Here is a 144,179-nt window from a genome sequence, read left to right as displayed (position 1 = left end):
CTTGTGATAGTGTTGAAAAACCACTTTTCGCACTTGTGTTAATGTTGAAAAACCACTTTCCGCACTTGTGTTAGTGTTGAAAAACCACTTTTCGCACTTGTGTTGGTGCAGGAAACCACTTTTGCACTTATATTAGTGTGGAAAAAACACTTTTTGGACTTGCGATAGTGTTGAAAAACCACTTTTCGCTCTTGTGTTATTGTTTAAAAACCACTTTTCGCACTTGTGTTGGTGCAGGAAACCACTTTTGCACTTGTATTCGTGTGGAAAAAACACTTTTTGCACATGTGATAGTGTTGAAAAACCACTTTTCGCACTTGTGTTAGTGTTGAAAAACCACTTTTCGCACTTGTGTTGGTGCAGGAAACCACTTTTGCACTTGTATTAGTGTGGAAAAACCACTTTTCGCACTTGTGTTAGTGTTGAAAAACCACTTTTCGCACTTGTGTTAGTGTTGAAAAACCACTTTTCGCACTTGTGTTAGTGTTGAAAAACCACTTTTCGCACTTGTGTTAGTGTTGAAAAACCACTTTTCGCACTTCTGTTAGTGTTGAAAAACCACTTTTTGCACTTGTGTTGGTGCAGGAAACCACTTTTGCACTTGTATTAGTGTGGAAAAAACACTTTTTGCACTTGTGATAGTGTTGAAAAACCACTTTTCGCACTTGTGTTATTGTTTAAAAACCACTTTTCTCACTTGTGTTGGTGCAGGAAACCACTTTTGCACTTGTATTCGTGTGGAAAAAACACTTTTTGCACTTGTGATAGTGTTGAAAAACCACTTTTCGCACTTGTGTTAGTGTTGAAAAACCACTTTTCGCACTTGTGTTGGTGCAGGAAACCACTTTTGCACTTGTATTAGTGTGGAAAAACCACTTTTCGCACTTGTGTTAGTGTTGAAAAACCACTTTTCGCACTTGTGTTAGTGTTGAAAAACCACTTTTCGCACTTGTGTTGGTGCAGGAAACCACTTTTGCACTTGTATTATTGTGGAAAAAACACTTTTTGCACTTGTGATAGTGTTGAAAAACAACTTTTCGCACTTGTGTTAGTGTTGAAAACCCACTTTTCGCACTTGTGTTGGTGCAGGAAACCACTTTTGCACTTGTATTAGTGTGGAAAAACCACTTTTTGCACTGTTAGTGTTGAAAAACCACTTTTCACACTTGTGTTAGTGTTGAAAAACCACTTTTCGCACTTGTGTTAGTGTAGAAAAACCACTTTTCGCACTTGTGTTCGTGTTGAAAAACCACTTTTCGCACTTGTGTTGGTGCAGGAAACCACTTTTGCACATGTATTAGTGTGGAAAAAACACTTTTTGCACTTGTGATACTGTTGAAAAACCACTTTTCGCACTTGTGTTAGTGTTGAAAAACCACTTTTCGCACTTGTGTTGGTGCAGGAAACCACTTTTGCACTTGTATTAGTGTGGAAAAAACACTTTTTGCACTTGTGATAGTGTTGAAAAACCACTTTTCGCACTTGTGTTAGTGTTGAAAAACCACTTTTCGCACTTGTGTTAGTGTGGAGAAAACACTTTTTGCACTTGTGATATAGACGGGTCAATATACAACCAGAACAGCCGTACCCCAAAAAAATTGCAAATTTTAGTTTTATTGCATTTCCTTATATTTTAAGACTTACTTAGGAACATATCAAAAGTTGGACATAAATGGACCATGGGAAAGTAAAAATTTTTGACATGATAAAAATGTCACAAAACCATGCACGATTCACTACGTCGAAAACGTCTTTGGTTTTTTATTTTTGTTTCTTTTTGTTTATATAAATTAATTTGTTCCACTGAGACCAGCTGCAAAGGCAACATTTTATAACACTTGTTTCGTGTCTTTAACAATGTTTACATCTGCTACCTGACACATGTCTTTAACAATATGACCTCCCAGCATGTAGGCTAATGACCTAATTCCTCACTGGTAGTTGTGCAGCTTGACTGAGTAACAACTCCACATGAATGAGTTAATTACACCTAATTAGGACTCAATTGGACAACGTTGTATGGTAAACATTGGAGATACAATACAATACAACCAAGGAGATACAGTACAATACAACCAAGGCCAAGGCAGTAGCAAAAAGACAGGAAGGCCTATGCATACAATTGCCCCATATATTCTACATGTATTTTGTACTCCTACAACTGTAGTGTATGATGGTATTTATTTTCCAGGTTCTAGAGTTGTGGGGATGCATATTTATTTAATAGGAATGGGACCAGTTGATTGGGGGAAGGGGGGGGGGTTCTATCAGTATGTTTTTCTTCTGGACTATACATATCTTTTCCTGGTGCACCTTGTGACTAAGCAACAGAGCCCTTGTATATAATTCATTTCAGATGCAGAAAGCAATGGGATGACCACTATGCAGATTATTCCATAGTATGTTTCCTCCTAATATATATCTTACATAAATATCTCAGTTTCAGGGGCGGAGAATGCTCTGATGGCATTCAATGTATATGGCCAATGTAAATTGACTGCATGCTTCTAAAAGATCTCATTTTTGTATTTTCAGAGATAGAAAATGAACTCTTTATATGGTAAAGAGACCTGCCCTTTATGTGACCAGTACTGGGCTGGCCGAGGCTCTGATCTTGTGATAGAACAGACATTAATGCGCTCACTGAAAAGCCAAGGGGGGCTGACTCGAGGAAGTGGGATGTCAGAGCACCAGAGAGCAGTTTGGACTCTGTCTTCAACCATATCGTCCTCCTACAACCTTGCTATGCAAGAACTGACCTCGAGTAGCTACTCAACAAGTGAACAACATAAGGAGTTGACAACATCCAGGGTGAGTCGAGATGAAGCTGATCGTGGCAAAGTTGCCGAAAAACTGGACAGCTTCACACCATTTTCTGATGACAAGTCATTGCGCAATATCATCACAGGGGTTACTGCAAATGAGGATGTCAATGTTCATGACCTATTCAAAGTAGGTAGTGACATTGTCAAGAAGATGGATGATCACCCAGCTTACTCCTATTCACACAAAAGGAGTTCTAAAGCCAAGACACTTGCATTCAGCAGGGCAGTCAAAGTTGCTGAGGACCGCACAATAGATCCAGCGTTACTATTCCAGAGGTTCTTAGTGGTGTCACAGACGGGAGATCTCCAGATAGGTGAAGTGATGAAATATGAACTCTGCCCATACCCAATGTCTCTTTTTGAGGCAAAAAACATCCTGCGCCAGCCAGATAAACCACAGTTGGCGGAGGCAATAAGGAATTATGCTACAACCAAATCTGACAATGCTGTCAACCAGACAGTTCCAGGAACAGATCACTATGTTCTTGACGGGGGATCACTTATTCACCGCTTAAAGTGGACAGAGGGATTCACCTACAGTTCCATTGCAGATGAATATGCCTCATTTACAGTACGACACTATGGCAAAGCTACTGTTGTGTTTGATGGTTATGAGGCTGGGCCAAGCACAAAGGACTGTTCTCATCAACGTCGGAATAGAAACAAGAATGCCACCAAGGTTAACATTACGGAGTCAACAAAATTTGTTGGGAAAAAGGAGGACTTTCTGTCGAATGAGTCAAACAAGCAGGCAATGATACTGTTGATTATAGAGGTGTTGCACAAGGAAGGCTGTGAGGTGATCCAAGCAGAGGGAGATGCTGATGTTGAGATTGCAAAAGCGGCCGTCGCAAATGCGGCTTCCAGATCTACAACCCTCATTGGAGAAGATACAGATCTCCTTCTCCTCCTGCTCTTCTATATGGTGGAGACAAACTGCATTGAACTCTATTTCCGTTCTGACAAGGCAAAATCAAATGTCTACAATATCAAAGTCCTTCAGCAGATACTTGGAAATGCAGCCTGCAGAGATATATTGTTCCTTCATGCATTAACTGGCTGTGACGCAACGTCTCGTGTCTTTGGGATTGGAAAGAAGTCAGGGTTTCAAAGAATCATCAAGAAAGAAAAGGAACTGATAGACAGCTCAAAGGTGTTCTGTAAACCACAGCAGAGTCAGGATGTTATTGAAACTGCAGGCTGCAGAGCAATGGTGGCATTGTTTGAAGCAAATCAGAACGACTCATTGGCATCGATCAGATACAACATTCTCTGCAAAAAGGTTGCAAGGGCTAAGGCATTTGTCACTCCTGAAAGACTGCCACCCACATCCGCTGCCTGCAAGTTTCATTCTCTGCGGACCTATTACCAGGTAATGGAATGGATGGGCCTTTGTTGTGGAATGGAGCCAACGGAGTGGGGATGGAAGGTAGAAGGAGGAAAACTTGTTCCAGTGATGACAGACAAAAGCCCTGCTCCAGACATACTACTTCAGATGATTCACTGCAACTGTTCAGGGGGGTGCAAAACACTAAGGTGTTCATGTAGGAAGCATGGATTAGAGTGCACCAGTGCATGTGGACATTGCCAGGACAGCAACTGTGACAATATGAGTGTTGAACCAGACATAGAGGAGGAGGAGGAGGACGATGAAACTGGAATCTAAGACTAGAAGGCATATGGTACTTCCACATGTGTCAAAATTGTCCAATTTTTTATATGTTGCTTTCCATGTCATAGACTGGCAGAAACAATCAAAGAACATATATTTGTGCAAATATTTACTTTAAATTGCGAATGGTCTCAGGATTAGCACTGCATAAACTACCAGCAACGATCATAATACAAATATTGGTGCAAAATTAACTTTAAATTGTTAGTGGTCTGATGATTATCAGTCAATTTTTTTACGTTTTATCTGCTGGCAGCCATCTTGTTTTCTGACGTCACTGAGGGACTTTCCCATGCGTCAAAATTGTCCAACTTTTAATATGTTGTCTTCCACTTCATAAACTACTAGAAATAAGCATAAAACAAAAATTTGCAATTTTTTTGGGGTCAGGCAGTATATTGACCCGTCTAATAGTGTTGAAAAACCACTTTTCGCACTTGTGTTAATGTTGAAAAACCACTTTTCGCACTTGTGTTAGTGTTGAAAAACCACTTTTCGCACTTGTGTTGGTGCAGGAAACCACTTTTGCACTTGTATTAGTGTGGAAAAAACACTTTTTGCACTTGTGATAGTGTTGAAAAACCACTTTTCGCACTTATGTTAGTGTTGAAAAACCACTTTTCGCACTTGTGTTGGTGCAGGAAACCACTTTTGCACTTGTATTAGTGTGGAAAACCACTTTTCGCACTTGCGTTAGTGTTGAAAAACCACTTTTCGCACTTGTGTTAGTGTTGAAAAACCACTTTTCGCACTTGTGTTAGTGTTGAAAAACCACTTTTCGCACTTCTGTTAGTGTTGAAAAAACACTTTTTGCACTTGTGTTGGTGCAGGAAACCACTTTTGCACTTGTATTAGTGTGGAAAAAACACTTTTTGCACTTGTGATAGTGTTGAAAAACCACTTTTCGCACTTGTGTTAGTGTTGAAAAACCACTTTTCGCACTTGTGTTGGTGCAGGAAACCACTTTTGCACTTGTATTAGTGTGGAAAAAACACTTTTTGCACTTGTGATAGTGTTGAAAAACCACTTTTCGCACTTGTGTTATTGTTTAAAAACCACTTTTCGCACTTGTGTTGGTGCAGGAAACCACTTTTGCACTTGTATTCGTGTGGAAAAAACACTTTTTGCACATGTGATATTGTTGAAAAACCACTTTTCGCACTTGTGTTAGTGTTGAAAAACCACTTTTCGCACTTGTGTTGGTGCAGGAAACCACTTTTGCACTTGTATTAGTGTGGAAAAACCACTTTTCGCACTTGTGTTAGTGTTGAAAAACCACTTTTCGCACTTGTGTTAGTGTTGAAAAACCACTTTTCGCACTTGTGTTAGTGTTGAAAAACCACTTTTCGCACTTGTGTTAGTGTTGAAAAACCACTTTTCGCACTTCTGTTAGTGTTGAAAAACCACTTTTTGCACTTGTGTTGGTGCAGGAAACCACTTTTGCACTTGTATTAGTGTGGAAAAAACACTTTTTGCACTTGTGATAGTGTTGAAAAACCACTTTTCGCACTTGTGTTATTGTTTAAAAACCACTTTTCTCACTTGTGTTGGTGCAGGAAACCACTTTTGCACTTGTATTCGTGTGGAAAAAACACTTTTTGCACTTGTGATAGTGTTGAAAAACCACTTTTCGCACTTGTGTTAGTGTTGAAAAACCACTTTTCGCACTTGTGTTGGTGCAGGAAACCACTTTTGCACTTGTATTAGTGTGGAAAAACCACTTTTCGCACTTGTATTAGTGTGAAAAAACACTTTTTGCACTTGTGTTAGTGTTGAAAAACCACTTTTCGAACTTGTGTTGATGCAGCTTTTCGAACTTGTGTTGGTGCAGGAAACCACTTTTGCACTTGAATTAGTGTGGAAAAACCACTTTTCGCACTTGTGTTCGTGTTGAAAAACCACTTTTCGCACTTGTGTTAGTGTTGAAAAACCACTTTTCGCATTTGTGTTGGTGCAGGAAACCACTTTTGCACTTGTATTAGTGTGGAAAAAACACTTTTTGCACTTGTGATAGTGTTCGAAAAACCACTTTTGCACTTGTATTAGTGTGGAAAAACCACTTTTCGCACTTGTGTCGGTGTTGAAAAAACACTTTTCGCACTTGTGTTGGTGCAGGAAACCACTTTTGCACTTGTATTAGTGTGGAAAAAACACTTTTTGCACTTGTGATAGTGTTGAAAAACCAGTTTTCGCATTTGTGTTAGTGTTGAAAAACCACTTTTCGCACTTGTGTTGGTGCAGGAAACCACTTTTGCACTTGTATTAGTGTGGAAAAACCACTTTTCGCACTTGTGTTATTGTTTAAAAAACACTTTTCGCACTTGTGTTGGTGCAGGAAACCACTTTTGCACTTGTATTCGTGTGGAAAAAACACTTTTTGCACATGTGATAGTGTTGAAAAACCACTTTTCGCACTTGTGTTAGTGTTGAAAAACCACTTTTCGCACTTGTGTTGGTGCAGGAAACCACTTTTGCACTTGTATTAGTGTGGAAAAACCACTTTTCGCACTTGTGTTAGTGTTGAAAAACCACTTTTCGCACTTGTGTTAATGTTGAAAAACCACTTTTCGCACATGTGTTAGTGTTGAAAAACCACTTTTCGCACTTGTGTTGGTGCAGGAAACCACTTTTGCACTTGTATTAGTGTGGAAAAAACACTTTTTGCACTTGTGATAGTGTTGAAAAACCACTTTTCGCACTTATGTTAGTGTTGAAAAACCACTTTTCGCACTTGTGTTGGTGCAGGAAACCACTTTTGCACTTGTATTAGTGTGGAAAACCACTTTTCGCACTTGCGTTAGTGTTGAAAAACCACTTTTCGCACTTGTGTTAGTGTTGAAAAACCACTTTTCGCACTTGTGTTAGTGTTGAAAAACCACTTTTCGCACTTCTGTTAGTGTTGAAAAAACACTTTTTGCACTTGTGTTGGTGCAGGAAACCACTTTTGCACTTGTATTAGTGTGGAAAAAACACTTTTTGCACTTGTGATAGTGTTGAAAAACCACTTTTCGCACTTGTGTTAGTGTTGAAAAACCACTTTTCGCACTTGTGTTGGTGCAGGAAACCACTTTTGCACTTGTATTAGTGTGGAAAAAACACTTTTTGCACTTGTGATAGTGTTGAAAAACCACTTTTCGCACTTGTGTTATTGTTTAAAAACCACTTTTCGCACTTGTGTTGGTGCAGGAAACCACTTTTGCACTTGTATTCGTGTGGAAAAAACACTTTTTGCACATGTGATATTGTTGAAAAACCACTTTTCGCACTTGTGTTAGTGTTGAAAAACCACTTTTCGCACTTGTGTTGGTGCAGGAAACCACTTTTGCACTTGTATTAGTGTGGAAAAACCACTTTTCGCACTTGTGTTAGTGTTGAAAAACCACTTTTCGCACTTGTGTTAGTGTTGAAAAACCACTTTTCGCACTTGTGTTAGTGTTGAAAAACCACTTTTCGCACTTGTGTTAGTGTTGAAAAACCACTTTTCGCACTTCTGTTAGTGTTGAAAAACCACTTTTTGCACTTGTGTTGGTGCAGGAAACCACTTTTGCACTTGTATTAGTGTGGAAAAAACACTTTTTGCACTTGTGATAGTGTTGAAAAACCACTTTTCGCACTTGTGTTATTGTTTAAAAACCACTTTTCTCACTTGTGTTGGTGCAGGAAACCACTTTTGCACTTGTATTCGTGTGGAAAAAACACTTTTTGCACTTGTGATAGTGTTGAAAAACCACTTTTCGCACTTGTGTTAGTGTTGAAAAACCACTTTTCGCACTTGTGTTGGTGCAGGAAACCACTTTTGCACTTGTATTAGTGTGGAAAAACCACTTTTCGCACTTGTATTAGTGTGAAAAAACACTTTTTGCACTTGTGTTAGTGTTGAAAAACCACTTTTCGAACTTGTGTTGATGCAGCTTTTCGAACTTGTGTTGGTGCAGGAAACCACTTTTGCACTTGAATTAGTGTGGAAAAACCACTTTTCGCACTTGTGTTCGTGTTGAAAAACCACTTTTCGCACTTGTGTTAGTGTTGAAAAACCACTTTTCGCATTTGTGTTGGTGCAGGAAACCACTTTTGCACTTGTATTAGTGTGGAAAAAACACTTTTTGCACTTGTGATAGTGTTCGAAAAACCACTTTTGCACTTGTATTAGTGTGGAAAAACCACTTTTCGCACTTGTGTCGGTGTTGAAAAAACACTTTTCGCACTTGTGTTGGTGCAGGAAACCACTTTTGCACTTGTATTAGTGTGGAAAAAACACTTTTTGCACTTGTGATAGTGTTGAAAAACCAGTTTTCGCATTTGTGTTAGTGTTGAAAAACCACTTTTCGCACTTGTGTTGGTGCAGGAAACCACTTTTGCACTTGTATTAGTGTGGAAAAACCACTTTTCGCACTTGTGTTATTGTTTAAAAAACACTTTTCGCACTTGTGTTGGTGCAGGAAACCACTTTTGCACTTGTATTCATGTGGAAAAAACACTTTTTGCACATGTGATAGTGTTGAAAAACCACTTTTCGCACTTGTGTTAGTGTTGAAAAACCACTTTTCGCACTTGTGTTGGTGCAGGAAACCACTTTTGCACTTGTATTAGTGTGGAAAAACCACTTTTCGCACTTGTGTTAGTGTTGAAAAACCACTTTTCGCACTTGTGTTAGTGTTGAAAAACCACTTTTCGCACTTGTGTTAGTGTTGAAAAACCACTTTTCGCACTTGTGTTAGTGTTGAAAAACTACTTTTCGCACTTCTGTTAGTGTTGAAAAACCACTTTTTGCACTTGTGTTGGTGCAGGAAACCACTTTTGCACTTGTATTAGTGTGGAAAAAACACTTTTTGCACTTGTGATAGTGTTGAAAAACCACTTTTCGCACTTGTGTTATTGTTTTAAAACCACTTTTCTCACTTGTGTTGGTGCAGGAAACCACTTTTGCACTTGTATTCGTGTGGAAAAAACACTTTTTGCACTTGTGATAGTGTTGAAAAACCACTTTTCGCACTTGTGTTAGTGTTGAAAAACCACTTTTCGCACTTGTGTTGGTGCAGGAAACCACTTTTGCACTTGTATTAGTGTGGAAAAACCACTTTTCGCACTTGTGTTAGTGTTGAAAAACCACTTTTCGCACTTGTGTTAGTGTTGAAAAACCACTTTTCGCACTTGTGTTGGTGCAGGAAACCACTTTTGCACTTGTATTATTGTGGAAAAAACACTTTTTGCACTTGTGATAGTGTTGAAAAACCACTTTTCGCACTTGTGTTAGTGTTGAAAACCCACTTTTCGCACTTGTGTTGGTGCAGGAAACCACTTTTGCACTTGTATTAGTGTGGAAAAACCACTTTTTGCACTTGTGTTAGTGTTGAAAAACCACTTTTCACACTTGTGTTAGTGTTGAAAAACCACTTTTCGCACTTGTGTTAGTGTAGAAAAACCACTTTTCGCACTTGTGTTCGTGTTGAAAAACCACTTTTCGCACTTGTGTTGGTGCAGGAAACCACTTTTGCACTTGTATTAGTGTGGAAAAAACACTTTTTGCACTTGTGATACTGTTGAAAAACCACTTTTCGCACTTGTGTTAGTGTTGAAAAACCACTTTTCGCACTTGTGTTGGTGCAGGAAACCACTTTTGCACTTGTATTAGTGTGGAAAAAACACTTTTTGCACTTGTGATAGTGTTGAAAAACCACTTTTCGCACTTGTGTTTGTGTTGAAAAACCACTTTTCGCACTTGTGTTAGTGTGGAAAAAACACTTTTTGCACTTGTGATAGTGTTGAAAAACCACTTTTCGCACTTGTGTTAATGTTGAAAAACCACTTTCCGCACTTGTGTTAGTGTTGAAAAACCACTTTTCGCACTTGTGTTGGTGCAGGAAACCACTTTTGCACTTATATTAGTGTGGAAAAAACACTTTTTGGACTTGTGATAGTGTTGAAAAACCACTTTTCGCTCTTGTGTTATTGTTTAAAAACCACTTTTCGCACTTGTGTTGGTGCAGGAAACCACTTTTGCACTTGTATTCGTGTGGAAAAAACACTTTTTGCACATGTGATAGTGTTGAAAAACCACTTTTCGCACTTGTGTTAGTGTTGAAAAAACACTTTTCGCACTTGTGTTGGTGCAGGAAACCACTTTTGCACTTGTATTAGTGTGGAAAAACCACTTTTCGCACTTGTGTTAGTGTTGAAAAACCACTTTTCGCACTTGTGTTAGTGTTGAAAAACCACTTTTCGCACTTGTGTTAGTGTTGAAAAACCACTTTTCGCACTTGTGTTAGTGTTGAAAAACCACTTTTCGCACTTCTGTTAGTGTTGAAAAACCACTTTTTGCACTTGTGTTGGTGCAGGAAACCACTTTTGCACTTGTATTAGTGTGGAAAAAACACTTTTTGCACTTGTGATAGTGTTGAAAAACCACTTTTCGCACTTGTGTTATTGTTTAAAAACCACTTTTCTCACTTGTGTTGGTGCAGGAAACCACTTTTGCACTTGTATTCGTGTGGAAAAAACACTTTTTGCACTTGTGATAGTGTTGAAAAACCACTTTTCGCACTTGTGTTAGTGTTGAAAAACCACTTTTCGCACTTGTGTTGGTGCAGGAAACCACTTTTGCACTTGTATTAGTGTGGAAAAACCACTTTTCGCACTTGTGTTAGTGTTGAAAAACCACTTTTCGCACTTGTGTTAGTGTTGAAAAACCACTTTTCGCACTTGTGTTGGTGCAGGAAACCACTTTTGCACTTGTATTATTGTGGAAAAAACACTTTTTGCACTTGTGATAGTGTTGAAAAACAACTTTTCGCACTTGTGTTAGTGTTGAAAACCCACTTTTCGCACTTGTGTTGGTGCAGGAAACCACTTTTGCACTTGTATTAGTGTGGAAAAACCACTTTTTGCACTGTTAGTGTTGAAAAACCACTTTTCACACTTGTGTTAGTGTTGAAAAACCACTTTTCGCACTTGTGTTAGTGTAGAAAAACCACTTTTCGCACTTGTGTTCGTGTTGAAAAACCACTTTTCGCACTTGTGTTGGTGCAGGAAACCACTTTTGCACTTGTATTAGTGTGGAAAAAACACTTTTTGCACTTGTGATACTGTTGAAAAACCACTTTTCGCACTTGTGTTAGTGTTGAAAAACCACTTTTCGCACTTGTGTTGGTGCAGGAAACCACTTTTGCACTTGTATTAGTGTGGAAAAAACACTTTTTGCACTTGTGATAGTGTTGAAAAACCACTTTTCGCACTTGTGTTAGTGTTGAAAAACCACTTTTCGCACTTGTGTTAGTGTGGAAAAAACACTTTTTGCACTTGTGATAGTGTTGAAAAACCACTTTTCGCACTTGTGTTAATGTTGAAAAACCACTTTTCGCACTTGTGTTAGTGTTGAAAAACCACTTTTCGCACTTGTGTTGGTGCAGGAAACCACTTTTGCACTTGTATTAGTGTGGAAAAAACACTTTTTGCACTTGTGATAGTGTTGAAAAACCACTTTTCGCACTTATGTTAGTGTTGAAAAACCACTTTTCGCACTTGTGTTGGTGCAGGAAACCACTTTTGCACTTGTATTAGTGTGGAAAACCACTTTTCGCACTTGTGTTAGTGTTGAAAAACCACTTTTCGCACTTGTGTTAGTGTTGAAAAACCACTTTTCGCACTTGTGTTAGTGTTGAAAAACCACTTTTCGCACTTCTGTTAGTGTTGAAAAACCACTTTTTGCACTTGTGTTGGTGCAGGAAACCACTTTTGCACTTGTATTAGTGTGGAAAAAACACTTTTTGCACTTGTGATAGTGTTGAAAAACCACTTTTCGCACTTGTGTTAGTGTTGAAAAACCACTTTTCGCACTTGTGTTGGTGCAGGTAACCACTTTTGCACTTGTATTAGTGTGGAAAAAACACTTTTCGCACTTGTGTTAGTGTTGAAAAACCACTTTTCACACTTGTGTTAGTGTTGAAAAACCACTTTTCGCACTTGTGTTGGTGCAGGAAACCACTTTTGCACTTGTATTAGTGTGGAAAAAACACTTTTTGCACTTGTGATAGTGTTGAAAAACCACTTTTCGCACTTGTGTTATTGTTTAAAAACCACTTTTCGCACTTGTGTTGGTGCAGGAAACCACTTTTGCACTTGTATTCGTGTGGAAAAAACACTTTTTGCACATGTGATAGTGTTGAAAAACCACTTTTCGCACTTGTGTTAGTGTTGAAAAACCACTTTTCGCACTTGTGTTGGTGCAGGAAACCACTTTTGCACTTGTATTAGTGTGGAAAAACCACTTTTCGCACTTGTGTTAGTGTTGAAAAACCACTTTTCGCACTTGTGTTAGTGTTGAAAAACCACTTTTCGCACTTGTGTTAGTGTTGAAAAACCACTTTTCGCACTTGTGTTAGTGTTGAAAAACCACTTTTCGCACTTCTGTTAGTGTTGAAAAACCACTTTTTGCACTTGTGTTGGTGCAGGAAACCACTTTTGCACTTGTATTAGTGTGGAAAAAACACTTTTTGCACTTGTGATAGTGTTGAAAAACCACTTTTCGCACTTGTGTTATTGTTTAAAAACCACTTTTCTCACTTGTGTTGGTGCAGGAAACCACTTTTGCACTTGTATTCGTGTGGAAAAAACACTTTTTGCACTTGTGATAGTGTTGAAAAACCACTTTTCGCACTTGTGTTAGTGTTGAAAAACCACTTTTCGCACTTGTGTTGGTGCAGGAAACCACTTTTGCACTTGTATTAGTGTGGAAAAACCACTTTTCGCACTTGTGTTAGTGTTGAAAAACCACTTTTCGCACTTGTGTTAGTGTTGAAAAACCACTTTTCGCACTTGTGTTGGTGCAGGAAACCACTTTTGCACTTGTATTATTGTGGAAAAAACACTTTTTGCACTTGTGATAGTGTTGAAAAACCACTTTTCGCACTTGTGTTAGTGTTGAAAACCCACTTTTCGCACTTGTGTTGGTGCAGGAAACCACTTTTGCACTTGTATTAGTGTGGAAAAACCACTTTTTGCACTTGTGTTAGTGTTGAAAAACCACTTTTCACACTTGTGTTAGTGTTGAAAAACCACTTTTCGCACTTGTGTTAGTGTAGAAAAACCACTTTTCGCACTTGTGTTCGTGTTGAAAAACCACTTTTCGCACTTGTGTTGGTGCAGGAAACCACTTTTGCACTTGTATTAGTGTGGAAAAAACACTTTTTGCACTTGTGATACTGTTGAAAAACCACTTTTCGCACTTGTGTTAGTGTTGAAAAAACACTTTTCGCACTTGTGTTAGTGTTGAAAAAGCACTTTTCGCACTTGTGTTAGTGTTGAAAAACCACTTTTCGCACTTGTGTTGGTGCAGGAAACCACTTTTGCACTTGTATTAGTGTGGAAAACCACTTTTCGCACTTGTGTTAGTGTTGAAAAACCACTTTTTGCACTTGTGTTAGTGTTGAAAAACCACTTTTCGCACTTGTGTTAGTGTTGAAAAACCACTTTTCGCACTTGTGTTGGTGCAGGAAACCGCTTTTGCACTTGTATTATGTGGAAAAACCACTTTTCGCACTTGTGTTAGTGTTGAAAAACCACTTTTCGCACTTGTGTTGGTGCAGGAAACCACTTTTGCACTTGTATAAGTGTGGAAAAACACTTTTCGCACTTGTGTTAGTGTTGAAAAACCAAGTTTCGCACTTGTGTTAGTGTTGAAAAACCACTTTTCGCACTTGTGTTGGTGCAGGAAACCACTTTTGCACTTGTATAAGTGTGGAAATAACACTTTTCGCACTTGTGTTAGTGTTGGAAAAACCACTTTTCACACTTGTGTTAGTGTTGAAAAACCACTTTTCGCATTTGTGTTGGTGCAGGAAACCACTTTTGCACTTGTATTAGTGTGGAAAAAACACTTTTTGCACTTGTGATAGTGTTGAAAAACCACTTTTCGCACTTGTGTTAGTGTAGAAAAACCACTTTTCGCACTTGTGTTCGTGTTGAAAAACCACTTTTCGCACTTGTGTTGGTGCAGGAAACCACTTTTGCACTTGTATTAGTGTGGAAAAAACACTTTTTGCACTTGTGATACTGTTGAAAAACCACTTTTCGCACTTGTGTTAGTGTTGAAAAACCACTTTTCGCACTTGTGTTGGTGCAGGAAACCACTTTTGCACTTGTATTAGTGTGGAAAAAACACTTTTTGCACTTGTGATAGTGTTGAAAAACCACTTTTCGCACTTGTGTTAGTGTTGAAAAACCACTTTTCGCACTTGTGTTAGTGTGGAAAAAACACTTTTTGCACTTGTGATAGTGTTTAAAAACTACTTTTCGCACTTGTGTTAATGTTGAAAAACCACTTTTCGCACTTGTGTTAGTGTTGAAAAACCACTTTTCGCACTTGTGTTGGTGCAGGAAACCACTTTTGCACTTGTATTAGTGTGGAAAAAACACTTTTTGCACTTGTGATAGTGTTGAAAAACCACTTTTCGCACTTATGTTAGTGTTGAAAAACCACTTTTCGCACTTGTGTTGGTGCAGGAAACCACTTTTGCACTTGTATTAGTGTGGAAAACCACTTTTCGCACTTGTGTTAGTGTTGAAAAACCACTTTTCGCACTTGTGTTAGTGTTGAAAAACCACTTTTCGCACTTGTGTTAGTGTTGAAAAACTACTTTTCGCACTTCTGTTAGTGTTGAAAAACCACTTTTTGCACTTGTGTTGGTGCAGGAAACCACTTTTGCACTTGTATTAGTGTGGAAAAAACACTTTTTGCACTTGTGATAGTGTTGAAAAACCACTTTTCGCACTTGTGTTAGTGTTGAAAAACCACTTTTCGCACTTGTGTTGGTGCAGGTAACCACTTTTGCACTTGTATTAGTGTGGAAAAAACACTTTTCGCACTTGTGTTAGTGTTGAAAAACCACTTTTCACACTTGTGTTAGTGTTGAAAAACCACTTTTCGCACTTGTGTTGGTGCAGGAAACCACTTTTGCACTTGTATTAGTGTGGAAAAAACACTTTTTGCACTTGTGATAGTGTTGAAAAACCACTTTTCGCACTTGTGTTCGTGTTGAAAAACCACTTTTCGCACTTGTGTTGGTGCAGGAAACCACTTTTGCACTTGAATTAGTGTGGAAAAAACACTTTTTGCACTTGTGATAGTGTTGAAAAACCACTTTTCGCACTTGTGTTAGTGTTGAAAAACCACTTTTCGCACTTGTGTTGGTGCAGGAAACCACTTTTGCACTTGTATTAGTGTGGAAAAAACACTTTTTGCACTTGTGATAGTGTTGAAAAACCACTTTTCGCACTTGTGTTAGTGTTGAAAAACCACTTTTCGCACTTGTGTTAGTGTTGAAAAACCACTTTTCGCACTTGTGTTGGTGCAGGAAACCACTTTTGCACTTGTATTAGTGCGGAAAAAACACTTTTCGCACTTGTGTTAGTGTTGAAAAAGCACTTTTCGCACTTGTGTTAGTGTTGAAAAACCACTTTTCGCACTTGTGTTGGTGCAGGAAACCACTTTTGCACTTGTATTAGTGTGGAAAACCACTTTTCGCACTTGTGTTAGTGTTGAAAAACCACTTTTTGCACTTGTGTTAGTGTTGAAAAACCACTTTTCGCACTTGTGTTAGTGTTGAAAAACCACTTTTCGCACTTGTGTTGGTGCAGGAAACCGCTTTTGCACTTGTATTATGTGGAAAAACCACTTTTCGCACTTGTGTTAGTGTTGAAAAACCACTTTTCGCACTTGTGTTGGTGCAGGAAACCACTTTTGCACTTGTATAAGTGTGGAAAAACACTTTTCGCACTTGTGTTAGTGTTGAAAAACCAAGTTTCGCACTTGTGTTAGTGTTGAAAAACCACTTTTCGCACTTGTGTTGGTGCAGGAAACCACTTTTGCACTTGTATAAGTGTGGAAATAACACTTTTCGCACTTGTGTTAGTGTTGGAAAAACCACTTTTCACACTTGTGTTAGTGTTGAAAAACCACTTTTCGCATTTGTGTTGGTGCAGGAAACCACTTTTGCACTTGTATTAGTGTGGAAAAAACACTTTTTGCACTTGTGATAGTGTTGAAAAACCACTTTTCGCACTTGTGTTAGTGTAGAAAAACCACTTTTCGCACTTGTGTTCGTGTTGAAAAACCACTTTTCGCACTTGTGTTGGTGCAGGAAACCACTTTTGCACTTGTATTAGTGTGGAAAAAACACTTTTTGCACTTGTGATACTGTTGAAAAACCACTTTTCGCACTTGTGTTAGTGTTGAAAAACCACTTTTCGCACTTGTGTTGGTGCAGGAAACCACTTTTGCACTTGTATTAGTGTGGAAAAAACACTTTTTGCACTTGTGATAGTGTTGAAAAACCACTTTTCGCACTTGTGTTAGTGTTGAAAAACCACTTTTCGCACTTGTGTTAGTGTGGAAAAAACACTTTTTGCACTTGTGATAGTGTTGAAAAACTACTTTTCGCACTTGTGTTAATGTTGAAAAACCACTTTTCGCACTTGTGTTAGTGTTGAAAAACCACTTTTCGCACTTGTGTTGGTGCAGGAAACCACTTTTGCACTTGTATTAGTGTGGAAAAAACACTTTTTGCACTTGTGATAGTGTTGAAAAACCACTTTTCGCACTTATGTTAGTGTTGAAAAACCACTTTTCGCACTTGTGTTGGTGCAGGAAACCACTTTTGCACTTGTATTAGTGTGGAAAACCACTTTTCGCACTTGTGTTAGTGTTGAAAAACCACTTTTCGCACTTGTGTTAGTGTTGAAAAACCACTTTTCGCACTTGTGTTAGTGTTGAAAAACTACTTTTCGCACTTCTGTTAGTGTTGAAAAACCACTTTTTGCACTTGTGTTGGTGCAGGAAACCACTTTTGCACTTGTATTAGTGTGGAAAAAACACTTTTTGCACTTGTATTAGTGTTGAAAAACCACTTTTCGCACTTGTGTTAGTGTTGAAAAACCACTTTTCGCACTTGTGTTGGTGCAGGTAACCACTTTTGCACTTGTATTAGTGTGGAAAAAACACTTTTCGCACTTGTGTTAGTGTTGAAAAACCACTTTTCACACTTGTGTTAGTGTTGAAAAACCACTTTTCGCACTTGTGTTGGTGCAGGAAACCACTTTTGCACTTGTATTAGTGTGGAAAAAACACTTTTCGCACTTGTGTTAGTGTTGAAAAACCACTTTTCGCACTTGTGTTATTGTTTAAAAACCACTTTTCGCACTTGTGTTGGTGCAGGAAACCACTTTTGCACTTGAATTAGTGTGGAAAAAACACTTTTTGCACTTGTGATAGTGTTGAAAAACCACTTTTCGCACTTGTGTTAGTGTTGAAAAACCACTTTTCGCACTTGTGTTGGTGCAGGAAACCACTTTTGCACTTGTATTAGTGTGGAAAAAACCACTTTTCGCACTTGTGTTAGTGTTGAAAAACCACTTTTCGCACTTGTGTTAGTGTTGAAAAACCACTTTTCGCACTTGTGTTAGTGTTGAAAAACCACTTTTCGCACTTGTGTTAGTGTTGAAAAACCACTTTTCGCACTTCTGTTAGTGTTGAAAAACCACTTTTTGCACTTGTGTTGGTGCAGGAAACCACTTTTGCACTTGTATTAGTGTGGAAAAAACACTTTTTGCACTTGTGATAGTGTTGAAAAACCACTTTTCGCACTTGTGTTATTGTTTAAAAACCACTTTTCTCACTTGTGTTGGTGCAGGAAACCACTTTTGCACTTGTATTCGTGTGGAAAAAACACTTTTTGCACTTGTGATAGTGTTGAAAAACCACTTTTTGCACTTGTGTTAGTGTTGAAAAACCACTTTTCGCACTTGTGTTGGTGCAGGAAACCACTTTTGCACTTGTATTAGTGTGGAAAAACCACTTTTCGCACTTGTGTTAGTGTTGAAAAACCACTTTTCGCACTTGTGTTAGTGTTGAAAAACCACTTTTCGCACTTGTGTTGGTGCAGGAAACCACTTTTGCACTTGTATTATTGTGGAAAAAACACTTTTTGCACTTGTGATAGTGTTGAAAAACCACTTTTCGCACTTGTGTTAGTGTTGAAAACCCACTTTTCGCACTTGTGTTGGTGCAGGAAACCTCTTTTGCACTTGTATTAGTGTGGAAAAACCACTTTTTGCACTTGTGTTAGTGTTGAAAAACCACTTTTCACACTTGTGTTAGTGTTGAAAAACCACTTTTCGCACTTGTGTTAGTGTAGAAAAACCACTTTTCGCACTTGTGTTCGTGTTGAAAAACCACTTTTCGCACTTGTGTTGGTGCAGGAAACCACTTTTGCACTTGTATTAGTGTGGAAAAAACACTTATTGCACTTGTGATACTGTTGAAAAACCACTTTTCGCACTTGTGTTAGTGTTGAAAAACCACTTTTCGCACTTGTGTTGGTGCAGGAAACCACTTTTGCACTTGTATTAGTGTGGAAAAAACACTTTTTGCACTTGTGATAGTGTTGAAAAACCACTTTTCGCACTTGTGTTAGTGTTGAAAAACCACTTTTCGCACTTGTGTTAGTGTTGAAAAAACACTTTTCGCACTTGTGTTGGTGCAGGAAACCACTTTTGCACTTGTATTAGTGTGGAAAAAACACTTTTTGCACTTGTGATAGTGTTGAAAAACCACTTTTCGCACTTATGTTAGTGTTGAAAAACCACTTTTCGCACTTGTGTTGGTGCAGGAAACCACTTTTGCACTTGTATTAGTGTGGAAAACCACTTTTCGCACTTGTGTTAGTGTTGAAATACCACTTTTCGCACTTGTGTTAGTGTTGAAAAACCACTTTTCGCACTTGTGTTAGTGTTGAAAAACCACTTTTCGCACTTGTGTTCGTGTTGAAAAACCACTTTTCGCACTTGTGTTGGTGCAGGAAACCACTTTTGCCCTTGAATTAGTGTGGAAAAAACACTTTTTGCACTTGTGATAGTGTTGAAAAACCACTTTTCGCACTTGTGTTAGTGTTGAAAAACCACTTTTCGCACTTGTGTTGGTGCAGGAAACCACTTTTGCACTTGTATTAGTGTGGAAAAAACACTTTTTGCACTTGTGATAGTGTTGAAAAACCACTTTTCGCACTTGTGTTAGTGTTGAAAAACCACTTTTCGCACTTGTGTTAGTGTTGAAAAACCACTTTTCGCACTTGTGTTGGTGCAGGAAACCACTTTTGCACTTGTATTAGTGCGGAAAAAACACTTTTCGCACTTTTGTTAGTGTTGAAAAAGCACTTTTCGCACTTGTGTTAGTGTTGAAAAACCACTTTTCGCACTTGTGTTGGTGCAGGAAACCACTTTTGCACTTGTATTAGTGTGGAAAACCACTTTTCGCACTTGTGTTAGTGTTGAAAAACCACTTTTTGCACTTGTGTTAGTGTTGAAAAACCACTTTTCGCACTTGTGTTAGTGTTGAAAAACCACTTTTCGCACTTGTGTTGGTGCAGGAAACCACTTTTGCACTTGTATTATGTGGAAAAACCACTTTTCGCACTTGTGTTAGTGTTGAAAAACCACTTTTCGCACTTGTGTTGGTGCAGGAAACCACTTTTGCACTTGTATAAGTGTGGAAAAACACTTTTCGCACTTGTGTTAGTGTTGAAAAACCACTTTTCACACTTGTGTTAGTGTTGAAAAACCACTTTTCGCACTTGTGTTGGTGCAGGAAACCACTTTTGCACTTGTATAAGTATGGAAATAACACTTTTCGCACTTGTGTTAGTGTTGGAAAAACCACTTTTCACACTTGTGTTAGTGTTGAAAAACCACTTTTCGCATTTGTGTTGGTGCAGGAAACCACTTTTGCACTTGTATTAGTGTGGAAAAAACACTTTTTGCACTTGTGATAGTGTTGAAAAACCACTTTTCGCACTTGTGTTAGTGTTGAAAAACCACTTTTCGCACTTGTGTTGGTGCAGGATCCACTTTTGCACTTGTATTAGTGTGAAAAAACACTTTTTGCACTTGTGTTAGTGTTGAAAAACCACTTTTCGAACTTGTGTTGGTGCAGCTTTTCGAACTTGTGTTGGTGCAGGAAACCACTTTTGCACTTGAATTAGTGTGGAAAAACCACTTTTCGCACTTGTGTTCGTGTTGAAAAACCACTTTTCGCACTTGTGTTAGTGTTGAAAAACCACTTTTCGCATTTGTGTTGGTGCAGGAAACCACTTTTGCACTTGTATTAGTGTGGAAAAAACACTTTTTGCACTTGTGATAGTGTTCGAAAAACCACTTTTGCACTTGTATTAGTGTGGAAAAACCACTTTTCGCACTTGTGTCGGTGTTGAAAAACCACTTTTCGCACTTGTGTTGGTGCAGGAAACCACTTTTGCACTTGTATTAGTGTGGAAAAAACACTTTTTGCACTTGTGATAGTGTTGAAAAACCAGTTTTCGCATTTGTGTTAGTGTTGAAAAACCACTTTTCGCACTTGTGTTGGTGCAGGAAACCACTTTTGCACTTGTATTAGTGTGGAAAAACCACTTTTCGCACTTGTGTTATTGTTTAAAAACCACTTTTCGCACTTGTGTTGGTGCAGGAAACCACTTTTGCACTTGTATTCGTGTGGAAAAAACACTTTTTGCACATGTGATAGTGTTGAAAAACCACTTTTCGCACTTGTGTTAGTGTTGAAAAACCACTTTTCGCACTTGTGTTGGTGCAGGAAACCACTTTTGCACTTGTATTAGTGTGGAAAAACCACTTTTCGCACTTGTGTTAGTGTTGAAAAACCACTTTTCGCACTTGTGTTAGTGTTGAAAAACCACTTTTCGCACTTGTGTTAGTGTTGAAAAACCACTTTTCGCACTTGTGTTAGTGTGGAAAAACCACTTTTCGCACTTCTGTTAGTGTTGAAAAACCACTTTTTGCACTTGTGTTGGTGCAGGAAACCACTTTTGCACTTGTATTAGTGTGGAAAAAACACTTTTTGCACTTGTGATAGTGTTGAAAAACCACTTTTCGCACTTGTGTTATTGTTTAAAAACCACTTTTCTCACTTGTGTTGGTGCAGGAAACTACTTTTGCACTTGTATTCGTGTGGAAAAAACACTTTTTGCACTTGTGATAGTGTTGAAAAACCACTTTTCGCACTTGTGTTAGTGTTGAAAAACCACTTTTCGCACTTGTGTTGGTGCAGGAAACCACTTTTGCACTTGTATTAGTGTGGAAAAACCACTTTTCGCACTTGTGTTAGTGTTGAAAAACCACTTTTCGCACTTGTGTTAGTGTTGAAAAACCACTTTTCGCACTTGTGTTGGTGCAGGAAACCACTTTTGCACTTGTATTATTGTGGAAAAAACACTTTTTGCACTTGTGATAGTGTTGAAAAACCTCTTTTCGCACTTGTGTTAGTGTTGAAAACCCACTTTTCGCACTTGTGTTGGTGCAGGAAACCACTTTTGCACTTGTATTAGTGTGGAAAAACCACTTTTTGCACTTGTGTTAGTGTTGAAAAACCACTTTTCACACTTGTGTTAGTGTTGAAAAACCACTTTTCGCACTTGTGTTAGTGTAGAAAAACCACTTTTCGCACTTGTGTTCGTGTTGAAAAACCACTTTTCGCACTTGTGTTGGTGCAGGAAACCACTTTTGCACTTGTATTAGTGTGGAAAAAACACTTTTTGCACTTGTGATACTGTTGAAAAACCACTTTTCGCACTTGTGTTAGTGTTGAAAAACCACTTTTCGCACTTGTGTTGGTGCAGGAAACCACTTTTGCACTTGTATTAGTGTGGAAAAAACACTTTTTGCACTTGTGATAGTGTTGAAAAACCACTTTTCGCACTTGTGTTTGTGTTGAAAAACCACTTTTCGCACTTGTGTTAGTGTGGAAAAAACACTTTTTGCACTTGTGATAGTGTTGAAAAACCACTTTTCGCACTTGTGTTAATGTTGAAAAACCACTTTCCGCACTTGTGTTAGTGTTGAAAAACCACTTTTCGCACTTGTGTTGGTGCAGGAAACCACTTTTGCACTTGTATTAGTGTGGAAAAAACACTTTTTGCACTTGTGATAGTGTTGAAAAACCACTTTTCGCACTTATGTTAGTGTTGAAAAACCACTTTTCGCACTTGTGTTGGTGCAGGAAACCACTTTTGCACTTGTATTAGTGTGGAAAACCACTTTTCGCACTTGTGTTAGTGTTGAAAAACCACTTTTCGCACTTGTGTTAGTGTTGAAAAACCACTTTTCGCACTTGTGTTAGTGTTGAAAAACCACTTTTCGCACTTGTGTTAGTGTTGAAAAACCACTTTTCGCACTTCTGTTAGTGTTGAAAAACCACTTTTTGCACTTGTGTTGGTGCAGGTAACCACTTTTGCACTTGTATTAGTGTGGAAAACCACTTTTTGCACTTGTGATAGTGTTGAAAAACCACTTTTTGCACTTGTGTTAGTGTTGAAAAACCACTTTTCGCACTTGTGTTGGTGCAGGTAACCACTTTTGCACTTGTATTAGTGTGGAAAAAACACTTTTCGCACTTGTGTTAGTGTTGAAAAACCACTTTTCACACTTGTGTTAGTGTTGAAAAACCACTTTTTGCACTTGTGATAGTGTTGAAAAACCACTTTTCGCACTTGTGATAGTGTTGAAAAACCACTTTTCGCACTTGTGTTATTGTTTAAAAACCACTTTTCGCACTTGTGTTGGTGCAGGAAACCACTTTTGCACTTGTATTCGTGTGGAAAAAACACTTTTTGCACATGTGATAGTGTTGAAAAACCACTTTTCGCACTTGTGTTAGTGTTGAAAAACCACTTTTCGCACTTGTGTTGGTGCAGGAAACCACTTTTGCACTTGTATTAGTGTGGAAAAACCACTTTTCGCACTTGTGTTAGTGTTGAAAAACCACTTTTCGCACTTGTGTTAGTGTTGAAAAACCACTTTTCGCACTTTTGTTAGTGTTGAAAAACCACTTTTCGCACTTGTGTTGGTGCAGGAAACCACTTTTGCACTTGTATTAGTGTGGAAAAACCACTTTTTGCACTTGTGTTAGTGTTGAAAAACCACTTTTCACACTTGTGTTAGTGTTGAAAAACCACTTTTCGCACTTGTGTTAGTGTAGAAAAACCACTTTTCGCACTTGTGTTCGTGTTGAAAAACCACTTTTCGCACTTGTGTTGGTGCAGGAAACCACTTTTGCACTTGTATTAGTGTGGAAAAAACACTTTTTGCACTTGTGATACTGTTGAAAAACCACTTTTCGCACTTGTGTTAGTGTTGAAAAACCACTTTTCGCACTTGTGTTGGTGCAGGAAACCACTTTTGCACTTGTATTAGTGTGGAAAAAACACTTTTTGCACTTGTGATAGTGTTGAAAAACCACTTTTCGCACTTGTGTTAATGTTGAAAAACCACTTTTCGCACTTGTGTTAGTGTTGAAAAACCACTTTTCGCACTTGTGTTGGTGCAGGAAACCACTTTTGCACTTGTATTAGTGTGGAAAAAACACTTTTTGCACTTGTGATAGTGTTGAAAAACCACTTTTCGCACTTATGTTAGTGTTGAAAAACCACTTTTCGCACTTGTGTTGGTGCAGGAAACCACTTTTGCACTTGTATTAGTGTGGATAACCACTTTTCGCACTTGTGTTAGTGTTGAAAAACCACTTTTCGCACTTGTGTTAGTGTTGAAAAACCACTTTTCGCACTTGTGTTAGTGTTGAAAAACCACTTTTCGCACTTCTGTTAGTGTTGAAAAACCACTTTTTGCGCTTGTGTTGGTGCAGGAAACCACTTTTGCACTTGTATTAGTGTGGAAAAAACACTTTTTGCACTTGTGATAGTGTTGAAAAACCACTTTTCGCACTTGTGTTAGTGTTGAAAAACCACTTTTCGCACTCGTGTTGGTGCAGGTAACCACTTTTGCACTTGTATTAGTGTGGAAAAAACACTTTTCGCACTTGTGTTAGTGTTGAAAAACCACTTTTCACACTTGTGTTAGTGTTGAAAAACCACTTTTCGCACTTGTGTTGGTGCAGGAAACCACTTTTGCACTTGTATTAGTGTGGAAAAAACACTTTTTGCACTTGTGATACTGTTGAAAAACCACTTTTCGCACTTGTGTTAGTGTTGAAAAACCACTTTTCGCACTTGTGTTGGTGCAGGAAACCACTTTTGCACTTGTATTAGTGTGGAAAAAACACTTTTTGCACTTGTGATAGTGTTGAAAAACCACTTTTCGCACTTGTGTTAGTGTTGAAAAACCACTTTTTGCACTTGTGTTAGTGTTGAAAAACCACTTTTCGCACTTGTGTTGGTGCAGGAAACCACTTTTGCACTTGTATTAGTGTGGAAAAAACACTTTTTGCACTTGTGATAGTGTTGAAAAACCACTTTTCGCACTTATGTTAGTGTTGAAAAACCACTTTTCGCACTTGTGTTGGTGCAGGAAACCACTTTTGCACTTGTATTAGTGTGGAAAACCACTTTTCGCACTTGTGTTAGTGTTGAAATACCACTTTTCGCACTTGTGTTAGTGTTGAAAAACCACTTTTCGCACTTGTGTTAGTGTTGAAAAACCACTTTTCGCACTTGTGTTCGTGTTGAAAAACCACTTTTCGCACTTGTGTTGGTGCAGGAAACCACTTTTGCACTTGAATTAGTGTGGAAAAAACACTTTTTGCACTTGTGATAGTGTTGAAAAACCACTTTTCGAACTTGTGTTAGTGTTGAAAAACCACTTTTCGCACTTGTGTTGGTGCAGGAAACCACTTTTGCACTTGTATTAGTGTGGAAAAAACACTTTTTGCACTTGTGATAGTGTTGAAAAACCACTTTTCGCACTTGTGTTAGTGTTGAAAAACCACTTTTCGCACTTATGTTAGTGTTGAAAAACCACTTTTCGCACTTGTGTTGGTGCAGGAAACCACTTTTGCACTTGTATTAGTGTGGATAACCACTTTTCGCACTTGTGTTAGTGTTGAAAAACCACTTTTCGCACTTGTGTTAGTGTTGAAAAACCACTTTTCGCACTTGTGTTAGTGTTGAAAAACCACTTTTCGCACTTCTGTTAGTGTTGAAAAACCACTTTTTGCACTTGTGTTGGTGCAGGAAACCACTTTTGCACTTGTATTAGTGTGGAAAAAACACTTTTTGCACTTGTGATAGTGTTGAAAAACCACTTTTCGCACTTGTGTTAGTGTTGAAAAACCACTTTTCGCACTTGTGTTGGTGCAGGTAACCACTTTTGCACTTGTATTAGTGTGGAAAAAACACTTTTCGCACTTGTGTTAGTGTTGAAAAACCACTTTTCACACTTGTGTTAGTGTTGAAAAACCACTTTTCGGACTTGTGTTGGTGCAGGAAACCACTTTTGCACTTGTATTAGTGTGGAAAAAACACTTTTTGCACTTGTGATACTGTTGAAAAACCACTTTTCGCACTTGTGTTAGTGTTGAAAAACCACTTTTCGCACTTGTGTTGGTGCAGGAAACCACTTTTGCACTTGTATTAGTGTGGAAAAAACACTTTTTGCACTTGTGATAGTGTTGAAAAACCACTTTTCGCACTTGTGTTAGTGTTGAAAAACCACTTTTCGCACTTGTGTTAGTGTTGAAAAACCACTTTTCGCACTTGTGTTGGTGCAGGAAACCACTTTTGCACTTGTATTAGTGTGGAAAAAACACTTTTTGCACTTGTGATAGTGTTGAAAAACCACTTTTCGTACTTGTGTTAGTGTTGAAAAACCACTTTTCGCACTTGTGTTGGTGCAGGAAACCACTTTTGTACTTGTATTTGTGTTGGAAAAAACACTTTTTGCACTTGTGATAGTGTTGAAAAACCACTTTTCGCACTTGTGTTATTGTTTAAAAACCACTTTTTGCACTTGTGTTGGTGCAGGAAACCACTTTTGCACTTGTATTCGTGTGGAAAAAACACTTTTTGCACTTGTGATAGTGTTGAAAAACCACTTTTCGCACTTGTGTTAGTGTTGAAAAACCACTTTTCGCACTTGTGTTGGTGCAGGAAACCACTTTTGCACTTGTATTAGTGTGGAAAAACCACTTTTCGCACTTGTGTTAGTGTTGAAAAACCACTTTTCGCACTTGTGTTAGTGTTGAAAAACCACTTTTCGCACTTGTGTTGGTGCAGGAAACCACTTTTGCACTTGTATTATTGTGGAAAAAACACTTTTTGCACTTGTGATAGTGTTGAAAAACCACTTTTCGCACTTGTGTTAGTGTTGAAAAACCACTTTTCGCACTTGTGTTGGTGCAGGAAACCACTTTTGCACTTGTATTAGTGTGGAAAAACCACTTTTTGCACTTGTGTTAGTGTTGAAAAACCACTTTTCACACTTGTGTTAGTGTTGAAAAACCACTTTTCGCACTTGTGTTAGTGTAGAAAAACCACTTTTCGCACTTGTGTTCGTGTTGAAAAACCACTTTTCGCACTTGTGTTGGTGCAGGAAACCACTTTTGCACTTGTATTAGTGTGGAAAAAACACTTTTTGCACTTGTGATACTGTTGAAAAACCACTTTTCGCACTTGTGTTAGTGTTGAAAAACCACTTTTCGCACTTGTGTTGGTGCAGGAAACCACTTTTGCACTTGTATTAGTGTGGAAAAAACACTTTTTGCACTTGTGATAGTGTTGAAAAACCACTTTTCGCACTTGTGTTAATGTTGAAAAACCACTTTTCGCACTTGTGTTAGTGTTGAAAAACCACTTTTTGCACTTGTGTTGGTGCAGGAAACCACTTTTGCACTTGTATTAGTGTGGAAAAAACACTTTTTGCACTTGTGATAGTGTTGAAAAACCACTTTTCGCACTTATGTTAGTGTTGAAAAACCACTTTTCGCACTTGTGTTGGTGCAGGAAACCACTTTTGCACTTGTATTAGTGTGGAAAACCACTTTTCACACTTGCGTTAGTGTTGAAAAACCACTTTTCGCACTTGTGTTGGTGCAGGAAACCACTTTTGCACTTGTATTAGTGTGGAAAACCACTTTTCGCACTTGTGTTAGTGTTGAAAAACCACTTTTCACACTTGTGTTAGTGTTGAAAAACCACTTTTCGCACTTGTGTTAGTGTTGAAAAACCACTTTTCGCACTTCTGTTAGTGTTGAAAAACCACTTTTTGCACTTGTGTTGGTGCAGGTAACCACTTTTGCACTTGTATTAGTGTGGAAAACCACTTTTTGCACTTGTGATAGTGTTGAAAAACCACTTTTTGCACTTGTGTTAGTGTTGAAAAACCACTTTTCGCACTTGTGTTGGTGCAGGTAACCACTCTTGCACTTGTATTAGTGTGGAAAAAACACTTTTCGCACTTGTGTTAGTGTTGAAAAACCACTTTTCACACTTGTGTTAGTGTTGAAAAACCACTTTTTGCACTTGTGATAGTGTTGAAAAACCACTTTTCGCACTTGTGATAGTGTTGAAAAACCACTTTTCGCACTTGTGTTATTGTTTAAAAACCACTTTTCGCACTTGTGTTGGTGCAGGAAACCACTTTTGCACTTGTATTCGTGTGGAAAAAACACTTTTTGCACATGTGATAGTGTTGAAAAACCACTTTTCGCACTTGTGTTAGTGTTGAAAAACCACTTTTCGCACTTGTGTTGGTGCAGGAAACCACTTTTGCACTTGTATTAGTGTGGAAAAACCACTTTTCGCACTTGTGTTAGTGTTGAAAAACCACTTTTCGCACTTGTGTTAGTGTTGAAAAACCACTTTTCGCACTTTTGTTAGTGTTGAAAAACCACTTTTCGCACTTGTGTTGGTGCAGGAAACCACTTTTGCACTTGTATTAGTGTGGAAAAACCACTTTTTGCACTTGTGTTAGTGTTGAAAAACCACTTTTCACACTTGTGTTAGTGTTGAAAAACCACTTTTCGCACTTGTGTTAGTGTAGAAAAACCACTTTTCGCACTTGTGTTCGTGTTGAAAAACCACTTTTCGCACTTGTGTTGGTGCAGGAAACCACTTTTGCACTTGTATTAGTGTGGAAAAAACACTTTTTGCACTTGTGATACTGTTGAAAAACCACTTTTCGCACTTGTGTTAGTGTTGAAAAACCACTTTTCGCACTTGTGTTGGTGCAGGAAACCACTTTTGCACTTGTATTAGTGTGGAAAAAACACTTTTTGCACTTGTGATAGTGTTGAAAAACCACTTTTCGCACTTGTGTTAATGTTGAAAAACCACTTTTCGCACTTGTGTTAGTGTTGAAAAACCACTTTTCGCACTTGTGTTGGTGCAGGAAACCACTTTTGCACTTGTATTAGTGTGGAAAAAACACTTTTTGCACTTGTGATAGTGTTGAAAAACCACTTTTCGCACTTATGTTAGTGTTGAAAAACCACTTTTCGCACTTGTGTTGGTGCAGGAAACCACTTTTGCACTTGTATTAGTGTGGATAACCACTTTTCGCACTTGTGTTAGTGTTGAAAAACCACTTTTCGCACTTGTGTTAGTGTTGAAAACCCACTTTTCGCACTTGTGTTAGTGTTGAAAAACCACTTTTCGCACTTCTGTTAGTGTTGAAAAACCACTTTTTGCACTTGTGTTGGTGCAGGAAACCACTTTTGCACTTGTATTAGTGTGGAAAAAACACTTTTTGCACTTGTGATAGTGTTGAAAAACCACTTTTCGCACTTGTGTTAGTGTTGAAAAACCACTTTTCGCACTTGTGTTGGTGCAGGTAACCACTTTTGCACTTGTATTAGTGTGGAAAAAACACTTTTCGCACTTGTGTTAGTGTTGAAAAACCACTTTTCACACTTGTGTTAGTGTTGAAAAACCACTTTTCGGACTTGTGTTGGTGCAGGAAACCACTTTTGCACTTGTATTAGTGTGGAAAAAACACTTTTTGCACTTGTGATACTGTTGAAAAACCACTTTTCGCACTTGTGTTAGTGTTGAAAAACCACTTTTCGCACTTGTGTTGGTGCAGGAAACCACTTTTGCACTTGTATTAGTGTGGAAAAAACACTTTTTGCACTTGTGATAGTGTTGAAAAACCACTTTTCGCACTTGTGTTAGTGTTGAAAAACCACTTTTCGCACTTGTGTTAGTGTTGAAAAACCACTTTTCGCACTTGTGTTGGTGCAGGAAACCACTTTTGCACTTGTATTAGTGTGGAAAAAACACTTTTTGCACTTGTGATAGTGTTGAAAAACCACTTTTCGTACTTGTGTTAGTGTTGAAAAACCACTTTTCGCACTTGTGTTGGTGCAGGAAACCACTTTTGTACTTGTATTTGTGTTGGAAAAAACACTTTTTGCACTTGTGATAGTGTTGAAAAACCACTTTTCGCACTTGTGTTATTGTTTAAAAACCACTTTTCGCACTTGTGTTGGTGCAGGAAACCACTTTTGCACTTGTATTCGTGTGGAAAAAACACTTTTTGCACTTGTGATAGTGTTGAAAAACCACTTTTCGCACTTGTGTTAGTGTTGAAAAACCACTTTTCGCACTTGTGTTGGTGCAGGAAACCACTTTTGCACTTGTATTAGTGTGGAAAAACCACTTTTCGCACTTGTGTTAGTGTTGAAAAACCACTTTTCGCACTTGTGTTAGTGTTGAAAAACCACTTTTCGCACTTGTGTTGGTGCAGGAAACCACTTTTGCACTTGTATTATTGTGGAAAAAACACTTTTTGCACTTGTGATAGTGTTGAAAAACCACTTTTCGCACTTGTGTTAGTGTTGAAAAACCACTTTTCGCACTTGTGTTGGTGCAGGAAACCACTTTTGCACTTGTATTAGTGTGGAAAAACCACTTTTTGCACTTGTGTTAGTGTTGAAAAACCACTTTTCACACTTGTGTTAGTGTTGAAAAACCACTTTTCGCACTTGTGTTAGTGTAGAAAAACCACTTTTCGCACTTGTGTTCGTGTTGAAAAACCACTTTTCGCACTTGTGTTGGTGCAGGAAACCACTTTTGCACTTGTATTAGTGTGGAAAAAACACTTTTTGCACTTGTGATACTGTTGAAAAACCACTTTTCGCACTTGTGTTAGTGTTGAAAAACCACTTTTCGCACTTGTGTTGGTGCAGGAAACCACTTTTGCACTTGTATTAGTGTGGAAAAAACACTTTTTGCACTTGTGATAGTGTTGAAAAACCACTTTTCGCACTTGTGTTAATGTTGAAAAACCACTTTTCGCACTTGTGTTAGTGTTGAAAAACCACTTTTTGCACTTGTGTTGGTGCAGGAAACCACTTTTGCACTTGTATTAGTGTGGAAAAAACACTTTTTGCACTTGTGATAGTGTTGAAAAACCACTTTTCGCACTTATGTTAGTGTTGAAAAACCACTTTTCGCACTTGTGTTGGTGCAGGAAACCACTTTTGCACTTGTATTAGTGTGGAAAACCACTTTTCACACTTGCGTTAGTGTTGAAAAACCACTTTTCGCACTTGTGTTAGTGTTGAAAAACCACTTTTCGCACTTGTGTTAGTGTTGAAAAACCACTTTTCGCACTTCTGTTAGTGTTGAAAAACCACTTTTTGCACTTGTGTTGGTGCAGGAAACCACTTTTGCACTTGTATTAGTGTGGAAAAAACACTTTTTGCACTTGTGATAGTGTTGAAAAACCACTTTTCGCACTTGTGTTAGTGTTGAAAAACCACTTTTCGCACTTGTGTTGGTGCAGGTAACCACTTTTGCACTTGTATTAGTGTGGAAAAAACACTATTCGCACTTGTGTTAGTGTTGAAAAACCACTTTTCACACTTGTGTTAGTGTTGAAAAACCACTTTTCGCACTTGTGTTGGTGCAGGAAACCACTTTTGCACTTATATTAGTGTGGAAAAAACACTTTTTGGACTTGTGATAGTGTTGAAAAACCACTTTTCGCTCTTGTGTTATTGTTTAAAAACCACTTTTCGCACTTGTGTTGGTGCAGGAAACCACTTTTGCACTTGTATTCGTGTGGAAAAAACACTTTTTGCACATGTGATAGTGTTGAAAAACCACTTTTCGCACTTGTGTTAGTGTTGAAAAACCACTTTTCGCACTTGTGTTGGTGCAGGAAACCACTTTTGCACTTGTATTAGTGTGGAAAAACCACTTTTCGCACTTGTGTTAGTGTTGAAAAACCACTTTTCGCACTTGTGTTAGTGTTGAAAAACCACTTTTCGCACTTGTGTTAGTGTTGAAAAACCACTTTTCGCACTTGTGTTAGTGTTGAAAAACCACTTTTCGCACTTCTGTTAGTGTTGAAAAACCACTTTTTGCACTTGTGTTGGTGCAGGAAACCACTTTTGCACTTGTATTAGTGTGGAAAAAACACTTTTTGCACTTGTGATAGTGTTGAAAAACCACTTTTCGCACTTGTGTTATTGTTTAAAAACCACTTTTCTCACTTGTGTTGGTGCAGGAAACCACTTTTGCACTTGTATTCGTGTGGAAAAAACACTTTTTGCACTTGTGATAGTGTTGAAAAACCACTTTTCGCACTTGTGTTAGTGTTGAAAAACCACTTTTCGCACTTGTGTTGGTGCAGGAAACCACTTTTGCACTTGTATTAGTGTGGAAAAACCACTTTTCGCACTTGTGTTAGTGTTGAAAAACCACTTTTCGCACTTGTGTTAGTGTTGAAAAACCACTTTTCGCACTTGTGTTGGTGCAGGAAACCACTTTTGCACTTGTATTATTGTGGAAAAAACACTTTTTGCACTTGTGATAGTGTTGAAAAACAACTTTTCGCACTTGTGTTAGTGTTGAAAACCCACTTTTCGCACTTGTGTTGGTGCAGGAAACCACTTTTGCACTTGTATTAGTGTGGAAAAACCACTTTTTGCACTTGTGTTAGTGTTGAAAAACCACTTTTCACACTTGTGTTAGTGTTGAAAAACCACTTTTCGCACTTGTGTTAGTGTAGAAAAACCACTTTTCGCACTTGTGTTCGTGTTGAAAAACCACTTTTCGCACTTGTGTTGGTGCAGGAAACCACTTTTGCACTTGTATTAGTGTGGAAAAAACACTTTTTGCACTTGTGATACTGTTGAAAAACCACTTTTCGCACTTGTGTTAGTGTTGAAAAACCACTTTTCGCACTTGTGTTGGTGCAGGAAACCACTTTTGCACTTGTATTAGTGTGGAAAAAACACTTTTTGCACTTGTGATAGTGTTGAAAAACCACTTTTCGCACTTGTGTTAGTGTTGAAAAACCACTTTTCGCACTTGTGTTAGTGTGGAAAAAACACTTTTTGCACTTGTGATAGTGTTGAAAAACCACTTTTCGCACTTGTGTTAATGTTGAAAAACCACTTTTCGCACTTGTGTTAGTGTTGAAAAACCACTTTTCGCACTTGTGTTGGTGCAGGAAACCACTTTTGCACTTGTATTAGTGTGGAAAAAACACTTTTTGCACTTGTGATAGTGTTGAAAAACCACTTTTCGCACTTATGTTAGTGTTGAAAAACCACTTTTCGCACTTGTGTTGGTGCAGGAAACCACTTTTGCACTTGTATTAGTGTGGAAAACCACTTTTCGCACTTGTGTTAGTGTTGAAAAACCACTTTTCGCACTTGTGTTAGTGTTGAAAAACCACTTTTCGCACTTGTGTTAGTGTTGAAAAACCACTTTTCGCACTTCTGTTAGTGTTGAAAAACCACTTTTTGCACTTGTGTTGGTGCAGGAAACCACTTTTGCACTTGTATTAGTGTGGAAAAAACACTTTTTGCACTTGTGATAGTGTTGAAAAACCACTTTTCGCACTTGTGTTAGTGTTGAAAAACCACTTTTCGCACTTGTGTTGGTGCAGGTAACCACTTTTGCACTTGTATTAGTGTGGAAAAAACACTTTTCGCACTTGTGTTAGTGTTGAAAAACCACTTTTCACACTTGTGTTAGTGTTGAAAAACCACTTTTCGCACTTGTGTTGGTGCAGGAAACCACTTTTGCACTTGTATTAGTGTGGAAAAAACACTTTTTGCACTTGTGATAGTGTTGAAAAACCACTTTTCGCACTTGTGTTATTGTTTAAAAACCACTTTTCGCACTTGTGTTGGTGCAGGAAACCACTTTTGCACTTGTATTCGTGTGGAAAAAACACTTTTTGCACATGTGATAGTGTTGAAAAACCACTTTTCGCACTTGCGTTAGTGTTGAAAAACCACTTTTCGCACTTGTGTTGGTGCAGGAAACCACTTTTGCACTTGTATTAGTGTGGAAAAACCACTTTTCGCACTTGTGTTAGTGTTGAAAAACTACTTTTCGCACTTGTGTTAGTGTTGAAAAACCACTTTTCGCACTTGTGTTAGTGTTGAAAAACCACTTTTCGCACTTGTGTTAGTGTTGAAAAACCACTTTTCGCACTTCTGTTAGTGTTGAAAAACCACTTTTTGCACTTGTGTTGGTGCAGGAAACCACTTTTGCACTTGTATTAGTGTGGAAAAAACACTTTTTGCACTTGTGATAGTGTTGAAAAACCACTTTTCGCACTTGTGTTATTGTTTAAAAACCACTTTTCTCACTTGTGTTGGTGCAGGAAACCACTTTTGCATTTGTATTCGTGTGGAAAAAACACTTTTTGCACTTGTGATAGTGTTGAAAAACCACTTTTCGCACTTGTGTTAGTGTTGAAAAACCACTTTTCGCACTTGTGCTGGTGCAGGAAACCATTTTTGCACTTGTATTAGTGTGGAAAAACCACTTTTCGCACTTGTGTTAGTGTTGAAAAACCACTTTTCGCACTTGTGTTAGTGTTGAAAAACCACTTTTCGCACTTGTGTTGGTGCAGGAAACCACTTTTGCACTTGTATTATTGTGGAAAAAACACTTTTTGCACTTGTGATAGTGTTGAAAAACCACTTTTCGCACTTGTGTTAGTGTTGAAAACCCACTTTTCGCATTGTGTTGGTGCAGGAAACCACTTTTGCACTTGTATTAGTGTGGAAAAACCACTTTTTGCACTTGTGTTAGTGTTGAAAAACCACTTTTCACACTTGTGTTAGTGTTGAAAAACCACTTTTCGCACTTGTGTTAGTGTAGAAAAACCACTTTTCGCACTTGTGTTCATGTTGAAAAACCACTTTTCGCACTTGTGTTGGTGCAGGAAACCACTTTTGCACTTGTATTAGTGTGGAAAAAACACTTTTTGCACTTGTGATACTGTTGAAAAACCACTTTTCGCACTAGTGTTAGTGTTGAAAAACCACTTTTCGCACTTGTGTTGGTGCAGGAAACCACATCTGCACTTGTATTAGTGTGGAAAAAACACTTTTTGCACTTGTGATAGTGTTGAAAAACCACTTTTCGCACTTGTGTTAGTGTTGAAAAACCACTTTTCGCACTTGTGTTAGTGTTGAAAAACCACTTTTCGCATTTGTGTTGGTGCAGGAAACCACTTTTGCACTTGTATTAGTGTGGAAAAAACACTTTTTGCACTTGTGATAGTGTTCGAAAAACCACTTTTGCACTTGTATTAGTGTGGAAAAACCACTTTTCGCACTTGTGTCGGTGTTGAAAAACCACTTTTTGCACTTGTGTTGGTGCAGGAAACCACTTTTGCACTTGTATTAGTGTGGAAAAAACACTTTTTGCACTTGTGATAGTGTTGAAAAACCAGTTTTCGCATTTGTGTTAGTGTTGAAAAACCACTTTTCGCACTTGTGTTGGTGCAGGAAACCCCTTTTGCACTTGTATTAGTGTGGAAAAACCACTTTTCGCACTTGTGTTATTGTTTAAAAAACCACTTTTCGCACTTGTGTTGGTGCAGGAAACCACTTTTGCACTTGTATTCGTGTGGAAAAAACACTTTTTGCACATGTGATAGTGTTGAAAAACCACTTTTCGCACTTGTGTTAGTGTTGAAAAACCACTTTTCGCACTTGTGTTGGTGCAGGAAACCACTTTTGCACTTGTATTAGTGTGGAAAAACCACTTTTCGCACTTGTGTTAGTGTTGAAAAACCACTTTTCGCACTTGTGTTAGTGTTGAAAAACCACTTTTCGCACTTGTGTTAGTGTTGAAAAACCACTTTTCGCACTTGTGTTAGTGTTGAAAAACCACTTTTCGCACTTCTGTTAGTGTTGAAAAACCACTTTTTGCACTTGTGTTGGTGCAGGAAACCACTTTTGCACTTGTATTAGTGTGGAAAAAACACTTTTTGCACTTGTGATAGTGTTGAAAAACCACTTTTCGCACTTGTGTTATTGTTTAAAAACCACTTTTCTCACTTGTGTTGCTGCAGGAAACCACTTTTGCACTTGTATTCGTGTGGAAAAAACACTTTTTGCACTTGTGATAGTGTTGAAAAACCACTTTTCGCACTTGTGTTAGTGTTGAAAAACCACTTTTCGCACTTGTGTTGGTGCAGGAAACCACTTTTGCACTTGTATTAGTGTGGAAAAACCACTTTTCGCACTTGTGTTAGTGTTGAAAAACCACTTTTCGCACTTGTGTTAGTGTTGAAAAACCACTTTTCGCACTTGTGTTGGTGCAGGAAACCACTTTTGCACTTGTATTATTGTGGAAAAAACACTTTTTGCACTTGTGATAGTGTTGAAAAACCACTTTTCGCACTTGTGTTAGTGTTGAAAACCCACTTTTCGCACTTGTGTTGGTGCAGGAAACCACTTTTGCACTTGTATTAGTGTGGAAAAACCACTTTTTGCACTTGTGTTAGTGTTGAAAAACCACTTTTCACACTTGTGTTAGTGTTGAAAAACCACTTTTCGCACTTGTGTTAGTGTAGAAAAACCACTTTTCGCACTTGTGTTCGTGTTGAAAAACCACTTTTCGCACTTGTGTTGGTGCAGGAAACCACTTTTGCACTTGTATTAGTGTGGAAAAAACACTTTTTGCACTTGTGATACTGTTGAAAAACCACTTTTCGCACTTGTGTTAGTGTTGAAAAACCACTTTTCGCACTTGTGTTGGTGCAGGAAACCACTTTTGCACTTGTATTAGTGTGGAAAAAACACTTTTTGCACTTGTGATAGTGTTGAAAAACCACTTTTCGCACTTGTGTTAGTGTTGAAAAACCACTTTTCGCACTTGTGTTAGTGTGGAAAAAACACTTTTTGCACTTGTGATAGTGTTGAAAAACCACTTTTCGCACTTGTGTTAATGTTGAAAAACCACTTTTCGCACTTGTGTTAGTGTTGAAAAACCACTTTTCGCACTTGTGTTGGTGCAGGAAACCACTTTTGCACTTGTATTAGTGTGGAAAAAACACTTTTTGCACTTGTGATAGTGTTGAAAAACCACTTTTCGCACTTATGTTAGTGTTGAAAAACCACTTTTCGCACTTGTGTTAGTGCAGGAAACCACTTTTGCACTTGTATTAGTGTGGAAAAAACACTTTTTGCACTTGTGATAGTGTTGAAAAACCACTTTTCGCACTTGTGTTAGTGTTGAAAAACCACTTTTCGCACTTGTGTTAGTGTTGAAAAACCACTTTTCGCACTTGTGTTGGTGCAGGAAACCACTTTTGCACTTGTATTAGTGTGGAAAAAACACTTTTTGCACTTGTGATAGTGTTGAAAAACCACTTTTCGCACTTGTGTTAGTGTTGAAAAACCACTTTTCGCACTTGTGTTAGTGTTGAAAAACCACTTTTCGCACTTGTGTTGGTGCAGGAAACCACTTTTGCACTTGTATTAGTGTGGAAAAAACACTTTTTGCACTTGTGATAGTGTTGAAAAACCACTTTTCGCACTTGTGTTATTGTTTAAAAACCACTTTTCGCACTTGTGTTGGTGCAGGAAACCACTTTTGCACTTGTATTAGTGTGGAAAAACCACTTTTCGCACTTATGTTAGTGTTGAAAAACCACTTTTCGCACTTGTGTTAGTGTTGAAAAACCACTTTTCGCACTTGTGTTGGTGCAGGAAACCACTTTTGCACTTGTATTATTGTGGAAAAAACACTTTTTGCACTTGTGATAGTATTGAAAAACCACTTTTCGCACTTGTGTTAGTGTTGAAAAACCACTTTTCGCACTTGTGTTGGTGCAGGAAACCACTTTTGCACTTGTATTAGTGTGGAAAAACCACTTTTTGCACTTGTGTTAGTGTTGAAAAACCACTTTTCACACTTGTGTTAGTGTTGAAAAACCACTTTTCGCACTTATGTTAGTGTAGAAAAACCACTTTTCGCACTTGTGTTCGTGTTGAAAAACCACTTTTCGCACTTGTGTTGGTGCAGGAAACCACTTTTGCACTTGTATTAGTGTGGAAAAAACACTTTTTGCACTTGTGATACTGTTGAAAAACCACTTATCGCACTTGTGTTAGTGTTGAAAAACCACTTTTCGCACTTGTGTTGGTGCAGGAAACCACTTTTGCACTTGTATTAGTGTGGAAAAAACACTTTTTGCACTTGTGATAGTGTTGAAAAACCACTTTTCGCACTTGTGTTAATGTTGAAAAACCACTTTTCGCACTTGTGTTAGTGTTGAAAAACCACTTTTCGCACTTGTGTTGGTGCAGGAAACCACTTTTGCACTTGTATTAGTGTGGAAAAAACACTTTTTGCACTTGTGATAGTGTTGAAAAACCAATTTTCGCACTTATGTTAGTGTTGAAAAACCACTTTTCGCACTTGTGTTGGTGCAGGAAACCACTTTTGCACTTGTATTAGTGTGGAAAACCACTTTTCGCACTTGTGTTAGTGTTGAAAAACCACTTTTCGCACTTGTGTTAGTGTTGAAAAACCACTTTTCGCACTTGTGTTAGTGTTGAAAAACCACTTTTCGCACTTCTGTTAGTGTTGAAAAACCACTTTTTGCACTTGTGTTGGTGCAGGAAACCACTTTTGCACTTGTATTAGTGTGGAAAAAACACTTTTTGCACTTGTGATAGTGTTGAAAAAACACTTTTCGCACTTGTGTTAGTGTTGAAAAACCACTTTTCGCACTTGTGTTGGTGCAGGTAACCACTTTTGCACTTGTATTAGTGTGGAAAAAACACTTTTCGCACTTGTGTTAGTGTTGAAAAACCACTTTTCACACTTGTGTTAGTGTTGAAAAACCACTTTTCGCACTTGTGTTGGTGCAGGAAACCACTTTTGCAATTGTATTAGTGTGGAAAAAACACTTTTTGGACTTGTGATAGTGTTGAAAAACCACTTTTCGCACTTGTGTTATGGTTTAAAAACCACTTTTCGCACTTGTGTTGGTGCAGGAAACCACTTTTGCACTTGTATTCGTGTGGAAAAAACACTTTTTGCACATGTGATAGTGTTGAAAAACCACTTTTCGCACTTGTGTTAGTGTTGAAAAACCACTTTTCGCACTTGTGTTGGTGCAGGAAACCACTTTTGCACTTGTATTAGTGTGGAAAAACCACTTTTCGCACTTGTGTTAGTGTTGAAAAACCACTTTTCGCACTTGTGTTAGTGTTGAAAAACCACTTTTCGCACTTGTGTTAGTGTTGAAAAACCACTTTTCGCACTTGTGTTAGTGTTGAAAAACCACTTTTCGCACTTCTGTTAGTGTTGAAAAACCACTTTTTGCACTTGTGTTGGTGCAGGAAACCACTTTTGCACTTGTATTAGTGTGGAAAAAACACTTTTTGCACTTGTGATAGTGTTGAAAAACCACTTTTCGCACTTGTGTTATTGTTTAAAAACCACTTTTCTCACTTGTGTTGGTGCAGGAAACCACTTTTGCACTTGTATTCGTGTGGAAAAAACACTTTTTGCACTTGTGATAGTGTTGAAAAACCACTTTTCGCACTTGTGTTAGTGTTGAAAAACCACTTTTCGCACTTGTGTTGGTGCAGGAAACCACTTTTGCACTTGTATTAGTGATGAAAAACCACTTTTCGCACTTGTGTTAGTGTTGAAAAACCACTTTTCGCACTTGTGTTGGTGCAGGAAACCACTTTTGCACTTGTATTAGTGTGGAAAAAACACTTTTTGCACTTGTGATAGTGTTGAAAAACCACTTTTCGCACTTGTGTTAGTGTTGAAAAACCACTTTTTGCACTTGTGTTAGTGTTGAAAAACCACTTTTCGCACTTGTGTTGGTGCAGGAAACCACTTTTGCACTTGTATTAGTGTGGAAAAAACACTTTTTGCACTTGTGATAGTGTTGAAAAACCACTTTTCGCACTTATGTTAGTGTTGAAAAACCACTTTTCGCACTTGTGTTGGTGCAGGAAACCACTTTTGCACTTGTATTAGTGTGGAAAACCACTTTTCGCACTTGTGTTAGTGTTGAAATACCACTTTTCGCACTTGTGTTAGTGTTGAAAAACCACTTTTCGCACTTGTGTTAGTGTTGAAAAACCACTTTTCGCACTTGTGTTCGTGTTGAAAAACCACTTTTCGCACTTGTGTTGGTGCAGGAAACCACTTTTGCACTTGAATTAGTGTGGAAAAAACACTTTTTGCACTTGTGATAGTGTTGAAAAACCACTTTTCGAACTTGTGTTAGTGTTGAAAAACCACTTTTCGCACTTGTGTTGGTGCAGGAAACCACTTTTGCACTTGTATTAGTGTGGAAAAACACTTTTTGCACTTGTGATAGTGTTGAAAAACCACTTTTCGCACTTGTGTTAGTGTTGAAAAACCACTTTTCGCACTTGTGTTAGTGTTGAAAAACCACTTTTCGCACTTGTGTTGGTGCAGGAAACCACTTTTGCACTTGTATTAGTGTGGAAAAAACACTTTTTGCACTTGTGATAGTGTTGAAAAACCACTTTTCGTACTTGTGTTAGTGTTGAAAAACCACTTTTCGCACTTGTGTTGGTGCAGGAAACCACTTTTGCACTTGTATTAGTGTGGAAAAAACACTTTTTGCACTTGTGATAGTGTTGAAAAACCACTTTTCGCACTTGTGTTAGTGTTGAAAAACCACTTTTCGCACTTGTGTTAGTGTTGAAAAACCACTTTTCGCACTTGTGTTGGTGCAGGAAACCACTTTTGCACTTGTATTAGTGTGGAAAAAACACTTTTTGCACTTGTGATAGTGTTGAAAAACCACTTTTCGCACTTGTGTTATTGTTTAAAAACCACTTTTCGCACTTGTGTTGGTGCAGGAAACCACTTTTGCACTTGTATTAGTGTGGAAAAACCACTTTTCGCACTTATGTTAGTGTTGAAAAACCACTTTTCGCACTTGTGTTAGTGTTGAAAAACCACTTTTCGCACTTGTGTTGGTGCAGGAAACCACTTTTGCACTTGTATTATTGTGGAAAAAACACTTTTTGCACTTGTGATAGTATTGAAAAACCACTTTTCGCACTTGTGTTAGTGTTGAAAAACCACTTTTCGCACTTGTGTTGGTGCAGGAAACCACTTAGCAACTTGTATTATTGTGGAAAAACCACTTTTTGCACTTGTGTTAGTGTTGAAAAACCACTTTTCACACTTGTGTTAGTGTTGAAAAACCACTTTTCGCACTTAAGTTAGTGTAGAAAAACCACTTTTCGCACTTGTGTTCGTGTTGAAAAACCACTTTTCGCACTTGTGTTGGTGCAGGAAACCACTTTTGCACTTGTATTAGTGTGGAAAAAACACTTTTTGCACTTGTGATACTGTTGAAAAACCACTTATCGCACTTGTGTTAGTGTTGAAAAACCACTTTTCGCACTTGTGTTGGTGCAGGAAACCACTTTTGCACTTGTATTAGTGTGAAAAAAACACTTTTTGCACTTGTGATAGTGTTGAAAAACCACTTTTCGCACTTGTGTTAATGTTGAAAAACCACTTTTCGCACTTGTGTTAGTGTTGAAAAACCACTTTTCGCACTTGTGTTGGTGCAGGAAACCACTTTTGCACTTGTATTAGTGTGGAAAAAACACTTTTTGCACTTGTGATAGTGTTGAAAAACCAATTTTCGCACTTATGTTAGTGTTGAAAAACCACTTTTCGCACTTGTGTTGGTGCAGGAAACCACTTTTGCACTTGTATTAGTGTGGAAAACCACTTTTCGCACTTGTGTTAGTGTTGAAAAACCACTTTTCGCACTTGTGTTAGTGTTGAAAAACCACTTTTCGCACTTGTGTTAGTGTTGAAAAACCACTTTTCGCACTTCTGTTAGTGTTGAAAAACCACTTTTTGCACTTGTGTTGGTGCAGGAAACCACTTTTGCACTTGTATTAGTGTGGAAAAAACACTTTTTGCACTTGTGATAGTGTTGAAAAAACACTTTTCGCACTTGTGTTAGTGTTGAAAAACCACTTTTCGCACTTGTGTTGGTGCAGGTAACCACTTTTGCACTTGTATTAGTGTGGAAAAAACACTTTTCGCACTTGTGTTAGTGTTGAAAAACCACTTTTCACACTTGCGTTAGTGTTGAAAAACCACTTTTCGCACTTGTGTTGGTGCAGGAAACCACTTTTGCAATTGTATTAGTGTGGAAAAAACACTTTTTGGACTTGTGATAGTGTTGAAAAACCACTTTTCGCACTTGTGTTATGGTTTAAAAACCACTTTTCGCACTTGTGTTGGTGCAGGAAACCACTTTTGCACTTGTATTCGTGTGGAAAAAACACTTTTTGCACATGTGATAGTGTTGAAAAACCACTTTTCGCACTTGTGTTAGTGTTGAAAAACCACTTTTCGCACTTGTGTTGGTGCAGGAAACCACTTTTGCACTTGTATTAGTGTGGAAAAACCACTTTTCGCACTTGTGAGTAGTGTAATAATGTTGCTTCTGGGACACCTCCGTTTAACATGGGAAATCCCTATCTAATGTCATTTACCCCCTTGTCTTTTTCAAAAATCATAAACACCTCTATTTCTCCCACCCTCATCTTTATGAACCTTTTGTCTGTAGTACCTATCCTTAATGTTGTTCATTAGACCACTCAAACACTACAAATATTTGTTTTCTCTTATAGACCTATCATCCTTCTTCTACATATCATCTGGCAGATTAATCTTTGACCCACTCAAACATTGACCCATTCACTTCCATATTAATTTTTCCCCTCCCTCATTGCCCCTAAACACCTATATTTCTCTCACCCTGTTCTTTACGAACCTTCTAACCTTTTGACATGTTATCCTTATTCATTAGACCACTTAAACACCTGTGATCCTTCTGACCTTATGAACCTTTTAACCTTTTACTCTTAATATCATCTGGTGAATATAACCCACTCAAACAACGACCCTACAAATATTTGTTTATGTGTGGGAAATAATTTAATTCTCTTGCCACTCTCTTCACCATCTAATATATTAACAAAAAATATGTTTGAGTTTGGTTCTTTATTAAGATATTTTAACTGAGCTAAGATAAAATGGTAAACCTCCCTCAATGTTCTTATTTGAGCGCCTCCAGTGCCACATACCATTTTTAAATTAAAGTATATATTTTCCTGACAACCATCAAAGTTTTCCGTCCACTCAAAAATATTTCCATCTTTTTTACCCAATTCACCGGTATTTAAATTAATTCTCTTATTTGTTTTGTGAACTTTTTTACCAGTTGCCTTTTCAATTATACCTATTTGATATTTTTCACATTCATTATGTTTTCCATTTATATACCAAGGTTGATTACACCTCCACTCTTTAGTCTGGTTGATACTTGGTTCTATCATTTATATAATAGTAAAAAAGGCGGCGGTAGCCCGTTAAAATCCCCAACCCCCCCCCCCCCCCCCCTTTTTAACTTATCACTTATATATATCTTATCACTTATATATATCTTATCACTTATGTATATCTTATCACTTATATATATCTTATCACTTATATATATATCTTATCACTTATATACTTATATAACCATAAGGGAGACTATCAATTCCATTTTCTAAAATAAACCTCTTATCATCAAAAGCCCCCAATGCTTTCTTATTTATCTCTTCTGAATATAATTGATGTTTATAACTTCTTATTCCATTAATCTTTCTAAACTCTTCTTTCTTTGTTGTTAAACAGTTATAATAATCCTTAAAGTTTATTGTTTCTTTAATAACATTTTTCTTTACACCTTTTAACTTCTTATCAGTCTTTTCAACGTTATTCACAATGTATTTATAAGCATAAGCCTTTGACCTCAATCCCACAAATTCACTCATAACATTTCCTCCTAATTCATCCTTGAACTTTCCAATCACCTTTTTATTTTTAGAAGAGAACAACTCACTCTCTGGACTGTAATTACTCGTGTCATAGATATTAATGTCTCTTTTCATGTCTGAATAAACATCGTTGGTATTAATTTTCAAAATAAAACTATCTGTATCCATATAAAGTAGATTAACATCATTTTGATATTTCTTCCTCAAGTTATTATAAAAGTAATCATACATTAATGACTTTGATAAATCAAGAATTGTTGTTCCAATATAAATAGGTTTGTTCATTTCAATACTCTCTTTAATCAAATGGATCGCACAAAAGTTCTCAGTAAAGACCTCAGCTCGAGTAAAACTCGGTCTATTAATTAATTTTGATGCTTGTTCCCAAGATGTTGATAGTCTGATATTTTGTCTTTTCCTCACATTCTCCATAGTCTTACCAAAGACCGCATTATTCATCAATTTATAAAAGTCTTTCTCAAAATCTGTTTTTGACTCTGTTCTTCTTTGTGTATTAAAATCAATGTACCCCTTTAACCAATGACTTTGATTGAACTTTAGAACCCTATGGATCTTCTCTACTCTTAGACCTTTTGATAAATATTGTCGCAAATTTCTTTGGTGTAGAACATAATTTTTCTTGTTATATAATGTAGTAAGTAATTTTTCTGTTGATTCACCTATATCAAACGATCGTTGATAATCACTCAACCATTCTTTCTTTGGACTTTCTTTCTCACAAGCAAATGGGAGATCTTTGTGTAGGTTATGGAGTTCCTCTGGATATTTTAAATCAATTTCAAAATAATAACCAACTTTTTCTTCATCCAATTCTTTTTGTGTAGAGATACATACATCTTGTAAAACGTTTTTGTAGTCTTTTTCCTTTACCCATCTAAGTTTTCCATAAGGAAGAGCCTGAGACATTGCCCAGCCATACAGGTTGTTCGCGTCATAGTACATCAAGTAAGAACTCTCTTTCGTTGGATCATAATTTGGAAGATATTTGTTATTTGCTTTTGCGTATCGACTCGAGCAGACTTGTGAAATTCCACCTCTTTTTGCCTTTTCAATCATCAAAAGCATATCAACATCGGTTATCAAATCCAAATCTTGTTTTGTCATTTTCAACATCGCACTCCAGGCCAATCCAGGTGCTGTGTAGTAGTGAGCAGGATCCAATCCATATCCAGTGCGACAAACAGATCTAAAGGCTTCAAATACATCGGCCAATAAAAGCACATCAGTTTTGAGATACAAATCGTGATACTCGCCAAGATTCTTGATGTTATATTTTTCCCAAACATTTTGTGCGTGTACATAATCTTTATCAGATATATGACTATTATTTAATTTGTTATAGAAATTTTCTTTTGAAGGAAGTTGTGTTTCATTGAATCTCTCAAATGAGTCCATATAGTCATAGGGGTAAATTCCCTTTTGTGTTAGAAAATCTTTATCTAAAAAATACTCTGAAAGACATGGAAACTCTTTTAGATTTTGAACCAAGTTAACCAATGGACTTGCCATGAATTTAAATGTATCAAGAAATCTGATATGAGTAATAGGAGATGTGTGAATTGTTTTTGTGAATGAAATGTATTTCTGATCCGTGTTTGGAATTGCTGAGATACTTCCAGAAGTCTTTGAGAGTTCCTTGATAAATAGATGTGTATCATAATGAGCGTTGTTATGAAGAAAGACAGGAATGAAAGAGGGGAGTTGATAATTAATATTACAACTTTGATGAGCCGGACCTCTATATTTACCAGTGAGATGACAATGGTCTCTAACCTTTAGACCTTTACCAATTTTCTCCTCACAAATATGACAGACATTGTTTTTTATAAATTCCCTTTTTTCTTTACTTGTTAAGGACATTGGTTTATTGGTTTCTCTCATTATCTTGGTTAATCGAACACAGTCTTTTTCTAGTCGTTTCACAAACTCCTCTGGGGTATTTGAGCCTCTATACATCTCTAACTTGTTATATTTATCACCAACGGATGATTTGATATAATAACAAAAACCACAAGGAGTATGTTTTTGATATTTATTTGTGTATGATTCTTTTGGATCTTGAGAAGCAGTATCAATTTTTTCTAAAATACTTTCAAAATCAGCATATATAACAAATGGATGTTTGATCTTTTTATTTTCATCTTTGAATGTGATCTTTGAGCCTTCTTTAGGCATATTGATTACCGTTGATTTATGTTCGCCACAATAATTTGAATGTTTATCTAATCTTTCTTGTGAATTGAAGAAGTTAAGACAACGCAAACAAATATATATTTTATTTGTTCTCTTACAGACTTGTGGTTTTATTAATTTAGCAATATCTTTGATGTATGTATAATGTGAATTTTCGTCTGAATTAAAATATAGAAGATTAATATGAGTTTGTTTACAATTGTCAGAAAGCTTTAAAACCTGAATGTTGTTTGTTTCTGTTAGACCATAAACATTAACTGATAAATTATTCATCTTTTCAAATTTAGGAATATCATTTAAAGTCATCGGAAACTTTAGATCTTTCGTATTTAATGTATTCTCATATTTTTTATAATGAGATACTCTTTCATCATGAAAATGTGGAGGATGTAAGTGTGCTAAAATAGACCAGAGAAAACATTTATTGTCTTTATTTTTTATATTGATAACTGCTTTTCTATTTTTGATAACACTGGGTAAATCAATGTAAGAAGAAGCTTTTAGAGGATCTGATTTAAGAATATGAATGTCTATGTAAATAATTTTTCCTATATTGAATCCACTTCCTACGATTGAATTATCCACATCTTGCTCTTGTTTAATAAGTTCATCATAGACTCCTGATGTTTTAAAATCTTGATATGAAGATATAAAGTGTGGCTCAGTTCTCATGTATGGTGCATCTATAACTCCTTCATCCTTTGTCATTTCTAATTTTACTCCCATATAAAATTTAAGTGGTTTCATTTCCTTTAGTGTTTTTTCAATCAACGTTTGAACAGCAGGTTTAACTATTTCTACAGCATCAACTATAGACTCTGGTTCAGGAGGTTTGAAGTTAAAGACTCTTATTTTAATATGTCCTTTGAATGCTCCATCAGAGTTTTTAGTTGTGATAAAATTTGATAAATGTAGATTTGTTTTAAGATGTATTTTGAAGCCTTTCTTGAGGATATTTTTATTACATGTAGAACAGTGTTTTGTTTCAGGTGGAAGAGGGGAAAGTTTGTTTAAAATGTTGTATGTATGTTTTGCGGTGAGAATATGTTGTTTATAATATTTTACTTCCTTCTCGCAAGTATCACAATAAACCATATTTATAGCGTGAGAAAACGTGGTGTTTTATATATATCACTGTGCTTAAAATAAAACACTTTTGAGCTTTACAGCTCCGTTTTATATATATCACTGTGCTTAAACTAAAACACTTTTTCACTCAGAATCATCTAAGTCATAACTATCACATGAATACTCAGAATCATACTCAGAGTCATCAATAAAGCTACTCTCATAACTATCATTTGAGCACAAACTATTAGTATCATAACTATCATCTGTGTTCAATGAAATACTATCATCACCATCATCCAAGTTCAATGAAATACTATCATCACTATCGTCCGAGTTCAATGAAATAGTAAAATCTTCACTGCTGTATTGACTCATATTTAATTAGCAAGAAAAATATTCCCATCAATATCTATATACTTTCTTTCATTAACAGATTCAATCTCTACAATTTTTATATCAAAAGTTATCTTTAAATAATCTCTAACTATCATAGAACGAAATGACATTTCACCAGAAATATTAACATCATTCATTTTACTTAGATCTACACCCTTTGGATTATTAAAGAAAATACAAATGTCTCCTCTAGAATTATTAATGGTCTTATCATTCTTTTTCAAAGTATCGTGGTCAATCACTTTTTCAAGCTTTGAATAAATTGCCAGGAGTAGAGGAGAAACTTTTGTTAGATTTACTTTAATGGATGTCTTTCCAGGTATAGTTAGAGCTCTTCCTTTAAATGAAATAGAGGGGCTCATGTTATTTTCCATAACTGGTTTTACCCAAAAATTTCCATATTTATCTTTGTTCAATTTAACATCTTTGACATATTTTTCTATATCTTCCACCGAAGTAGAGATTGATTGAAATTTGTCTTTTGTGCTTTGAAACATTGTATTTATTAATGAATAAACTTGCGTTTAGTTTAAGTAAAAATTTACCACATAAATATGATAAGTTCTGAAGGATATTTAGAATTTCCAGACTCTCCATATGATAAATTAGAGAATTGTCCGGCTTGTGATAGAGTGGGGCTTAATGATGAGGATTCATATAAACAATGTTTATTCTGTGATTATATTCTAATTAATGATAATAAGAAATATAAAAAAACATATAACTCTTTTAAATTAGAACCAAAAATGAATTACTTTACAAGATTAATAAGAGAGATGAATGTTAAGCATTATGGTGATAATACACCATTTCTTACAAGGAAAGAGACTCTTTGTATTGAGGAAATGTATAAGGGTTTAATGATATTTATTATTCAAAATAATTTTAATGGAAATGTTAATACAAGATACTACATAAATAAAATAATGAATTATTTTGAAATTAAACCCGAACTCAGGATAAAATATAGAGTTTCTAAAATAGCTCAAAAAAAGTTGGATGACTTGTTTTCCAAATATATAAATGAATGATTTTTTACCCGTTTGGGAAAATAAGATAAAATTTAATAACCATAAAAACATTCCAAATTCATTGAGATGTCTAATAGTTGGTTCAAGCGGATGTGGGAAAACCTGTTTACTTTTAAAGATGCTCCTTGGTCCTAATTTTTTAGATTATGATAATTTAATAATTTTTACAAAGTCAAGTTTTCAACCCGAGTATCAACTACTCTCACAGGGTTTTAATGCAGGTCTTAAAAAGGAAGACATTATCGGTTTATTTAAACTTCAAAACAAACTGAATGATTATAATATTGAAGATATAATACAATTATTTTGTGATACACAGAAATCAAAATCGAAACCCATAACTTGTATTCTCAGTGATAATACGGATGATATACCTTCACCTCAAGATTTAGATAAATCAAAAAAGAACCTCGTCATCTTTGATGATTGTGTTAATGAGAGAAACCAAACAGTAATGGATAGCTACTATACAAGAGGGAGACATTCTTCTTGTAATTGTATATATCTTAGTCAATCATATTTTCAACTCCCTCGACGCTCAATAAGAAACAATGCCAATACTTTTATTTTATTTAAGTTAAATTCAATAGATGTAAATAATTTTTGGAGAGATAATTGCTCTACGTTATGTAGTAAAAAAGAATTTGAAAATTATATGAAACACACGATTGGAAAATATAAATATATTGTTGTGAAACAAGATGAGATACTAAATGATATTTTTCAATAAATAAATACAGAAAATGAATACCGAAGAAAGAGAAAGAAAGTTTAAGGAACATCAACAATTAGTTTCAAAAGTTGTTAAACAACAGGAATAGATAAAGAAGAAACGGAGACAGAAACTAACTGGTGAAGAAGCCTTTGAAAGAAAACAAGAGAAATTCTTTAAACCACTTTTGAAAACTCAACACTCACCTACAGTTCCCACGGTAGAATTTACTCCGAAAAAACTTCAAATGCTCAAAGATTTTAGTCAGATAACAAAACAAGAACTTGGTGAATTAGAATATGATGACGAGGGATTATTTCGGAAACTTGAGGAGGTAAATCAACCCCCTAATTATGTTGTGGAAGCTCTTCAAAACAATGAATATTCGGCGGGTTCAAAAACCAGAGCAGGTCTCATTCCAACAGAAGAACCAGCAGTGTTTCATCTTGTGGAAGAAAAGGTATTGATATTTAATGATGAATTGATGTTCTTGAGTTCTACTCAACCAAATGTTAAATTAACTCCAAGATTAATGTTTCTTCTAACAAACCCCGGATTCAGCGGTTCAAAATATTTTGAGGAACCACTTGATATGGAAAGAGAGGAAGATAGGGTATATATTGAGTTGCTAAATGCACTTGATTATGGAGTTTCTGTTGCTGGTAAAAGTAAGAAGAATGAGAAGGAGAAACATATTATTGATGCTTTAAGTAAGCTTGGTTCGGGTGTTAGTTTTCTTCCAAATGACCCATCACAATTAGTTAATAGGCTATTATTGTTGTTAGGTAGTAAGAAGGCTGGAAACAACAATTGTTTTAATGAATCCTCAGCCATTTTAGATCAGTTGATGAACATGAAAATAATTAATAAATGTCAATACAAAGATATTTTATTAGATATTAAATAAGATGAGAAGCACAATTCTTAGTTTTAATTTCACAACGAGCGATTACACAGCTTCATTCCCTTACCCACTACAACTTGACCCCCTTACCTCATATGAGGCATCTTTGTTGTCAATGGAAACTTACAATACCCTTTTTAATATCACAGAGAAAAACAACAAGTTTAGTTATAATCCAGGAAGTGGATATAAAACTATAACCGTTTCACCTGGAGCTTACGAGATTTCTCAAATATCTTCAGAAGTCTCTCGCCTTATGAAAGAAAAAGGTGATGAACCAAAAAATATTGTAATAGATATTCAAACACACACTTCAAAATCAACTATTAAACTTAAAAATAATTATAAAGTTGATTTCACGATTGAAAATTCGTTTAGAGAGCTATTGGGTTTCTCTTCAAAAAAGATTGAAACTAACGGGACGTTTTACAGTGATAATGTTATCCAAATATCCTCCGGTATAAATTCAGTATTAATTCATTGTGATTTGATTGATGGTGCTTATAACGATGGAATAAGAACAAATACAATATTTTCATTCAGTGCATACTCAACCCCGATTGGTTATAAATTTAATATGGAACCAAAAAATCTTGTCTATTTACCTGTGTCAGGAAAAACCATATACAGAGTAAGTTTTAGGATAACCGACCAAGATAATCGTATGATATCCTTTAATGATGAAATTATATCCATCAGAATTCACCTACGTGAAGTTTTTCAATAAATAAATAATGGTTATTGTGAGAAAACACGAGTTGGGAAAATATAAAATAATTACAGGGGAGGGCATGTTCCTTTCACCAGACTATACAAGGTATGTGGGTAGAGGATACTATAAACCTAAGAGACAACGAGGTGTAGGTCATCAATTTCGAAATAAAGGAGATGGGATAATTGATACTCTAATGGGTATTGGTTCAACCATCCTTAAACATAAAGACCTAATTGATTCAACTGCTTCTGCCGTGGGCTCCGTTGCGGGTGCTATAAAGAGTATAAAAGATGCTCAAAAGGAGTCTCATAAATTACAAGCAATCAAAGAAATAAAAAAAGGTAAAACTCAACTATCTTCACAAGAACGACAAAAAATCATTAAAATACTTGGGTCAGGGTTTCAACAATTTTAATGCTATATAAATACAAGTATGGAAGCGATTGATAGTATCTATGATTTGGATGATACGATTATCATTTCAAACTCCACTAAAAAGGAAGACTATTTTAAGGTAAATGCTATAACAGGAACAGACTGGAATTCAAACGGAACAAAAAGTTTTGAAATAAATAATCAACAAACTTACTTGAATCTAGCTGATAGTTTCTTGCTGTGTAAATTTAAATTCACTAAGGCTGCGAATAATACTAATGCTACACTCGTAAATGATTTCTTCTGGAAAATGTTTGACAGTGTCCGCCTGTATATTGGAACACAAGAGGTTGAAGCGGTTGATTATGTCTCTGCTACATCTGAAATGATGAAATTTACACTATATTCGTTTAGTGATAGAATGGGTAAGGGAGCTGTTGAAGGTTTTATTCCTGATATGTCAACGGGTACAAACGCAGACCCTGGTTATAGTCAAAGGAAGTCAATGTATAATGATGACGCAAAAGCTGAGAATAGTTTTACCGTAGCAGTACCTCTGAAAGGTATATTTGGATTTTGTGATTATGATAAAGTTTTGTATGGGCTTAAAATTAGATTTCAACTACAAAGGAATGATAATGTAAATAGATTGCTTTTTGGGGTTGAAAATGCTTTTGGAGAAAATAATAAATTTGTTATTAATGATTTGTGTTGGTATATCAGTGAATATACTCCTAATCTTAAAACGGAAGAGATGTTAAATAGAAGACTTAACTCAAAGAAACCGCTAAATGTATCATACCTTAAAAGAAGATGTCAACACGTTAAACTGGAACACACTACCTACACTTGGAATTTGGGTGTTCTTCAAGGAAAGCCACGATACCTCTGGCTCATTTTTAAAAAACCAGATGGAGAGGACGGTACTAATAAGAATAATGCGCTGAGTGATAATGCTAAGGTGAAACAACTTCGGGTTTCTCTTGATGGCACATTTTATCCGCGAGATAGATTGGAAATTGATTGGGAAAAAAATGATTATGCGGAAGCCTACAAGTCCTACCAAAAGGTGTGTGAAAGTAATGGTAATAATGATCCTATTTTGGATATGGTTGCGTTTCAAAAACTTTATACAATCTACACAATTGACCTGAGTTCTCAAAAGGAAACTATAAAGTCTAATCGAGTGGATACTTCTCTATACATTGAAAGAGGGGAGAGTGAAGAGGTTAATGCATATTGTTTGCTTTTGGAGGAAACAGAATTACAGATTAATACAGATAATGGTGTTATGATTAATATCACATAGGTTTTTTCTCATAAATAAATGGTTGGGGTATATGTTAATCAAATCAATCTTAATAAATTAACATCTTGTATTCAAAATCAAAAGCCTTGTATTATTAATGTTAATACAATTCAAAGAAAAGGAGCTGTAAGAATTGATGTTTTACTCACACACACACAAGTAAAAACACTAAATGATGTTGGATCACTTAAAATTAAAATGACGAAACCTATGTTAAAGAAATATTCAATAGACGAGTCAAGAGGAGGATTTCTCCCGTTTCTAATTCCTTTATTTGCTGGTTTAAGTGCGGCGGGAGCATTGACTGGTGGTATTTCAGCAGCGGTAAAAACTGCTAACGAAAGGAAGGCACAACTAAAAGCTCAAAAAGAATTGGAAAGACATAACAAGGAGTTGGAGAAACAAATTAGTGGAAGTGGTGTAATTGTAGATTTTGCTCAAAAACTTGAAAGTCTACCTGATAAAGCTAGATTGTTGGTTGGAGATATGCTTTCCTCTATCGCTCAAGCGGGTGTTAAACTAACTAAACGGGGTAATGGATTGTATCTTTCTCATAAATAAATGGATAAATGGTTTAAACAATTTGGAAAGAATACAACGTCAAATATAGAACTAGCTAAGTATTGTAAAACACTAAAAATTGATAATGTGGTTATTTGTATGAGAGATGAATTAATACATATAAATAAGAATACAAAGAATATTATTATGAATTTAGACACACAGAATGGTTCTCATTGGGTTTGTATTCATAATAGTCAGGATAAATATTATTTTGATAGTTATGGTATGCCACCACCTGTTGAAGTAATACAATTCTTACAGAATGGTGTTTATCAAACATTTCAAGTTCAAGAAATTAATTCTAAATGTTGTGGTCAATTATGTTTATATGTATTATTTCAACTCAACAATAATGAAAATTTTTATGATATCATTTTTAATCTAATATAAATGACTTATGTTGGAAAAGATGGTTCTATCTTTGGAAAATCCTCTCAGGATATTGATTTATCAAATTATTATACAAAGGCACAGGCTGAACGACAAAAATATAGTGTAAGTAAAAATATTAATATGAAGAATACTTATAAATTAATCAATTATCCAAACCCTACAGATGCGAATGACTTAATTAGATTAAGTGATTTATCACAATATATATTTTTAAAGAAAACAGCACGTTTTGTGAAAGAAGTAAAATTTACAACCACAACACCTGGTTATACTGACCATACACCTTTCCTCATTGAATTTAACTACCTGCTTACAATTGAATTTTATAAAGAAGGACATTTAGTTAATATGCGAATTAATAAATGGGGGTATGATATGCCTGATTTAGGGTATAATTGGTCTTTTTCAATAAACATAGAAGACCTACATGATTTAAATCAGTCTCGTAAAGAAGAATATTATCCACTTGGTGAGGATAAGGATTTATGTGGAAGTACAATTAGTAAACAACAAATACGTGATTTTAAGAAAAGAAAAATATATGATAGTATAGCGATGGTTCGCATGACAAAGAAGGAAGGTAATGAGATAAGGATAGAAAGCCGAGGAATACAAACCGATTTGGTAGTGGGAAGATGGGGTGGTATTACCTGTCATAATATTAATCTCACATATATTTCTGATACATAAATGGCAGGAAGAAGACTACAAGAGAATTATAATTTTTGTATTCAAGGATACCTACAAGAAAAGGGTGCTCGGTATTACATACCTTATGATTTGGAGCATATACATGGGAATTTTGTCATTAAAAACTGGCCTTATACTGATATTGTTAAACCCACAAATAGAGACTTGTTTAAAATATTAAATAAAAATGAACTTCTCAAAGTTATGAAATATAAAACTCTTTTAGAAATCGTCAACAAATCTTATTGGTATCCTATTATGAGAAAAATAATTATAGATACAAGAATATCTCAAAATCCAGATGAGTATATGTATAATATTCTTTGGGGTTCAAACTCAAGGGTAGCAAGGGATGAGGAAGGAGTTGAAGAAGAGAAGGAGGAAAGAGAGAAAAAGGAGAAGGAGGAGAGGGAGAAAAAGGAGGAGAAGGAGGAGAGGGAGAAAAAGGAGAAGGAGGAAAGGGAGAAAAGGGAGAAGGAGGAAAGGGAGAAAAGGGAGAAAAAGGAGAAGGAGGAGAGGGAGAAAATGGAGGAGGAGGAGAGGGAGCAAAGAGAGAGGGAAATCATTGAGATTCATAAAAGATTGAGTGTATTAAAGCAAATAAATCAATCTCAACGCACCGAAGAGGAAATTAAAGAATTAACAACTCTTATGAAGATAATAGTTTCAAAAATAAGAACGTCAATGTCTTCAATTTCAGGGAGGAGATTTAAACGAGAAAGTGGTGAAGAAGAAGAAGAAGAAGAAGGAAAAGATTATGTGATTGATGATGTTGGTGTCATTGACTTTAGTTAGTTTTTATTTGTAAATAAATGGAGGAGAGAGTGAAGGCATTCCTTAGGATTCTTTATGTTTTAAAAATAAAGATTGAAATGTATATGTTGAAAACCAAAAAGGTTTTGATACTCTGTCGGAATTTTTCTGATAAATAAATATGAGTTATTGTCTCAAATGTAAAAAGAAAACTAAATCTAAAAATATCTCTTATGTTAAAGCTAAAAATAATAGAGTTTATCAAAAAGGAATATGTCAAGTATGTGGCTCTAAAAAGTGCCAATTCATCTCTCCTAAAAGAGGAGGAGACATACAAAAGTTTCTGTCAGGAAGTAAATTTACAACAACTGGAATTCCAGGGGAATTACACCTTCCAGGGTATTCTTTCTGTGGTCCAGGAACAAACTTGGATAAAAGATTAGATGAGGCTGACAATCCTAAACCTTGGTCTAAACCTACAAATAGGGTTGACGAAGTGTGTATGAAGCATGATATTGCTTATGGGAAAACCACTACGTTGACTGAAAAACATAAAGCCGACAGCGAAATGTTGTATAATTTGTCTTTGATACAAAATCCAACGTTGAGAGAGAAAGTTGATAGGTTTATTGTGAGAAATTTGATAAATGCTAAATTGAAACTTGGTCTTGGTTATTCCTCAAAAAACTATTAGGCTCTAATGATGTCATCAAGCCTGAGGAGCTTTTGGCTGAAGAATTACACAAACCTATAATCACAAAGTTTAAAAGAAGGAAGGTTTATTCTAAATACACCGACCACATATGGTCCGCTGATTTAATTGAATTGAATAATGACAGGGGATACAGGTATGCTTTAACCGTTATTGATTTGAGGAGTAGATTTGCCTGGGTTGTCCCTTTAAAAAATAAAAGGGGTGATACTTTAATGTTAGCCTTTAAGCTAATATTTGATCGGGATAAAAGGAAACCAAAGAAGTTATGGACTGATGAGGGAACAGAGTTCTATAACAAAATATTCATGAAATTTCTTAAGGGGAAGGGTATTAAATTATACAGCACCTTTAATGAAGGAAAGGCAGTTGTTATTGAGCGTTTTAATCGTACTTTGAAAGAGAAATTATATAAAAAATTCACAGAACTCGGTTCTCAAAAATGGGTGTATTTAATTCAGGATATTGTAGATGATTACAACAATACAGTTCATTCATCAACAAAATCAAAACCATCAGAAACATTTACAAAATTAGAATATGAAAAGGAGATTAATTTGAGAAAGCCCAAGTTCAAAGTTGGTGATATGGTAAGGATATACAAATGGAAAAGCCATTTTGAGAAAGGTTATACACAAAAATGGACTCGTGAATTATTTAAAATCATTGATGTAATGGATACAGTCCCTTGGACCTACAAATTATATGATTTAAATGGAGAGGAAATCTTGGGTTCATTTTACTCGCAAGAATTACAAAAAACAAAGCTAATAATTCATTAAACAACATTTCTATTCACCCCACCCAGATTAGCTAATTTAATTAGTGGTAATAAAAAAAAATTTAAATAAATTAAAATCATAAGCCACACCCACACAGACCACGCCCACACAGACCCCGCCCACACAGACCCCGCCCACACAGACCCCGCCCACACAGACCCCGCCCACACAGACCACACCCATCATCCCCCACCCCCAGTGCGTCCCCCACCCTTGATCCCCCCTCATCCCACCCCCACCTTCCCCACACACACAAGGGGAGGGGAGGGGTGGGATGGGGGAAATCAAGGGTGGGGGAACGCACCCCCTTCCTTCTAACCTTTATTCTTTTCTTGTAATTAATAATTAAATAATTCTGGACAAAGCATATATATATAAATAATATTTTAAACAAAAGCTTCATATTACAAAAACATTTTCCTTGAGGTATTATACATTCAACTTCTTCCCAGCACAAATCATCAATCTCTTCCCAACATAAGACAAAGGTAGTTTCAACAGCAGCAGATATCTTCAGGTTTGGAATCTCTTTCTGTCAAAGGCAAGAGGACAAGAGGGGAGAGAAAATATTACACACACACACACACACACACATACACACATACACACATACACACACACACACACATACACACACACACACACACACAAGGATATGAGGATATTGGGATACATACCTCTAAAAAATCGAGCTTTGTGTTCAAGTGGTCGAGTTGAAAATTTAGGGTACCACATGTTGACGGGAAATAACCACTCTTTGGAAAATCAAAATCGTCCCACTCCAAGCTTTGGTCTTCAAGGCTGCAAACAAAATAAGGAGAAATTACTATGTTGAAGTAAGCTTGACAAAACATCACACACACGCACACACACATACACACACATACACACACATACACATTCACACATACACATACACACACACATTCACAGATACATACACACACACATACAAACACGAACGCACACACAAACACATACACACATTCACAGATACATACACACACACACATACACACACACACACACACACACACACACACACATTCATAGATACATACACACAAGAACACACACATACACATACACACACACATTCACAGATACATACACACACACATACACACACGAACACACACAAACACATACACACACGAACACACACACACACACACACACACTAAGGCAGCGTCGTTTAACACAAATGTATTAATATTTAGTATCTTACCTTGCATATGAATCTTCCAAGAATGGTGAAACAGGCAGGTTGTTCAAGTTCATTTCGTTTTGCAACTCTTGAGATTCTGCAGTATTTTCATTCCAACCAGTTTGAAGTTCTGCCAGGATATTCGCATTGCTGTAAAGATAAAGGAATATTAAGTCATTTGTTGTATAATTAATCCCATACAAAGCTTTAAACACTTTAATTTTAAATGAAACTTACCTTGGTGAGTATTCTTCTTCTTTATCAGAGTAAAGGATGGAGTAGTAAGACATGTCGATCCCCAATGATCAAAATTGAATTGAACACGTTCTTTTATAATGAACAAAATGTATTTTCTTGAAATGACGACATGCAGTCATTTCGGGGAAGCCCTGAGCGTGTGTGAATAACAGGAAATAAGACAATGAAATCTTTCTGGGAAGTTATCCAAGTCATTGAAACAACGTCATTTCTCAAAAGCGAAGAATTAATAAAAAAAGGTTTGAGTATGGTGATGGAAGTTGGAGGAGAATTAAATTATTTCCCACGCATAAACAAATATTTGTAGGGTCGTTGTTTGAGTGGGCCATATTCACCAGATGATATTAAGAGTAAAAGGTTAAAAGGTCCATGAGGTCAGAAGGATCACAGGTGTTTAAGTGGTCTAATGAATAAGGATAACATGTCAAAAGGTTAGAAGGTTCGTAAAGAACAGGGTGAGAGAAATATAGGTGTTTAGGGGCAATGAGGGAGGGGAAAAATTAATATGGAAGTGAATGGGTCAATGTTTGAGTGGGTCAAAGATTAATCTGCCAGATGATATGTAGAAGAAGGATGATAGGTCTATAAGAGAAAACAAATATTTGTAGTGTTTGAGTGGTCTAATGAACAACATTAAGGATAGGTACTACAGACAAAAGGTTCATAAAGATGAGGGTGGGAGAAATAGAGGTGTTTATGATTTTTGAAAAAGACAAGGGGGTAAATGACATTAGATAGGGATTTCCCATGTTAAACGGAGGTGTCCCAGAAGCAACATTATTACACTACTACTCATTGCTGGCCACTTCAGAACAGTCCAGCATTTTGTCTTGAACCTTCCTGGGTGCTTTTTGAAGTGTGTTTGGGGTCATTGTCCTGCTGCAAGACCCATGACCTTCAACAGAGACCCAGCTTTCTGACACTGAGTTGAACAATGCACTCCAAAATGTGTTGGTAATCTCCTGATTTCATGATGCCATGCACACATTCAAGGTACCCAGTGCCAGAGGCAGCACAGCAACCCCAATACATCACTGAACCTCCTCCATGTTTGACTGTAGGGAAGGTGTTCTTTTATTTGAAGGCTTCATTTTGTTTTCTGTAAACATAGAGATGATGTGCTTCACCAAAAGCTCTAATTTGGTGTCATCTGTCCACAGGACATTCTCACAGAAGGATTTTGGCTTGTTCAGGTGTGTTTTGGAAAACTCCATTTGGGATTTCTTATGTCTCTCTCTGAGCAGTGAGGTCTTGCTGGGTCTTCTACCATAAAACCACCTTTCATTGAGTTGGCAACGGATGTTGCGAGTTGAAACTGTCGTACCTTATGTCTGAAGGTCAGCTTGAATCTGTTTGGCTGTTGATCGAGGTGCTTTCTTCACCATTCGAACAATCCTTTGCTACAATCTTCGATCAAGGTTTCTCTTGCGGCCATGTCCAGGGAGGTTGGCTACAGTGCCATGGGCCTTAAAGTTCCTGATAACATTGCGTACGGTGGACACAGGAACATCAAGGCCTCTGGAGATGGACTTGTAGCCTTGAGATTGTCCATACAATCTTGTGTCTGACCTCCTCAAACAATTCTCTGGTTTTCTTTCTTTTCTCCATGCTCATTGCGGTACACAGTGATACAAAACAGCAGAATGACTCATTTTCTCTATTCAAACTGGCTGAATAAGTGATTTTTATATTGCAGGCACCTGCAACTCACCCTCGGTGAGTTCAATTCCAAAGTAAAGGCGAATCACCTGCTTGAAGTCTAATTATTTGTAACAACTTCGAAAAGGTGCCAATAATATTATCCGGGCCATTAAAGGGTTTCTGTGTGGAATAAGCTGAGATTTAGTAATTTTTTCAGCGTTTTTTTGTTTTGTTCCACTGCAAACCAAAGAAATACGTATATGGATACCAAAATATTTTTAAAATTCAACAATTTTCTGGAAGAAATGGTGCATTATTTGAAAAAAAATGCAAGGGTGCCAATATTTTTGACCAAGACTGTACATAGTGTGTTCAAAAAGTATCCGACCGTTATTTTTCGTGCGTAAAAAAAAAGAAGCTAGGGAGGCGTTGATTGGTGCACATATGTAGGCGATCCTAATGCACACGCGTGAATTTTTTCCCACCTGCAGAAGCTGTCATTCGACGGCAGACCGCCGATGAGTGAGGACATGTAAGTGAGCGCCGTCGGATTTTCTTTTTTGACAAAATGACGGAAAAACTTGAACAACGCTACTGCATCAAATTTTGTGTAACTTTGTGTAACAACTTTTTTTGGCCTCGGGGATGTTGGATGCTTCCATTGTGATGACTGCAACTTGGTTTCTGGGTCGTACCCATAAACCCAGGACTCATCGTCAGTGATCACTGTGTTGAGGAAGCTGGGATCGCTGTTCACAGTCTCCAGCATGTCCTGTGCGATCTCCAAACGGAGTTCCTTCTGCTCAATCGTTAGCAGCTTTGGTACGAACTTCGCTGAGATTCTCCTGAAGCCCAAATCCTCCTTCATAATGGAATGAACGGTGTTGAATCTTGCGGATCGTTTCCACTTGGGAATCGCCAAGCTTTACACAAAATTTGATGCAGTAGCGTTGTTCAAGTTTTTCCGTCATTTTGTCAAAAACGAAAATCCGACGGCGCTCACTTACATGTCCTCACTCATCGGCGGTCTGCCGTCGAATGACAGCTTCTGCAGGTGGGAAAAAATTCACGCGTGCGCATTAGGATCGCCTACATACGTGCACCAATCAACGCCTCCCTAGCTTCTTTTTTTTTTACGCACGTAAAATAAAGGTCGGATACTTTTTGAACACAGTAGTATATGTTCCACCATCCACCATATGATGGTGTGGTCCACCATCAACCCCCTTCTGGTGAAACTCCCGAAATCCAAAATCACTGCTCACCTCCAATCATTTGTTGCGCTTTTTCCCCATCTGTGGAACCAACTTCAACATTCTCTTCAATTGCATTCTTCCCTCCAGGTCTTCAAGACTGCTGTTCATCGCCATCTATGATCACGCACCCCTCTTCCTCTCCCCCAAATTTCCAGGTTTTCCTTCCTGAGAGTTTACTTCTGTATCCATCTTGTCCACCACAACATTGCCCCTTACCCCTCATTCTTACATGCATCCATTGTTTGTCCATCTCCATCTATGTTTTTTGGTGTTTCCTCCATATTTTTACTGTTCCTTTTGTTCTGATTCGTCCTAATCCGTTCTGTGTTCTATATCTTCCACAACCCTTGACTTTGTACACAAAAAAATTACACCATATGCAAGGCTATCTCTCTCATCGACCTGAGGATGGTGAATGGTAGAATTCAGATGTAAGAAAGGCAGCAGAAGAAAATGTGAAATGATGACATGATGATGGAATGCGTGCTACCACCAACCCCCACCCTCACTCCCACACATTCTCACCTCCCTACCTCACCAAAGGAATATAAAGTGTCCAGTTTTGAGCAAAGGCTGATGAACGAGATTGAATTTCGGCTTGAGCGTTCACCAGTCGATGAATCAGACGACGATGTGCAGCATGACGACATTCCAACGGGAAGGAGCATTGCACCGTATTTGGACCGCAAGTTGAAGCACTACAAAGTCTTCGAGGGGAGCCCTGTAACGTTTTCCTGTCGCCTGTCAGGAACACCCCTGCCAAAGGTTTTCCATCACTATATCATTGAATATTAAGCGATATGTGAAGTATGAATATGTGAAGCCAGCAGCCATTTACTGCAGGAATAGCCAATGTGAATATGACTTTAAAAAGGAATTTTTATAAAAAAGTAACTGCAATATTCGGCCATTCAATTTTACATTTATCCATTTAATATTTGTTGAAGGCAAATCCCAATGTGTCATCAACTGGAAGCAACTTTTGATACCTGCTTTTGTTTGCAGATCTACTGGTTTAAAGATGGCATTCAATTGTCAAAGAAGTTGGAGCATTATGTGATACAGCGAGAAGCAGATGGTGCTTGTTCACTTCATATTTCTGATACCACAGTAGATGATGATGGGAATTACACCATCATGGCAGCCAATCCTCAGGTGAAAGCTTGATTGTCAATCAGTAGGGGAGAGGAGGGTTAAGACATGTCATCGTCCCCTCTTTTTGGAAGAGGTGGCAGCATGTCGGTTGTTTCCTCCCCCCTTACTTTGTTGGTCGAAAAACAAAAGATGTGTATACTCACAAAGGATTACGAAGCAGTTTTCCTTGCAATTGATTTAATACATTTTATGGAAAAATTGAATGAGCAATTATTTACTTTGCAAGTGCAATTTTAATAGATTCCATGCTTTTTGGGAACATTGTTTACATGAATACTGCAACCGCTCCGTGTTGTGTACCACTCCATAGCACATGTGGACCGGCACTTGAGAAAGCTAGTTGACAGCTATTGAGGGCTTGTGCAGTTGCTTGCGTCATCATCATCATCTTAAAATACACAATTCGGTGTCTGTCTTTGGTCGATGCCTTTGGTTGTTAGTTGTCCAATCTCAACCAAATTGCCAGGGGACTAGGGTCCATCATAACTCATAAGACAAAGGTTGTCGCTACTTGGTTTCCCCCTGCCCCCTGGGAGGTTCTAAAGGCAAATATCTATGTGAATGTTTACCGTGTAGTGCTGCTCCCGGTGGGAGAGCATATTACGACAGTTGACAGGCCTTCCATCTCGATCACTTTCGCCTTCATTTTACATTCTCAGACATTCTTTTCAGTCTATTATGTTGCTTTAGACTCGACTGCAAAAGATCTGGAAGAATTCTGATGTTTTATTTGCTTTTTTCCATTTTGGAATTTTTTTAGCAGCTTGGAGCATCCAAGTTGCTGTTTTAACCAATTGGTCACTTAATTGGATTTTCAGGTCATTCGACTGTTGTTCATTTGACTGTTGTTCATTTGATTGTTGTTCATTTGACTGTTGTTCATTTGACTGTTGTTCATTTGACTGTTATTCATTTGACTGTTGTTCATTTGACTTGTTCATTTGATTGTTGTTCATTTGACTGTTGTTCATTTGATTGTTGTACATTTGACTGTTGTTCATTTGATTGTTGTACATTTGATTGTTGTATATTTGACTGTTCTTCATTTGACTGTTCTTCATTTGACTGTTCTTCATTTGACTGTTCTTCATTTGACTGTTGTTCATTTGATTGTTGTTCATTTGATTGTTGTACATTTGACTGTTGTTCATTTGATTGTTGTTCATTTGATTGTTGTTCTTTGATTGTTGTTCATTTGATTGTTGTACATTTGACTGTTGTAGATTTCTTTGTTGTTCATTTGATTGTTGTACATTTGGCTGTTGTTCAATTGATTGTTGTACATTTGACTGTTCATTTCATTGTTCTACATATGACTGTTGTTCATTTGACTGTTGTTCATTTTATTGTTGTACATTTGACTGTTGTTCAATTGATTGTTGTACATTTGACTGTTGTTCATTTCATTGTTGTACATTTGATTGTTGTTCAATTGATTGTTGTTCATTTGACTGTTCTTCATTTGACTGTTGTCATTTGACTGTTCTTCATTTGATTGTTGTACATTTGACTGTTGTTCAATTGATTGTTGTACATTTGACTGTTCATTTGATTGTTGTACATTTGACTGTTGTTCTTTTCATTGTTCTACATTTGACTGTTGTTCAGTTGATTGTTGTTCATTTGATTGTTGTTCATTTGACTGTTGTTCATTTGATATTTGTACATTTGACTGTTGTTCATTTCATTGTTGTACATTTGACTGTTGTTCATTTTACTGTTGTTCATGTCATTGTTCTACATTTGACTGTTGTTCATTTGATTGTTGTTCATTTGATTGTTGTTCATTTGATTGTTGTTCATTTGATTGTTGTTCATTTGATTGTTGTTCATTTGACTGTTGTTCATTTGACTGTCGTTCCAATTCCTTTATTTTTTGGACTGCACACAAAATAAAGTTGACCCCCCTCCAAAAAAAATTCACAGAAAAGGTCGCACAATTGGCCATAAAGTGCTCGGAATTCTAAATTTTCCAGGGCCTTCCCCATGTCATATTGCCTTTACGCTATGCAATCGCATGTCCCCAACTTTTCAAAAGAGATCAACACCCTTGGAAAGCGATATATTTTGAAGCCGGTATGCCATCTCATTCTCAAGGAACCATGACCAATGTGCTTCACTTCCACAAATGTATTACTCGGAAAGCTTGCAATATAGTGTTCAAGGTAGGATGCTTCCAAAAGTAGAAAGTAAACAGTACGCTCCTGCGTCTACTGGTGGCAAGTGTGATGCATTGACTCCGTTGCTTCAAAACATGTTTTATTAATTTTAATGTCTCTGGCCTTGGAGATGGTTATTGCGAGCCGGGTCTCAGCACGGTCCGAGATGTCCGCAATTGATTATCCTGAAAGAGTTAATGGGCTGAGGCCCAATGCCCAAAATGACCTTCTCACAGTGATTCGATCACACGGAATATAGCCTTTTGATGAACAATTGCAACAAAAAATGTACTTTACGTGAGCTCAACGATTTAATAAGGATGTATGCAGAATCGAGAACATATTGACAAAAAATACTCCTTTATTTTAACATTGAACACTTAAAAAAAAAAAAAAACTTTCATTAAGTACAAAGGAATATGATTACACAAGCAAGCACACGTTGTATATCAACTCAATATAATGGTTAATCATATAGAGATTTTAAATCCTTCACTTCGATAAATAATCACCGTAAAAATATTTACTGTTTCTTTAAGCCTTTGTGCAAAGAAATATAAACATGAATCACAACTGGCATGAAACTATGAACAAACATATATGTTAATGTTGAGAGTTCCCTTTAAACATTTACTTTTTCTTCCACTTGCATCAAGCTGGCTGATGGAAGAATGAAGAACTAGTCTTGCCAGTGAAGGTTCGCGTAAACCTGCGCCAGAGGGCTGGTAAAACAATTGATGAAATCAATAGGACGTTGATTGAGATGTGATAACCGCCATAGGAAGCAAGGAGAAAAATCTGATATTTCGGGCATTAACCCTTCATCGGAGCCAAATAAAAGGTTTCCCTATACTGTGGTGGAAGATTATTTTCCTATATTTATTTTCCCAAAAACAGAATTCCGCATACCATACTGTAGTGGAAAAAATAATCAATGATTGACATTCACCACCGCAATAAGTTTACTCAAAGTGAATTAAACAATGTTCTTATTAGTCTTGAGTCTTGAAGCGTAGGGAATACCCATACTGATTATTATGATGATACTTTGTTACAGTGTCAGTACTGCGGAGGCAGTTTCTTGGCAAACCTGGTGGTTTTCTGTTGCCTTCTCAGCAGTAGTTAGAGTAATAATTTGGAATTTGACTATGGTGCCAGCGATATCTCGCTTTCTCTTTGCGAAGGACACCATTGGGTCTTTAACGTCCATCAAATAATGCCGGCCATCAGGAGACCAGTTTGACATCCATCCGGAGGATGGCATACACATTGATGAATCATTAAGGGTCTGGATGGGTCTAAATATCTAAGAGGCCTAAGGGTCAAGTGGCCTTACCGGTTTAAAGGGTCTGAGGAGTTCTAAAGAGTCTAAAATGGTCTACAAGCATGTGCTAATGGGGCAAAGTCATGTGCAAAAGTAGCTCTCGGACACAAACTTCCCACACTTTAGTCTTTTCTCAGAGTGAGGCAAAGTTGAAGAACATCCCATCTGATGTTGTTCGATTGTGATCTTCAGAAATTCGATGAATCAACATCGTTCTCAAAACATCTGCGAGGCAGAGAGCAAATTCAGTCAGCGCCAGAGTGCAGTCCTGCTTCACCCCATTGGAAACATCAAACGGGCTGGATTTGATACCTCCAACGAAAACTTCCTGTCATGTAAAACGGAATTCCCACATGATTTTCACAAAGATTTCCGGACAGCCATAGTCCTATAACAAATTCGAAACTTTTGGTCTGTCCATTGCATCAGATTATAAGTCTTGGAAAAGTGAAGAAGAAGAACATAAGAGTCCTTGACATCATCCATTGTTTCTTTCTGAAGCTGCAGTAAGATCAATTTCATCAGTAGTGTCTCTTGATGTCCTGAATCCGCAATGGCTCCGGTGCAAAATATTCTCCACAATTTTTTGTAATAGCTTGAGGGGAATCTTTTCCAGGATTTTGCCTTCAACTGGTAACAATGATATTTCACAATCGCTTTCATATTCGCTGTGATCTCCATTATTCTTGTTTATAAATCATTATAATGTTATCGCTGAATGAGTATAGAAGTTATTTAGCATCACAACAACACCATTAAAATTTCGCAAGTCGTTTCTTGAGTGCGACTCCTCTAAAATGATAGATTTCAGAAGGAACTCCATGAAGTTCGGGACCTTTCCTCACATTTGTCTTCATGACATCTTCAACTTCCTTGCTTGTTGGTAGGTCTCTCTTCCACCAGAAACATCCTCACCTACTGATGAACAAGAAGTTCACCGAAATGCGGTTTCCATCTTTGTACTTTTTTCCAATGCTCAGCTGCGTTCCATCTAGATGCTTTATACGAATAAAACTTGGAGACCTTCGCAGGCCGCAGATTTCCTTGACAGGAGCGAATAAACCCTTGGAATCATTGCAGTTGGATCGTCCTTTTCATTTGGCGAAACTGCAGTTGGTGTAGCCTGGATTTCGCTTGTAGAAATTGTTAATTTGCAAACCTTGTCTTTCTGGTGTTAAATGTAGCTTCATGTTTTGTACTTTTCATTACACCAATCACACTCACTTGCAATGAGTAACATTTGGAATCATTTGCTGCTGATGCGACACTCCATTGAATCCGGTCAAGGGTTAGGTGAATGAGATTTTTGCACCCCCGCCTTTACTAAGGAATCTCTGGAATGAAGCAGGAAGTGCAACTTTAAGGGAGGCTGCCTGATCACCTCGATATAGTTGCCTCTTGCTGCTAATCCCACTATCTTGTCTCGTTGTGGGTGATAAAAAAAATTGCTTGTGGGTGATAAAGCAATGATGTATGTAAATTTAAATGATGTAAATGTAAAGAAAATGATGTAAATTTCAAAACGTATGCAGTTCTGTGATGATAAATTCCAAATTCCTGCGCTATGGGAACTGAGAGCAACTATGGGAACAACTTTCAAATGAGTAGTGATCTATCCATTGATCTTATGCAAACATTCATGGCCGAGTCGTGGATGCCCCTGACACACCCTAGACAGCTATGGGAAGAAATGTTTATCGTTATTATGATACGCAAGGAAGTTACTAATCAATTCTACTAATGTTTGGAATTTTTTTTTTTTTGAGAATCAAATTAAGGTCACCTCTATTACCAAGGCCCTTCTTCCCCGATTGCTCAGTTTGGCCGGGTGGACAGCTCTAGGAAGAGTCCTGGTTGTTCCAAACTTCTACCATTTAAGAATTATGGAGGTCACTGTGCTCTCGGGAACCTTCAATGCAGCAGAAATTTTGTTGTAGGCTTCCCCAGATCTGTGCCTCGACACAATCCTGTCTCTGAGCTCTGCAGACAGTTCCTTCAACCTCATGGCTTGGTTTTTGCTCTGATATGCATTGTCAGCTGTGAGACCTTATATAGACAGGTGTGTGCCTTTCCAAATCATGTCCAATCAATTGAATTTACCACAGGTGGACTCCAATCAAGGTGTAGAAACATCTCAAAGATGATCAAGAGAAATGGGAGGCACCTGAGCTAAATTTCAAGTGTCATAGCAAAGGGTCTGAATACTTATGTAAATGTGATATTTCAGTTTAAAAAAAAAAAAAAAATTTGCAAAACTTTCTAAAATCCTGTTTTCTCTTTGTCATTATGGGGTATTGAGTGTAGATTGATGAGGGAAAAAATGAATTTAAACGATTTCAGCATAAGGCTGCAACACAAGAAAATGTAAAAAAAGTGAAGGGGTCTGAATACTTTCTGAATGCACTGTAAGCACCCAATGAGAGTAGGTGATGTAATGGTACAAACGTGCCACCCTTGGTGAGGTGGATCAGTATTTTGAACATTTTAGTGCAACTGCCGATCCATAATTACCTGTGTGTGAGAGTGAACTTACTTGGTGCTTTCTCATCTGAAAGTAATAATTTGTGAGACATAATAAGCTCATTTCCAGAAAACTAGGCCATGGGATGTGAAACAGGTTGTGCTGTGATGTCGTTATAATGCAATTGTGTCACTGTTTCTTGCTCTTGGTAGCATAATATTACTTTCCATTTATAATACTATTGTAACTAGCAACGGTACCCGCCCTACGGCGGGGCTTCAATTGAGAGGCCCAAATGAAAAGGCAAAATATCAGAAATTGAAGGCTTTTTTAAAATTTTAAACTATTTATATAAACATCCGTTGAATCATATCACACGCAAATCATCAAAATCTAAACAGCATTTGTAGAATTTCAATAAAAACCACATCACTGTTAATATCGGTAAATATTATTCCATCGTGTTTGGGAAAAACTGAAAAATTGGAAATTGGAAAAATTGGAAAATTAGAAGAAAATATTGGAAAAACAATATAGCCTATTTTACTCCAGGGGGTCCAGGAATACCCATCCTAAATTTCGTTGCGATCGGTTCAGCCGTTTTTGCAGTACCTGGGAACAGACAGACAGACATTTGGTGAATCTTACTATAATTCATCAAATGTCCGTCCGTCTGTCCGTTCGAAGGTACCGCATAAACGGCTCAACCGATCGCAACGATATTTTGGGTGGGTATTCCTGGGACCCCTGGGAGTAAAATAGGTTATATTGTTTTTCCAAGTTTTCCAATTTTCCAGTTTTTCCAAACACGATGGAATAATATTTACTGATATGAACAGTGATGTGGCTTTTGTCGAAATTCTACAAATAGTTTATTCTACGTACCAGGAGAGAGTAGATCGACTCCTGACGAACTCTTCCTATAGAAACGTGCGGCTCCGAAGTAACATGGCAGCGTGTGCAAAGCGACTGAGAAACAGGTGTAGCGGCCGCTTCCGTGTTACAGATTCGGCGCGCACTCTTCACACATAAACGTGCGACTGAGAAAGACGTGTAGTGGCCACTTCCGCTTTGCAGAATTCAATCTTTTTTCAAAATGGGCGCCATGTACTGTTTAGATTTTGATGATTTGCGTGTGATATGATTCAACGGATGTTTATATAAATCGTTTAAAATAAAAAAGCCTTCAATTTCTGATATTTTGCCTTTCCATTTGGGCCTCCCAATTGAAGCCCCGCCCATAGGGCGGGTACCGTTGCTAGTTATAGTAAGATGCAATTGTGATTTTATTTAATGTTTTTAAACAGGGCCGCATCAGCTGTACAGGCCGCCTTATGGTACAGACTGTGACAGGGCGCTGCCGTTCATCGCAGGGCCTCACAAACCAATCTTCTGCACGAAGGTAAAGTGTTTCTCGAAGTATCTTGTTGCTTCACCTGGCCATCTCAGTGCTGTATTTCCACCAAACGTGTAAAATAATCCTGATGAGTGTCATAGAATGTTGTGTTGATATGAAGGAATGGTATTTGTCTTTGGGTTATGGAAGTAGATGGGAGGAAGCGTGCAGTATGTGTGTGCCCGCATACCTAGCAGGCCGAGATCTCGTTCTCGGGAGGCGGGGGAGGAAGGTGAAGCTGTGCAGCAAAAGACCTTTCGACCTCACTTCCTCCAAGCACCAGGAGACACTGTGGCTCATGAGGGAAAACTTTGCCGTCTTGACTGCAAGGTACGTACGATGACGGAATGCGGAAGGAAATAAATCCACAAAGCGTATGGAAAAATGAAAAGAATACCACTGAGGTTTCAACTATACCTCCTTATCTTCTTAATTTAAACATGCAATGATAGATCATGTTATAATGATGTAATGACAACAATCCCACAAACGAAATCTCAGTAAATGATTTAAAATATATATTTCATACTTTCTGCTGACAGCGTCACCGTTGCTTAACCCTTAAAATGTCATTTTAAGGGAAAATTCAAAACGCATGCATGATGCGGATAAACCCTAATTTAATCGGTCTTGTGCACAATCCCAACAAACCTCTCAGCTAAAAAAATAATGTAATGACGCAAAAATTATGTGTCATTCAGATTTTGCGAGAACGGTGAGTGTACACAAAATGGCGGTCATCATGAAATGACAAGGGAAGATAATAAAAGATGGACTGTGTTCTCCCTCCCGGCATCACCAGAATCAATTCTCAATGATGGAATGCAATCGCCATTTCATTCTTTCTTGTACTGTATTTCCATTATTTGTGTAACGTTGTGTGCGTTATACTGGAAGTTGGAGAGCCAGGGGCATCACTGCAACAAACTTGTTCGGTAGTGTCGAGACCCATCAAAAATGGAATAAAAATATAATTTATTCAAAATATTTTTATCAAAATTGTTCTAATTTTTGTTTGTCTTCACAAGATTATTATTCATAATTTTCACGGCAATTTGTCGAATGAAGGTTGAGAACTTTCCACCAATCGGTGACATTTCAGAAATGGTTTGTGCTTTTCATTAACTACTAGCCGAAACCCGTGGAACATCCACAGAAGGAAGGATGTGGTGTATGGATAGAGTGTACCATTATGGATGGCATAGGGGATTTGCTTGTCCGAGTAAGAGTTAGGAAGAAAGATGAGAATGAAGAGTGCGTATATGAACAACGATCGCCGACACCGGCACAAATGCATGCTCTGGATTGTCCACTCAGTGGACGGCTTGCTTTTGCCTTCGCCTGTCCAATCAGCGGACGGCTTGCTTCGCCTTCACCCAGCAGACGCCAATACGATGGCGTCGTAAGATGGCGTCGTATCGGCAGTTAATCGGATGCTTTTGGGCCCCAACGTCGGCTAATTCAGATTTTTCGAGTATGGCTGTACGTGATAAACAAAGAGCGCGGTTCGTAGATCGTAAATCCATTAGTGCCGTGGGCATCGGGTCACTGGGTGCGGCGTAAAAGGGATAACAAAGTCGAGTCCTTACGCTATTATTATATAGATTACCATCATCGTCATCATGTAAATATTTTCTTTAAATCTCAATAAATAACACTTATTCATAGTTATTTTTATTTGAGAAATAAATAAATTTGTAAACCCCCTAACAATTTTTTTTTTTACATATCGCTCGGAAAAGGTAGAATGCAACTCACCTCAGCATAATTTGTGTTCTTGTTATTTTTCATTAATGGGGGAAAAGGACTTGGAAATCCCAACGTTTGAATCACCTTTTGACAGTTTCATCACACCACGTGGATGGAATTCACACTTTCCATGCAATATTTACCTCTGCCACCAAAGGTAGATGGAGGTTATATTTTCACCCCTGTGTGTGTGTTTGTTTCTCTGTCTGTGAACAAGATATCTCAAAAGGTTGTGGACGGATTCGGACGAAATTTGGCAGAGAGGGTAGTGTATGTGACACGGACGAAGTTATTAGATTTTGGTGAAGATACAGATCCGGATCCGGCTAGTAGATTTTTTAGAATCTTTTAGAAATAGATTTTTTAGAAATAGAGTGATGGGGCCAAAAACTTGGTGGACAGGTAGTGTGTGTGATGAGGACTAATCAATTCGATTTTGGTGAAGATCTGAATATGGATTCGGATACGATAATTATTTAATTTTTAAGTGATTCTTCACCATTGAGAGATCGTGCGAAAAGTGATATATAACATGATATTTTAAAAAGTTATCGATGACTTATGACTGAACTAGTTGAGGATGGATTTACTTTAGCAAACCAAGTGTAATTACCTCCACAATCCTGTATGTCTGCATGGACGTGTCCACTTCTCAGATCATTAATTTGATCTCCTTCATCATGTGTGTGGATGCAAAGCAGTGGGGGGGGGAAATGTTTTCATGACACGCTACATACTCTACCTTAAAATCCATCCTCAAAGACACCGCCTCTTAGCATTGCTTAGCAACCAATTCAAAACTACATGTGCACTCAAAGCTATGTACTCTAACTCGAAGTCTAGATGATGAATGAGATGTTATTTCTCACCTTCTTAGAAAAGAGTTTTGTCATTTCACACCCTGGTGTGATTTCAAAAGATGGCAGCGAAGACATATGCGCTCTCATTTTTTAGCTGTCTAGCCTGAGCTCGAATGCAGGGCAATCCAACAATGTTTAGGCCATCCATTGGGAGGATGCTGAGCTGGAACACCTGTCTGCCGGAACTGGTCACGGCGAGTGGGCGTGTTATCACTGGTATCATGAAAAAATTCCAGGTTCCCGCTCATAGACTTCTGGGAAATCAACTGAAAATCACCCAGCATAACCATTGCCAAATAACTACTTCAGCAGTATGCTCTGTCAAGATGATAAATGATGATGAGAACGATGATGATGATATGTGAAACCTCATTATTTGTCAAATACAATTTAATACCAGTCTCTGTGAAGGATGACTTTCTGCATTTCCAACCAAAAAAAACGGTGCATCTATTATCAAAACTAGAAATTGATAAACGTGTGTTAATGTAAAATGAGGCACAGTTAATGTTTTGAGTGTCAGCCTCTTTACTCTGATAAAGGGATAATGTTTGAAACATCAGCATCATATTACTTCCCATTGTGGGAAACATATTCTCTTCCAAACCTTAATTTATTAAATCCATTCCATATTTGTGCATTGTTTGTAGATATTCATTCATTGACATATAACGTACATTATTTATGTGCTCTGGTGTTAAACATGCATAAGAGTGTGTGTGTGTGTGTGTGTGTGTGTGTGTGTGTGTGTGTGTGTGTGTGTGTGTGTGTGTGTGTGTGTGTGTGTGTGTGTGTGTGTGTGTGTGTGTGTGTGTGTGTGTGTATAACAATACCGACATTTTTTACTCAACTTTCATGAGTCTCTCCACAGTTCCACTTACATAGACTCCTTGGACTCATGAAAATCCACAAAACCAAAGATCTGTTCAGTAAAACCCTCTGTGCTTAGTCTCACGTGTTGTGGTTTTGAGTCATGTATATTCCAAGACAATTACATACGTTTATTAATTTTATTTTGAAAAAGTTTATCATTCAGCTTCATAAATCTTTTTCTTCCTTAATGGGCACAATCATTTAATTCCCATGTTCTTGTGGGGCTGAAAGCTTGGCACAAGTCTTTCATGAACTATCTGGCCAGGCCTGATGTTTGACTAAGGTCAGGGAAGGAATTTGTAATTTGTTCATGGTGCTGGCAATAGCTCGCCTACCCTTCGTGACGGACACCGTGGGATCTTTAACGTCCACCAACGAATGCCGGCAGACAGGCCACCAGGTTCAACATCCATCCGAGGGACAAAAAACACATTGATGCCTGTGAAACACCAGGATGACAGTTTATAGCTGGGTCAGGATTCAAACCCAGGATAAACAACTTAGAGGTGAGTGTATGTACCTCCAGGCCATCCTGCCATCCCATTTATCTTCATAAATGTAATGTTGAAATTTTCCAAGCAATGCCATTTTGACACATTTAAATATTCACCTTGTGAAAATGGTAATACAGACAGAGCAAGGGGGTGACTAGGTGACTATGGTCTTTGTGATTTTTCACTTTTATCTGATTTAGTATTTTAACGATGCCACAGGTAATGATGCCAAGTTTATCATGTGTTCTCCTATCTTATATTGTTTCAATATCTCCATTGGTCTTTGCAATTGTGTATGAAGAGATAAGAGTTACTGCCCAGTTCTCACAACAGGGGTGTGTTATTAAATCTATACCTTCAGTAAAATATATTTAAACCTTTGTAAGGCTGAATATGACACCCCAAAAGGACAAAAATGTAACCAACTCAAAATTAATTTCTGGATGAACTAGAGGGATGTGATCGGAGATCGCTCATGGTTTTTTTTTTCTTTTTTTGTCCAAAAAGCGGGACATCACGGCAGTTGGCAGACAGGCCACCCTCACACCTCCCCACCCTCCCCCCCCTCCACCGCCCCCCCACCCCCACCAAGACTAAACACTTATTGCCTCCCTCCGGGAACGAACATACTCTAATTCACCAAATGTCCGTCCGTCCGTTCGAAGGTACCGCAAAAACGGCTCAACCGATCGCAGCGATATTTTGGGTGGGTATTACTGGGACTCCTGGGAGTAAAATAGGCTATTTTAGGAGTCGTGGACGGCGAGAGAACGAGGCCATTTGGTTGAGTTCAAAGCATGTTTATTCGTACAGAACCCGGCACACTCTGTAAAGCCCGTTTATCGGGCAGCAATATATATACACATCATGCCGGAGCGTTTGCCCGGGAAAGGCGAGACCGGGCATCCTGGGCGAGCCCTGGAAAGGCGAGGCTGGGCATGCCTGGGCGTCCTGGGCGAGCCCTGGAAAGGCGAGTCTGGACATGCCCGGGCGTCCTGGGCGAGCCCTGGAAAGGCGAGTCTGGACATGCCCGGGCGTCCTGGGTGAGCCCTGGAAAGGCGAGTCTGGACATGCCCGGGCGTCCTGGGCGAGCCCTGGAAAGGCGAGTCTGGACATGCCCGGGCGTCCTGGGCGAGCCCTGGAAAGGCGAGTCTGGGCGTGCCCGGGCGTCCTGGGCGAGCCCTGGAAAGGCGAGACCGGGCGTGCCCGGGTGTCCTGGGCGAGCCCTGGAAAGGCGAGACCAGGCGTCCTGGGTGAGCCCTGGAAAGGCGAGGCTGGTCATGCCCGGGCGTCCTGGGCGAGCCCTGGAAAGGCGAGTCTGGACGTGCCCGGGCATCCTGGGCGAGCCCTGGAAAGGCGAGTCTGGACGTGCCCGGGCGTCCTGGGCGAGCCCTGGAAAGGCGAGGCTGGGCATGCCCGGGCGTCCTGGGCGAGCCATGGAAAGGCGAGTCCTGGGCGAGCCCTGGAACGGCGAGTCTGGGCATGCCCGGGAAAGACGAGACCGGGCGTGCCCGGGCGGCTCGGGCGAGCCTGGGAACGGCGAGTCTGGGCATGCCCGGGAGAGGCGCGTCTGGGCCTGTCCGGGCGGCCTGGACGAGCCCGGCATGGTGATCGCTCCCTGGCCGGGTCCTCGGTCGGTGCAAGGCGATTGTGTATACCCAGCGGTAACCGCTACACTATATTGTTTTTCCAAGTTTTCCAGTTTTTCCAAACACGTTGAAATAATATTTACCGATGTGAACAGTGATGTGGCTTTTGTTGAAATTCTACGTACGAGGAGAGAGTAGATCGACTCCTGACGAACTCTTCCTATAGAAACGTGCGGCTCCGAAGTAACATGGCAGCGTGTACAAAGCGACTGAGAAACAGGTGTAGCGGCCGCTGCCGTGTTACAGATTCGGCGCGCACTCTTCACACATAAACGTGCGACTGAGAAAGACGTGTAGCAGCCGCTTCCGTTTTGCAGAATTCAATCTTTTTTCAAAATTGGCGCCATGTACTGTTTACATTTTGATGATTTGCGTGTGATATGATTCAACGGATGTTTATATGAATCGTTTAAAATTTTAAAAAGCCTTCAATTTCTGATATTTTGCCTTTTCAATTGGGCTTCCCAATTGAAGCCCCGCCCATAGGGCAGGTTCCGTTGCTAGTAATAATAATATCAAGAGCAAGAATTGCTTTGCAATACATGACCCCAATGAATGTTCTTGGTCCAACCAAAATGGGCATAACTCTGAAAAATTGGCAAAATCCCCCGAAACTCAAACTTTTCCTCCACCTTATCATAATAAAGCCATGTACCAAGTTTTGATTGAATATGTTAATGTCTTTGGGAAAAACGTCCAGAAAACCACAGGTGGGATGGACAGACAGATGGACGGACAGACAGACGGAGAGCAAACCTATTGCCCTCTTCGGGTAGGGAACTGATAATAACCATAATGTTGTTGTTTTTGTTGATGCTGTGATAGGTGAGTGGCTTGCCAACACCAGACCTCAGTTGGCAACTGAACGGTAGACCACTGCACCCTGATCCGACGCACAAAATGCTTGTGAGGGAAAATGGTGTCCATTCCCTCATCATCGAGTCACTCGCTGTCTCAGACTCTGGCACATACACCTGCATGGCATCTAATCAAGCTGGCCAGACCTCCTTCTCACTGCAGCTCAATGTCGTAGGTATGGAAACACAATATTTGTTTTGCCAGTCTTGGGAAATTAGGACTTGCACTCTGACGTGATATCTTGTCGGTAGCAATTCTGTCAAAGAGCTCAGTTGAGTTCACAGTCGATGTTAATTATGTGTCAACATGGTATGTTTAAAAAAAATATTCACACGATGTGAGATTTTTCACCATTCAAAAATACTTACTTATGAGGTACAGTATCTGCTCCTCAATGTTCAAATATAATGGCTTGTTTATGTCGAACAGAATCCACCACATTCCATAACTAGAACAACACTCGGTAGAGCGCATTCCTCCGCCAGGCGGAACAGTTTATGTTTTGTATTCCTCTGATAGGAAGAATCTGGATTCTGACCTGAACCAAAATCTAATCGGCTTGTTCTTGTTATCTAACCAACTCATCCACCTAGGTTTTGTCATAACTCATCCACAACTTTTTGAAATATCATTCTATATGTCGTTTTTAGCCCGAAGACCCAAAATACCCAAAACACCCTGAAGACCCAAAACACCCTGAAGACCACAAAGACCCTTAAATACCCTGTTGACCCCAAAACACCCCAAAGACCCAAAATACCCTTAAAGGCCAAGAGGATCCAAAAGACCCAGAAGATCAAAATGGCCCTGAAGACCCAAAACACCATGAAGACTCAAAAGACCCAAAAGACACCGAAATGGTCAAAGATGCCTATCCCTCTGAAACGAGGTGTGGTGAGGCGCGCGGAGGGCACCGAGTCACGCTAGATTGTATAATAATAATGATTATAATTTTATTTGATATCTCAGCTCACAGAGGAATGAAGCGACTGAGGGCAAAAGCAATGTACTGACAGTAGTGAGGTGGATCAATAGGTGGGCATAACAAGCAAGGGAATGAACGAACACGAAAAGAGAGAAAGAGAGACAGACAGACAAAGACAGACACAGACAGAGACAGACAGACACAGACAGCACAGGAACCTGCAGGTGAGAGCTTTGGGTTAGGTAAGTATAAAAGGTCGCAGGTAGGGAAGGTGGATGACATGAGATACTGAGATAGTGACATCCTGCCAGCTTGAAGACCTTGAGGGAAGAGTGTGATTGTTCCATTTTTGGAAGGCAGTTTCACAAACGGGAGAAAAGAGGAGTGAAAGAGTGGAGATGGGCAGAAATCTCGTTTTTGGGAGTTTAACCAGGATTGGATGAGTAGAATAACTTGTGTATTCTAGAGGAAATGGAGAGGGTCAGAAGAAAATCCAGACCGGAGGAGAGGTAATAAAAAACATAGGCTACTGACCTATCTCCAATATGAGAGCTTCAGCCTAATTACCCCGTGCACGTGAAGTGAAAAGCGGTGTTAAGCAATTATTGGTTCACTTCGGTCTGTCCATTTGTCCAATCCATGCACAAAACGTGTATATGGTCGAGCAACAACTTAATTTCAATTGGATGTTATATTTAGAACACGAATCAGAACATGAATCGGAAAACGAACCTAGAGTTGAACAGGACTTTGGCTCTGAATTCATCCTGATCGCACATTCGCAGAGAGGACCGAGATCATATTTTTACTTCCTCCACCTGTCTGGCAGTCAAACAAAATTGAAAATCATTCCAAACACCAAACTCACTGTTTTTAAAGATGTAATAAAAGACACAAACAACAAGCATGAAGAACTAATGTAACATATATTGGATGAGGTCGTGCAATAAAAACTGTGTCAACGGCGGTAAACTGCCGGTGTCACGAAACAGATCCTCCGCCGAAACAGATCCGCCCCCCGGCGATTCAGTACCGATACAGATTCGCCCCCCTCGAAATAGATTCGCCCCCGTGACAAAATCGCCCCCTCATAATATATACACAAAGAATTAAGTTAAGCACCCCTACACAACGAATTAGGGTAAGCACCCCCTAATATATATTCTTTGTGTATATGTATACATTGGCATATATTCTAAGGTATGTGAGATCAAATAATGATTGGTATGTCATTAGCAATTATCCATTGATGACATGCAGATGAGTGCACGCATCTGTGACGTAGGGTTGAGTCAGTGATCCGATCACGTGGGTCCTACACACGTTATTGACGCAAAGATCGCTAGAGGTCTTCTCAGAACAATGACTGTACGTTAGAAAACATAAACGTCATCCACACTGTCCGTGATGGACCTATAGCTCCATACTTAAATTGAGGTGAAAATATGCCTAAAATTCCCAAAAAATTTCACCTTAAATTATTCAGAATAAAATATTGAAAACGGCATGATTGTTATGTTTTTATGTGACCATAATATCACTTCTCCAGAAAATATAGCAATATCATGGGTATATTACACTGTTTTGACGACAACAAACTTGTAACGTGCGAGGTTGTAAAGAAACGGGGGGGGGGTGCTTAACTTAATTCTTTGTGTATATATGTCCATGTTTCAGCAGATATTCAAACTTGGAAAAAAGTGTAACAATTGTATGGCTCTTGGTGATTGTGGAAGAGTTCTTTTACAATTAATCTACAACAAGAGCAACTGAATATTGGTGTAAACTTGTACAACTAAGCAATACTAGACTACCTTATGAATGTTATAACATGTTAAAAATATCTTGATGATGCTGGTGGAGTTGCATGTGCGACTCATATAGAAACTATATTATATCAGTATGGATTTGGCTTTGTGTGGTTGTCACAAGAAGTTGGAGATGTCAATGTTTGTAGCAACTTTTAGACAAAGACTTATGATAATCGTTTTCGAATGTGGTCAGCATCTGTTGATAACATATATCAGAGTTTTACTTATAAGCACCATGTCATTATTAAATGTTGAATCTCATTTATCTATCACTGTTCCTACTTATTTTAGAAAGCATATTGCTCGTTTCAGATGTAGTAATTTTAAAGTACATGTCACATAAGTACATTCGATATGAAGCTAGAGTGTCTCACTGTCTCAGTATTGCCATACCATACATGATGTATTTAATACTGAACAAGAGTTCCATGTCCTTTTCAAGTGTAAGTTTCATTCTGATATCCATGTTAAATATATAGGTGTACATGTATACAACTGTAACTAATTTGAAAATGCTTTCTGTATATTGTATCTGTATATATTTTGCTTTCTGTATATTATATCAATTGTAAGAATACGATAAATAATGGGCGTATTGAAACGCCAAGACCTTATTTGTTGAGAAAATGCTCAGCAAATATGTTTTATTTAATGGAAATGTAAACGAGAATGGGGGGCGATTCTATTCTGATGGGGGCGAGAAACGTATCCGCCGGGGGGGCGAGTTTGTACCGGTACAGTTTCGCCGGCGGGAGAGTTTATACGGGGGCGGATTTATTTCGCGACACCGGTATTAATTTTTTTATGCGACCTTTACGATCTTTATTTTCTTTCAATTTCTTACATACTTAAAGACTGTATAGCACAAATCACTTTTTAACGCTTCCAAATACCTCCAGTTTTGCAGTACTTCGACATGTTATACAAGGTGGTGTATAAGTCTGCATTAATCGCACTAATCTCCCAGATTTTTATGCTTCCGCCACGGAAGTCACCGGAGGCATTATGTTTTCAGGTTGTCCGTCCGGCTGTCCGTCCGTCCGTCCATCCGTGATATATTTTCGTTACCGCGATAACGTGGGAACGGCTAAAGGGATCTCAGTCAAACTTGGTGCAGCTATGTATAATGAGGTAACGATGAACTGATTAGATTTTGGGGTCAATATGTCAATGGTTAGAGGTCATGTTAAGTAAAAATTATGTTCCCGTGCCAACTCATGAACCAGTGATGGGATTTTGAACAAATTTGGTATAAGTAGGCCTATATATGATGCAAAGATGAACTAATAGGATTATGCCATCAAAAGGTCAAAGGTCAGAGGTCATGTGAGGTAAAAATGTGATAACCTGTGAACAGCTGAAGGGATTTAAATTAAAACTTGGTACAGGTATGTATAATGATTTAAACTTGAACTGATTAAATTTTGGGGTCAAGAGGTCAAAGGTCAGAGGTCATGTCAGATAAAAAATGTGATAACTTAAGAACAGCTGAATGGATTTAAATCAAACTTTGTACAAGTACTATAATGATGTAATAATGTGGACGGAGGCATATCGGTCGACGTCGTGACGTCGTAGAGTGTTTTTCTAGTTTATACGACCTTTGAAATCATTATTTTATTTCATTTGAATTATATACTTGAACAATGAATGGGGTAAGGTGTTCTCTGAACTCCCTAGTTGTAGGAGATGCAATACTGTTGAAAATTTTAGATATAGGTGAGGGGGCTTGACCAGACACCACCAAGAGTTTCAGGAAGACGGCTGGTTTTGAGCATTCAGCCTCGTGATTTGCATTGTTTTTTGGCATTTTTATGGATTGGCACACACTTGTGTGTTGGTTTGCAAAAATATTAATCTAATATTTTAACGTCACTTTATTCCTTATAACCCACATTACACTGTTTAATCGCCAGCAAGGTCATTGCATTTTGTTATCAATGATTTTACAATACAACAACAACAAACAACATGCATGTTAAAGGCCATTTTCCCTACTAGAGCGGGGGTTAGCCTTGCGGTCCCCATGACAATCTTCTCCATTTTGCCCTATTTTCTGCATCTCTCCTTGTTAACCCCCTTGCCCGCATTTCTTCTTCCACCATCTTTAGCCAAGTCTTTCTCGGTCTTCCCCGTCTTCTACTTCATTCTACATTAATTTCCATCACTCTTCTCAACCAGTCACTTTCATCCTTCCTCAACACATGACCGAACCATCTCAACCTGTTCCTCTTCACAGCATCAATCACAGGCTCTATTCCCATCATCTTTCGCAATTCATCATTTGTCTTCCTCTCTCTCAACGATACTCCACACATCCGTCGAACCATTCGCATTTCCACCCTTTCCAACCTTCGTTGCTGCTCTACGTTCATTACCCATGTCTCGCTCCCATAAATCATAACACTTCTCACACATGCAGCATACACCTTTCCCTTCAGGTTCAACGACACTCCCCTCATCATCAGCACGCCACTCAATTCCCGAAACTTCTTCCATGCACATCTCACTCGAGCAACCGTTGCCGAGTCTGATCCACCTTCTCCATTCAGCATGTCTCCGAGGTAACAAAATGTTTTCACACCTTCCAGCTTCACGCCGTCTCCAAGATCCAACTCAACATTTCCTCCATCTGCAGCTCCCTCTGTGCACACCTTACATTTCAATGTAGCTGCCACACTGGTTAATGACCCTCTCAGACCACTACATTTTTGATGAACCCACTCAGCGCATATTGTACACTGAATGGAGTTCACTCCGACACCCTTCCTACACACAGCACAGGGCCACTTCCCAGTTCTTTCCACCTCACCACATGCTTTACCACTTGCCATCACCTTCGTCTTTCTGATATTCACTTTCAGACCTTTTATCTCCATACATTCCTTCCACGTGTTCATCTTTTCCTTCAGTCCATCCATACTTTCCGCAATCAACACCAGATCATCTGCATACAACAACTCCCACGGTAAACCCTCCTTTACGTTCTGAGCCAGCACCTCCATCACAGCTACAAATAGTAGTGGACTTAGTACCGACCCCTGATGCACTCCCACCTTCACCTCAAACTCACCACTGTTCCCGTCCTTCGTCCTTACAGCTGTGCACGCTCTTTTGTACATTGCCATCACTACTCTGATCAACCATTCCTCCACTCCTAACTTCCTCAATGCCCATGTCAATACTTTGCGTGGAACCCGATCGAATGCTTTCTCCAGATCAACAAACCCAAGAAACAACTTCTTCCTCTTCTCCATGTACTTCTCCTGCAACTGCCTCACAATGAAAAGCACGTCTGTCGTTTCTCTTCCTGGCATGAATCAAAACTGCATTTCGTCGATCTTCACTTTCTTCCTTATCCTCCTCTCCAACACCCTTTCCAATACCTTCATTCCATGCTCCAATAACTTTATCGCTCGGTACGAGCCACACTCCAGAGGGTCACCTTTCCCCTTGTATAGAGGGACGAGGGTACTCAGTTCCCAATCCACTGGAATGCGGCCTTCTTTCACCACCAGATTACAGATCTCTGTCATTCTCTTCACACCCCAACTTCCTGCTGCCTTCAACATATCTCCCACAACTCCCGTCAGCCCTCCCGCTTTTCTACCCTTCATTGCTTTTATCGCTTCCTCAACTTCCTTCTCAGTTATCTTCTCTGCCGGTCCTAAAACTGGGTTACTCTCTATGTTGCCATCCCATTCATTCTCTGTATTCAACAGCACTTCCATATATCTTTTCCATCTTCCTTTAATTCCATCTGGGTCCACAACGATTTGTCCCACTTCATCCTTCAAGCAACTCACCCCCATCACATCACACCTCTCTTTCGCTATCTGCTTTGCAATCCTGAATACTGCTTTCTGACCCTCTTCCGAATCCAAGCGTTCTCCGAACATTTTCCTCCATGCCTCCTGCGCCTTTGCTACCTCTTTCTTTGCAGCCTTCCTGGCTGCCTTATAACTTTCATGCTCTGCTGTTTCTGCTCCCGTACCCTTCGCCTTCTGCCACTCCTTGAACTTCTTCCTCTTCTCGTCAATCCTCTTTCCAACTTCATCATCCCACCACCATGTTTCCGAGTGCCTCGGTGGTCCTTTTGTCCATCCACATACCTCACCAACGGCTCCCAACAGACTAGCTTTCATTGACATCCAACCACTTTCAAGCTCAACCACATCATCCTCGACCCTACTCAGCCTCTCTTTTAATGCCTCCCTTACTGTCACCTCTTTCAACCTCCACACCTTCATTCTCGGTTGGTACTTCACCTGCCGAGCTCTCCTCGCACCTTTCACCCTTACGTCGCAGACAACCAAGTGGTGCTGTGAAACAGCCTCCTCCCCAGGGATCACCTTTGTGTCCCGGAGGTGCCCCCTATCTCGCCTACGCACCATCAGGTAGTCAACGGTTGTCGTCGACCCACCTGACGTGTATGTAACAAGCTTATTATCCTCTTTCTGGAACTGAGTATTACAAATCAACAAATCAGCTCCATCAGCAAACTCCAAAATCCTTTCACCTTCTCCATTTCTCACACCATATCCGTAACCCCCATGAACTCCGTCAAAACCATCCATACTCCTTCCCACATGTCCATTTAGGTCTCCTCCTACCACAACAACTTCCTCATCTTTCACGTTTTCCATCAGCTTCTCTATCGCACACCAGAACTTGTCCTTCTCTTCATCGCTTCGACCAACCTGCAGAGCATATCCAGAGATGACGTTCACCAAGAGCTTTCCAATCATCATTTTCACCATCATCAACCTATCACTCACTCTAGTCACACTCACCACACTGTCTACAAACTCCTCAGAAAACAGGACACCAACACCATTCACGCCCTCCAGGCACCCTTGCCACACAAACTTGTATTTCTGTCCCTGCCTACCCTTCACCATTCTCACACCACTTCCCTTCCATCTCGTCTCTTGCACACAACATATGTCCACTCTTCTTCTGACCAATACTTCCACCACTTCTCCTGATCTCCCTGTCATTGTCCCTACATTCCATGTCCCAAACCTCAGAAACCGATCTCCACTTCGGGCTGTACCCTGCCCACATGTAGTTGTAATTGTCATGGTTCTCTTTTTGAGGCAATGTTTTTATGGCCGGATGCCCTTCCTGATGCCAACCCTCTTCGTCGCCTCTTACGACACGCAGGGATACGGCGTACCTATTCTTATCCAGGGTATACACTGGGAAACGTTTAAAACATGGAAATTCTGGGGGGTGGGGGGCGTCAGCATCACGGCTGCGGTTTAAACATATTTAAATAAATATTTAAACAAAACCATGAAAAACAATCTGGGAAAAGTGTCTAAGTGTGAACGTGGATTTGAGAAAGCAGGAGCAGAGGTGAAAGAAAAACGAGATATAGGGGGCGGGGCACAAGTCGAGACGAGGAGGCCGCACGAGACACCAGGCCTCACGAGGCGCACGAGGCGCGAACAAAGAAACGACTAATTACACACAAATTTGCAACAACTACAAAACCAAAACCAAATAGAAACACACAATAACACATACACAACAAAATACGCAGCGGAAATTTGACAAAGAAACGAACGGGAAAACACTCAAACTTTGATGCCGTGGAGAGATCGAAGCAAGCCCCGTCGCTCGAGGGACCAGAAGACCTTCCTGACTGGAAGTCATTTTACAATAGCTAGAATAAAATGAATAAATTCTGATGACGGTTAATTATCGATTCGTGTCGACTCCATTTCTGTATAAATAAATCGGGTTTTTTGCAGAAGTCAGTGAACTGAGGTTAATTAAACCTAACATTTCATTTATATATGAGACTAGCAGGAAACGTTGCCCGATGATGTTCTAATCCTCTTGGCATTTTGAAGAAATCAATTTGTTGTTTTTTTCTATTTTTTGTGGATGCCTAAACACTTCCCTACACCCACGAAGGAAAATCTATATTTAATATTATGATATTACACACACAATAATGGGGAATAATTTAATATTACCTTTCACATAGCTACAAAGGCTTCGGCACCATGGAGCGATTTTTTTTTTTAATCAAACAAAAATCAAACTTTAAATAATATATATATTCGCAATCTTTTTGTCTAAAACACTCCCAGGCACTCACTGATGAACCTCTGAAAATTTGACGAAGATCCGTTCAGCCATCTGAGAAAAATGACGACACAGACAGACAGACAAACTGCTCTCTTATAATATAGATTGCTAATTTGATCTAAAGCCTGAGTTTCATCTTGATTCAGCCAGCCTGGATTGAAGGTTCATCAATGCGCAAGATTCCAAAACTAGTGCGTTAGATAAAAAACATCATCATAATTTTATGAAGCTAGTCAATTTTGCCGTGTTCCCTACAGCAAAGCAGCTTACACGGGCTCCGGTATTTGTGGAGAAGCTACAAAACACAGGTGTGGCCGAGGGGTATCCAGTGAGGCTGGAATGTCGTATTCTTGCTGTTCCTGCACCCTCCATCTTCTGGAAAAAAGAAAATGAAATGCTACAACTGCCCCGTGAACGTTTCGGGTAATTCTTTCCCGACACCTGTTCAGTTGTGCATGGCAATCGATGTTTCTTTCCAAACAACATGATGTATGGTGGTGTTCAACTTTCATATAACTGTAAATACTCGACTGATGAAATGAAACATCTTCCTCATTCAGCTGTCAATCCATTTAATCATTCGGCTGTCTGTGTCACTTTTCTTTAACTGGCCCTGTGATTAGGCTTGGTATAGACTGTCTTGGCACGGGATTTTGTTTTGCTATGCCCTTAAGTGTTTGGATTGACCTATGACATGCCTCGCGAGTGGTCCTGACCCCTGACCCCCTGTTAAGTGACATTTCAGGAGTGGGGCAGTACCCCCTAGTGGTCGATTTTGGCAGGCTGTTCTACTTTGGCCTCTCGTGGTAAATGATGTTTTTCATTGGGGGATGGGATTAAATGTAGACTATTAAAATGTACTCCATTACAATGTCCGAGCCAGTGTATAAGGGGAAGAGATTGCATTAGCAGGTCACATCTGAGGCTGTTTCAGCAAGCAACCTTTTGGTGCCACCTCATGATGAACCTTCAATCATGGCCATAGCCATGATTAATCATGTGTTTCAGGAAGTAATAGGTGATTATGAAAGCTGATTTGAAATTAATCATGGATGCAAATATTGCAGTTTGAATGCTCACATGGATTCTCAGGATACTCAGATGGATATGTTTTTGGCAAAAGTGACAGGCTGATTAACCGTGCAGGAGGAGGTAAATGTTTGTGATGGGCAGGCCGAAAAACCTAAGGTGAAGCTTCTGCAAATGGTGCTGTTGGAATTAATATGGAAAAATTTTCAGTAATGCATATTGTAGGCAGTTCGGCACAAGTAACCTGGAATTACGACTGAAGTGGGATATGTTATCATGAGGGACGATGATAGATGTGATGAAAATAATCGTTGGCCTCATATGAGGTTGGTATAAGCATGTGCCTGTGTGTAATTGACCAGGGTTTTGCACCCAGTGTTGTGGTGTTAAATATGGCAATGCAGGTTCAACAACCCAGGGAAAATGACGGTGCAGGAAGAGGCATTGTCTGAAAATTCAAATGCACGTAAGATGCAACAGAACTACAGGCTTGTCCATCGAGCATGGCAATTACTTCCAAGAGGGAACTGAAATGTGTTAAGCATCGGATGACCAACATGATGTGCTGATTGAGAAAATGGTTAGAGGCGATGGTTGTGTGGTGGCAAAGGAACTGGTGGTTAAAGACACCACATACAGTCACGTGAAAAAGTAAGTACACCCCATGTAAAGTTTTGACTTTTTCAACATATTTCAACATACAGCTATTTGATCTTCATTTCAGCAATATTGATAGATAAAGGTGATATAATATAACAAATATCATGAAACATTTACATTTTGTAGTCCATTGTATAATTTAAATAAACATAAATGCAAATTTAGTATGTGGAAAAAGTAAGTACACCCTACATTTATCACGACTTCAAATACCTAAAATTAGAATCAGGTGCACCAGCTCAGGTGCAAATGATTAGAACATCGTTAGAGAGGATCTTGGAGGAACCTGTCTTATTTAAACCTCAGACATTTCGTTTGCTTCCTCTTTGTTGTTGAAGTGTGCGGCGTCACCATGCCTAGATCAAAAGAGCTCTCTGAGGCCTTCAGAAAGAAGGTTATAGATGCCTACGAGTCTGGGAAGGGATTTAAAAAGATCTCCAAACAATTTGAAATCAATCATTCGACTGTCCGCAAGATTATCTACAAGTGGAGAAGATTCCAAACAACTGCCAAATTGTTCAGGCCAGGCCGCCCCAGCAAGTTCAGCCCGAGAGCAGTCCGCAAGATGCTGAAAGAAGTCTCCAAGCACCCCAGAATGTCATCACGGGACCTACAGGTAGCTCTTGCCACTGTTGATGTCAAAGTGCACAAGCCTACCATTAGAAAGAGGCTGCACAAATTTGATCTACAAGGGAGGTGTGCCAGGAGGAAACCGTTGCTGTCCAGAAAGAACATCAGGGAAAGACTAAAGTTTGCCAATGAACACCGAGGCAAAGACCAGCACTTCTGGAATAATGTGCTCTGGACAGATGAGTCATAAGGTAGAGCTATTTGGCCACAGTACCAGAAGACATGTTTGGCGAAAACCAAAGACAGCATTTGACCGCAAGAACCTGATACCAACTGTAAAGCATGGTGGTGGAAATATTGTTTGTGGCAGCTTTGCTGCATCAGGGCCTGTGCAGCTCACCATCATAGAATCCACAATGCATTCTTCATTGTACCAGAGGGTGCTTGAGGATAATGTGAGGCCATCTGTTGGAAAGTTGAAGCTCAGCCGAAGGTGGACCTTGCAACATGACAATGACCCTAAACATACCAGTAAATCAAACAAGGAATGGCTGAAAAGAAAGAAATGGAGGGTTCTGGAATGGCCAAGTCAAAGCCGGGATCTAAATCCCATCGAGATGTTGTGGGGGGATTTGAAACGAGCTGTGCATGCAAGAAACCCCTCAAACATCGCACAGCTGAAAGAATTCTGCATGGAGGAGTGGGCAAAATTTCTCCCAGTCCATGTCAGAGACTGGTAGACAGTTATAAAAAACGCCTACTTGAGGTTGTTTCTGCCAAAGGGGGCAATACCACCTATTAGAGCCAAGGGTGTACTTACTTTTTCCACATGCGAAATTTGCATTTATGTTTATTTAAATTATACAATGGACTACAAAATGTAAATGTTTCATGATATTTGTTATATTATATTACCTTTATCCATCAATATTGTTGAAATGAAGATCAAATAGTTGTATGTTGAAATATGTTGAAAAAGTCAAAACTTTACATGGGGTGTACTTACTTTTTCACGTGACTGTATTTTATTTGGAAATCCAGGAACATGTGGAGGAATTGTTTGCAGATGAGGAGTGTGTTGGGTCTTTGAATCAGGCATGGATCCAACATTGGGTCTTTCTGAGTAGTGGGTGAACTATATATAACCTGTCTCCTTTTATTAAAAATAGATAATGTATTAAATTAGCTTCCTCCTTGACCCCATTCCCTCCCACCCCAAACTTTCCTCACTTTATTGAGAAAGGTCAATGATCCATGCATCCAGTTATTACATTTACAGAATTCCATAAGGCTGAACTCTTATTCAGAAAAATAAAAACATTCATAAGATGCAAATGAACATTTATTGCAGTACTTAACCAGATATACTGGAGTTCAGTCTAACTACAGCTTCCTTTCTCAATTCTACTGTGTCTTCAATATGCAGTTTATATTCAAAATCATGAGAAAGTATTTTTAATGGAAAGATGAGTTGAGTCAGAGTGGAGTCCCCCCTCTACCCTTTATTGTTTGCCAAGAGCTATACAGATGCCATACGTGCCGATAATGTGACAAAATGCACAAAGTGTTCGTCACATCAATAACTTTTATTTTATTGTAATTGGTCATCGGTCTCAAAAGCAGTAATTACTTGGATTAGAGACGATGCGTAAACAGATTTTCAAAGCCGGCATGTAACTCATACTACTTTATAGGTGCTGCCTATCACTTAGAGGTACAGTCGTGGCCAAAAATATCGGCACCCTTGCCCTTTTTTCAAATAACTCACAATTTTCTCAAAAACAAGTTGAAATTGACAAAAGTATTTGGTTTCCACAATTCTTTATTTCACTGCTAATATTACAGAACTTTTGTTTTTGATTCAGAACTAAATATATCCTTTTAAATCAGAAAATAAAAAGAAATGACATTGATAATATTATTGACGCCCGAGACTTAATATGTTGTAGCACACACAGCCTTTGGACAAAATAAGTGCAGTCAAGCGCTTCCTATAGCCATGAATGAGCTTCCTACACCTCTCTACTGGCAGTTTGGCCCACACTTCTTGTGCAAACTCCTCCAGTTCTTCCAGATTTGAAGGGTGCCTTCTCCCAACTGCTGTTTCCAGATCTCCCCACAGGTGTTCAATGGGATATAGATCTGGACTCATTGCTGGCCACTTCAGAACAGTCCAGCGTTTTGTCTTGAACCGTTCCTGGGTGCTTTTTAAAGTGTGTTTGGGATCATTGTCATGCTGCAAGACCCATGACCTTCTACGGAGACCCAGCTTTCTGAAACTGGGTTGAACATTGCGCTCCAAAACGCCTTGGTGATCTGATTTCATGATGTCGTGCACACATTCAAGGCATCCAGTGCCAGAGGCAGCACAGCAACCCCAAAACATCACTGAACCTCCTCCAAGTTTGACTGTAGGAAAGGTGTTCTTTTCTTTGAAGGCTTCATTTTGTTTTCTGTAAACATAGAGATGATGTGCTTTACCTAAAAGCTATAACTTGGTCTCATCTGTCTACAGGGCATTCTCCCAGAAGGATTTTGGCTTGTTCAGGTCTGTTTTGGAAAACTTCAGTCGGGCTTTCTTCCATTTATTTCTCAGCAGTGGGGTCCTACCATAGAACCCCCTTTCATTGAGTTGGCGACGGATGGTGCGAGTTGAATCTGTCGTACTTTGTGGCTGAAGTTCAGCTTGAATCTGTTTGGCAGTTGATCGAGGTGCTTTCTCCACCATTCGAACAATCCCACTCTCCCTCCAGGTCTTTAAAACAGCTGTTCACCACCATCTCTTGTCTTCCCCCATCCAAAACCTTGATATTTTCTACGCCTGTTAATTTCACCCCAGATCCACTTTTTTGAAATACCAACTTCTTTCCTGGAAGTCCCAGCAGTGTCCATGTGTTTTATACCTCCCCCCCCCCACCCCTTTACCTTCCCATGCCTCCTCCCCCCAAGCCCTCTCCCTCCCACAGATCTCCCGATGTCACTGTTCTCTAAAGTTGTACTTGTGTGCTTCCCTCTATCTCCATAGACAAAGGAAATGAATTAAATCAAAGAAACCGTCGTATTGTGCGTTTGTGGGTGCGAGCTTATCTTTCTGTATGTAGTCTGCAGTCGGCAGGAAATCGTCCAGGCTCCGATATTCGGGACCCAAGCGTGCAGTCTGGGCACGGCTCCAGTTGGCGTGAAGCAGCCCTCCATCCGCCTCGTTCACGCCCTGCTAGGCCCCGAGCGACGCGCTCAGCGGCACGCCTCACTCGCCCCTCGTCGGTCACACACGAGGTCCCATCCGCTCGCAGCACCACGCCTCACTCCAAGCACCGAGCACTGCTCCAAGCACCACGACAAGAACACCACGAAGATGACGAACCACCAGGGAAGAACCAGGTAAGAACGCAGGGAACAAGCACCAGCGAAGCTGATCACCGAACACACAGAAGCACCAGCGAAGCCGCGCAGAACCCAGCACGAAGAGTGAAGAGCCTCGAACGAAGAACCAGCACGAACTCAAAATACCCGCGAACCACCCGTTTTGTCTCCCGTGGTCTGACGTCAATTCTGGCGCGTTACCAATCCGCTCTGCCCTTCTTTCTGATCTTTCCCGCCTTGCGACGTCACCGGCGCTCTTTCTCCAACTAGCGACCTGTTTCTAAATGGTCATTTGGCGCCTTCCGCCCTGATTGGCCGAATGTTCATGCCTTCCGCCTCAACCAATCACACGTTCTCTGGACGTGGCTGTAGCCTGCCTTGCACGATGCTTGACGCCCACGCCGGCGTTGTACGCGGCCGCTTCCTGCTTGTCGTTCCTGTAAGTCTTTATGTAAGGGAGGGGATTTAATTAATGTGTGCACTAAGGGACCTGTCTAAGTGTCTATATGAGTGCGTTGCCATAATGGACACTGGACTGCTCACAGAGGGAACAAACAAAGGAATTTTACCCATAATCCCTGTACTAATTAGCATGTCCCGCCCCCTCGTGGCGGGGACACAAATACAACTTATACCGACATCCGGGCTAAACATAGAACTCATTACAGGTAGATTCCCTATCATGACAGTCGAGCACCTACCTATGCAGATCTACCTGGCCCTAGATATTCCTTTACCTCCCCCCCGACATAACAATACGTTTTATGTGTCCGTTTGTTTTTTTGTGATTAATGTCAGCTCTTACACGAGCCTCGGTCTTGTATACAAAAAAAAATAAAAAATTATTCGCTGCCATCTTCGACCAAGTTTTCTATTGCGGCTACGTCCAGGGAGAATGGCTACAGTGCCATGGGCCGTAAACTTTATGATAACATTGCGTACGGTGGACACAGGAGCATCAAAGTCTCTGGAGATGGATTTCTAGCCTTGAGATTGTCCATGCTTGACTACAATCTTGTGTCTGACCTCCTCAACAATTCTCTGGTTTTCTTTCCTTTCTCCATGCTCATTGTGGTACACACAGTGACACAAAACAGCAGAATCACTCCTTTTCTCGATTCAAACTGGTTGAATGAGTGATTTTTATATTGTAGGCACCTGCAACTCACCATAGGTGAGTTCAATTTCAAAGTAAAAGTGAATCACCTGCTTGAAATCTAATTATTTCTAAAAACTTCTAAAAGGTGCCAATTATATTATCCGGGCCATTTTAGGATTTCTGTGTGGAATAAGCTAAGATTTCGTGATTTTTTTTTTTCTGATTTTTTGTTTTGTTCCACTGCAAACCAAAGAAATACATATGTGGATACCAAAAAAAAAAAAAATTTCAACAATGTTTTTGGGGAAAATGGTGCATTATTTGAAAAAAGTGCAAAGGTGCCAATATTTTTGGCCACGACTGTATCGTGTACCTTTGGGCTACCTAGTCTTGGTTAGATTCCCAATCCACCTATCAACTGTCACCTTTTAGTTTTGCAGGTAGTGTGTTACATCAACAAGTGTGCCATCCATAGGTGAGATATTAAATTAGGTCTACCCTATACTAGTATACACTGGTGGGCTTTAAAGATCCCACAGTGTATTTTGCAAGACCAATATGTGCCAGCTGTCAACAAGAGATGCTTGGCGAAATGCCAGCATAGGACTGAAAAAAAGGATGCCGCACTACTTGGATAATTGGCCACCAAAGATGGGCTTGGCCAGCCCAGTGAGTAGCCTGGAAAAAAAGAGAGAGCTGTCACCCACCTCCCCCCACCATTTGAAAATGCAATAAAAAATTCCATAACTTGTGCTTCTGTACCACAAGCACAAGCAGTGTGTGCAATTCATCATTGTGTGTGTCGTCCCTCGGATGGATGTTAAATCGGCCTCACATCTGTCAGCATTCGTTTGTGGACGTTATAGATCCCACTGTGTCCTTTGCGAAGAGTAGCCCAGGTATCGCTGCCATCATAGCCAAGTTCCAAATTCCTGCCCCAACTACTTAGTCGAATGTATCAGACTACTATCCAGTTCATAAAATATTTGGGTCAAAGACTTCCCCTGGCCTAGGAATGATTGTGGCTAATAAAGAAAGAAGAAGAAGAATTGTGGCCAAGAGTTGCTCTGCTGCCCTGCTCCGTCAGTTCATGGCCTACGTCACATATTCGATGAGCCTCGATGTTGTAGAGAAAGAGGGAGATAAATTTACATAAAAAGGTTTCCAGCCCTGACGTATGACAAGTGCAAAATATTCGTTAGACTCCATACGCTTTCAGGAGCTGATTGTGGTGAGAAATTACCAGAGTTTCAAAGAAGAAATGGATAACCTATTCCCTCACCTTGGAAGCTGAGTTGGAGTGGCGACACATCCAGGATTGTGCCCACTAGCATCGGAAACTGCTTCGGCAGCCTTGTGCATCCATATGTGCAAAAGGATTGGTCTTCTTCTTCTTCACCATGGAAACAGGTAACAATGGTATTGGTGGTGCATTTGCATTTGAAAGACTGAAGTGATTGGGGCAAGACAACGGACAAAGCGAGACTATTCCACAATCGAGAGAATAATGAGACGAATGGGAAACCCACCTGGACTTTGGGAGCGTGAGCAGGTGAGTTGTTCAAAATCAAAAATTTAGAGGTAGAGGAGATGTGCCATCATCACGCGCTTCCTTTGAGCACGTCAAAAGTTATTGTGGTGGCAATCCGTAAAAGGATTGTGATGTTTTGTTGTGTTGTCATTCCTATCGTGTCATTCCTTCCTACCTTGTTTGGTTGTTTTTTGGGAATCCTGTCCTTACTTGTTTTGTTGTTTTAAAAAAATGTTTCTTTCTGACTTGTTTGACTCTATTTTTTCCGATCTGGATGCCAATAACATGAGCATCCACTAAATTATTTTTAGGGGCGTTTACGAGACCCCCGCCCCATCAATAATATATCTCACACAAGTCCCTTCCCTAGTTCCCTTAATATCCCGTCCAATATTCCCATCCCTTCTATTTCCAATCAGACATTCTGCTGCCCTGTTGTCTTTCACTTTTGGAATCACGATCTATTTATTTTGTATGCCAACTTGGCAGAATTCTTCTTTATCTTCTCTCTTCATCTGCCCCTTCTCCCCTATTATATCCTCACACTCCTATATCCTCCTAATCTTCCTTTCTCTCCCAAACTCTGCTCACCTCCTTTCCTTCTCGTACCATCATATATTCTCTTCTTTTCTTCTATTTACTCCCTACCTATACATACACAATAGAGATAACTCCATTCTTATCTGTTGTGTCACTTACTTAGCCAATGATTATGACCACAGAAGTGATTCAATCTGCCATTTCCCTCTCTCCACGCTGCTTTCTCCGCATCTTTACAAACATTCTCTTAGATTCAGAATCAAATGAGCATTTACATCGTCAATGTAATAACAGGGACACAACACTATCCTCTTCCCTTCGTTCCTTTTCTCAATGTTGGCATTTCCAATTTCCTCCTACCACTCCCCACCCTGTGTACGTGTAATAAATATGTGCCTTACAAAGGGATCACATCCATTTATATAAGGAGGAGGTACTGCACGATTTTCTTGACCAATACGGTACATACGAAATACATATACGGTATACACTACCGGTCAAAAGCTTTAGAACACCTCAATTTTTCCAGTTTTTATTGAAATTTATGCAGTTTAATGTCTCAGTGTACTCTGAAATTAAGCAGAGAACAAATAAACAATTGGAGATAAAAAAAGAAATCATAGAATCATTTTGTTTAGCAAAATTTTATTTAAATTTTTGACTCAGCAAAGTAGCCACCTTTTGCAGATATAACCGCCGAACACACTCGTGGCATTCTTTCTACAATGGAATCAAATATTGTTCGGGAAGTTCTTCCCATCACTGTTGCAGAAGTTCCCACAAATGTGTTGCACTTGTAGGTTGCTTTGCTTTCACCCTTCTGTCCAGTTCATCCCAAACCAGCTCGAAGGGGTTTCATTCTGGAGACTGTGCTGGCCATTCCATGATTTGAAGCCTACCGTCTTGTTCTTTTCCTCGAAGGTAGTTTTGACATAGCCTGGAGGTGTGTTTAGGGTCATTATCTTGATGTCGGATGAACCCCTGACTGACTAGGCATGTACCAGAGGGTGTTGCATGGCGCTGCAAAATGCTGTGGTAGCCCTTTTGGTTCAGGTTGTCAGTCACTCTGTGCAAGTCGCCGACTCTGGATCCAGCAAAAGAGCCCCAGACCATCACGCTTCCTCCTCCATGTTTGACAGTTGGTGTCACACACTGAGGAACCATCCTTTCGCCGACTCGACGGCGTACAAAAACCCTGTGTGATGAACCAAAGATTTCAAATTTGGATTCATCAGTCCATAAGACCTTCTTCCAGTCTTCAGTAGTCCACTGGCGGTGCTTCATGGCCCAGGCAAGCCTCTTTTTCTTATTTTGCCATCTTAGCAATGGCTTTCTTACTGCCACTCGACCTGTCAAAACTGCAGCTCGAAGTCTTCTCTTCACAGTTGAAACTGAGACTTGCTTACTTCGACCAGTGTTAAGCTGTGCTTGAAGCTGTTGTCCTGTGAGCCGCCTATCACGCAAGCTGTTGACTCTTAGAAACTTGTCTTCTGATTCTGTTGTGGCTTTGGGTCTGCCAGACCTCTTCCTGTCAGAGTTTCCTCCAGTTTCCAATATACTACTTCCAGCAGTGCAATATTGTCCAAATAATGCTTCAGAGGGTGTAATAATAGTCTGTTCCAATACTGCTTTTATACAGACAGGGGATTTGTAATCAAGTAATCAGCAGAGGTTGGGACACCTGTAGGAATTGTTTGCATCAACTTTCAAGGCTTAATTTACTTACATTGCTGCAGAACAGCTGTAAGTTGTTAACCCATTACTTGTTCCCTGAAGAAGGCCTTTTTTTTACAATATAACTGTGCAATTTACATTGTTTTCCCGTTTTTGTGGACCTAAACTTTTTTTTAAACCTCGAGCAGTTTACTGCTTACCTTTGTACCATTTCAGGTTATTTACTGGACTTGAAATGCTTAAATTTCAATAAAAACTGGAAAAATTGAGGTGTTCTAAAACTTTTGAGCGGTAGTGTATCGAAAGGTGAATTTAGAATGCTCTTTTCAATAATTGTCATGACCACCTGTGAACCTCAATAAAAGCATCAGCAGACCGTTCTGGGCCCTTTTCTTTTGTAAATCCCGCACCTTATAGTACCTTACAATCCATGACAGGCACTTTATGGCAGACAGTGAGTTTTACGGGAGAGTTTCTCAATCTGTACATGCATAAATGACATTCAACAGGTTGTGTTATATTGGGTTGTATTTTTTTTTAGTACCAATTTTTAAAAATTGCTATGTGCGGGTACAATAGCCGAGAGAAAATGTCATGTCTTTCCATTGGAATCATTGTAATTGCATCAGCCATTATTGTGCTAAGCTGGATGACATTTATCAACAATTTGATGGATATACTGTATTCTGGCATCTTTTTCATTCTTGTAATTTATGAAAACGTTTGAGAATAAAATTTATGGCTTTTACAGGCTTATGACTTCAATTCACTCTATAGTATATTTTAAGCATCTAATTTTTCGAATTTTTTTTAGCGAATAATGATGATGCATGAAGAGGCATTGTCTGAAAATTCAAATGCACATAAGATGCAACAGAACTACAGGCTTGTCCATCGAGCATGGCAATTACTTCCAAGAGGGAACTGAAATGTGTTAAGCAGCAGATGACCAACATGATGCACTAATTGAGAAAATGGTTAGAGGCGATGGTTGTGTGGTAGCAAAGGAATGGGTGGTTAAAGACACCACATATTTTATTTGGAAATCCAGGAACATGTGGAGGAATTGTTCGCATTGTAATTGTAATTGCATCAGCCATTATGGTGCTAAGCTGGATGAAATTTATCAACAATTTGATGGATATACCGTATTCTGGCATCTTTTTCATTCTTGCAAGTTATGAAAACGTTTGAGAATAAAATTTATGGCTTTTACAGGCTTATGACTTCAATTCACTCTATAGTAGATTTTAAGCGTCTAATTTTTACCATCATCTCTACATTTTTCCCTGTGCTATCCCTACATATGGAATACTACCATACTCCATGGTACATATCTGCCTGTTCGAAGCCATGGAGTAGGCCAGAGAGAATAGGATTTTTGTTTTAAATACTGATGGTGCTCAAACTATCAAACGAGACACATTTTTAGTCTCCCAAAATTTGTTTACCTCTGTTGAATATATTGCACAGTTAGCTGCATCCTGGAGTATGAAGTTGCCTCATATTAAATCATCAGAAAGACATTTTGCTGTTCCTTCAGCATCCATCAAGATGGTTCAGGCTACGTGTGCCTGCTGATTCAGCCAGCACTGAAAGAGGATGGTGGTTGGTACACTGTGTCAGCCAAGAATGAAGTGGGAATAAGCTCTTGTACTGCACGTCTTGACATTTACGGTATGCTTTCCCCACTTTTTCCCACTCGGGGTGGAAGAATCCTACCTCAACACAAAGTCAATATGTCATTGGCTTTGACTTATTACCAGTTTGTTACCTCCGCTACCAAAGGTGGATGGAGGTTGTGTTTTCACTCCTGTCTGTTTGTTTGTGAACAAAATATCTCAAAAAGTTGTGGATGGATTCGGACGAAATTTGGCAGAGATGTAGCGTATGTGACACAGACAAAATTATTAGATTTTGGTAAAGATCCGGCTCCGGCTACTAGAATGTTTTAAGTGATTCTTCACCATTGGGAGATCGGGCTAAAAACGATACATAGCGGGATACCTCAAAAAGTTATGGACGGATTTGGACGAAACTTGGTGGACAGTTTGGGTGTCTGACAAGGACGATTCGATTCGATTCTGGTGAAGATCCAGATCTGGCTAGTAGAATGTTTGATTAAATGTGATTCTGTATTGTGATTTTCTGGTCTACCCTGGGATACTAAACGTAAGCTGTTCACCTGGCGGAGGTATGCTCTCTACTGAGCGCCATTCTAGTTTCATGTTGTTACAAATGCTCTCAAATTGATGTCATTGCTTTCAATGTATGCTATATTTGTAATCTCAAAACAATACAATGATGGAGTTGGATTAACATGAAGTTTACTGCTTCATCTGAAAGCACTCCTTTAATCAATACTAGCAGGAGTACCCGGCGTTGCCGGCGATGTTCTAATCCTGTTGGCATTTTGAAGAAATCAATTTTTTTTCTTTTTTTTTTTGTGGATGCCGACAACACTTCCCTACACCCACTAAGTACATGTTCAATTTAATATTCTAATATTACAAACACACACACACACACTAATCGGAGATGAACTTATAAAATGGGTCATGATGTCCAGATGTTTATCCGTCCGTTAACTTTTTGCTATTTTTGCTACTCCTGTTTCACCCGGCTGATTGTTTTGAAACTTGACATATGAATAGAAGACAGTTGCCCGCAGAATCGCTCATGCTTTGATTTTTCGATTTTGGATCATGGAGGCTCCCGGGAGAGGGGGTGGGGGTTGGGGGGTGGAGGGGGGTCACCCCCTGAAACTACGGATCCCTACTTGTTCCTTATTTACCAAATGATTGCTCTGAAACCCGACGCAGCCCTTATACTTGATGGTCCACAGGATTACAATGTCTTAGATTTTTCTAGGGGAGTGAGGGGGTTTGGGGGGGGAACCCCCAAATTAGCAGATGTCCACACTAGAACCTAAAGAGATGACCACCAGCCTACTTGGGGGACTATTTTTATTATTTTGAAATATCAAAGCTATTGAAGGGCAAGTGGCAAGATTTCGATTTTATTTTCTGTTTATGGTAATCAAATCTATGTAGACGGCACGTTCAAAATATTCTCAGAAGATACAAAAGTCTATGAATGACCAACATTATTCATATTGTATCTTTCAAGATACAAGTGTAGATAATAAGTAAGAAAAGATATGTGCTGGTAGCAAAAAGAATATGGGCTCAAACCCAGCTGCTTCCACCAGGCGGAACAGTTTACATTTTGTATCCACAAATAGGCCAGATCTGGATCCGGACCTGAACCAAAATATAATCGACTTGTTCTTGTCACCTCACCAACCTATCCACCTTGTTTTGTCATTAACTCATCCACAACTTTTTGAAATATGCTATTTATCGTTTCTCAGTGGTGAAGAATCACTTTAAAAATTATCCAGATCTTCCAGATCTAAATCCAGATCTTCACCAACATTGAACCAATTCTTGACTCAATTCTATCTACCTTTTATTTTACACCGCTCCTTTCCTATGCCATCTCCAGGCATTGCAAATCGTCATTGCCGGGCACCAAAGGGGGCTCGGCAGTGACGCACGCTGAAAGAGAGTACTCAGTTTTCACTCTGGTTGTTTGTTGTACACCGCTCCTTTCCTATGCCATCTCCAGGCATTGCAAATCGTCATTGCCGGGCACCAAAGGGGGCTCGGCAGTGACGCACGCTGAAAGAGAGTACTCAGTTTTCACTCTGGTTTCTTGTTTTCTTTCTTGGTTGTCCGGACGATATCTCAGCCATCCTTTGAGCTAGGAAGCTGAAATTTCGGCACAGTAGTGAGCAAGTCCTTTGTCAAATACGGTATTTTTTGTTTTTTGAATAATCAATTAATTGAGGAGTTATTTAATTATTAGCGTTTAATTAAGTACTTATTTAATTAATTAAATTTCATTTATCTTCTGACCATTATTAACTCAGGCACCTTTTGAGTTAGGAAGCTGATATTTGGACATGCCAATGACCAGGTGATTTGGCTGCAAAGGATATTTTTGATTTATTAATTAATCAATTAATCGATTAATTATTTAATTATTCGATTAATGACAAAAAAAATTTTTTTTTTTAAGTTACAGATTCTGATGAAATAGTGGTAGTTTATGTGTTCTCTGACCAAATTGATTAATAATTTAATTTTTTTATGATTATTATTTATTTATTTTCATTATTAATCATTTATTTATTTTCTTTCTCATTTGGCCAATATCTCAGGCACCTTTTGAGCTGGGAAGCTAATATTTGGACATGAGTGACCAAGTGATGTGGCTATCAAGGATATTTTTGATTTATTGATTAATCATTTCATCTATTAAGTATTTATTGATTAATCGATTAATTATTTGTTTGTTTGTTTGTTTTCTTTCTTGGTTGTCCGGACGATATCTCAGCCATCCTTTGAGCTAGGAAGCTGAAATTTCGGCACAATAGTGAGCAAGTCCTTTGTCAAATACGGTATTTTTTGTTTTTTGAATAATCAATTAATTGAGGAGTTATTTAATTATTAGCGTTTAATTAAGTACTTATTTAATTAATTAAATTTCATTTCTCTTCTGACCATTATTAACTCAGGCACCTTTTGAGTTAGGAAGCTGATATTTGGACATGCCAATGACCAGGTGATTTGGCTGCAAAGGATATTTTTGATTTATTAATTAATCAATTAATCGATTAATTATTTAATTATTCGATTAATGACAAAAAAATTTTTTTTTTTTAAGTTACAGATTCTGATGAAATAGTGGTAGTTTATGTGTTCTCTGACCAAATTGATTAATAATTTAATTTTTTTATGATTATTATTTATTTATTTTCATTATTAATCATTTATTTATTTTCTTTCTCATTTGGCCAATATCTCAGGCACCTTTTGAGCTGGGAAGCTAATATTTGGACATGAGTGACCAAGTGATGTGGCTATCAAGGATATTTTTGATTTATTGATTAATCATTTCATCTATTAAGTATTTATTGATTAATCGATTAATACTTTCCCCCCCCCCCCTCCCCCAAGCCCTCTCCCTCCCACACATCTCCCTGCTCTCAAATGTTGTGTTTGTGTGCTGCCCCTTCTCTCCCCATTTTGTCTTCCGCTCCCTCTTTTTATATATTTTGTTTGTCTGGTTGATTTGTTTGTGAAGTAAATGTCAGCTCTTTCACGAGCCTCGATTCAGTATACAAAAAAAAAAAAAAAAAAAAAAAAAAAAAAAAAAAAAAAAAAATTATTTATTGAGTAATCAATTAATTATTTAATTTTTTATAAATGACTTATTTAATTAAATTTCTAAAAGATACATCTTCGGATGAAGCACTACTGGTTTAGTTATGCGATTAGCCAATTGATTATGAAAATATTTTGTGATAATCTTTTATTGATTTTAATTATACAATTAATCAATCAATTAGTGTACACCTCTCCCTCCCAATGCAGCCTCAATGAGCTGCACTGCGGTATTGCCGGGCGCCGGAGGCGCCCCGGCAATGCCGCGCTGCAGCATATTTAATTATTTGGCATGGGGCGGTGTACTTTGAATGTATGTGTACTTGTTTGTTTTCTTTCTTGGTTGTCCGGGCGATATCTCAGCCATCCTTTGAGCTAGGAAGCTGAAATTTCGGCACAGTAGTGAGCAAGTCCTTTGTCAAATACGGTATTTTTTGTTTTTTGAATAATCAATTAATTGAGGAGTTATTTAATTATTAGCGTTTAATTAAGTACTTATTTAATTAATTAAATTTCATTTCTCTTCTGACCATTATTAACTCAGGCACCTTTTGAGTTAGGAAGCTGATATTTGGACATGCCAATGACCAGGTGATTTGGCTGCAAAGGATATTTTTGATTTATTAATTAATCAATTAATCGATTAATTATTTAATTATTCGATTAATGACAAAAAAATTTTTTTTTTTAAAGTTACAGATTCTGATGAAATAGTGGTAGTTTATGTGTTCTCTGACCAAATTGATTAATAATTTAATTTTTTTATGATTATTATTTATTTATTTGTTTTCTTTCTTGGTTGTCCGGACGATATCTCAGCCATCCTTTGAGCTAGGAAGCTGAAATTTCGGCACAGTCGTGAGCAAGTCCTTTGTCAAATACGGTATTTTTTGTTTTTTGAATAATCAATTAATTGAGGAGTTATTTAATTATTAGCGTTTAATTAAGTACTTATTTAATTAATTAAATTTCATTTCTCTTCTGACCATTATTAACTCAGGCACCTTTTGAGTTAGGAAGCTGATATTTGGACATGCCAATGACCAGGTGATTTGGCTGCAAAGGATATTTTTGATTTATTAATTAATCAATTAATCGATTAATTATTTAATTATTCGATTAATGACCCAAAAAAAAATTTTTTTTAAGTTACAGATTCTGATGAAATAGTGGTAGTTTATGTGTTCTCTGACCAAATTGATTACCAATTTAATTTTTTTATGATTATTATTTATTTATTTTCATTATTAATCATTTATTTATTTTCTTTCTCATTTGGCCAATATCTCAGGCACCTTTTGAGCTGGGAAGCTAATATTTGGACATAAGTGACCAAGTGATGTGGCTATCAAGGATATTTTTGATTTATTGATTAATCATTTCATCTATTAATTATTTATTGATTAATCGATTAATTATTTATTGAGTAATCAATTAATTATTTAATTTTTTATAAATGACTTATTTAATTAAATTTCTAAAAGATACATCTTCGGATGAAGCACTAGTGGTTTAGTTATGCGATTAGCCAATTGATTATGAAAATATTTTGTGATAATCTTTTATTGATTTTAATTATACAATTAATCAATCAATTAGTGTACACCTCTCCCTCCCAATGCAGCCTTAATGAGCTGCACTGCGGTATTGCCGGGCGCCGGAGGCGCCCCGGCAATGCCGCGCTGCAGCATATTTAATTATTTGGCATGGGGCGGTGTACTTTGAATGTATGTGTACTTGTTACCTTCGCAAAAGCGGAAGGTTATGTTTTGATCGCTGTGTATTTATTTGTATGTCTGTGTGTGTGTATGTTAATCGCATAACTCAAAAAGTATTCAACCGAATTGCATGAAATTTGGTGGGATGATTGGTTATTATACGGGACACATTTGATTAGATTTTGGGAAACAGATTTGCTCAAATTCTGACTATTTTTAACTCGATCGTATTTCACTCAAAGTTATGAGCGACTGAAGAAGAAGATGTCCATCCAGGACGTCATCACTATAACGCGATCTCCCGCGATCATTTCAACCTCAAAAAAAATTATAATTGCAGATTTGACAATAGATGAGGCATATTAACAAACGAATGAAACAGATTTGCTCAAATTCTGACTATTTTTAACTCGATCGTATTTCACTCAAAGTTATGAGCGACTGAAGAAGAAGATGTCCATCCAGGACGTCATCACTATAACGCAATCTCCCGCGATCATTTCAACCTCAAAAAAAATTATAATTGCAGATTTGTCAAGAGATGAGGCATATTAACAAACGAATGAAACAGATTTGCTCAAATTCTGACTATTTTTAACTCGATCGTATTTCACTCAAAGTTATGAGCGACTGAAGAAGAGGATGTCCATCCAAGACGTCATCACTATAACGCGATCTCCCGCAATCATTTCAACCTCAAATGAAATTCAAATTGCAGATTTGTCAATCGGGGAGGCATATTAACAGACGAATGAAACAGATTTGCTCAAATTCTGATTTTTAAAAATCGATCGCATTTCACATAAAGTTTGAGGTACTAAAGAAGAAGAAGATTCGTTTAGCTTCTCAGATAAAATAAATAATTCTGTCTGCAATTTCAGGTTAATTACCTTCGCAAAAGCGGAAGGTTATGTTTTGATCGCTGTGTATTTATTACCTTCGCAAAAGCGGAAGGTTATGTTTTGATCGCTGTGTATTTATTTGTATGTCTGTGTTTGTGTATGTTAATCGCATAACTCAAAAAGTATTCAACCGAATTGCATGAAATTTGGTGGGATGATTGGTTATTATACGGGACACATTTGATTAGATTTTGGGAAACAGATTTGCTCAAATTCTGACTATTTTTAACTCGATCGTATTTCAATCAAAGTTATGAGCGACTGAAGAAGAAGATGTCCATCCAGGACGTCATCACTATAACGCGATCTCCCGCGATCATTTCAACCTCAAAAAAAATTATAATTGCAGATTTGTCAAGAGATGAGGCATATTAACAAACGAATGAAACAGATTTGCTCAAATTCTGACTATTTTTAACTCGATCGTATTTCACTCAAAGTTATGAGCGACTGAAGAAGAGGATGTCCATCCAAGACGTCATCACTATAACGCGATCTCCCGCAATCATTTCAACCTCAAATGAAATTCAAATTGCAGATTTGTCAATCGGGGAGGCATATTAACAGACGAATGAAACAGATTTGCTCAAATTCTGATTTTTAAAAATCGATCGCATTTCACATAAAGTTTCACATCGCATACACTCCCATGCCAAGTACAGAACAGTAGCTGCGGCGAAGGTATGCGCTCTACCGAGTGCCCGGATTCTAGTTTTCTTTTTTTTAGCTCTTGTCACTCGATGGTGAAGAATCACTTGAAACATTCTAGTGTCCGGATCTTCACCAAAATCAAATCATTTTGTCCTTGTCCCACATGCAACCTCTCCATCAAATTTCTTCCGAATCCGTCCACAACCTTTTGAGATATCCTGTTTACAAACAGACAAACAGAGGTGAAAATAACCTCCAATCCACATTGCAGTTGCGGAAGTAATCATGGACTGTTTTCTACCCACTCTCCTCAGGTCTTGCTTCCTCTGCTATTTAATTCCCATGTTCTCATCCACCCCCACCCTCCATTGAACTCTTTTTTGCACTAATTTTGCAGAATAATCCTCCTTATGAAACTCCTAAAATTGAGGCCCTCCACTCACCTCCACTCCTTTGTTTTTCATCTCCCTTCCTCCATCTGCTCAAACCACTCTTCCCTCCAGTGCTTCCAAGTTGGCATTGCACCATCGTCTCAGGTTATCCTCCATCCCTATCTGTGATCACTTCTATCCTCATTAAGCACACCACCAACACCCCCAACTGACCTTTTTACCTCTTCCCATAAGATTTCAAGTTGCTATGCTGTATTTCTCTTCTCACTCCTGTTCATTCATCGCCTTGTTGTCCCAATGCCCCACTCTCGGTCCATTGCCTTCTACCCTCCATCACATTGCTCTTGCTTGGGCCGACACTTCAGCTTATATCATCTGACTAGGGTGATACTGGAGATGTATTTCCTGCCTTAACATGTTATCTCACTTCTCCATTTCCCATGATATACTGGCAAGTGTTTTACACCGTGGAAGTGTCGACCTGTCATTTATTTCCCATCGCTGGTGTAAGTCATGGACACATATTGGGTTTGTGTCTTACTGAAAATGTGACGGTATGTTGATCTGTCATATGCCTTCTTTTTCTTATTTTGTATCCAATGGCCTTTGTACCATCTACTCTTTAAATAAATTTTAATCTAATATTTTCACCAATGAGCAGTATAATTTCCAATACGGATACAATATTAATGGATGACATTAATTGCACAAGTATAGAACCGCCTTTAGAGGCCATTTTTCCCTGCAGAGCAGGGGTTGGCCTTTTTGGACACCGTGGTCCCCTTTTTGAAGCAATGTTTTATGGCCGGTTGCCCTTCCTGCCGCCAACCCTGTTAGTCGCCTCTTGCGACACACAGAGAATTCCCAGTGAACTGGTACTCAATTTGCTGACCTCGGAAGGATGACAGGCTGAGTCAACCCCCTCGCGTTAATTCAGCGATCGACCGGGATTTGAACCCGGGATCCTAGGATCCCAAGCCGGCACCCTAACCGCTAAGCCAACACCAGGCTAATTTCACAAGTATATTGTACTATAAAATTATGATAACAAACAAATCACATAATGAGTTGGGTAACACCAGTCTTTCCCAAACGTTTGATGTGTACGACTGTAAAGCATTTTATTGTTTGGGTACCAGGGTAGCTGTTTTTCAGATACCACAGGGAGTGACGTCCCTGCCCTGTGTGATTCCCGGGCTCAGCTGGCCCTGGCTGGTATGGGCCCCTTGTCCACGGTAACGGATTCCCACTGCCTTATGGGGGAAACCTTTTTAGGCTAAGGCTATGAGAAGGAGTCTGGGATATCAAACCGCACCTATAGGTCAACCTTGGTAGCGCTACATCGTGGATAAATGTGTCCATGAAAGTAAGTGGTGGCACAAATTTAGGCATCACTGTGCAGCATCTGTAGACAGGTGTTTCCACTTTGGACGTCAAGGGGCAGCAGTCATCATACGGACGACCTGACCAGTCTGCCATGCCTATGTGCATCAGTCTTCACGTTGCATTTACTGCACCTGCAGCCAACGATGCTCATAGGAATAGAGAGTGGGAGAGGGATAGCACACACCTCTATCATGTTAATCATTTCTCTGTGCGAGTTTTTCCCTTCATTGGCACCTGCTCACCACCCATTTTTTTTACCGACACAACCATCACACAATGCACAATGCTCAGTGAGCATGCTAACGGAGGGAAAAACCTGCACAGAGATGTGATTTCCCATGACATACCCGGTATGTATTGCCTGCCTTAACATTCATTTTATTGTACCTGAAATGTAAAGTGTCCCTTGTTTGTGTGTTGGAATGAGGTTTGTGTGAATAGTGAGGGGTCTGTCTAGTTTGAATCAATGTATCCTTAGAGAAATATTTCTCAAAAGATTTTTTTTTGAGGTGAATAAAAAAAAAAGACCAAACAAACGAACATAAATAAATAAATAATTAGGTGAATTGTATGCTATTATTTCTGCAGGCTTGTTTGAAAGGGAAATCCATCTGAAATTCACCTTTTTACGAGACTCAACACAGCTCCACATCTTTTCGACTTAGTTTTATCGGCTAAATCTGTAGAATCTGAATGGAAAACAACACCCTGGCACCGTGTCGCTGATGCTACATCACCGTCTCGAGAAAATAGTGTTGTTCGAAAATACAAAGCAAATCGTCATATGATAAAATCGCATCAGCAAGCTACGACATTTAATGCTCAGTTTGACTTTGGCTTTACATTTTCGAGACGAGCAAACATTGGAACATTTCATTTCCTTTTTTTTGTTTTACTCGACCATCTGAATGCCAGCGAAGGAATTCTCAATCTTTCACAAAACATGTACTGATTTTGTTATTTTATTTTATATTGTAATCCATTTTTAGATTATATTTCTATGTACTGTGTATAAGTATTTGCCCAAAAGTGTGATTGTGTATCATTTGCATGTACAGGGCCTTCAAAAAGTATTCACACCAATGACTTGTTTCACATTTTGTTGTTACAGTCTGAATTTAAGATTAATTAAATTGAGATTTTTTTTTTGGCACTGATCTATACATAATACCCCATAATGACAAAGTAGAATTTTTTTTAGACATTTTAAACCAAATAATTAAAAATGAATATACAGAAATATCTTTCAATGGGAAATATAAAAAATGGGATTATGGGCAGTGGATTACTGAATGACCCCCGATATTTTGTTTAGAGATCACTTTTGGTGACAAATAAATATTTAATCCTGAAAAAAGGTTTGATTAATCAACCGAATGTTAAAATCAATGTTCACCCGTCAATGGGTCGCAGCACTGACCAATTGGGTGTGCCCGTTTTTCCCTTTACTCTTCGATTGGTTATGGCACTGACCAATTGGGTGTGCCCGTTTTTCCCTTCACCCATCAATTGGTTGTGGCACTGACCAATTGGGTGTGCCCGTTTTTCCCTTTACTCTTCGATTGGTTGTGGCACTGACCAATTGGGTGTGCCCGTTTTTCCCTTTACTCTTCGATTGGTTATGGCACTGACCAATTGGGTGTGCCCGTTTTTCCCTTCACCCATCAATTGGTTGTGGCACTGACCAATTGGGTGTGCCCGTTTTTCCCTTTACTCTTCGATTGGTTGTGGCACTGACCAATTGGGTGTGCCCGTTTTTCCCTTCACCCATCAATTGGTTGTGGCACTGACCAATTGGGTGTGCCCGTTTTTCCCTTTACTCTTCGATTGGTTGTGACAATGACCAATTGTGTGTGTCCGTTTTTCCCAGCATCATTCTTCGTGTCTTCAAAGGTGGGCCTACATAGACACTCCGGCCCAGAGACAAACCATTAAGAATTAAAATATTTAAATATGATGAAATATTTAATGAACATGGTTTTTTTTTCCATTAGTGTCATTTGTGTCAACAGATACATCATTATAATAGACGTCACAAGAGTGTGTTGCAATCTTCGATGTTGGTCGCATGGAGTACATGTTGTGATCAGTAAACTTTATTTCAAAAATGACAAAAATTCTAAAGTGCATTTTCAAGAATGTGCCAAATCACATTGCCAACCAAAGGTGGGCGGAGAAGTGTACTACCTCCCTTAGGGCGAGAGTGGCCGCAAGTCTGACAGAATGGTGCAGAGGTTGCGCACGTACCTTTTAGCTGTATACTCGAAGTTCAATTCTTGACCTTCCTATAAACTGTCAGATTGTGCTTCATTGGCTGGGCATTGCCTCACAAAGTGTGCCATCACTCAGATGGATGTTAAGCTGTGGATGCATCTTCCAGCATTAGCTGGTGGACGTTAAAGATTCCATGTTGTTTTTTTTATGAAGAGGAAGTATGTTCTTGGTAGTACCCTGGCTAAATTTGAAATTCTTGTCCTGACTAGCTTTCCAAAGTCTAAGCTCTGAGTTTGAGCTCTGGCAACCCATCGCTCAGCAGGAATCAATGGCCCATGACAAAGTCTGAAACATAGCCAGGATAAACAAGGACACATCGGTGAATATAGAAAAGATTTTGCACGTGGCCATGTTTTGTGATTTGCAGTGTTTCCACAAGCAGAGAAGTGGATTGGGCAACATTAAAATGGAGCTTTTACTATTACTTTAGACGAGCTTTATGTTTACAAAATGTAGGCTCATGCAAAACAGTATTGAAAGCGCATGTGGATACAACGACCAAGGGAATTCACAAATAGGAAAAGAGGAGAAAGAGAGGGAGAAGGGAAGAAAACACAGGGACCTGCAAATAAGAAGATTGAATGAGGTAGGGTCAATGGGGGTAGAAAGAATTAAGGGTAGAGATAGAGGATGACATGAGATCTTGATACAATACCTCCTTGATTTCCTGCAAGAAAGGGAGATTGAATCACCTCTGGGAGGCCACTCTACAAATGGAAGAAAGAAAAAGGAACAAATTAGACATGCAGTAAGCCTGCATTTAGGAGTTTCCCAGAAGGAGGTTACTGGAAGAACTTGTGTGTCCTGGTGGAGCTGGAGATGGTCGAAAGACTGAGAGCAGCAAAAAACAAGGAGGGCGCCAACATGTCTGCGATGTCAGATCTTGTACTTCTTGTAAGCTTGTGTGCTTCAATGGGAAATTGAAGAAGCAAGGTGTATTCAGTCATTAATATACCCATTCTACACCACACAGCCAAATGCTAGTTACTTGATGAAGATTGTGAACCATTAACGGCCAGTTAATGAAAAACTTGCTTTAAGGCCTCACCATCAGCCATGATCTTTCTTGGGCAAACCACATATCGAATTTGCCCTACAAATCCATTTTCCGACTGGGCCTCCTCTTTCCCATCCAAAACCATGACCTTTTCTAACCCCATCGACCGCCAAAAGCTCACCTCTTTCTGAGTTTCTAGTTTTTCCATCCACTTCAGTGGATGAGAGTTTGCGGCTGCACCCATGTTGTTCACCCCATGCTCTTCCATTACCTTAATTCTTCCCTACATCTCTTATTTGTCTAAGTCCACCTTTATTTTGTCCCAGCTCCATGCTGTTGGTGTGTATCTGCCCCTTCCCTCTATCTCTCCTTTTCTTTTCATTATATTACATCCTGGCCCATTCTGAGTTATCGCTCCTCCACACTTTATCCCAAAAAACTTTGTTTGGGAAAAAAAGAATTTGTGCAAATTGTTTTGCAAAAGATGACAAAAATACTTTCATCAATGTCATCAATTTGATTTTTCATGTCAGGAATTTTTCACGCTCTCCTCGTACATGGTCCGGCAAAGTCGCTTTATGAGATAACTGAACAGAACTGAGCATGCTAAATAGTGCAAAGGAAACATCCAATGAGATTTGTGAAGTGCCTGCACATTTAGTACAAAAGAGTACTTGGAGTGACTCTCGTCGGTGCGGAACGACTAAGGAACAGCCACGTTATAAGGACATGCCAACAATACCCCAGCAACAGAACAAAATGTAATTCTGCTAAATTAAAAAACCGTGGTAATTACATAGATTGGCATTGGAAGGCCAACATAGTAGTGGGCCTGCATGATTACATGCAAGCGGAGTAATTAAAACAGTTGTTTTAATGGAGCAGATGGATTCGATGGAATTAGATGCACAGCCTGATGTTGCCAAAAAATGGTGGTTGAGAATCCCCCATGTTAACGATAAAATACAGAAATGGTTCTGGCGCATGATCACCAGACATTAGAGAAACCCAGATGGGCAGAAGCAAATGAATATGGTGAATATTGCTGAGTGCTATCCAAATGTGAATTGACTTCCTTCGGCTCATGAAGGTGTAATGACGGTTGAAGCTCGACGGTATAGCCCGACATACATTCGGTAGAAGGTGGTGTGTAGTGAAGTTGAAGGAAGTCTAATGGACAGAGCTAAATTATCTACAACAACATTGAGATGCACGATCACTTTATAAGCTGAAGGCAAGTCAAACATTATTAGGCCAAACACTGCCAAATGCGATTTAGCCATTTGCCAAATGCTGTTTAGCCATTCACCAAATGCTGTTTAGCCATTTACCAAATGCTATTTAGCGATTTACCAAATGCTATTTAGCCATTTACCAAATGCTATTTAGCCATTTACCAAATGCTATTTAGCCATTTACCAAATGCTATTTAGCCATTTACCAAATGCTATTTAGCCATTTACCAAATGCTATTTAGCCATTTACCAAATGCTGTTTAGCCATTTACCAAATGCTGTTTAGCCATTTACCAAATGCTATTTAGCCATTTACCAAATGCTGTTTAGCCATTTACCAAATGCTATTTAGCCATTTACCAAATGCTGTTTAGCCATTTACCAAATGCTGTTTAGCCATTTACCAAACGCTATTTAGCCATTTACCAAATGCTATTTAGCCATTTACCAATTGCTGTTTAGCCATTTACCAAATGCTATTTAGCCATTTACCAAATGCTATTTCGCCATTTGCCAAATGCTATTTAGCCATTTGCCAAATGCTATTTCACCATTGGCCAAATGCTATTTAGCCATTTGCCAAATGCTATTTAGCCATTTACCAAATGCTATTTAGCCATTTACCAAATGCTATTTAGCCATTTACCAAATGCTATTTAGCCATTTACCAAATGCTATTTCGCCATTTGCCAAATGCTATTTAGCCATTTGCCAAATGCTATTTCGCCATTGGCCAAATGCTATTTAGCCATTTACCAAATGCTATTTAGCCATTTACCAAATGCTATTTAGCCATTTACCAAATGCTATTTAGCCATTTACCAAATGCTATATAGCCATTTGCCAAATGCTATTTAGCCATTTGCCAAATGCTATTTAGCCATTTACCAAATGCTATTTAGCCATTTACCAAATGCTATTTAGCCATTTGCCAAATGCTATTTAGCCATTTACCAAATGCGATTTATCCATTTACCAAATGCTATTTAGCCATGTGCCAAATGCTATTCAGCCATTTACCAAATGCGATTTAGCCATTTACCAAATGCTATTTAGCCATTTACCAAATGCTATTTAGCCATTTGCCAAATGCTATTTAGCCATTTGCCAAATGCTATTTAGCCATTTACCAAATGCTATTTAGCCATTTGCCAAATGCTATTCAGCCATTTACCAAATGCTATTTAGCCATTTACCAAATGCTATTTAGCCATTTACCAAATGCTATTTAGCCATTTACCAAATGCTATTTAGCCATTTGCCAAATGCTATTTAGCCATTTACCAAATGCTATTTAGCCATTTGCCAAATGCTATTTAGCCATGTGCCAAATGCTATTTAGCCATTTGCCCAATGCTATTTAGCCATTTACCAAATGCTATTTAGCCATTTGCCAAATGCTATTTAGCCATTTGCCAAATGCTATTTAGCCATTTACCAAATGCTGTTTAGCCATTTGCCAAATGCTATTTACCCATTTAACAAATGCTATTTAGCCATTTGCCAAATGCTATTTAGCCATTTGCCAAATGCTATTTAGCCATTTGCCAAATGCTGTTTAGCCATTTGCCAAATGCTATTTACCCATTTAACAAATGCTATTTAGCCATTTGCCAAATGCTATTTAGCCATTTACCAAATGCTATTTAGCCATTTACCAAATGCTATTTAACCATTTACCAAATGCTGTTTAGCCATTTACCAAATGCTATTTAGCCATTTGCCAAATGCTATTTAGCCATTTACCAAATGCTATTTATCCATTTACCAAATGCTATTTAGCCATTTACCAAATGCTATTTAGCCATTTGCCAAATGCTATTTAGCCATTTGCCAAATGCTATTTAGCCATTTGCCAAATGCTATTTAGCCATTTACCAAATGCTATTTAGCCATTTACCAAATGCTATTTAGCCATTTGCCAAATGCTATTTAGCCATTTACCAAATGCTATTTAGCCATTTACCAAATGCTGTTTAGCCATTTGCCAAATGCTATTTACCCATTTCACAAATGCTATTTAGCCATTTACCAAATGCTGTTTAGCCATTTGCCAAATGTTATTTACCCATTTAACAAATGCTATTTAGCCATTTGCCAAATGCTATTGAGCCATTTGCCCAATGCTATTTAGCCATTTGCCAAATGCTATTTAGCCATTTACCAAATGCTATTAGCCATTTAACAAATGCTATTTAGCCATTTACCAAATGCTGTTTAGCCATTTACCAAATGCTGTTTAGCCATTTACCAAATGCTATTAGCCATTTAACAAATGCTATTTAGCCGTTTACCAAATGCTATTTAGCCATTTGCCAAATGCTATTTAGCCATTTACCAAATGCTATTTAGCCATTTACCAAATGCTATTTAGCCATTTACCAAATGCCGTTTCGCCATTTACCAAATGCTATTTAGCCATTTACCAAATGCTATTTAGCCATTTACCAAATGCTGTTTAGCCATTTACCAAATGCTGTTTAGCCATTTGCCAAATGCTGTTTAGCCATTTGCCAAATGCTATTTAGCCATTTAACAAATGCTATTTAGCCATTTGCCAAATGCTATTTAGCCATTTACCAAATGCTATTTAGCCATTTACCAAATGCTATTTAGCCATTTGCCAAATGCTATTTAGCCATTTGCCAAATGCTATTTAGCCATTGGCCAAATGCTATTTAACCATTTGCCAAATGCTATTTAGCCATTGGCCAAATGCTATTTAGCCATTTGCCAAATGCTATTTAGCCATTTACCAAATGCTATTTTGCCATTTACCAAATGCTATTTCACCATTGGCCAAATGCTATTTAGCCATTTACCAAATGCTATTTCGCCATTTACCAAATGCTGTTTAGCCATTTGCCAAATGCTATTCAGCCATTTGCCAAATGCTATTTAGCCATTTACCAAATGCTGTTTAGTCATTTAACAAATGCTATTCAGCCATTTACCAAATGCTGCTTAGCCATTTACCAAATGCTGTTTAGTCATTTAACAAATGCTATTTAGCCATTTACCAAATGCTATTTAGCCATTTGCCAAATGCTATTCAGCCATTTAACAAATGCTATTTAGCCATTTGCCAAATGCTATTTAGCCATTTACCAAATACTATTTAACCATTTACCAAATGCTATTTAGCCATTTACCAAATGCTATTTAACCATTTACCAAATGCTATTTAACCATTTACCAAATGCTATTTAGCCATTTACCAAATGCTATTTAACCATTTACCAAATGCTATTTAACCATTTACCAAATGCTATTTAGCCATTTGCCAAATGCTGTTTAGCCATTTGCCAAATGCTGTTTAGCCATTTACCAAATGCTATTTAGCCATTTGCCAAATGCTATTTAGCCATTTGCCAAATGCTATTTAGCCATTTACCAAATGCTATTTAGCCATTTGCCAAATGCTATTTAGCCATTTACCAAATGCTATTTAGCCATTTGCCAAATGCTATTTAGCCATTTACCAAATGCTATTTAGCCATTTACCAAATGCTATTTAGCCATTTACCAAATGCTATTTAGCCATTTACCAAATGCTATTTAGCCATTTGCCAAATGCTATTTAGCCATTTACCAAATGCTATTTAGCCATTTACCAAATGCTATTTAACCATTTACCAAATGCTATTTAGCCATTTACCAAATGCTATTTAGTCATTTGCCAAATGCTATTTAGCCATTTGCCAAATGCTATTTAGCCATTTACCAAATGCTATTTAGCCATTTGCCAAATGCTATTTAGCCATTTGCCAAATGCTATTTAGCCATTTGCCAAATGCTATTTAGCCATTTACCAAATGCTATTTAGCCATTTGCCAAATGCTATTTAGCCATTTACCAAATGCTATTTAGCCATTTACCAAATGCTGTTTACCCATTTAACAAATGCTATTTAGCCATTTGCCAAATGCTATTGAGCCATTTGCCAAATGCTATTTAGCCATTTGCCAAATGCTATTTAGCCATTTGCCAAATGCTATTGAGCCATTTGCCAAATGCTATTTAGCCATTTGCCAAATGCTATTTAGCCATTTGCCAAATGCTATTAGCCATTTAACAAATGCTATTTAGCCATTTACCAAATGCTATTTAGCCATTTACCAAATGCTATTTAGCCATTTACCAAATGCTGTTTAGCCATTTACCAAATGCTGTTTAGCCATTTACCAAATGCTATTTAGCCATTTACCAAATGCTATTTAGCCATTTACCAAATGCTATTTAGCCATTTGCCATCTTGTTTCAGCCAAAGGCAAGTGGAAATATATATTAAGCTGAACATGAAGTTTATGCTGTTGAGCCAAATGTGTCGTTTAACCAAACACCGGTTTGTTTTATTGCATTTGACAGAACTGAAGTGTTGTTTAGCTTCTTATTGGATGTTTGTTTTCATGCGGCTCTGCCTATTTATCATCTTGCTTGTGATATAACTTCATTTTAAATGTAGTCTTCCCGTGAGACAGTCGCATGCAATTGGTTTAGGGTGTTGCCAGGTTGTTTGAGCAACAACTTGTCTGCATGCCGGTGATCCATGTCCGTGACGTTCCCTCCCGCAACGTGCATTGCAGTGGCTCAGTGGCACCACCAGCTTCCACAACCACGACGCGTCCGGCCATCTTCCGGCCGCTATGCCGTACTGACCGACCAGGGCCTGGACGTTCGCTCGGCCTTCATGACGGACCACACATCTCAAGCCGGTTTAGTGGAAAGTGATGAGCTGTGAACTCGATTCTGTCTCTCTTGGCACATCTGCTCCAACACCTGTTGCATCACCGCCACCGAAGCACTGTCGAAAGGGCCGTTCACACGATGCAATAAAAATACGAGCAAATAAATATGTACTAAAAGCCCGATCACGTCTCTCACCCGTAATTGTTGGAACGACCAATCAGCTCTCACGTAATCAATCATCCTACCTGGGACTACATTGTATTGGGTTAGCGTTCTTTGTTACTTTATGCATCCTTCTCTGACTAGACGGGCCGAGTGGTGTCTCAAATAAATATATTACAAAAGAATATGCCACGTGCACTCAGTCACCACGTACTGCATGTTTGTGGTTTTGTGGGATGCCGTTTGGCTTCACCATAGCAAAGAGTGTTTTTTTCCCATTATCTTTCTAAGCCTTTGATGTAATAATTTGCCGGAAGTAAGCATACTGCAGAGATTCCTTGCCTGTGTCTGGCCAAAAGGTTTCACAAAGTTTGGCAATCCGCAGCCTCAGCGTTGATTCAACGTGAACAGGCACGACACTCGGACAGATGGATCACAAGCAATGAACTGCGACCGAGAGTTTGTCAGAATCCAGAGCTGATGAAACGCTTGGAGTGAAGGGACTTGAGAAATGTTGGCACAACTTATAACCAAGCTGCAGCAGCCATCACAACTATGTGACACTTCATCATGCCGTGCTGTCCACTGTAACACACTGCCTCCGGAGGCAACACCTCAAGCCTGGAAGAAGCTGTAGTTTGTTTTTTGGGTTTTTTTCTTGATGTGCTGAATTTTTTGAAATATCTCTGTATGACAACATGGCCTTATTGTAACTCAACGAGCTTTATCTTCAATGTGAGCAACCATTAATAATTCATTATGTTCACAAGAGCAACTTCGAATAACCCGGTATCACATTGCAGCCGTTCACAGCACTTTTCCGAGCATAACTACCGAGACAAAAAAAAAACAACTATCTGATGTATTTTCATACTGGTCTGTCTACATAACATGCATGCCATTTATGTTTAACACACCGCTAACTCATGAATGTACAGAAACACTTTCCGCTTGTATATGGAATGCGACAGATTATCCAGTACCATAGAAAACTGCCGAGGCTGTTAACTTGGCTTTGGCATGTACCACCTGGCTTATGCACAACACTCCCGACTGAAGAATATTGAGAGGGCGGATATTAACCGCACAGCCTTACCAATGTGCCACCACTCTTCAATCTGATAACTGTACAATTGACAGCAATAAGACTGCGAACTATTGGCGAATTTGGCAAATTTCACTATGGCCAAGTCCCAAATTCCTGCTATAACCTAAAGGGAGCACTGCATCAGCAGCGCAGCTGCACCCCTAGCATATCACCCTACCCGCAGCCATGTGCTGCATTCAAAATACAAGAATAAGACCAAGTTAAAAATTTGTTCATCCTTAACAGATAATTTATTCTGAAGAGTTCAACGAATCAGTCAAATTGACCGCACGATCATCTTAATCAGTCAATTATCATCACAAGTGACGAGTTGTGTCGAGACGGTCTCAGTGTCTTGCAATTAGTGTGAATATATTGCTGACAAACAAATTTTTATGCAAAGTCCATTAAATACCATGCGCAAGAAAGTGTGAAAAATTGTTAGAATTTAGTTGTTAATAAAATTGTTAGAAAATCAATAAACCATAGGACAAAAAAAATCCAACGGACTTGCGATATTTATATTATCATATAAAAGCCACGACGCAATTCACTGCCTTTAATGGATTATGATGCCTTTAATGCAATTCACTGCCTTTGAATTATGATGCAATATAACTGTTGTGTGATTAGACGTTCTGTATTAAAATAACATACTTAACGCGTTGTATTTTGTGTGAAATACATGCAACGGTATCCTGCAAGTCAGGTATTTTCTCACGTTTTTAATGTGAAAATGAATTGTGAATTGTGATGACATTGCAGTAGGTCTCTGGATACTGACGCAAAACATCAGGAGAAGGAAAAGAGACCCGACTTTAATGCTTCGTGGGTTTGATGGACACTCCGGTCAGTCTGACTTGATGCCCACATTTAACTGCTTGCCATAGCTGTGGCAATTTCGCGATGGAGATGTGAATGCTTTCTAATCTCAGTATGCGGACGAAGATCTCTGGTCGTTTTGTTGAGTTTTAGGAAATATAGATGAATTGTAGGACGCATGCTCTTATATGCATATCCTCCGAGAGCTTGTTCTATACTTGCCATTATAACAATTATCATTATCAGCATAACATGTACTTTGTTATATGAGGAATATGACAAGTTCCTTTGCAGCGTTTGTAAGCAATTTTAAATATTTGATAATGCAATAAATAGTGCAGAATTTTAGGATTATTTGCCCAATTATATTTTGCACCGTGTATTGTTTTCAGGAGGTGGAAGGGAGTTGTGACTGTAAAAAAATTCACATGTGTCACCCAATGGGGGTTTAGTTTGAGAAGCTCCATCCAAACACTACTTTACAAAAATTTTCACCCATAATCCCATTACACATTTATTTATAGTAAAGAACATGCACCATTTTTATCTGCGAAATGTCGCAGGTCAACAAGAGTTTTGCGTTGCTGTTGTTGTTGTTAGGGTTATTGTGGGTCGATTTTTAAAATGTGCAGCCATTGGTCGGACAGCTGATGGACCACACCCACATCTATCGCATGAATCCACCCACCACAGTGCCAAGACTAAATGACATGGCCGCCATCTTGTTTCCTGGTGGGCCAAGCACATTAGGCCTAATTGACATCATACCTCTCCAGGTTAAATGTCCCATGACTTTTGGAATGAAATTTTGCTTCAATAATGGAACCACAAAGTACACAGGGTTGACAATGTTTTTTGACCTTGACCTAATTTTTAACGCCATGACCCAAATATAGTCATTTTTCCATTTTCACCAAAACTCCATTAATGTTTGTCCGATCAGAAATTAATTTGCTGTCTCTAGATAGCCTAGAGCAAGGCGCATTTATGCTTTAATTTACATCGTACCCCTCCAGGTTTAAGGAATTAAAGACCATATATTTCATGAAAAACTAAATAGAGAAACAAGTAGCGATACATTCGATATACAGTGATGCACATTATAAGTACATGCCAAATAAATAAACATATCCTCCAGTGCGTGGCATTGCCAGGGCGCCATTCGCAATGTCGCCATGCAGCACAAAGATGGTATTGGGAAGGAGAGGTGTTTTTTTTTTGTATACAAGATCGAGGCTCGTGTAAGAGCTAACATTAATCACCAAAAAAAAAACTGATACATAAAACATCTATCTATAATTCCAGTAATCTCTGTGTGTGTGTGTGTCTGTGTGTGTGTATGCGACCGCTGTTTCTCGACAACTACCGGTCCGATATACTTGAAACTTGCCAGGTATATTGCTGGGGACCCGAGGATGTGCCTTTTCAAGGTTTCATATTAATCGGACAAGTAGTTACCGAGCTATGGCGATTTCTTTACCAAACTCCGCAAGCCGTTCGCTTTGGACCAAACCATTCCATGTAAATAGAGGGGGGGGGGGGGGGGGGATTGTCACCGTACTCGCAAGCCGTCCGCTTTGGCTTTGCGAATGGACCAAACCATTTCATGTAAATAGAGGGGGGGGATATAATTTTGTACGGGCATGCCCTAGTATATGATAAAGGGAGCGGAAGACAAGATGGGGAGAAAGAGGGAAGCACACAAGTACAACAGTATAGAACAGGGACATCGGGAGATGTGTGGGAGGGAGAGGACTTTGGGGGAGGAGGCATGGGAAGGGGAGGGGGTGGGAGAAGTATAAAACACTTGGACACTGCTAGGACATCCAGGAAAGAAGTCGGTATTTCAAAAAAGTGGATCTGGGGTGAATTAACGGGGGGTAGAAAAGATCAAGGTTTTGGATGGGGGAAGATAAGAGATGGTGGTGAACAGCTGTTTTAAAGACCTGGAGGGTGGCGTGGGATTGAAGAGAGTGAGGGAGTTTGTTCCAGAGGCGGGAGTAAAGAGGAATGAAAGAGTGAAGGTGAGCAGAGAGTCTTGAATTTTGGCAATTTCACCAGAAGAGGGTTGCTGGCAAATGTTGTGCGACCCGTAGGAATGTTTGGGGGACAGAGCACAGATAGAGCTGGGGGAGCTAGGCCGGATACGAGTCGGTAGAAGACAGAAAGATCACCTACCTGCCTGCGGTGTGTGAGTGAAAGGCCCTCACATTCAGCTTCATCGTGGGAGATTCCAATGATTCTGAAAGCTTTGGTTTCAACAGCGTGAAGACGAGCTAGGTTTGAGGCAGGAGCACCAGCCCAGAGGGAAGAGCAGTATTCCATTGAGCTGTGGATGAAAGCCTTGTATGTGGTGAGGAGCTCAGGTGTGCCAAGGAAGGACTTCGCAGGACGTAAGATGCCCAGTCGGCGACTGGCTTTGGAGGCCATATTTGAAGTGTGGTTTTCCCAGCAAAGTTCATGGCAGATAGCGAGACCCAAAAGCTTGAATGACACAACTTCTTCAAGAGGATTGTTCAGAAAGTAGATGGGAGGGTTGTCCAGTCGGTCTTTTCGGAGAGACATAGTAAGAGTGTGAGATTTGTCAGGATTGAAAGACATGTTCCACTTGTTTGACCAGTCTGTGATTTTGTCCAGGTCTGCGGAGAGTGAGGAGGCTGCAGACTGCTGATCTGAGGGATGAGGTATGGAGCGGCAGACAGTGGAGTCATCAGCAGAGAGACAGAGAGGATTTTAGATGGAGATAGATGTACAATAATTGATTGATTGATTAATTGCGTAATTTAAATCAATAAATAATTAATAATCGAAAAATAATTTCTGAATCAATTGGCTAATAGCATACCTCAAACACCAGTGTTTCATTCAAGCTGTAGCTTTTTGAAAATCCCATGTTGTCCTTCGCGAAGAGTAGGCGAGCTTTCACCGATATCGGCAATGCCGCCGTCAAGCACGGAGAGAGTATTGGGAGCGAGGGATGCACAATAATTGATTGATTAGTTGCGTATTTAAATAAATAAGTAATAATCGTAAAATAATTAATTTCTTAATCAATTGGCTAATAGCATACTGTTACGAGAAAAAATACTACCCCCATTAAAATGACTGCCACCCCATAAAAAATTCAGAATAATGACGACATTAATATTAAAACACAGAAGGCAGCCTGAATAATAACAACAAGCGTTACGCCGAGGTCCCCCGTCGGTGAAGTGATGCGAGTTGACAAAGTGGAAGACGCAAGGCGGCCATCTTGGATTTTGACGTGGCGACCAAATTTTCAATAGCGTTCTTCCTTATGCCCACACCCACACACACCCACATACACCCACACACCAGATTAGAAGTTGGTACTTCGCTTATTTTTCAAGATATTCATCTCACAAGGTTCAGACATACATGGCGGCGGCCATCTTGGATTTTGACGTGGCGATCCAATTTTCAACAGCGTTCTTCCTTGTGCCTAGATACACCCACACACCAGATTAGAAGTTGGTACTTCGCTTGTTTTTCAAGATATTTCGCTCACAAGGTTCAGACATATATATTGTGGCGGCCATCTTGGATTTTGACGTGGCGACCCAATTTTCAATAGCTTTCTTCCTTGTGCCTAGATACACCCACACACCAGATTAGAAGTTGGTACTTCGCTTATTTTTCAAGATATTCAGCTCACAAGGTTCAGACATACATGGCATCAGACATACATGGCGGCGGCCATCTTGGATTTTGACGTGGGTTGCACCCACACACCAAATTTGAATGCGGTCTTTCGCTTACGCACGCACGCACGCACACACACCCGCATGCACGCACGGACGGACGGACACACAGACGGAGGGGAAAACCATAGTCCCCCTTTCGCTCCGCGGTGCGACGGGGGACAAAAAGTGGAGATGCAACCACTGACCACCGGGTGTTAACAACACCGTCGCTCTTACAGCACCTCGGGTTGCCGCGAACGGCATATCGGAAGGCAGCAAGCCTGCATCTCCTGTTATATATCTGCGATTATTATACAATTCAGAATAACGATGAGATTAATATTAAAACTCAGAAAGCAGTCTGAATAATAATAATAATAAGTGGAGATGCAGCCTCGGACCATCTGCTGTTAACAACAACACCGCTCTTACAGCACATCCGGTTGCCGCAAATGTTGTGTTTGAATGCATCAGGCCAGCATCTCATGTTGTGCATCTTTGATTATTATTCCAGTAAAATAATTTGGAATTGGGATGGTGACTCTGCTCTGATCCATCTACCTCATCACCCTGCACCATCACACTGGAATACTGTTACAGTGCAACATTTTGGTGAGCCAGGCAGGAGGAGTTTTTCATCAAGCACAAGAGCCTGAACCAACTCCTCTAGTGAATCGAACCTTTCAAAAAATGTCTACAGAGCAAAAGCTGTTGTCCAAGACGAATCTCGAACAGCTGCAGGAGAGTGCCAGCACAGTGTTAAATGAGTTAGACCGGGACCAGGTTATTGAGGCCTGTAGTTATTTGAAATGTTTTTCAGGGGAAGATGAGACTTGGAGACAAAAGAACAGGTGCACTTTGATCAGAGCAGCAGAACGTGAGTTGGATATTGTTGAAAAACAACAGGAATGGGTTGAGGCACAACAGCTTGTGCAGGACTTCCTGGACTTCGTAGAGACACTCGGAGAAACACACAAGGAACCTGGAGAGACAGTGTCAGCACGCCATCAGCTTGAGCTCCTGAAAGCACAATGCTACGGGTTGCAGAAGTCCCAAAAATAATCCAGAGAGGCATTGGAGGAAGGTCTTAGAGCCCTCAGCCTAAAACTGGAAGGACGGGGCAGTTACCCAACAGAGGTCCTCACACCGACACAAGGTAAACTCCCAGAAGTGACAATTCGACGAGAATTCAAAATCCAGGGACAAATTGGGGAAGGGGGTCAAAAGGATAGGCCTCATGCCTCATGCACTCATGCACCAGACCTCATGCACCAGATTGAGGCAGGCCTCTGCAAGAGAAATGGGGAATCAGAGATTGTTCGATGCAGTCATAAAAGCAGTCAGCCCAGGACTGAGTTTGCGAAATATGTTGGAGATCAAGAATGACCTGACACTAGGGAAACTGAAGATCATTCTGAAGGGGTACTTCAAAGAGGAAAGCACAACTGATCTTTATCAGCGGATGGTGAACATATCACAGGGGCCCAGAGAGTCTGCACATAATTTCTTGTTTCGGGCCATTGAGCTCAAGGAGAAGTTGTTGCTGGCATCGAAAGAGAACGAAGCTGAAGAACAGTTTAAGCCTGATTTGATTCAAAATAAATTTCTCAGATCCCTAATTACAGGGATACCGAACGACAATTTGAAATTCTAGATAAAGCCAAACCTAGACGACCTGAACTCGACAGAGGAACTACTAATTTAAATGATGGGCGAAGCAGCTTGCTGGGAACAGGAGAGACAGCAGAGACTGAGAAATCACACCAACCTCAAAGCAGTAAAGCTGATGGAAATCCAGACCGAAGTGGATGACAAGACAGATGAAGACCTTCACGGTGCAAAGACTATCCCCAAGACAGCACATCAGATGGAAAAGCCTCAAGGTGCAACACACAACAAGGAAAAATCTGAGAAGAGGGAAACAGAATTCGGACCAGAAAAAATGCAGGCAATAGTACAGGAGTTTAAAGTGGAAATGAAGGAGATGAGGGAGATGCTGATAGCCTCAATGGGAATGAACAGCCAGCCGGGAAGACGATGGCCTTCTGAGCGAGGGTGCTGAGTCTGTAGGGAAGCAGGAAGGGGAGAGATCTGACAACTGTTTCAAGTGTGGTCAAGGCGGTCATCTGTCCCAGGGGTGTCGGGCTCCCCGCCAGATCCCGGGAAACGGGCAGGGGCCACTGTAAAGGGGTGAACGAGGCGAGGAGGCAAGGCCCCCACCACAGAAGAAGAGTGAAAAGCTTGATAGTACAAGGTGTTACGTGCTCCTCCCCAAACCCCGGTCACGGTCTACCTCCGAGCCCCGAGAGGAGTCACGGCAGAAAGATGTGTAATTCTGTGTGTCAAAGATCAATGGTGAAACCACACCAATGGTTACCAACAAACAAGTATTGTATTAAGATCACACAAGAACAAGCATTCTGAGTATTGCGCTGCAATACATGTCCCCTACCAAAGTTCAAAGTGCCATAACTTTGTCAAAAATGATCGAATATGCAAATTTATGCACGGTTGATGATGGTTTTCAAACTTGATCTGAGTTATGCTGAGACACATGTTTGTACAAAATTTTGTTGAAATCAGCCAATGTTTGGTGCAGTTATCATACGGAAACCAAACTGTCACAGATGAACAGATGGATCTAATTAAATATGCAAATTTATGCACGGTTGATGCTGGTTTTCAAACTTGATCTGAGGTATGCTGAGACACATGTGTGTCACGCCTCGCCTCGTTGATAAGCCCGCAAGGTCGCTCCGTGGAGCGGCCTGCACGTATTGCACTGTGTGAATTATATAAATTATTACCAACTCATGGTCTGAGGTACTAGCGATTCAAGAGATATCCTTTTTTTTTATCTTTTCGTTTAATTAACGATATCTGCCAAACCACATGCCCTATCGCAAATTCCAAAAGATCATTTTAGTAGACTGATATGCTGAACAGATCTGTGAAGTTTCCCCTCGATTGGATCAAAAATGAGGGAGGAGCTCGGTTTTAAAGTTTCATGCTTAAAAACGTCATAACTCTGAAACCATGTGACGCATGACGTCATGCTCGCTGACATTTTTGTTCGTCATGGGTATGCGATTATGCCTGCAAAGTTTGGCCTCGATCTGTTCAGCCGTTGCAGAGAAAAAGGGGTTTTCGTGTTTTCACGAAAAACAATATGGCGGACGAACCACGTGACCTGTGACGTCATAATTGCCATTAAAATATTCTACAGACCGAGTCCATCATATGGTGAAAATTTTATCTCAATCGGTCCAATTATTGCAGAGAAATTGGTTTTTAAAGGAAATTAAAACTTAAAATGGCACTGAGTTAAGGCTCATCAGAATTATCAGAATTCCCAAAGTTCAAAGTGCCATAACTTTGTCAAAAATGATCGAAACGTCGTGAAGTTCGAACTTGATCTGTAACCTATCATGAGGAAACCATGTGCCAAGTTTGAAATCATTAGCATTAAGCGTTTAGAAAAAGAGTCCGGAAAACTGTTCTTTGCGTGATGGACTGACGGACTGACAGACTGACGGACTGACGGACTGACGGACGAAGGGACGGCGTGCAAACCTATAGTCCCCTCCGGTGTACACCGGTAGGGGACTAATAACAGCACAATAACAATATTAATTAATTGTACAACCAATATATCATTCCTATGATGGTACCATCAGTTTCGTACAATATAACTCACTGTGCTCCAAGTGAGTGAAAATAACATTCCCAATGTCTCTGTCCCAGCTTCAAGCCAAAGTCGATCCACGCTCCAGTGATCATCAGAACGATGTTGTATCGAGACCAGAATCCCGCTCGGTTGACAGTCACACTGCCAAAGATAGGCAAAGGTGTCCTCAAGAGGTGACTGGGAAATCACACCTTCGGGTATGGATGTTCAACGGCTCCCCACACAGCGAAACAAAAATTCCCACTCGAAATCCACGTTACACATGCAAACCAAGCTAACGGCTGGATGCGTTGAAATGGTTGGAGCGAGGTGAAAAAACCTGGAGCGATGCGAAATCAGGCGCGAGGCAAAATGGCCAATGGTCCGTTCTCGAGACGTAACGGCACTCCAATGATTCTCTTCGGAATCAACCGCAAAACCTGTCACGCAGGTTTATCTGTCACAGCGATAACAACTCTGTCGCAGGAATCCCTTTCCCAGGAAACCCCAAAGTTAGATCGTGACCCCCGTTCGCCAGCGTTTGCTCCAGACCTCCAAGCAGCTCGGCTCCTTCTCCGACCTCACTTGCTCCGCCTCCTTTTTCTCTTCTTCCTCCTCGTCCGGTTCCCGATCCGGTTTCTGGTTTCTTTTTAAAACAGTAAAAAAAAATTGCCTTTTGAAAACAGTTATCTCCAATTCACTTAAACAATAACAATAATAGTACATGGAACCAAAAATGTTTACAGTGGATGAGAACCACAACAACGGAAGTGACGAATCCATAACAAAGGGGAGAAGTCAATGGTGGCCAAAGAGACAGAGTAAGACAACCTGTGCCGATAAATCAGACAGGACTGGATGCATCATTTGACAAAACAGCCCGGCTGAAAGATACAGGAGAACGAGGAGCTGCAGGTCTCAACGCCAAGCAAAATCCCAAGTTAGTGAGCCTCATCGGGAGGAGATGCCTTGTTCGCTGCACTCTGGACAATGTGAGCACGACAGCTCTTTGGGACACAGGCACCCAAGCCAGCTTGTTGAATGAAGACTGGAGGAGAACAAACATTCCTGTCAGAGATACCGGTGAGACCAGTGGAGGAACTGTTAAGACTTGGCACTGATGTGGGTGTTGCTGCTAATAGGTCAGAGATCCCCTTTCTGGGGTGGGTTGAAGTGGACTTCCAGCTCCACAACACAGGAAGTCTCAAAAAAAAAGCTGCAGATCCCAATGCTGGTGTCAAGTGATCCAAATGTAGCACAATAACCCATAATTGGATACAATGTGATTAAAGAACTGCTCATTGGATCAGATGGGGGCACCACCAAGGTGGATAGCAGTAGAAACAGTGAGACACGCCTTCTCCTTGGATGCCAGAACAGCAGAAGCGTTCATCCAGCTCATACAGGTGAGGCCCTCCGAGGGCGATGGGTGGCAAGTGCGGACAGGTCGATTACCGATCAGCATCCCACCAGGTCAGATGTTCACCATTCAATGTGTTGCACATTCTGGGAACCTGGAAGAAAAACGAACAATGCTATTTGCCCCAGCTGAGGGGCTGCAAGAGATGGAAAGGGATAGAAGTTGGAGAAGTACTGGTGATCGTTCACCCAGGCAACAGTCAAAAGACAGCCATCCCTGTTGTGAACACTACAAAACACAACATCACAGTGGTCAAATGCTCCATGATAGGACACCTGCAACCAGTGAAAACCGTTACAGTGAAAATGACTGTAAGAGATTGAATTTATTTTTTAAATGGAATGAATTGATGAGGAAATTGGAAAAAAGCCTTTCAAACAGGAAGAAAAACAGCGTGTTGTAATAAACCATTGAATAAAATACTGCAGGGGAAAGTTTAAACATATTTAAACTAAACCGTGAAAAACAATCTGGGAAAAGTCCCTGAAGTAAGGGCGTGGATCAGAGAAAGGAGAAAGGGTTCAATGAGATGAAGGAAATGAGAATTGTAAGGGCAAGTTTCAGCTGGAGATGGAAGGAAGAGGTGGGAGAAAAGGAGATAAAGGGGGCGGGGTGGGACAGCAAGTACAAGTGCCCGCAAGGATAGAAGGGGAAAAATTTTTTTTGTATTTAAAACGTTAGACAAGGGTAGATGTTCAGGGAAGTTAAGGGGAGAAGAGAAAATCTAAGAAATAAGCAATACAGCGAAGGAAAGAACTTAAATTCACAAAACACCGATGGGGGGAGGGAAGCCTAGAGAGACCCAGGCCGCACACGCGGTGCTAACAGTAAACAATTAAATATACAAAAGTTTGCACGAATTGCAAACAAACACCAACTAGAAACACACAGTAACACACAGTAACACATGCCCAATAAAACAAGCATTCTGAGTATTGCGCTGCAATACATGTCCCCTACCAAAGTTCAAAGTGCCATAACTTTGTCAAAAATGATCGAACATGCAAATTTATGCACGGTTGATGCTGGTTTTCAAACTTGATCTGAGGTATGCTGAGACACATGTGTGTCACGCCTCGCCTCGTTGATAAGCCCCGAAGGTCGCTCCGTGGAGCGGCCTGCACGTATTGCACTGTGTGAATTATATAAATTATTACCAACTCACGGTCTGAGGTACTAGCGATTCAAGAGATATCCATTTTCTTAATATTTTCGTTTAATTAACGATATCTGCCAAACCACGTGCCCTATCACAAATTCCAAAAGGACATTTTAGTGGACTGACATGCTGAACAGATTTGTGAAGTTTCCCCTCGATTGGATCAAAAATGAGGGAGGGACTCGGTTTTAAAGGTTCATGCGTAAAAACGTCATAACTCTGAAACCATCAGTAATTTATTATATTTTCCGGTTCACGATCAATGATCGATGTGTTTATATATGTTGCTCGGCTTGGCTTCGCCCCTCCGGAAAGCGCGTGCTGTGTCGCGCTGTTGACGTTCGCGAGACGAGGCTGAGGACGCGCAGTGCGGCTTGAGGAGAACTCGAGAATGAACAAGAGATATCCATTTTTAAAAATATTTTCGTTTAACGAACGATATCTGCCAAACCACGTGCCCTATCGCAAATTCCAAAAGGACATTTTAGTGCTGAACAGAACTGTGAAGTTTCCCCTCGATTGGATAAAAAATGAGGGAGGAGCTCGGTTTTAAATGTTCATGCTTAAAAACGTCATAACTCTGAAACCATGTGACGCATGACGTCATGCTCGTTGACCTTTTTGTTCGTCGTGGGTATGCGATTCTGCCTGCAAAGTTTGGCCTCGATCTGTTCAGCCGTTGCAGAGAAAAAGGGGTTTTCGTGTTTTCACGAAAAACAATATGGCGACCGAACCACGTGACCTGTGACGTCATAATTACGATTAAAATATTCTACAGACCGAGTCCATGATATGGTGAAATTTTTTATCTCAATCGGTCCTATTATTGCAGAGAAATTGGTTTTTAAAGGAAATTAAAACTTAAAATGGCACTGAGCTAAGGATCATCAGAATGATCAGAATTACCAAAGTTCAAAGTGCCATAACTTTGTGAAAAATGATCGAAACGTCATGAAGTTCGAACTTGACCTGTAACTTATCATGAGGAAACCATGTGCCAACCTTGAAATCATTATCATTGAGCGTTCAGAAAAAAGTCCGGAAAACTGTTCTTTGCGTGACGGACTGACGGACTGACAGACGGAGGGACGGCGTGCAAACCTATAGTCCCCTCTGGTGTACACCGGTAGGGGACTAATAACAAGTGGAAATTTGACGAAGACACAAATGAAAAATACTTTGCTGCCGTACAGAGGTCGAAGTCGCTTCCTTGCTCGAGGGACCGGAAACGGAAGTCAAATGGACTCCTTTCTGTGGGAGTGAGAGTTCTTGATCCAAAAGCGATGACCCACAGTTTCCCCTCCTGACGTTGGTACAACACTGCTCCCAAGCCGTCCTGTAATGCGTCACAGTGCAACACAAATGACTGATCAAACCGAGGGTAACCTAAGACAGGTGGGCTGGTGAGGTGGCTGATTTATCTGTTCCACTGCCTGTTGATGCTCTTCACTCCAGACAATAGGACATTTACTGGGCAACTGGCCTGTTTTTCTGTCGTCTTTATTTTCCTTTCCCCCTCCCCCTTTCCTTTCTGTCTTTGACTGTAACTTTAGGTCAGGGGCTGCCAGTACATCATACAATGGCTTTGCGATGCGTGAAAAGTTCTGTATGTAAGACCTGTCATAGGAGAAGAAACCCAGGACCTTCCTCAGCTCCCCAACCGTGGCTGGCTTTCGGTTTTTCAATGACTGAACTGGTGCAGTTTCTGCCGGGTCCATGGTATAGCCCTCCTCGGACACCATCTTCCCCAGGAATCTCATTCTCTGCCTGAACATATTACATTTCTTTGGGGAGAGCTTCACCCCATGCTGTTGGTATCGCTGGAGTACGGTTTGATTGTGGTGGACATGGTCCTCAAAGGTTTTACTGTGGACTAAATTATCATCTAAGCATGGTAGGCAGATGTCGTCCCGAAGACCTCTTAGACACTCCTCCATGTTACGCTGGAACTCAGCCGGAGCAGAACTCAGGCCGAAGGGAATGCGAACCCACTCATATAGGTCCCAAGGGGTGATGAAGGCAGTGAGGCATACTTTCTTCATCCACGCTCCCTTGGTGGTATGCCTTCCCCTGGTCCAGTACAGAGAACCATGAACTTCCGCTCAGACAGTCTCACGTATCTTGAATCCGTGGAATTTGATGGCGATCTGGAATGGACTTACAATTGAGTTCCCTATAATCACAGCAGAGACGCAGGGTCCTATCCTTCTTCCATACACAAACAATGGGCGAGGAGTAGTGAAACCTTGATGGTTTTATCCACCCGCAATTCAACATATCCTGCAGGTACTCCGTCACCTCCTTGTGAAGTGGTTTTGGGACTGAGAGGTACGTCCGCTGGACTGGTGTTGCATCTTTGAGGGTGATGTGCATTTTCAGTGATGGAATGAAACCAACATCTTCCTTATTTCTTGAAAAAGCACAGCACTCCTCTTGCAGCATCTTCTTCACCGTCACCTCTTGCTCGGTGGTTAGACCATCAAGGCTGACTGGTGGATCCCATGCCACTTCTCCACTGAACTGTTGGCCATTTTCTGCATTGGGTAGCACACCGGACATGTCCTCACCATTTATATGAGGTGTCATGGTTGGTGTCGGCGAGCTTGCCGTCATTTCAAATGGCCTCACAGCTGCTGGGTAGCTGGTTGCAGGCCACTCCCCTCTAAATCTCCCGACTCGCCCCTCCCCTTCAAAACTCCCTCCTCCCGCCTCCCCTTCAGAAATACACCCTACCCTACCCTTCAAATCTCCCCCCCCTTCTATTTTTCTCCACTTTTCCCCCCTCCCCCCTCCTCCTGAAAGCTGCCGCCTCCCCACTTCCTTTCCCTTCCAACTCTCACCTCCATCTCCTCCAACCTTCTTCCTCGCTTTCCCTCCGCCCCCCTCCCCCCCCATCAAACAACACCTCACTGTGCCAATCACCATCAAACCTTTCGTCCTCCTCATCCTTCCCTTTCTCCTAGCTATTCTGAAATCTCTGACACACTATCAACAGGTCTCCCTACCCCCCATCTCCCCCCTCATCTTACTCTACCCCTCCCCTCCCCTGTCCTGTACCTGATGCTCCCCTCCCTCTTTCTTAACGGTATGGACCTCAAACACCCGGGGCCTTCGCTCAAACTTGATTGATCTCTCCATACATCAAAATGGAGAAAATTGTCATGGGGACCGCAAGGCTAACCCCCGCTCTAGCAGGGAAAATGGCCTTAAAATGCATGTTGTTGTTGTTGTTGTTGTTGTTGTATACAGGTTGCTTCTGACAAACCATACGTAATCTGCTTAACAGAAACTTTCTTCCTTCAACATGTCTCTGATTCCTTAATATCTCTTCCTGGTTACTCCCTCCCGGTATGATACACCTGAGCCTCGGCCTGGAGGCGGGGTTGCTATCTTTATCAAAAACTCTCTTCCTCACTCTCCTTGCACTGCCCTCTCTCCACCCCACCCCCAGGAGTACCTCTGGCTACGGCTTCCTGTCCACTCCCACCTTTCATTCATATGTGTTCTGGACCGTCCTCCAAACAGTGATGACTCCATTTGCATCTCCCTGTCGGACAACATGGACCAACTTCTATCCACTCATCCCAACTTTCTCTTCCTCATATGTGGTGACTTCAACAGTCATCATGCCAGCTGGCTGGGTGTGGGTTCCTCTCACACCAGCCATGGCACCTCAGCAAAGGACTTCTGCGACTCACTGGGACTGACACAATCTGTAAATTTCCCGACCTGGATCTCAGTCAATGGAGTGTCTTCTCTTATATATACTCAGAGGCAAAAGTTATTGTGACATGGAATTTTTTCATTGGTAATCTTGTGAATGAAATTTTGGATTTGAACCAGAGAAAGAGTGTGTTAAAATGGTCGAAGAAACGCAACCAAGCAGTTGTTGTTCGAATTGCACGAAATTTGCAAAAAGCATGACATATTCGAGAAAAATGGCCAGCAATGTTCACTTTAAAAGACCAGACAACCAGACGCTTATCATTTCCACTCAATGCAGTCTTAAGAAGTGCAGAAGTCAGAAAAACACCTCCATTCATCGTTCTGGAACAAGTTCGACATGCCACGCCTCGGGGAAAATGGTTCTTAATCAGAACAACGTTAATGTTTTACCCTGGATCCTGGACCCTGGATGTTACCCTGCAAGATCCCCTGATTTGTCACCCATTGAACACGTCTGGGATGAAATGGAGCGACGTTTACGACGTCATCCGAATCCTCCAACAACGCTGCAGGAACTCCGCCAAATCCTTCCTCAGATATGGAATGATCTTCCCCAGGACTTTCATCGACGTGTTGTGGCCTCAATGAGGCGAGGTGCCAGGCCTGCATCAATGCACAAGGTGGACACACTCACTACAGACCGTGTGAACTTGCTTGTGAACCCCCTCTTGTGTTGTGGCGCATTTGCATATGCCAGGTGCGCTGTTCTTATGGACTGTTGATCGTTACCACACCTTGAAACATTTGTCTTTCCATGTAATAACATTTCATTCGCGGCAGTAAAAGTTTAACACTGATTCTGTTTGTTGTTTGTGTGTCACAATAACTTTTGCCTTTGAGTATACTTGGTTATGACTAACTTCCCTGCAAATGTCTGCTGCTCTTTCATCTGTCTGTTTCATCTGTTTCATAACCCATCTGTTTCATCTGATCTTCTGATCATTTCCTTGTTAAAGTGGACATCTCTCTGGCCATTCTCAGAGAGCCTCCTCAGTGCCGACGAGTCTGGCATTTCACTCAGGCTGACTGGCACTTCAAGCAGCCATCAATCATCTGGACTGGTCTCCCATCTCTACTGTCTCTGGCATCAACTCTTCCTGGGAATTCTTCCAAAGTAAACTGCTCTCTCTCATGCACAGATTTATCCCTTCTCATCTTCAGTTGTCGTACCCTTCCTCCCGTCCATGTTACACTGAAGCTTGTGGTGAGGCAGTTGCCATGAAGCAACTTGCCTTCACCTCATGGAAGGCTAATCCAACTGAAGGTAATCTCAGTTCCTTTCACAAAGCTCAGAACAAGTGTGTGTCTACCCTCAGGAGAGCCAGGAAACAATATCTCTCTGCTCTCAAAACTGAACTCTCAAACCTGTCTCCCTCCCCTAAATCCTGGTGGCATCTGGTCAAATCTGTTTCTGGTGTTTGTTTCCCTTACCTCAAATGGCTATACAGATGACTCCGCACGTGAAAAAGCTGAATGCCTCAACTCTGTGTTTGCCTCAAAATCTTGTGTTCCAAACCCGTCTCTCTCTGTACCCACCGTACCCAGTCTTACCCAGGTGCTCCTGGACTCTGTGTCCTTCTCTCCTGACAATGTGGAGAAGTTTCTGTCAATCCTCGACTCTGATTCTGCAACTGGACCAGATGGCATCAGCCCACGGGTCCTAAAATCCTGCTCTGCCGCTCGATCTCACCCTCTCTCTGTTCTCTTCACCCTCTCTTTTGCTCAAGGTCATCTGCCATCTGCTTGGAAATAAGCCAACATTACCGCTTCAAACAAAAAATGTGCGAAAACAGATCCTTGCAACTACAGACCAATCAGCCTGCTCCCAATAATCAGCAAGGTCATGGAATCAATCATCGCTTCTGACATCAAATCCTTCCTCTTCTCCAATGGCTTGATCTCGGATCATCAATTTGGATTCAGACCAGGTCATTCTACTCTGGACATGCTACTTCTGCAGTCTCAACAATGGACGGAGGTCCTTAATGCCAAACAGGAAATCAGAGCTGTCTCCCTTGACATATCACGTGCCTTCAATACGGTCTGGCACCCCACTCTGCTCACCAAACTCCCCTCTTATGGTATCCATGGAAATCTCCACACATGGCTTGCGGACTTCCTCTCTGGTCGAAGTAAATGTGTGGCCCTGAATGGTTTTCTCTCATCTCCCCTTCCCAGTTCAGGCTGGAGTTCCCCAAGGCAGTGTTCTGGGACCTGTGATTTTTCTGGTCTTCATTAATGATCTCTCCGACTCTCTGGAAAATCCTCTCTATCTCTTTGCTGATGACTCCACTCTCTGCCGCTCCATATCCCATCCCTCAGATCGGAAGTCTGCAGCCGCCTCATTCTCTGCAGACCTGGACAAAATCACAGACTGGTCAAACAAGTGGAACATGTCTTTAAATCCTGACAAATCGCACACCATGTCTCTCTGAAAAGACCGACTGGACAACCCTCCAATCTACTTTCTCAACAATCCTCTTCAAGAAGTTCTGTCACTCAAGCTTTTGGGTCTCACTATCTGCCATGATCTTTCCTGGGAAAACCACATTTCCAAGCTGGCCTCCAAAGCCAGTCGCCAACTGGGCACCCTCCACCGTGCAAAGTCCTTCCTTGGCACACCTGAGCTCCTCACCACATACAAGGCTTTCATCCGGGGCTCAATGGAATACTGTTCTCCCCTCTGGGCTGGTGCTCCTGCCTCACACGTAGCTCGGCTTCACGCTGTTGAAACCAAAGCTTTCAGAATCATTGGAATCTCTCGCGATGAAGCTAACTCCGAGGGCCTTTCACCCACTCACCGCAGGCAGGTTGGTGGTTTTTCTGTCTTATACCGACTCCTCTCCGGCCTTGTTCCCCCAGCTCTCTCTGTGCCCTGTCCCTCAAATATTCCTGTAGGTCGCACAAGGTCTGCCAGCAAACCTCTTAGGGTTAAACTGCCACAATCAAGACTCTCAATTCACCTTCACGCTTTCATTCCTCTTTTCTCCCGCCTCTGGAACAAACTCCCTCACCTCTTCAATCACACTCCTCCCTCCAGGTCTTAAAAACAGCTGTCCACCACAATCTCTTATCTTCCCCCATCAAAAACCTTGATCTTTTCTACCCCGTTTAATTCACCCCAGATCCACTTCTTTGAAATACCGACTTCTTTCATGAAAGACTTAGCAGTACCCATGTTTTTTTTTTTTTACCTCCCCCCCCCCCACCGCACCCCCTTTTCCATGCCTCCTACCCCCAAGCCCTCTCCCTCCCACAGATCTCCCGATGTCCCTGCTCTCCTTCTTGTTCTCCCGCTCCCTTTATCATGTTATGTTTTATGTGTCAGTTTGTCTTTTTGTGATCAATGTTAGCTGTCACATGAGCCTCGATCTTGTATACCAAAAAAAATAAAAAAGGAAGTACAACCTGCATTCAGGGAAGTTGGAGTTCCTGGCATTAAAATGGGAGATATGTGAGCGCTTCAGGGACTACTTATACCATGCGCCCTCCTTCACTGTCTACACAGACAACAACCCACACATAGGTACTCACAACAGCAAAGCTGAATGCTTGTGCTGAAGCAGCAAAGCAGCACAGCACAGCAGCAGCTGCAGGGCAGCTGCAGGGCAGGGCAGCAGCTGCAGGGCAGCAGCTGCATAAGCAAAGCAGCACAGCAGCAAAGCCCGGTGCTGAAGCTGACAGACCAGGGTGAGCGCCCATGCAATGCAACAGTGGAAAAGGAAAGCCCTGAGGTGAAGGCCTTGCTGAGGGAGTGGTCAAAGCTGCAGGTAAAGAGCAAAGGTTTCCTGTATCGCAAGACTGCAACAAGGACCCAACTCGTGTTGCCCCGCTGCTACCATCCACTTGTATACAAGGAACTGCACAAAGATATGGGACACCTGGGCTCGGAAAGAACGTTAGAACTCATCAGGGACCGATTTTACTGGCCAAGGATGCAGCGGGATGTGGAGAGATTTGTAACACAGGGATGCGAAAACCAAGCCGGGTCACGCGAGCACCCATGCTGAATATAAAGACCACATATCCCTTTGAATTACTGTCCATCGACTTCCTGCACCTTGAAACGTGTAAAGGAGGGTATGAGTACATTCTCGTGGTGATGGACCATTTCACATGATTTGCACAGGCGTATGCAACAACCAACAAGTCAGCAAGGACAGTTGCAGATAAGATATTCAGTGACTTTGTGCTGAAGTTTGGTTTTTCCACATGAATCCATCACGATATGGGACGAGAATTTGAAAATCAACTGATGGCCTAGTTGAAGCAACAAAGTGGGATTAAAGGCTCCCACACCACACCATACCACCCTCAAGGAAAAGGACAGGTAGAGAGGTTTAACAGGACATTGCTGGCAATGCTGAGGACTCTGACTGAAGAACAAAAAAAAATTGGAAGAGCTCATTAGCAAGTGTGGTGCATGCCAAAAAATGCACCCGCAATGAAACAACAAGGTGCTCGGCGTTCTTCCTGCTCTATGGGAGGTCTCCGAGACTTCTGATAGATCGACTATTTGGACTTGACATTGAGGGGAAAGAGGGCTCTTATGCTGACTATGTTGAGAAGTGGAGGAACAGGATGAGAGATGCATATGAAATCGCGAGCAAAACCGCATCCAAGCAGGCCACTCGGGGAAAACTGTCACATGACAAAAGAGAGCTGCAAACAGGTGGTCGTGTTTTGGTGAGGAATGTTGGTGAGAAGGGAGGCCCTGGGAAGATCCGATCCTACTGGGAGGACCAGGTTTACGTTATCGTCGGAAGAAGGACTCCAGATAGCCCAGTGTATGAGGTGAGACCTGAAAATGGGAGAGGCAGAGCCAGGACCCTCCACTGCAATCTCCTGTTGCCATATTACTCCCTCCCTGTGGCAGAACCTCAGCAGAGACTGCACAGAGAGGGAACAGCATAGAGTGAGCAAGGACTGTGGAGAAGGTGGACACGCTGTCAAGGTTCCATTGTGGAAGGGGTGAGCCAGTTGGTGAGTCAGAAGACGAAATCTTTGAGGACCAAGCCCAATGGGGCACAGTTGAGGGACTGGATATCTCGGATCTCAACCCTGACACCATAGCATTTCAACCACAGAGGAGGGTACAACGACAACCAAATCCATCTCCATCTCCAGTAGTTATGCAGAAATAACTACTGGAAGACTGTGGCCTCAGTGAAGAGGCCGAGGGGCCACAGGAGCCCCTGGAATCGGAGGAAGAAGTCGTGCAAGAAGACACCCCCAATGGCAACTATTCCCGACCAAAGAGATGGATTAAACCTCCACAAACATTGACCTATGAGTCCCTGGGAAAACCATCTTTGGTAAGAAGGATAGTAAGCACCCAGGAATCCAGGATTCACCTGGTTGATGGAGACAACTTTAACTGCCCCCCAACAAAGACTCTTGCATACTGCATCTGCAGAGATTGCTCCATAGGAGCAGGAATGCTTTCACTCTTTGAAGAGAAGTGCTCTGGTATGCAAGAGCTGTTCAGTCACAAAAGGAAGACCGGAGATTATTTGGTGCTCAAAAGGGAACAAGATTTGTTTACTACCTCATCACAAAGGAGAGTGCTGACCAGAGATCAATGCGCACCAGCTTGAAGGAAAGCTTGGAGGCAATGAGAAACCACTGCATTGCTCATGGAATAACCAAGGTCTCCATGCCAAAGAATGGTCTCCATGCCTTCCATCTCTTACAGTTCCTCTTTCATACATTCCCTAAACTCCCCTGCACTCAACCCCCCCCCCCCCCTCCAGCATCCTGAATCGTATCTTTGACTAGAAGGTCACAAGAAACTCATTTTGCAATAAATGTTCGTTTCCCATTAATCGTACACTTTCTGAAATCCAATCTCACCCCTCCCCTCCAAATCTTCCCCATGACCCATCCCTTTCAAATATCCCCCCTTGCCCCTCCCCTCCAAATCTTCCCCATGACCCATCCCTTTCAAATATCCCCCCTTGCTCCTCCCCTCCAAATCTTCCCCATCACCCATCCCTTTTGAATCTCCCCCCTTGCCCCTCCCCTCCAAATCTTCCCCATCACCCATCCCTTTCAAATCTCCCCCCTTGCCCTTCCCTCCTAAACTCCCCCTGTACCCCTCCCCTCCTAAACTCCCCCCTCACCCCTCCCCTCCAAATCTTCCCCATCTTCCATCCCTTTCAAATCCCCCCCTTGCCCCTTCCTTCCAAAACTCCCCCCTAACCCCTCCCCTCATAAACTCCCCCCTCGCCCCTCCGCTTCAAATAACACCTCACTGTGCCTCACCCAATCACCATCACAGATTTTGTCCGCCCCATCCTTCCCTTTCTCCTAGCTATTCTGAAATCTCTGACACTTCAACAGCTCTCCCTAACAACAGCTCTCCCTTTTTAATGCAAGCTCGAGGCGCGTGAAAGAGCTAACATTCATCACACAAAAAGTCAAACCGACACACAAAACGCAAAACAAGGGGAGCAGCAGACAAGATGGGGAGAGAGGGGGAAAGACACAAACACAACAACCGAGAGCAGGGACATAGAGAGAACCACGGGAGGGAGAGGGCTTGGGGGGAGGTGGGAGAGGTATAAAACATATGGACACTGCAAGAACTTCCAGGAAAGAAGTTGAATTTAAAAAAAAGTGGATCTGGGGTGAATTAGTGGGGGCAGAAAAGATCAAGGTTTTGGATGGGGGAAGATAAGAGATGGTGGTGAACAGCTGTTTTAAAGACCTGGAGGGAGGGGTGGGATTGAAGGGAGTGAAGGGAGTTCCAGAGGCGGGAGAAAAGGGGAAGGAAAGAGTGAAGGTGAGCAGAGAGCCTAGATTTTGGCAATTTAACCATAAGAGGGTTGCTGGCAGATCTTGTGCGACCTATGGGAATATTTGGGGGACAGAGCACAGAGAGAGCTGGGGGAGCAAGGCGGAGAGGAGTCGGTAGAAGACAGAAAGAGCACCACCCTGCCTGCGATGAGTGAGCGAAAGGCCCTCAGACTTAGCTTCATCGCAGGAGATTCCAATGATTCTGAAAGCTTTGGTTTCAACAGCGTGAAGCCGAGCTAGGTGTGAGGCAGGAGCACTGGCCCAGAGGGGGAACAGTATTCCATTGAGCTGCAGATGAAAGCCTTGTATATGATGAGGAGCTCAGGTGTGCCAAAGAAGGACTTCGCACGACGGAGGATGCCCAGTCGGCGACTGGCAGAAGAAGAACGCAGAAGGCAGCCTGAATAATTACAAAAAGTGGAGATGCAACCGCTGACCACCGGGTGTTAACAACACCGTCGCTCTTACAGCACCTCGGGTTGCCGTGAACCGTGTATCGGAAGGCACCAAGCCTGCATCTCCTGTTATACAGCCACATGAAAAAGTAAGTACACCCCATGTAAAGTTTTGACTTTTTCAACATATTTCAACATGCAGCTATTTGATCTTCATTTCAACAATATTGATAGATAAAGGTGATATAATGTAACATATATCATGAAACATTTACATTTAGTAGTCCATTGTATAATTTAAATAAACATAAATGCAAATTTCGCATGTGGAAAAAGTAAGTACACCCTTGGCTCCAATAGGTGGTATTGCCCCCTTTGGCAGAAACAACCGCAAGTAGGCGTTTCTTATAACTGTCTACCAGTCTCTGACATCGACTGGGAGAAATTTTTGCCCACTCCTCCATGCAGAATTCTTTCAGCTGTGCGATGTTTGAGGGGTTTCTTGCATGCACAACAACAACAACATGCATTTTAAGGCCATTTTCCCTGATAGACGGGGGTTAGCATTGCGGTCCCCATGACAATCTTTTCCATTTTGCCCTATTTTCTGCATCTCTCCTTGTTAACCCCTGTAGGGGAAATGGTGTGGGAGACTCAAGACTCCAATATGACCGAAACAGCTTTATAAAGTAAGGATTTATTATCATTTGGTAAGTCACTTGTTTCAATTCAATAAAGACTACAATAGCTAAACGGATTGTTAATTCAAGTCGTTGGTTCTTCTTTTTTCGGCCGGTCCTCTCTCAGCGCTGTTCATAGGGTTCCATTCCGTTCCGTAGGTCAGAGCTTCTGGTCACAAGTTCTCAAGTCTCATCGTTTGCTCTGGTTTTTATGGGCCTTGCTGCGCTAATCCTTTCTCCGCTAATGCCCCGAGGTCATGCATGCACCGAGTCCTGGCATCAGCTCGCTCCCCTCCTGCTGCGAGTTCCGTTTACCAAACGATAGGGGGGTGCTCCAGCCTGGGGCTGTGACCAGGTGGACAAGAGATTACCATGTTCGTGCACATTCTTGGCATCCATTTACGAAATCGTTACCAGTCTTTAATCAATGAGTTACCAGTGCCAATCAATAAGTTACACTGAGTTACACTTCCACACCCCCTTGCCCGCATTTCTTCTTCCACCATCTTTAGCCAAGTCTTTCTCGGTCTTCCCCGTCTTCTACTTCCTTCTACATTCATTTCCATCACTCTTCTCAACCAGTCACTTTCATCCTTCCTCAACACATGACCAAACCATGTCAACCTGTTCCTCTTCACAGCATCAATCACAGGCTCTATTCCCATCATCTTTTGCAATTCATCATTTGTCTTCCTCTCTCTCAACGATACTCTGCACATCCATCAATCCATTCGCATTTCCACCCTTTCCAGCCTTTGTTGCTGCTCTACATTCATTACCCATGTCTCGCTCCCATAAATCATAACACTTCTCACACATGCAGCATACACCTTTCCCTTCAGCTTCAACGACGCTCCCCTCCTCATCAGCATGCCAATCAGTTCCCTAAACTTCTTCCATGCACATCTCACTTGAGCAACCGTTGCCGAGTCTGATCCATCTTCTCCATTCAGCATGTCTCAGGGATAGCAAAATGTTTTCACACCTTCCAGCTTCACGCCGTCTCCAAGATCCAACTCAACATTTCCTCCATCTGCAGCTCCCTCTGTGCACACCTTACATTTGAATGTTGCTGCCACACTGGTTAATGACCCTCTCAGACCACTACATTTTTGATGAACCCACTCAGCGCACATTGTACATTGAATTGAGTTCATTCCGACACCCTTCCTGCACACAGTACAGGGCCACTTCCCAGTTCTTTCCACCTCACCACATGCTTTACCACTTGCCATCACCTTCGTCTTTCCGATATTCACCTTCAGACCTTTTGTCTCCATACATTCCTTCCACTTGTTCATCTTTTCCTTCAGTCCATCCATACTTTCCGCAATCAACACCAGATCATCTGCATACAACAACTCCCACGGTAAACCCTCCTTTACGTTCTGAGCCAGCACCTCCATCACAGCTACAAATAGTAGTGGACTTAGTACTGACCCCTGATGCACTCCCACCTTCACCTCAAACTCACCACTGTTCCCGTCCTTCATCCTTACAGCTGTGCGCGCTCTTTTGTACATTGCCATCACTGCTCTGATCAACCATTCCTCCACTCCTAACTTCCTCATTGCCCATGTCAATACTTTGTGTGGAACCCTATCGAATGCTTTCTCCAGATCAACAAACCCAAGAAACAACTTCTTCCTCTTCTCCATGTACTTCTCCTGCAACTGCCTCAAAATGAAAAGCACGTCTGTCATTCCTCTTCCTGGCATAAATCCAAACTGCATTTCGTCGATCTTCACTTTCTTCCTTATCCTCCTCTCCAACACCCTTTCCAATACCTTCATGCTCCAATAACTTTATCGCTCGGTACGAGCCACACTCCAGAGGGTCACCTTTCCCCTTGTATAGAGGGACGAGGGTACTCAGTTCCCAAGCCACTGGAATGTGGCCTTCTTTCACCACCAGATTACAGATCTCTGTCATTCTCTTCACACCCCAACTTCCTGCTGCCTTCACCATATCTCCCACAACTCCCTTCGGCCCTCCCGCTTTTCTACTCTTCATTGCTTTTATCGCTTCCTCAATTTCCTTCTCAGTTATCTTCTCTGCTGGTCCTAAAACTGGGTTACTCTCTATGTTGCCATCCCATTCATTGTCTGTATTCAACAGCATTTCCATATATCTTTTCCATCTTCCTGTAATTCCATCTGGGTCCACAACGATTTGTCCCACTTCGTCCTTCAAGCAACTCACCCCCTTCACATCACACCTCTCTTTCGCTATCTGCTTTGCAATCCTGAATACTGCTCTCTGACCCTCTTCTGAATCCAAGCGTTCTCCGAACATTTTCCTACATGCCTCCTGCGCCTTTGCTACCTCTTTCTTTGCAGCCTTCTTGGCTGCCTTATAACTTTCATGCTCTGCTGTTTCTGCTCCCGTACCCTTCGCCTTCTGCCACTCCTTGAACTTCTTCCTCTTCTCGTCAATCCTCTTTCCAACTTCATCATCACACCACCATGTTTTCGAGTGCCTCGGTGATCCTTTTGTCCATCCACATACCTCACCAACGGCTACCAACAGACTAGCTTTCATTGACATCCAACCACTTTCAAGCTCAACCACATCATCCTCTACCCTACTCAGCCTCTCTTTTAATGCCTCCCTTACTGTCACCCCTTTCAACCTCCACACCTACATTCTCGGTTGGTACTTCACCCGCCGAGCTCTCCTCGCACCTTTCACCCTTATGTCGCAGACTGCGCAGGGGACCATCGATTGTAACGGACTTCATGCGGGGGACTTCATTCGGTGGCCTCCTTTTGCAAGGACTTGAAGGACTGCGTGCAAGAAGAACTGCGTGAGGGTGCCGCTTTGATACGAACTGCCATGTTGAGACGAACATTAATAGAGAGAGAGAGCGTTGGCACGCTATACGTTTATCCCGTGCGTAGCATCCCAGTCCCCCGATATATCTGTAAGGTCCGCTTGTGGTCAACGACACACGGTGCGCTTGCCGGCCTGCTTCCATCACCACCACGGCACGAGTCGGGACCGGACGAGGAGCCTGACCATCTGCCTGGACCTTCCTTCACCACCACTACAATCCCGTGTGAGTGTGTCTGTTCGTCCTGGGGTCGTAATAAGTTAAGACTGTATAGATAAGCTTGCCCTGTGTCCTTTTGTTTCTTCTTATTCTTGTACATGCTTCCCTTTCCTATTCTTTTTGGGTTTGTAAATAAATTCCCTTGTTCTTTCTTGGTTTTCCTAATCCGATCGCCTCCGTCCTTTCTTTCAATTGAGTACCTGTGGCACGATTTCGGAACCGCTCAGGATCGGGTTTAGTTTTATTGGTAACAGCTCGGATCGCTAACCGCTCGGCATTTACCATCCTATCTGCGGTTCGAGCTGGAGTTATTTCCCTGCTTTACGGTCGGGTTAGTAAATAGGTATTTGGGACTTCATTGACCAATCACCCTAGCTAATTCCGACCGGAAGGAGCGTCATAGCTTCCAGGATTGGGGGACGGCCAGCTTAAAAGACAAGGGGATTAACCCCCCCCTTGATAAGGGGAGCGCTGACCCCCGAATCCGTAACAATCTTGCATGCACAGCTCGTTTCAAATCCCCCCACAACATCTCGATGGGATTTAGATCCGGGCTTTGACTTGGCCATTTCAGAACCCTCCATTTCTTTATTTTCAGCCATTCATTGGTGGATTTACTGGTATGTTTCGGGTCATTGTCATGTTGCAAGGTCCACCTTCGGTTGAGCTTCAACTTTCCGACACATGGCCTCACATTATCCTCAAGCACCCTCTGGTACAATGAAGAATTCATTGTGGATTCTATGATGGTGAGCTGCCCAGGCCCTGATGCAGCAAAGCTGCCCCAAACCATAATATTTCCACCACCATGCTATACAGTTGGTTCTTGGGGTCAAATGCTGTCTTTGGTTTTCGTCAAACATGTCTTCTGGTAATGTGGCCAAATAGTTCTACCTTTGACTCATCTGTCCAGAGTACATTGTTCCAGAAGTGCTGGTCTTTGCCTAAGTGTTCATTGGCAAACTTTAGTCTTGCCCTGATGTTCTTTCTGGACAGCAAAGGTTTCCTCCTAGCACACCTCCCATGTAGATCAAATTTGTGCAGCCTCTTTCTTTTTTTCTTTTTTTCTTTTTTTTCTTTTTTCTTTTTTCTTTTTTTTTGTATACAAGATCGAGGCTCGTGAAAGGGCGAACATTAATCACACAGAAAGACAAACCGACACATAAAACATATAACATCGGGAGCGGTAGACAAGATGGGGAGAGAGGGGGAAGGACACAAACACAACATTTGAGAGCAGGGTCTAATGGTAGACTCGTGTACTTTGACATCAACAGTGGCAAGAGCTACCTGTCGGTCCCGTGATGACATTCTGGGGTTCTTAGAGACTTCTTTCAGCATCTTGCGGTCTGCTCTCGGGCTGAACTTGCTGGGGCGGCTTGGCCTGAACAAGTTGGCAGTTGTTTGGAATCTTCTCCACTTGTAGATGATCTTCCGAACAGTCGAATGATTGATTTCAAATTGTTTGTCGATCTTTTTAAATCCCTTCCCAGATGCGTAGTCATCTATAACCTTCTTTCTGAAGGCCTCAGAGAGCTCTTTTTATAAAAGGCATGGGGACGCCGCACACTTCAACAACAAAGAGCAAACCAAACTAAATGTCTGAGGTTTAAATAAGACAGGTTCCTCCAAGATCCTCTCTAACGATGTTCTAATCATTGGCACCTGAGCTGGTGCACCTGATTCTAATTTTAGGTATTTGAAGTAGTGATAAATGTCGGGGTGTACTTACTTTTTCCACATGCGAAATTTGCATTTATGTTTATTTAAATTATACAATGGACTACAAAATGTAAATGTTTCATGATATTTGTTATATTATATCACCTTTATCTGTCAATATTGTTGAAATGAAGATCAAATAGCTGTATGTTGAAATATGTTGAAAAAGTCAAAACTTTACATGGGGTGCACTTACTTTTTTCACGTGACTGTATATCTGCGATTATTATACAATTCAGAATAACGATGAGATTAATATTAAAGCTCAGAAACCGGTCTGAATAGTAATAATAAGTGGAGATAAGTGTCAACAACAACACCGCTCTTACAGCACCTCCGGTTGCCGCAAATGTTGTGTTTGAATGCATCAGGCCAGCATCTCATGTTGTGCATCTTTGATTATTATTCCAGTAAAATAATTTGGAATTGGGATGGTGACTCTGCTCTGATCCATCTACCTCATCACCCTGCACCATCACACTGGAATACTGTTATCATGCAACAATACCTAAAACACCAGCGTTTCATCCGAAGCTGCTACTTCATGAAAATTAATTAAATGATCAATCAGCAATTAAATAATTAATTGATTAATCAATAAATAAGAAATATCCTTTTTAGCCAAATCACTTGGTCACTGTTATGTCTAAATATCAGCTTCCTCGCTCAAAATGTGCCTGAGATATTTCCCAGATGAGAATGAATGAATGAATGATCGTTTTAGGGCCATTTGCCCCCCGCTAAACAGGGGGTTAGCCTTGCGGGCCCCATGGCAATCATGGTTCCCTGTTTGAGGCAATGTTTTTATGGCCGGATGCCCTTCCTGACGCCAACCCTTTGTCGCCTCTTATGATGCGCAGGGATACAGTGTACCTATTCTAAATCGGGGTACACACAGGGATCATTTATCCCAGGAAGCTGGTACTCAATTTGCCGACCTTGGAAGGATGACAGGCTGAGTCATCCCCCCCCCCCCCCCCCCCTTGGTGTTAATTCAGCAATCAACCGGGATTCAAATTCCGGGATCCTAAGATCCCAAGCCGGCACCCTAACCGCGAACCATTGCCCAGATGAGAAATAAAATTAAAAAGTGATTAATAAATCTATAATAATTAAGTCATTAATTGATTAATCAAAAAACAAAAAAATACTGTTTTTGTCAAAGCACTTGCGCAATATTGTGCGGAAATTTCAGCTTTCTAGTTTAAAGGATGAATGAGATATCTCCAGGAAAAACAACCAAACAAGAAAGAAACCAGAATGAAAGCTGAGCGCTCCCTGAGGGCGCGCGGCGATGACGTCATGCAGCGCCTTGAGATGGGGCGGGGAAGGAGAGCACAACATGGACGTGACGTCACAATTGTGGTCAACGGCCGTGGCGATTTATTCATTCGTGATTAAGGGGACAAAAGGTGGGGTCACACCATGGAGTGGCCGGTGGAGTAAACACTAGGGGATCGTTTACTGTACTTTACAGGGCACCCCATAAACTCCGATGTCTTGTCCGCACTATTCTTATGCTAATTAGCCCCGTACGCACCAAGCGGGATTACGAACCCAGGCCAGGCCAGAGTTCGGGTCCTTAGGCACGGCCCTGACCACTCGACCAACCATACCCCGAATGTCAAAACCTGCTA

At 40.1% G+C, this 144,179-nt stretch overlaps 2 protein-coding genes across 2 annotated transcripts; one reads left to right on the top strand and one right to left on the bottom strand.

The window, feature by feature from the left end:
• Window positions 1-55,680: 55,680 nt before the first annotated feature.
• LOC144888942 (uncharacterized) lies at window positions 55,681-57,875 on the bottom strand. Its single transcript, XM_078768716.1, has 4 exons — window positions 57,474-57,875; window positions 57,258-57,386; window positions 56,707-56,830; window positions 55,681-56,561 (listed from the first exon to the last, which is right to left on the bottom strand). Exons 1-4 carry the CDS (start codon window positions 57,524-57,526, stop codon window positions 56,106-56,108), a joined length of 762 nt encoding a protein of 253 aa, XP_078624842.1. The 5' UTR covers window positions 57,527-57,875; the 3' UTR covers window positions 55,681-56,105.
• Window positions 57,876-60,859: 2,984 nt separating this feature from the next.
• On the top strand, window positions 60,860-116,567 carry LOC144888941 (palladin-like). The gene is made up of 8 exons (XM_078768715.1): window positions 60,860-61,156; window positions 61,397-61,546; window positions 68,798-68,892; window positions 69,084-69,216; window positions 75,337-75,544; window positions 84,465-84,630; window positions 96,217-96,350; window positions 114,046-116,567. The coding sequence occupies exons 1-8, from the start codon at window positions 60,860-60,862 to the stop codon at window positions 114,198-114,200; spliced, it is 1,338 nt and encodes a 445-aa protein (XP_078624841.1). The 3' UTR covers window positions 114,201-116,567.
• The last annotated feature ends 27,612 nt before the right edge of the window (window positions 116,568-144,179 follow it).

This window comes from Myxine glutinosa, unplaced genomic scaffold, assembly GCF_964187855.1.
Source record: "Myxine glutinosa unplaced genomic scaffold, kmMyxGlut1.1 SCAFFOLD_179, whole genome shotgun sequence".
Classification (NCBI taxonomy): Eukaryota; Metazoa; Chordata; class Myxini; order Myxiniformes; family Myxinidae; genus Myxine; species Myxine glutinosa.
Note: the sequence above shows the minus strand (reverse complement) of the source record. Positions and strands in the feature narration are given on the sequence as shown.

Bases quoted from the DNA above. Each gene is read 5' to 3' on its own strand.
- LOC144888941 (XM_078768715.1), top strand. From the start codon at position 60,860: ATGATGATGGAATGCGTGCTACCACCAACCCCCACCCTCACTCCCACA. The intron at 61,157-61,396 runs GTTTTCCATCAC...TTTTGTTTGCAG, and splicing joins CAGGAACACCCCTGCCAAAG to ATCTACTGGTTTAAAGATGG. The intron at 96,351-114,045 runs GTATGCTTTCCC...CGTGCATTGCAG, and splicing joins TGCACGTCTTGACATTTACG to TGGCTCAGTGGCACCACCAG.
- LOC144888942 (XM_078768716.1), bottom strand. From the start codon at position 57,526: ATGTCTTACTACTCCATCCTTTACTCTGATAAAGAAGAAGAATACTCA. The intron at 57,387-57,473 runs GTAAGTTTCATT...TTATCTTTACAG, and splicing joins GAAGAAGAATACTCACCAAG to CAATGCGAATATCCTGGCAG. The intron at 56,562-56,706 runs GTATGTATCCCA...TGCCTTTGACAG, and splicing joins CAAAGCTCGATTTTTTAGAG to AAAGAGATTCCAAACCTGAA.